This window comes from Eulemur rufifrons, chromosome 2 (genome assembly GCF_041146395.1).
Source record: "Eulemur rufifrons isolate Redbay chromosome 2, OSU_ERuf_1, whole genome shotgun sequence".
In the NCBI taxonomy this organism is placed as follows: Eukaryota; Metazoa; Chordata; class Mammalia; order Primates; family Lemuridae; genus Eulemur; species Eulemur rufifrons.
This window is the reverse complement of record NC_090984.1, coordinates 113,893,550-114,037,728: the sequence shown is the minus strand read 5'-3', so window position 1 is coordinate 114,037,728 and position 144,179 is coordinate 113,893,550. Positions and strand designations below refer to the sequence as shown.

The 144,179-nt window shown below is 43.0% G+C and overlaps 3 protein-coding genes across 4 annotated transcripts; 1 reads left to right on the top strand and 2 right to left on the bottom strand.

Moving 5' to 3' along the window:
• Positions 1 to 19,258: 19,258 nt before the first annotated feature.
• On the bottom strand, positions 19,259 to 27,011 carry CALM1 (calmodulin 1). The gene is made up of 6 exons (XM_069489213.1): positions 26,831 to 27,011; positions 24,026 to 24,056; positions 22,702 to 22,845; positions 20,464 to 20,570; positions 19,911 to 20,046; positions 19,259 to 19,728 (listed from the first exon to the last, which is right to left on the bottom strand). Exons 1-6 carry the CDS (start codon positions 26,831 to 26,833, stop codon positions 19,700 to 19,702), a joined length of 450 nt encoding a protein of 149 aa, XP_069345314.1. The 5' UTR covers positions 26,834 to 27,011; the 3' UTR covers positions 19,259 to 19,699.
• A 48,557-nt stretch (positions 27,012 to 75,568) lies between these two features.
• On the top strand, positions 75,569 to 120,715 carry NRDE2 (NRDE-2, necessary for RNA interference, domain containing). Of its 2 annotated transcripts, none has more exons than XM_069465216.1 (14): positions 75,569 to 75,672; positions 86,521 to 86,629; positions 87,672 to 87,905; positions 91,048 to 91,197; positions 97,185 to 97,635; positions 98,823 to 99,228; positions 100,579 to 100,712; positions 103,221 to 103,341; positions 108,890 to 109,065; positions 111,111 to 111,497; positions 112,387 to 113,312; positions 114,553 to 114,691; positions 119,658 to 119,729; positions 120,337 to 120,715. In XM_069465216.1, the coding sequence occupies exons 1-14, from the start codon at positions 75,609 to 75,611 to the stop codon at positions 120,460 to 120,462; spliced, it is 3,495 nt and encodes a 1,164-aa protein (XP_069321317.1). In that variant the 5' UTR covers positions 75,569 to 75,608; the 3' UTR covers positions 120,463 to 120,715. The 2 variants fall into 2 exon arrangements, with proteins under 2 accessions (XP_069321317.1, XP_069321318.1); XM_069465217.1 differs by lacking the exon at positions 120,337 to 120,715 and adding an exon at positions 119,967 to 120,080.
• A 4,996-nt stretch (positions 120,716 to 125,711) lies between these two features.
• On the bottom strand, positions 125,712 to 140,075 carry PSMC1 (proteasome 26S subunit, ATPase 1). The gene is made up of 11 exons (XM_069465215.1): positions 140,041 to 140,075; positions 136,342 to 136,395; positions 135,633 to 135,729; positions 133,382 to 133,506; positions 132,794 to 132,979; positions 132,473 to 132,601; positions 131,486 to 131,582; positions 129,374 to 129,563; positions 128,321 to 128,472; positions 127,471 to 127,625; positions 125,712 to 126,055 (listed from the first exon to the last, which is right to left on the bottom strand). Exons 1-11 carry the CDS (start codon positions 140,041 to 140,043, stop codon positions 125,921 to 125,923), a joined length of 1,323 nt encoding a protein of 440 aa, XP_069321316.1. The 5' UTR covers positions 140,044 to 140,075; the 3' UTR covers positions 125,712 to 125,920.
• Positions 140,076 to 144,179: the final 4,104 nt, after the last annotated feature.

The following is a 144,179-nucleotide window of genomic DNA, read 5'->3' as shown; positions in this document are numbered from 1 at the left end:
GGTGAAATGATTTCTCCTCTAAAGCACTGAGCGCAGGGCCTGGCACGTCTAGGCTCGGTGACTGTACCCCCGCCCCCTTGCTGGGTGGCGCGTGAAGCAGACGCAGGCGAGGAGTCCAGAGACCCGTGTCCTTGTCTTAGCTGCACCTCTGACTCAAGCAGGTCACTTCCCTCCTCTCGGCTCTGTTTCCCCAGACATGAAATGAGGGGAGTGGAGTGAACAGCAGTCAGTGGTTTCCAACTTTTTGACACAAGCCACAGTGAGAAATGGCTTTTACTCCCCGGTCCAGTAAACACATAGGTACCATGTCACCGAAACAAAACTGGTCAGACCAACACTCACCCCTACTGGGTGCGAGGCCCTCTGGGATTTCTATTCTATTTAGTGGTGGCATTTAGATTGATTTCATCATGACTAGTGGGTTACGACTGCAGTTTAAAGAGCACTGGGCGAGGACCCTCAGGGCACTAAGGGGCCCCCACTCTGGGGAGGAGGTACCCCTGTGGGTCAGGACTTCAGCCTTGCACCACCCACCGCTCCCCCCAAACAGAACAACCTGCTCTTCTGTTCTCTATTCGTTGGGCTTCCGCATCAGCTTTAGCTAGGAAAACACGTTCTCCAGTTAGACGCCCCCCCCAACCAAAAGAAGATTAAAACCAGTTGGACTGGGAGACATTGGGTGATTTTGAGCTCTGATATTCTATGGTTCTGTGGTTTGAATTGAATTCAGCAAAATAATTGTAAAAGCAGAATAAAAATTTCTGGGAAAAGATGGATTTGAAATTATTTCATCTGGAGATGACTTACTAATTTATTTCCAGTAAATACATAATTGTTATGCACTAAGTAAAATGATTACCTTTACCGATTGCCTTCTATGTCCCGGACCTTTTATATTACTTACTATAAAACCTAATGAGGAAGGACATCTTATGCCCATTGTATAGGCAAATAAACTGAGGCTCACAGGAGTTCAGAACTTGCCCAAGATCACACAGCCGTGAAGAACTTCTTGCTCTCCCAAGGGAGGAGCTAAGGGGAGATCTTGAGTCAGAGAAGCGCTGAGGTAGGCCCCTAAGGGGCCCTCAGTTTTCTTGTTTTTAAAATGGAGGAATCCTAGCACCCACATCTCAGAGCAATTATGAGGATGGATTGAGGCAGTGCAAGTGCCTGGCTCATAATAGTTGCTCAATAAATGGTAGCTGTTGTGCTTGTGATCCTTCCCTTTGGAAATCTAAACTCAACCCGCAGAACACCACCCCCACCCCCACAGCACACACACACACCATATGCTGGGGCTAAAACCCTGCTCCGTTGTCTTCACTACCGGCTCAGTTTTCAGGAGGAAGGGCCACGGTAAACATGGTCTCAAACCAAACAAAACAAACATCACATTTTGAGGGAGACACACAAAGACACACTGCTCATACTGCTTTGAACACAAGTGCTAAAAGGACATGTCTACTCCGCCCCTTTCCCTCCCCCCTTGCAGATGACAGGAACAAAGAGAAAGGAAGAAATTTTCCTTCCAAAGCCGAGATCCAGGGCTCTAGCATCTCTGAAATGGAAGTCCCCGTACAGATCACCTGACTGCATCCTCCGGCTCATTTTACAGGTAAGGAGACTGAGGTCCAAAGGAGGCCGGGGTGGACCCAAGGTCCCGCAGCATGCCTGTGGAGGGGGCGGGCCCAGAGAGGCAGAAACTCAGTTGTAAGCTTTTACAACTCGGAAAGTGGCGATTTCCTAAGCCTCCATAGGTCTCCTGGTATGTTTCTTTTCGTGCAATTTGGTGCCAGGTGGTAACCTCACTGCCTCTGACTTTCTAACAGCCTTCAGCGCCAAGGGCTCCGCCTGCAGACAGGAGCAAAGCAGATTTTCCTTCTAAAACTACCAGTCTGCCTTTTGCTGCCTCACTACAGAACTCATGCTTGGACAACAATCACCACACAGACAGGCATGCACCAGCGTCTCCTTTGCCAGACTGTGAGCTTCCTGAGGGCAGGGACTGGGTCTTTCCAGCCACGTGATCTGGAACGGGTTGTTCACACTCTTAAAGCCCCAGTTTCCTCAGTTTCTTCATAGGGATGTTGGGAGAAGGAAATGAAATAATGTATATGAGAAGCTAAGCACATGCTTGGAACCATGTAATATGTTGTTACTTGGTAACAACATAACTAACTGTTACGTTATTGATTTTTATTATCATTTATATCCCTAGCACCTAAGATATCACAGTGCCTGGCCAAAAAAAAAAAAAAGATGCTCAGTAAATTTGGAGGAAATAAATGTGCCAGGAATGGTGCCATTTATGAGTTACCTACTGTCTCCAGAACTTGCACTAAGGACTTGTATCAGTCAGCTATTGACACAATATGCTGTGTAACAACCACGCCAAAACATAAAACTAAAACAGTCATATTTATCTTCACTCAGGGGTCTGCAGGTCAACAGGGGTGAGACTCTGCCCCCCATGTGTTCACTCTGGAGTTCTGGATAAAGGGGCTACAGGGGAAACAGTCCTCATGGAGCTGGCAGAAGCGTAAAAGACAAGTGGAAACACACAGAACTTAGGGCCTAAACTAAGAACTGATACACTGTCTCTTCTGTCCACAGGCCATTGGTCAAAGCAAGTTATACGGTCACCTTCAATGTCAGGGAAACCTGCTCTGCCTCTATGAGGTTATAGCAAGAGCCTGGGTGTATAACAGAAGCACACAGGAGTGAAGAATTGCAACCCATAACCTCACCTGCCAAAGTGCTGCCAATCTCTATCTTGCAGGTGACCGAGAGCAGGTCACTCCCCCACTGTTTTCATACAATCTACACCTAAGAATTGCCAGAAGGATGCATCCTAACCAGGATCTAGGAGAGGGGGGAAATTGCAGACACAAAATGAAATGTATTTTGAAGCATTTTGCAAGTATAAAAAGCAAAGCATAAATAAACCGACAGTAATTCCGCTCATTTTGCCCTCTCCTGTTAGATATGTTCGTACAAATCCTTCCTAACAGGGTGTTTAATTTCAAGAAGCTGAAAATTGAGCTGACAATGTGTTGTTTACAAGCAAATTCCAGGGTCTGGAAGTAAGAAGAAAGCATTGTTCAAGCCCATGGATTATTTTCCCCATTAGGATGGAGCCTCCATTTTAACCTAGCAACACCCCCTCCTTTCAGCCATGCCCGCCCCCCCCCCTTTGCTTCGCCAGGGCATGGGGCCCAGTCTGACAGGGGGCAGGGGGTTGGAGAGCAGGAAGCACTGGAGGACACTGACTGCCAGGGAGACGAGTGCCTGGGGCTCCAGGTGTCCTGCAGCTCGTCTCCGTGGGGCACCGTCCACCCTTACAGCATGGTCCTTTCTGCCTCCCTGGGGGCCACGGATGGTGCCGGAAGGAAGGTCAGAGGAAGCACAGCTGTCGGGTGGGAGATGTGGAAGGAAGTCTCTATTTGCTCCCTTGCAACAGCAAAGACTGTTTACCTCCAAGTCTGTGTTTTTCAAGGAAATGGAAGCCGGCAGAGGAAAAACGCCCCGGTGAAAACATTTCCATGAATTTATGTTGTTCATCTGGAGAGGCACAAGCCCGCGGCGAGGCCTCAGGGACTTGACATGGTCAGGATGAGGCCGGCCTGCCTCTGGCTGCTCAGAATCCGCAGCCACCTGCTAACTGGCCTGCTGGACCCAAGAGGAGAAGCCAGGCCAGGCCGTGAAGTGACAGCCACCCTGGGCTTGGCAGGGCCAAGGAGAGATGCACACACACCCCCCGCCCCCGGGGCCCTCGCTGACATCTATCTCTCGTCGGAGGGATGAACCAGGGAACGCAATGGGGTAGAATCAGAACACCTGGCTTTGAGGTCCCATGTCTGCTAGTGGAGGGACATGTGACCTTGGACAAATCACTAAATTGCCCTGAGCCTCAAAGTCCTGTTCTTAAAGTGAGATTAAAATCTTGTACCTCTCAGGACTGTTGTGGGGACCAAATGAAGAAATGAGTCTGAAATGATCTTTTCGTCTCCTTTCTGAACAGGGCAGGGCCAGGGGCAGGGCCTCAGGCACCGTTCCCTTGCTGGGATGGTTCCACGGAATAGGAGTGGGTTCTAGGAAGCTACTGAACCAAGAAAAGAACCAACACACACACAAGGGAGGTACATGAGGCACGTGGGGAGCCAGGTGTATTTTGTCACGGCCAAATGAGAGTCTTGTCAGGTTAATGCATGGGAGGAGATTTCCAAGGAAGCCTTCTTGAAAGAGGGAGAAGGGCTTTGGAAGATAAGTGGATACTTAGAGAAGTAGCATTGAGTACTAGGTAAGTGGGGATAGGGTCTGGGGCTTCAGGTGAAGCTGAATCTAGGATCATCTTGTCTCAGGCTCTTTCTCCAGGCAGGTTTCTGCTTCGTGGGCTCCTGATGACTCCACCAAACGCAGGCTTCCAGGCTCAAGGCCAGGGGGAGTTGGAAGTCTCTCTCGAGCAGAACTCCAAGCCACCATCCAAGTACAGGTCACTTGCTCTAACGGCCCCTTGCCTACACTTCAGTCAATCCCTGTGGCCACTCAGGCCCCTACCCTGGAGCTGGGGTGGGATTGTGTGCTATGCAGACCTCATAGCTGAGCCTGCGGGTGGTGGTTTCCCAGACGAAGAGGGCAGCAAGCATGCCACCACCAGGGCTACGTCGCTAGGGTCAGCATGACACTTTAGGAGGCAAGACCTGTACTGACAGGAGTGGACCCAGCATTTAGATGGTAGCTCAATGGCCTCCACAAAGCAGAAAGTGAGCTCAATCCCCACTCACCTTCATCAGCCCCTTTTGGTACTGGGGGGGCCTTGTTTTTGACCCTCACCTCCCATGCCCTGCAGAGAGAGGGTGACAGGCCAGGGCCAGAGCAATGGCTGAGCCAAGGAGATGGGGTTTGGGAGGGACAGTGGCTCCCACCCTTCCCAGTACCAGTGGGGACTCCAGAGCCCAGTTGGCTTCACTAGCCCCTCCCCCACCCTCATATCTTCTCTCCCTTTAATCCAGCAAAAAGCTTTTACCTTTTTTTCATCTGCAGTGGAGGCCGAGGATTTAGATCTTTTGCATTTCAAATGTTTGTTCATGTTTTAATTTAAACCCCTAAAACTAATTCTGGGCACTCCGTGAACCACATGGCCCCCTAAGATACTGAACGTCCAGGCCGGTGTCTCATCAGACTAATGTGCTACAATGGGATTTGTATGTGAGTGTGTGTTTTTAAGAGGAAAAAAAAACAAAAAAAAAAAACAACAAACAGGAGGGATTTTGAGATATTAAATTGTTGTTTTAGTCTTTTAAATTCCAGATGGTTTCCATGGTAACTGGTAAGTTTGTATCTTTGTTCTCTCCAATTTTCTGGAGAAGCCAAGGCAGCTCTTTGTAGCTTCTCAAGTAGGTTTGGATCAAAGTCCCAAAGTCCAGGTGTGGGAGGGGGCGAGCCGCCGCCCTGGGGGATCTGGAGTTTGAACAAGCCCCGTGATGACCCTCACTCTCCTGCCCATGTCCCCCAAGGCTCGGGAGGATGTGAGCCGTGTGCATGCTAGAAAAGCCCAGGTGGATTCCCCGAAGGCTCAGCTTGCCCCTGCCTCAGATGACGCCCCCCATGCCAGGGCTTGCCGAGAGCCACCTCGGCTCCTCCTCGTGGGAGCCAGGCCGGGCTCCCCCTGCCATTCCCTGGGCTCAGCACGGCCCCAGAGGCATCAGGGAAACGGCAGTGCTCAGCAGTCTCAGCCTATTCTGGGGTTGAGCCTCCATTTCGCTCACCACTTCCCAGCCTGGGTCCCCAGAGTCGTCCCAGTTATGGCACTTTCTGCTTTAGACCCCTTCTGCTCATCCTCTAAGACGGTGTTTATCAACTCTCGGTCCTGAGACGCACTTGGCTGTGAACCCACTTTAGTGGGTGTCAGCAGAGTCCTGGCAGGCGGGCGACAGGGGGTACATTCAGGGGGACTGGGACTGTCTACAGGGTGTGGGCAGCGTTAGAGAAACCAGCGCGGGATGTTGAAGCGCCCCAGGGCCAGACACGGCACCAGCTCTAGGCCGAAGCTGCAGGAAAGGGCTGATCCACAGAGGCTGTGACCCTCCGCCCAGCCGTGACTTGGCAGTGGACACCTGGCCTCACTCTCGTCTGTCCTCAGTCGCCCGTGGTGCCTCCCTTTGGCCAAGCTCACCAGGCAGGCAGTGGGCAGGGGAGCCCGCTGATGCAGGACAGGACGGAGAAGGGCCAGGATCCAGTCTGGGTGGTAAACAGAGACCAGCCAAGCAGGCCCTCTGGCTCCCCGATGCCCACACCCTCCACACCCAGCACCCTGCGCTCCCGGCAAGTCCCCGAACCCCCTGCCCCATCTCCTGTTCACAGTCAGGCTCCTGAGGGGTCTCAGGGCCTTGCTAAGTCCCGATTGCCTGGTCCTACACTGGGCTCTGTGAGGATGAGACGAGGAGAGCAGAACTGGCTTCTAAGGTACTCTTAGCCAAGTGCATCGGGAGGTTGGAGAGGATTGCAAGTGCGAACAGGAGGCCTGGGCCCTGAAAATGCCTGGCTCTGGGTCCCCACGCCCCCACCAGTCATCACACATCCCTCAGTGCTTCCTGGGGCCGATGCCCATGGACCAGTGCAGCAGGTGGAGCTGTTTGGACTGAGTGCCTAGAAGCAAGCTACAGAATCTAGGGGAGAACTGATGGGTGCTGTTCCCAGGGAGCAAATCCGGGTTCGATATAAACAGGAACATTTGAAAGGTCTACGCAGCCATTGCTGTTAACAAGACACACCCCCTCCCCCACCCTCCAGAGGCAGCAGGGGAGGGAGGTGTAAGGCTCCACAATGTGGCCACTTTCTGGGCCTGAGCAGAGACTGGCAGGACATGGGAGAAGAAGCCATCTGGCTGTCTGGAAGGAACATTGTTCTAGACAGAGGGAACGGCAAGGACAATGGCCCCGAGGCAAAAGCATGTTTGGTGAGTGTGAGAAGCAACAAGGCAGACGGACGCTCAGGTCTGCAGAGCAGGTGCCGAGTGACGCTGAAGTAGGTGGCCTGACCTCTGAGTCTCCTTTCGCCCCCACGGGCAGTCCCAGTCGGGCTGACACAGGGTCTGTAGCACATGCCTCCTCTGGGGAGACTCATCCAGTCTCGGGTGTTCAGAGAGGGAGACGGACTCCTTGGGGACAGGACATGAACCTGGGCCTGGAAGGACCCATGTGTTGTCTGTGAAACGTGGACTTGCCAAATGGGAATCCCCGGGGCAGGGGCTGGGATTCTGCGTTAGTAAAAGCATCTGGGGTGATTCTGAAAGGAGGACCCCCAGGCAGAAGGTGCCCTGGGAGCAGAGGCTCAGCAGAGGGTCTCGTAGAGTGTTTGGGGGACAGTGAGCAGAGCTGTGGGGTGGACAGGGGGAGGAGCATAGGGACGTGGCTCTGGGAAGGTGGGTGGGTGGGATCGAGGAAGACTTTCCAATGAATGAATGAACACGTGAATGAATGAATGGGTGAAACAAGACGCCACGCCCAAGGGCACACAGCGGCAACCTGTGTGGGCACAGAGGATCCCACAAGCCCCCCCACTTATCAGAATCACTTCTCGGGAAGTGTCCCTGAGCCTATGAATTTTAGCTGGGTTAAGGCCTTCCCATACCCAGGAGAGGAAGTTAATGAAAGTGCGTGTCTGGCCAATCAGGTGCAGCATTCGCCATCTGAATCTGGGAGACTGGACCACAGGCGGGTAAGTTCTGGTGGGAGCCGAGGAAAGAGGCCTCCAGTGTGGCCGTGGGGCAGAGCTGGAGGAGCAAACTCGCCCAGTTAGGTCACTTTGCCTGTGGGGGACCCGCCAGGCGTGATCAGAGCACCAAATGGGGCTCCCTGGGTGGAAGGTCACTCCCAGGGTGTCAGGAGGATGAGATTCTGCCTTAGTGTCACCACCCTCTCGAGTGTGACTTTGGGACCAGACTCTGTTTGGGACCAGATTCTTCCCCCATAAAGTGGGGGCCCAGACCAGTTATCTCAGAGTACCTCCCCAGCTGAGAAACCCGGGGCGGGTGGGGCTTCCTCCCTGCCGACAGCCCTGCAGGCCGGCTCCCAGCAGGTGAGGGATCAGGACGTGAGTGGGTTTTTCCCTGAAGCCTGTCCGGCCGGAGCCGAGGATAGTACCAGCAAGCTGGCTGTTTGCCACCCGAGTCAGCCCAGCTTTGGCCTCATTCGAGGAAAGCTGACTAGAGGAAGCCAGGAAGTCTGGTGTGGGGCAGGATGTGTGTGTGTGTGAGTGTGTGTGTGTGCGTGTGTGCGTGTGTGTGTGCGCGCGCGCGCATGTACGCGGGGGACAGTGTGTGCCCTTGTATGGGCCTATGTGTGAGCAATAGTTCCCAGGTGTGCAACGTTGGCATTCATCTGACACGTACCATCATGGCCATAACAGTCTTAAAATATTCTCAAACATCCTCACCTGCCAGTACAAAGCCACTGGCCGAAACGCCTGGAGTGACCCCTACTGTCCCAGCCCCTTCCTGGACCCCCAGGACACCCATGAGCCTCCAACTGAAGGGTTACCCCCCAGCCCGCTCCAGCAAAAGCAAGAGTGTTCTGGCTGGTGGAAGGAAGAGGGCCCCTCCCTGTCGTGAAACACTTTGAAGATTGCCCTGCGAGTGTGTGCGTGTGTGCATATCTGTGTACCCTCGAGCTCGCACAGGCCAGTTTCACTAGAGAGCCTGTCACTCATCCTCCCACAGCAGTTTGCTCACAGGTGTCCCCTTCCATTGTTTCAGAGGAAGGAATCTGGTCTGGAGGCAGGAGGACCAGGTTCCCTGCCCAGCTGGCCTCAGGGCCCCAGGTGGGGAAACCAGTTCAGAGTTGACAATCCACCTAAATCACTCAGCCAGAAAATAGAGGAGCCAAAATTTGGACCCACACAGTCTGGGGTACACTAGGCCTACGATTTTTCTGCTCCAAGTAAGTCTGGGAACTAACAGCCTCAGCTTCACATCGGCTGAGTTTCCGGCTTGCAACCTCCCAACTCATCCCTGCAGCAGCTGAGGTCCAGGGAGCCCGAGTGGCAGAGCCAGGATGTAAACCCAGGTGTCCTGAGGCCAGCGACTGGGTTCTTAGCACTTCCCCTAAAGACAGCGAAATGGGGCTCCTGGGGCACCAGCTGGCATCTTCTCACTTGTGACATGTGGCATTACACACGCTAGGCCAGCATTTTCTTACGTCCCTGAAAGACCTGCTAAGATACGTGCATCACTGCCCAAAACAAAGGAGACCAGAAGATGGAGGCGACCCAAAAGTCCATTGGCCGATGCGTGTCTAAACAAAACGTAGTATGTCCACGGGATGGAGTATTATTCAGCCACAAGAGGAACAAAATGCCGATGCATGCTGCAGTGTGGATGAACCTGAATACACTATGCCAATCGAAAGAAGCCAGACACAAAAACACATATTGTATGATGCCATTTATATGAAATATTCAGAGCAAGTAAATCCATAGAAACAGACCACCGACTGATGGTTGCTGGGGGCTGGGAGGAGGGGCGACTGGGGAGTGACTGCTAATGAGCACTGGTGTCCTTTTGCGTGATGAAAATGTCTTGGAACTAGGTAGAGGTGGTGGTTGCACAACATTGTGTATGTAGTAAATGCCACCCAATTGTAACTTTAAAATGGTTAATTTTATGTGAATTTCATCATAATTTTTTAAAAAACAAGGGAGAAGTCAGGCAATTATAGTGTAATATTTAAAAACAGGCCAGCACGGTCACCCACACCTGTAATCCCAGCACTCTGGGAGGCCGAGGCGGGAGGATCGCTCGAGGTCGGGAGTTCCAGACCAGCCTGAGCAAGAGCAAGACCCCATCTCTACTAAAAATAAAAATAATTAGCCAAGAACTACTAAATTAAAAAAAAACCCAGAAATTCGATTTTATTATAAAGCTATAATAAACAGTATATAAATGGTGCAATAGGGAAAAAACCAATGATACATAAGAGAAAACATCATCTGCAATATAAGCAATTTCCAGGATGACATTATCTTTCTATAATATTCTCTCCACTTCCTCGACTTTTTAAAAAAAATTCTGGTGAAATATGCGTAAAACTTACCATTTTAACCATTTTTAAATATATAGCTCAGTGGACTAAAGTCTATTCACATTGTTGTGCAACCATCACCACCGTCCATCTCCAGAGTTTTTCATCGTGCAAAACTGAAACTCTGTCCTCACTAAACAGTAATTCCCCATCCCCCTCTTTGGCAAGCACCCATTCGACTTTCTGTCTCTGTGGATTTGACTGCTCTAGGAATTCCATATGCATGGAATTACACAGTATTTGCCCTTCCATGACTGGCTTATTTCATTCAGCTTAATGTCATCAAGATTCATCCATGTTTTACAATGTGTCAAAATTTCCTTCCTTTTAAAGGCTGAATAATATTCCATCGTCTGTATATACCACTTTTTGGGGGTCATAAAACAGCATCTGCTGTATATACCACAAGTTTTGTTTGTCCTTCTATCCATCAGTGGACACTTGGGTTGCTTCCACCTTTTGGCTATTTTGAACAATGCCACTATGAACATGGGTGTACAAATATCTGAGTCTCTGCTTTCCATTCCTTTGGGTAAATACCCAGAAGTGGAATGTCTGGATCATATAGTAGTTCTTTTAATTTTTTGACAAACTGCCATACTGTTTCTAATAATCTTTTTAAAGAGCCAATTTATGTCTTTATTGATCTTCTTTACCTTTGTTTTATTATTTATTATTAATTTCCATAGTTATCTTTGATACTATCCCTCTACTTTCTTTGGACTTATTCTATAACTTTGCTAGCTTAAGATGGATGTTTAACTTATTTATTTTTAGCCTTTCTTCTTTTCCATTATAAGCATTTTAAGGCTATAAATGTCTAAGTACTGCTTAAATTGTATCCTAGTTTTGAAATGTAGAATTTTTTTCCATTTAATCCTAAACATTTTATAGATTTTTATTATGATTTCTTCTTAGACTCGTGTTATTAGAAGTGCATTTTAATTTTCAAAACAAATAGGTATTTTTAACGTTGCATTTTGGGAAGTATTTTCTATTCCTTGCATTGTCAGATACCATTGGCAATATGATAGGATTTTTAAAATATTTGTTGAGATTCACCTTATGATCTAATATGTAGTCAGTCTTTTCTATTAGCAGATTATTAATATTTGTTATTAATTTTATGTTAATATCATTAATGTATTGTTTATATAATTATGTACTTGTATTTATAATTACGTATTATAACCATAGTTATATTTATTAATACATGATTAATAATGTTGATTAGTGTTTAATTCATATTTCTAATGTGAATCCCCTAATTTCTGGGTGTAATGTTCTACATATATATACAAGGACAAACTTGTTAATTGTGTGGTTCAAATATTCTATTGTAATGGTCACGCTTGAAGTTCTGACTGGGGGGGATGGGGTGGGGGGAGGGGATGGGTCCACACCTACATGATACGTGTGATGTGCACTGTCTAGGGAATGGACACAACTGAAGCTCAGACTCGGGGGGATGGGGAGGCATGGGCAATGTATATAGCCTGAACTTTTGTACCCCCATAATGAGCTGAAAAACAAAAAAATAAAATAAAATATATCGAAAAAAAAAAACGAAAAACAAATACTCTATTGTCTGCTCGATTTCTCCATTACTGGGAGAAGTATATTAAAATCTCTGTGATGGTGGATTGTTGTTCGTACCATTGTCAATTCTCGCCGTATACATTTTTATGCTGTGTCTGCACCAGTTCTTACATATTTAAGTTGGTATATGTTATTCACTGGCATGTGCTTGGCAGTTGTATTTAATAATGTTGCTCCTCAAAAGGTGGAGACTGTGCCTTCCAATATTCTGAAACCCTTTGAGAACTCTGAACATTATAGACATCAAACCTGAGAATAACTAACCAGAATACAACTTTCTCATTCTCTTTGCTTTAATCAGCTGCCTCTTCCAGTAGGAAACACAGAGCAAAACAAGCAGTACATTCTGAATTCTGAATTCCTTCCTGGTTACAGGTGGCAGCCTGAATGGGAGGGCTGGGCAGCTATTTGCAAGGCTGAGTTAAAGGATTTATCCTGTTTGAACAGTTGCATCCAGACCCTGAGTTCCCTTCCGGAACCCTTCAAAGAGAAAGAGCTCACTAAGAGTTAGCCAACCATTGGATCATCAGCTACTTCTGGGGTTTGGGGAGGTATCTTTGACCTTGATTTGGAATCAGGTCTTGGGAGCTGAGGGTGTTGTGTCACGCCTTCCCCTTGAAGATCAAGACTTTGGCAGAGAAGAAAGGAGGTGAGATGTGACCAGATGGTGTCACTTCCCCATGTGTTAGAAAAATCTGGGCTAGGTCCAGCCACATCAGACAAGGGCCCCTGGCTGGGGGCAGTGAGCATCCCTCAAGAACTAGCCAGAACTCTGAGGGAGCCACAGGGTCCCAGAAGGGAAGCAGGAGGAAGAGGCAGGCCTCTGCCCAGGTATAGAAGGTAGTGGGATATTAACAGAGACTGAAGAGAAGGCCTAACCACTGACCTCTCCCAGGTCTGGTCAAGCGCCTCTATTAGGGACACTGACCTGTAACAAGAATGAAGCCTTCTCCATCATTCTCCACAGATTACCAAGCCTGCAAATGCCCAAACAAGCTGCAGATGCTCCCTCCCACGTGGACATGCCAAGGAAGAGCACCATGAGCTCTCGGGCCTGGCCTGGTTGAGGGTCCAGCAGCCCTGTCCATAAGCTCCAAGCAGGCACAAGAAGACACTGGCAACTGTCACTCTGACTTCAAAACAGACGAGAAGTGGATGTTTAAATAGAAGACTTGTGTGCTTTTAACAAAGAAAGGGAGTGGCGATTCCCAACAACCGACATGAGCTGAGTCAAACAAACCAAAGCAACTGGCCTCATTCATAGTGTGTGGCATGGGACGAGAGCATTTTCAAGCACCTTCCATGTGCTAGCCATCAGGTAGAGGATCTCCATCATCTCGTTTATTCTTACAGCCACCTTGGGAGGAAGGTGTTTTCCCATCTCTCAGATGAAGACACTCAAGCACAGGTGTCACTTGTCAAAAGTCATACCACTTGGAAAGGCAGGATTTGAATGCAGATGTTTGAATACAGAGCCTGGGTAAATGTCACTACGTCTTGTTGGTTCCTCTCAAAGAGTGTTTTTTTTTTTTTTTTTTTTTTTTTTTTAAAAAAGAGGAGCAAACCTTAGCCTGAAGACTTAAGGTGGGGGAGGGGGGGTGTGAAAGTGAGAAAGACCGAGGTCTGCCTCACGGAAGCAGGATGAGATGGCCAGTGTTAGCTCCATCCACCACGCTGCTGTAGTACCAACGTGCAGATTTCAGACTAGTAAGAATGTGCTCACAGTTAGAGCTACTCAAAAGGGAATGTGCCAAATGGCCTTTATTAGGGTATTGGTTAGCTAAATTATGCTGTATGAATGCAGCCAGCTGCTAAAAGTTATATTCAAGAATGTAAGTAGATGGAGAAATGATCAGTATAAAAAAAGTGAAAAAGAGAGAAAAAATTATGAATACATTATTTCACTTATATATATCGGCATATCCATGGAGACAGAAAATATAGTAGTTGCGAGGGAATTAGGTGGGCGGAAGGCAGGGGGTTGGGAGGATGTGTAGTGACTGCCAATGGGTAGAACGTTTCTTTTTGGGATGATAAAAATGTCTTAAAATACGATATTGGTGATGGTTGTACAACCTTGTGAATATACTAAAACCCACTGAATTGTATACTTTAAAAGTGTTAATTTTATGATACACAAGTTGTATCTTAAGAAAAAATGTATAAACAGTAAAAAGATTGTAATATATATGTAATATATAATTGTATGCACTAAAGAGTATTAAGCTTAATAAAAAAAAAAAACCCTATACATATAGTAAGACCCCAATGTTGTAAACTGTCTTTCCACATCCATATGGTAAGAAAAATTCTGGAAGGAAACACAAAATCTTAACTATAGCTTATACGGTAGTGGGTCATTGGATATCACAAATTTTATAAGATGAACTGCATTTCTTTTAAAATCAGAAAACTGCTTTCACAAAAATAGGAATGCTTTCATAAAAACTGTTAATGAACTTCTTGTCAGTAACTGAAAAAGAAATCACAACTTGAAGGGTAAAAGACTACTCAAAAAGAAAATTAGTTTAAGAGCAAATTATATTATACATGCTTATATGCAGCCAAGATCAAAAGATTATGTTGTAACAAAATGTTCAAAAAATTACTTTTCCTTTTCCTCTTTGTAGACGTGAAAATAAAACTTTAAAATGTGACATTTGAAAGACTATCTGAATGTGTCAATTCATACCCATTCCAAAGGTTGCTGACACACAGACAGAACATAAATAATTCTTATGAGGAAAACTGCAGCTTTTTTTAACTCAAGTTCAGGGGTTTGACAGGGAGCTCTCGAGCATGAGCTAACTCCTCCCACTCCCTGGCAGAGGGTTGAGGGCAGTGGGAGAGGAGAAGCACCAAGCTATAAAAAGCTTTATGTTTTATTTCCTTCTAAGGCATCCTGAGTCACTGGGTGCTCCAGCCCCCAAGTGCCCGGCAAAGTTCAGCTCAAATCGGAAATGTGTGTTTTTCTAAACCAGAGCTGCTGAAAAACCAGATGACGTTGTCACTTGGACTGAATCTCTTACAGGTGCAGTGGTAGCTTCCTATTTCCGTCCTGGGTGGAGAATGGAAGTCACTTAATTATCAGTTTCTCTGACCCAGGTTCCAATATTACATCACAGTCTTAATAGCAAGTTTAACCTCCACTCCACCCCCAACATGAAGCTGCTGAGAATTTAAAAATCCCATTGTCATCTTAAAAGACACAGCACTCCTACGAAATTTTGCCTCCCACCCTTTAGGCTGCCATTTCAATCAATTTAAACACCAAGTGATACCAAATCAGGTTGGTCAGAATCCTAGAAAGCCACAGGCGAAGGTACCCTAGCCCCAAAATCTTATTTTACCAAGCAGGAAACTGAGGCCCAGAGAAGGCAAGGAACCTGTCCGAGGCTGCAGAGGGACAGAACCCAAACTGGAAGCCAGGCCAAAAGCCTCAGAGCAGAGGGCTCCCCATGGTGGTGTTCTCATCCTCGTAGTTCCAGCATCTATATGCAGGAGGGAGTGTTTAAATGTTCCTGAGAGATGCCTCCGGCCTCCTGGCCAAACCAGGGGCTCACCCTGAGATTATTCCTTCTTTTCAGTCCTCATATCGCTTCTGTGCAAAGCAGGAAAGAAAACCGGGAAGGCAGGGTGGCAAAGATCTTTCTGGAATCACAGGGGCAGAAGACCTTTCCTGCTAGAGAACCTAAGAACCAGGGTCTGGGCCAGCGCTGATTAAGGGGAAGGTTTCAACGCCAAGTTCTGAAATGAAAGTGAATCCCACCTCCCTCTCCTCAGATGCCCTGATCTTGACATGGGCCAACATTATGTGCTTCTGTCATCTAAAATCCCATCTTGGCCAGGTATGGTGTCTCGCACCTGTAATCCTAGCACTCTGGAAGGCCGAGATGGGAGGGTTGCTTGAGCTCAGGAGTTCGAGACCAGCCTGAGCAACAGTGAGACCCCGTCTCTACTAAAAATACAAAAATTAGCCGGGCATAGTGGTGGGCGTCATGGCCCATGCCTGTAGTCCCAGCTACTGGGGAGGCTGAGGCAGGAGGATCACTTGAGCCCAGGAGTTTGAAGCTGCAGTGAGCTATGATGACGCCACTGCACTCTACCCAGGCGACAGTGAAACTCTGTCTCAAAAAAATAAAAATAAAATTCCCATCTTATTTTTAAAATGCGTTTCTTTACAGAATCCCTGGAGACTTGAATTGAGGTTAAAGGGAAATTAATCTTTTTATGGTGTAAATTTCCTGCATAAAGCAAACATGGGTACATTAATAGCCTAAGAGAATGGGTTAAAATGTCAGCCATTAACACCCAAACTACTTAAAACTAGCGTAAGGCTGTCGTGGATGTGTCTATGGTATTTCTGGCCCCTCATTCTCACCGTACCAGAGCCTGGGTGGGATTACATCTGAGAGCAGATAGATTGAAAGCTACGCAAGCTAAAAACCTACACAGTTCGCAGTTAGAGATGAAAGGCTGCAGAAATGTTTATTGAATACAGTGCCAGGTTTATAAATAAAACTTATTTACAATTTCCATAGAGTTGGTCCCCCATCAGAGAGGTGGTTAAATCTCCAAACAGTTTATCCCAAGATTTACAGAAACGTTCAAATACATTTCCTTTGCAAATAGCCATGGTGAAGGGCAACTTCAGTAACAAGAGAACTACCACCATCTTTGCTACAGAAGTCTTTAATGAACATTATAATAGATTTGGAGAAAGAACACACACTCCACCCATGCCACTACCTTCTTATTCCAAGGGATACAGACAGCGAAGTATTTCTGTCTCCTACAGGACAACTTCAAGGGATTAAAAAAAAAAAAAACAGTAACTGCCAGCTGGAGGGCTAGATTAAGACACATTAGTGGAAATCTAGTAACTGCCAAAGGATAAATATATTTAGGATACACAATAAATAATTCAAACGTTTAAAATAATTGAATGAAGAGTAGACTTGACCAAATTTACATTCTTTGTTCAGGAAGAAGTTCCCAGTGTGCTGAGGGCTAATGGTAAGCTATTCCTCCGACGTGACGCAGCAGTGCTAGGCCTACTGGACAGCCATTCATTACAATATTGTTACACATACAATCAGACATGCATTTATAAAGAGAATATAAAAATATGTACAATAGCTCATTTTCAATGTGTGTTAAGTTGCCGAAAGACACCAATGAAAGTGTGCAAAAACTCGTTTGTCAAAAAATCAGAAAAAGCCTTCCTTGGCAACAGTGCGTCAAAAGCCCATCCGAAATATCGAGATCCGTTTGCCTCGCTCAACACCTACCCCAAACAGATGGAGAACAAAACTATGAAAGGGTTTGCCAAGTACTCAGCAGTTTCTTATGGCAAGTCTCAGGCTAAAGCGGGTTGCCAGTTAAACTAATCACTTTATATATAAATATATGTATATATTTATAGAGTAGTTAGAAGTAGGGGCAAGAGTTTACAGGAGGGTGCTAACCAACTTCAAGAGTACTGCCGCAACACCCAGCTATTTGCCCTCACGAACTCAGGCAGACTGCTATCATTCAACCCTGGGGTTGGTCATCCCCCCAAACACTGCGGGGGGAGGAAGGCTGCAGTGGGCTCTGCCTCACCTCTGCTCCAAACTGGAACTCAGCACTCCCGGGGGCAGGGCTTCCGGTTCCCATACAGGATCCTGGCCATACAAGAATCCTGTTTCAAAGGTAGTCTTTTAGGATAGGCTGTGGGACCGCTAAAATGGAGTCCACCCAGCTTCTAGAGACTTATGAAAAGGGTAAGACAGAAGGCTGTTTTAAAAACAAGTCAAGTCACCCCACCCTAACCCCCTTTTGAAACTACCAGGAGGTCGTTGATCACAGGCCTGAGAATGGGTCAAAAATCACGCTATTTGACCCCTTTACAAGAAACATCCAGAACATAAACTTACTCAAAGCAAGAGCCTTCAGTATTCCCTATCTCACTAGAAGAGAAATCCCAAGCTATCTTTAGCTGTTCCTTTCAGATTCGGGGAATTATGAGAGCCACCCCTTAGTTCACGGTGTCAATGTCTCTTCTACCAACCACCCAGACCAAGGACCAGTAGCAGAAGCACATGGACGGTGTCTCCTCTCCACTGCTCTGACCCATCTCTCTGGCAGAAAATCTAATAAGCTACAAAACGCCAGAAAGACAGGGAGTAGGAGAGGGAGAAGCCAAGGGTCTTCTATAAATCAGCCCTGAATGCACCCATTTGGCTGCCAAGAGCTTCTCACTGCCTTGCTAGCAGCCTGCCACCATTCCCTGGCAAATTAAAACCACCCACACAAACACTAAAAACCCAAATCTCCTTGCTAGTAAGATACAACCAGTTAACACCCTGAAAAATGTACATCCAGCCTTCATTTCAAAGAAGAGCTCTGCACTAAATGCAATATGCTTTTCAGAGGGCTTTTTAAACAGACCGATCCCAATGTAAAGACCAGTACCAGCATGACTGAGTTTCGGTTACAGGTTTATAATTAGACACAAAATTCACTCTGGGCTGGAGTTTTACTTTCAAGCCGGAGGCTAGCATTAGTTCTACTTGGGGGAGAAAAGCAAAGTCAAGTCAACTTGGAAAAAAAAAAAAGAGAGAGGAAGCTAAAGTTAAATATAATTGTAAATTAAGTCGTGAATCAAAGGTGACTGGTAGTGTCCTTTAGGCATGAAGAGAATGGCTTAGAAAAGTGACTACTGCTTCTACCGCACACAGCAAGGAGTGAATTACAGACACACTAAATCATGTCTCTTGCACAGATGGTCTCAAGTAGTTACATAAAACAGGTTATCAGCAGCACAATTGAGAAGAACCTCTAAATACATGCTTGAGAGAAAGTGGGTTTTTTCCTTCATTAAGAGCTCTACTGCCTGAATAGGTCATTAAAAGTTACCATGATTCACTTCCCCCCTCCCCCCTATGAAAATGCAACTAGACCTAATGTCCATAAATATGATGAAGCAATCGGTATCTGCTTGTTTTTAGGCAAGGTCTTAGGCTCAGAGGTTGGTGCTGGGATCTTGGGAGGGAAGGAAACCAATGCTGGGCTGAGGGCATTTAAATGTACACTGGCCTCCCCTCCAACTGCCTTGTCCCCGTTTAGATCTTAGCTTTACAAAGCATTTAACACCACTTTACGTTAATGGTCTTTATTGAAAAAAAAAAAATAAAACTAGCATTTACAACTTGGAATGGACATAAATTGTAATTTCTTGAACAGCAATGTTGATGGTTGTGCTGAAGTCCACAGCCAGAGCCTACTCTGCCGACTCCAAGTCATGGTTCAGAAGGTTTAAAAACAGAGAGTCCAAAGATGCTCCCTTGGTAAAGGTTTCTTATTAAAAATTTGTGTGAACAGTGACAGCCTAACACCCATTTCACTCCAGTACCATGCAGACAATGCTAAACCAACATACTTGGGCATGCCACCAGGGTGTGTCACCGTCATCATGGGTCGGAGCACACGGAAGTACAAGAGGACCATCCTACCAGTGGGGCTACGTCTCAACAGTTTATCCTTCACTCGTTTTTCTGCACATCATCCTGAGGTAAACCAATTTTAAATGTGTCTGTTTTCAGTAAACCAGCTATGACAATTTATACTAAACAAATTGAACTAGAACCCATTTGAATAGGTTTTGAATTTGTTTTTTCATTTTTCATTTTTAATACAAATGCCTGACTGTGCTCAATCGTCAAGCTGCATGCATGAAAAACTGGCCAGCCCAAACAGTGTATTAATCATTAGCAAATGGAACTTTAAGGAGTCCTTATCATTAAGGTAGTACAAGTATTTATATTGTAAAACTGATGTGTAGCTTGATCTTTAGGGGACAGGACCACCAACCAATACATGCAGATTTTGTGTGTGTGGACAGAAGGTACTTTTGACATTCAGTTTTGCTATATAGAAACAGAATGAATAAATGAACTTTTTTCTTTTTTTGCAAGAGGTAAGTAAAAGATTCAATTTGATTCTTCTAGAGGGGGGAAAAAGGAGTTGAAAGTAGGTCTTCATTTTGCAGTCATCATCTGTACGAATTCTGAAAAGACAAATAATCATAACTTTTGGTTATCTTTAAAAGCAGCTTTAATGAACACAACATCTACTGGGCATAAAATAAAACCAGTGCCTGTCTAGTAAAGCAGTTAACTTGTTTACAGATCCTAAAGGTAAGACTTAAAAACTAAGAATTTAAAAACCTAAAGAAATTTAGTGTTTTACCTTCATAGTTGACTTGCCCGTCTCCATCAATATCTGCTTCTCTGATCATTTCATCTACTTCTTCATCTGTTAGTTTTTCTCCTAAGTTTGTCATGACGTGACGTAGTTCTGCTGCGCTGATGTAACCATTGCCATCCTGTGAACATTCAGCAATTGTTAATGACAGTAGTTCCGTGTGGGCAAGGAGGTCTTTGACGTATGTGCCCTCTCAAGTTACTGCTAACTGCTCACATCAACAATTCTGATCTCTAGCTCCTACCTCTACCTACTAAATATATGCAATCGGCTAATGCAGAAAACATCAGGGATTTTCAAAAGCTAACAGAAATTCAAATCATAATCAGGAAACTTAGTTCAAAATTCATATCATGCTTACCCTCGCCTGATAAGGTTACTACGGTAAGTCAGGATATTTCAAAGTGGGATCAAAGGCTCAGGCAGTTAGGGTATGTACTGTATCTATAACAGATTATTAGAGCTTTTAAGAAATGATAGCAAAAAAAAAAAAAAAAGCCATACTTAAGTACCATCTGCTATGAAGATGCAGGATTACCTTGTCAAAGACTCGGAACGCCTCACGGATTTCTTCTTCGCTATCTGTATCTTTCATTTTTCTAGCCATCATAGTCAAAAATTCTGGGAAGTCAATGGTGCCATTACCTCAAATTAAAGAACAAAAAGCTCACGTAAAATAATCATCTATTAATGCTGCTCTGCAGTAATAATTTTAGAATCACTATAGGGAATGGCAAGCACTCCAGGACAAAGTGGCAAACTATTTTTATTAGGTTCAATAAATAGTTTTAAACATCGTAGGTCTAAAATGTTCAAATACTGCACAGAACAATTTGATGTGATTCAAACTAATAACCAGTGCCCAGGATGGCATTTAATGACAACAAAGGAAACTGCGCATCTGGGTTCATGACCACCAAAGGGTCATGGAGGGCCGAACAGTTTAAGAAAAACGCAGCACACAACACCGTGGGCTGAATCTTTCCACCCCCCCAAGGGAAGAAAGCACCCGCGACAGCCTTCCCCTCCAGTTAGGGAGATCACAAGGGTCTAACTCTGCCTTGGCCAGTGACGTTGGTAATGTAAAGGTGGCCTAGAACTGGGCTGTAGGTTAAGAGCACAAAATGTTCTAGGGAAGAAAGATTATGGGAGGGGAGAAAACCGACTTTGTTGTGCCATGGGCCATAAAGTCTTAGAGTCTTCTTTAGGGACATTTCGTGGCCACATTATGACAGTAAGTCACCTAATCATTTTCTCCCCCAACTCAGTATCATTATTTCCCATTAAAAGAAAAGCTTAGAAGCATTTTCACAGCTCAGACCATTAACATTTAGAAAACTATGTCAGAGGAATTAATTCTATGGCCACTATTCTAAAATCTCCTCTAAAACTAAGAGATAGATGAATATCCCCAAAGACAAGCCTCCGGATTAAAATTAGAAAAAAACCCATAAGTTATTCATTTTCACCGGTACCTTGAAAACAAAATAATTCACAGATCTCCTCAAATCTTTTTTTGCCTCCAAAATTTTAAGGTGTTACTGATATTCATGCAAAGTAAATTATTTGAAGTATTATTTCACGACCATGCAGAGAAGATGTCTTTAGGCATTGCCATATGTACTCAGTGCAAATACAGCATTCTGTGGCCTGGCACAATTTCTCCCCATCATTCCTCACAGTCTAAGAACCTAATACACTTCTTCCATCCCCAAGCCCAATTTTCCAGGACTTGGACAAAACGAGAGGGAGCCACCCCATGTTCCCAGATAGCTGATCATTTTAGCAAACTAGAGAAAACCATCAACAACCTTTTTTCCCCCGAAACAATATTAAGAGTGGAAATAATCTTTAGAAGTAACTCTAATGGGCTGAAAGCTCGAAGAGCTTAACCAAAAGCCCTGCTTCTAAATGTCTAAGACCAGACAAGTGTAATTCTAACTATATCACCCTAAGGTACCATATTTTTAAGACAGCTACTATCAATCATCTAAAAAGTAAAGTCTAGATCCAAATTATTTATTCTTTGCTCATCTTTTAAAAGTCATATTCTATAATGTTACGTGGTACATTAATGCATACACATGATTTCCAAAAATACATGTTTTTTGGGGGGGGTGTGCTTCAAAACTGTTTACTAATGGAAATGAGCAATCAGAGGTCTGTTGTCCACTCCTAGAGTCTAGAGGAACAGATGACAAACTGCTACGGGGGGAGGCGGGGGGTGGGGTTGCTGCTACTTCCTCTGCACCTTATATAGCTTCCCCTTCTGTTAAGTTTTGTAGGTCTATGCCCGACAGTCATCGTGCACCCCACCTCCAAGCCTCACATGATCCTATTCAGCAAACTACAGCTCACATTCTACTCAGTTCTATAGTAGCTTCTAAGAGTGCTCTTCACCCACCTCATTTGGGGGTTTTCCTCCTCTAAAAGAGACAATAAGCTTTTTAAAAAGCAGGTTCAAGGGCTATTTAATTTTAATCCCTCTTGAGGACTCAGTGCAGACTCATGGGCCAATTGATAAATGAGTTGAGCCCTAGGTCACAGCAAGCAGAAAAGAACAATACAGTGATCTGATCCAGGAAATGCTCTAGACAGTGAGCAGGGGGACGGCAGGCCCATAATCTTCTATTTTAACTGTCAATGGCCATAAGGCAACCACGGAAGAGATCTTTGCACACTTGCTTTGCTCTGTGGACCTGTAAGTTAATCCTGTAACATGTCTGAACTTGAATTATACAACAGTGGCACTCATTCACAGTTCTAAAGCCCTTACCATCAGCGTCCACTTCGTTGATCATATCCTGCAATTCCGCTTCTGTTGGGTTCTGACCCAGTGACCTCATGACAGTTCCAAGTTCCTTTGTTGTGATGGTGCCGTCGCCATCTTTATCGAATAGGGAGAAAGCTTCCTTGAATTCTGAAAACAAAAGTTTACCCTTTAGAATGAATGCCTTTATCCAACCCAGCCACAATACACACTTGCCTGGGGCTTGCCAAAAGCAAGCTGTCAAGTTGTGCAAGGTATCAGAAACGGCCTGGTCTTTATCTACTGAAATAAAGACAATAGTTGTGTTGGACTGGCCTTCATACAGCAGCCCAGAAAGCAAATATTGCTCCTGGTAACCAGTTCCATAAAACCACAATATTCTCGCATTTTTCTCTTTCTCTTTATTTTTTTTAATTAATATAAATATTCTTCTTTGTCACCACCAAGATGGAATAGTCTCACATTTTTAAAGATGGCTCAGCTTGAACATGCTTAAATTAGTCCTAAATCCAATCTGATAGGAAAAGATTGGTCCATGTGTTTCCTTAACATCCCCACCTGTAAACCTCTGCAGCCAGAAGAACCCCTTTGCTCACAGCAACATGAAAAGGTTACTAGAAACGTACATTCCAAGGTAACCAGCCCATTCTCTCTACATGGCATTCAGGATATTTCAAAAGTGTCCCTAGTTTCCTAAAGAGAAACTGTCCCAAAACAAGTCCTCCAGGGAATTTTAAAAAGCTAAAATCTGCCGGACTTGGGGGTACATGCCTATAGTCCGAGCTATTTAGGAAGCTGAGGAGGGAGGATCACTTGAGCCCAGCAGTTCAAATCCAGCCTGTGCAACATAGCAACACCCCACTCTTAAAAAAAAAAAAAAAAGGCTAAAATCTAAACTCATGTAACTCCCTTCTCAACTATTACAGTGGGCCTAACACTCATTTTCACCCATTCCCATTTATTTTACGATAGCAAGCACAAGCTTTCACAGTGGATTACTAAAAGACAGTGGCATAGGAATAGTAAACTAAATTTTTGAGTAGCAGGCTCAGTGCAATCTCATTATATACAAAGCTTTGCACATTGTGAAGCACAAATTCTCCAGAGTGTAACAAGTGGGCACGCTAGCGTAAGTTTTACTGTTTCCATGGTACCTCTAAAATACTGACAAGGAGTAACACCTGACCTAAAAGTTTCTGCTTATCATTTTCATTAAAATAAAATCTTAGAAAACTGCTCAGATTGTAGGGAGGAGGGAACAGAGTCATCACCAAACTGAGTCAGTGCCTAGTTCTGGCCTTCTGGGGACTCCCTGGAGTTGTCAACTTACCAGCAATCTGTTCTTCAGTGAGCTGATCAGCCTACATGAAGAAAGAAAAGGTTATAATTCAATCCACCGCAGTTTGAGATCAAGATAGTTTTTCCAGTTACACTTTTAATATTGTGATCTTTCAAAAATCAATCTTAAAAAAATCATTTGAAACCTTTAGCACAGTCATTTAATGAAATCAATTACAATAAAGGGAACTCTTCATGCTATTTTAACAAAAGATGACAAGGAAGTTACAACATCTTCTCACTTCAGGTTTTCTTTTCTGGGCCTATGGCTTAGCGTGCTCTGAGATCTAACTAGCGTCAGTTCATAATGTGAAAAATGGCACCTCTAGTGGCAAAAGGCCCCCAGCACCAACTGCAGCAGCAGCAAGCTCTAAGAAAGAAGAGCGCCATCTACTGCACCACGGACACCGCAGTGCCCGTTTCCATCCAAGAAGGGACCCAGCCCAACACGGCTGCCACCACAGCCAGGATCAGGATCCTGTCCAGGGGCAGGCTTTTAGCACACCTTGCGCATTGCTTCAGGCCCTCGAAATCTCCCAACTGGCATTACATAATGGCATTGGGTTGGATTAACAGGCTTTTATATCCATTTTATGAGAAACAATTAAGTGGAAAAAATAAATATACAGCAATGCGTGACCCCACCAACTTCATTTCCATGTAATAAATGCTTTCCGATCCTTTAAATGAGGCAGTTATTTGTTAAAAGCCTACCATTTACAATGGCTAATGGCCTTGGTCAAATTATCCTGATTCAGAAGCCAGGAAAAAAATGGAACCATCTTACAAATGAGGTGTTACAAAACTGCAAAAATTAAATACAAAGAAAACTACACAATAATTACTAGACTATATATATATATATGCCCTCTCTTTTCAGGAAAAATGAAGTAACTATTAAATTCGCTGGATACTATTCACTCTACCCATCTTAAGAATGACATAAGAGTTGCTCATAATAAACACACTTTACTCCAGGTGGTAATGGCCATGAAGGTAATTCTCACTTGCATTATTTTGTCTCCACCACCCTGAACATATGCCTCCAGCAGGGGAATTTGAGATCTCAGGGAGAGCTAATATGTATTTTTATTTTAATGAAGTACGCCTTATGCAGCCAGCTACAAAATAAGTCCTAATAGAAAACTGATGGCGTTAAGTTTATTCTCTTAAGTGGAAACTTTTACAGTCGCAACGGTGTTCCGATACATTGATTTTTTGGGAAAAACTTATTTTTACAAATTGTGAATGTTCCTTCCTTTCTACCCCAGTCCCTAAAAATTGGTTTTCTGAAAGTGAAATGGAGACGCTAAGATTTATGTAATGCCAGGGCAACGTCTATCTTGTACAACAGGAAGCTCTGCCACACCTCGCAAGTGAGAACAGTCCCACCTTGCTGCAAAACTCTCGCGTTAGAGGGGTCACCAGGAGCATCCACCTTCCTCGACAAGGAACACTCCCCTCTCCCAAATCGCGCTGGTCTTGGGGGAAAAGGTGTTCCGGAGCCCGGCCGGGAGCCAACTCCCCACCCCGCCAAACCAGAAAACGCTGCCGGTGATGTCAGCCCTGCCCGCCGAGGGAGGAAGGGGCCGTGGAAAACACACCCAGCCAGGCGCACAGTCGCATCTGGCAATCTAGAGGCTGCAGAGAAAGCGGAAACGTGGAGGGCATCTCTCTGCCGACTGGGAAGTGGCGCGGAGAGGGGCACCGCGAGGCTAGGGGCCGGGCAAGGGTGCGAGCCCCAGAGCAGGCGGGGGACGCCACCCCTCCTCGGCCGAGACCCCCACTCCCATCCCCCAACCCCAGGGCCGAGGCCAAGGCCGCCCCGCACCTCCCACCCGTTTCTGCTCCCCCAGGCGGCGAGCCCGCCGCGCCGCCGCCTCCTCCCGGAGCAGAAACTTTGCGTCTCTAATGGAAACCGAGCCGCGCGCCAGCTCCCTCCTCCCCCGCCCCCCCCCGCCCCAATTAGCGCGAGCCGAGCGCCTCCCGCGGGAAGGGGCCTCCTGGTGTACCGCGGCTCACTCCCGCCTTTGCCGCGGCACCGGGTGGGGGCCGCAGGGGCGCGGAGACAGGGAGACACGAGCCCGGCCACACCACACGGCCCCGCCCGGGCGAAGGGTGGCCGGCTCGCCGCTTCCGCCCTCCCGCCCCCCACCCCTCGCCTTCCTGCCCCCACCCCACCCTTCCCCGGCTCCTTCCTTCCCAGCCCACGCCTGCGCCGCGCCCCCCCGGAGGAAGGAGGGGACAGCGGCAGAGGCAGGCAGCCCAGCACCCTTGGCGGGGTGGGGGTGGGGGACGGACGGTGACGGCGCCCCCCACCCCCGGGCCGGAGCAATGTGCGCCACCAGCTCGCTTCGGCCCATTCATTCTCCGCAGCCCGCCCGACCTGCCACCTTCGTGCCCGGGGAGAAGTGGGGGTGGGGGAGTTGTCTAGTGCCCGGCCCCGCCCGGCTCCCAGCGAAGCGCAGCGCTGCAGGCGGCCCGGGTGCGGCGCGCTGGAAGCAGTGGGTGCGGGGCTGGGGGGGGGTGCGGAAGGCCCCGGTGCAGCTGCGGCCGGGGCCCCTGCCCGTTGGACGGCCCGCAGCCAAGTCTGGCTCCATAGAGGACCAAAATTTAAATGAGGATCCCTGGCAGAGAAAACCGAGATGCAAATCCAAAGTGCATCCTTCTTAACTGTAGCTGCTGCGTAACATCCAGAGAAGAAACCCCCTCCCCCCCAAAAAACAATACTGAACTAAAAATCTGGAAGGAAATCTTGGGCAGCTGCTCCGCCCGGCGTTTGCCGCTTCCGACCTACCATGGTGCGAGCGAAGGGAGGAAGAGCACAGGGAGCGAGAGCGGCTGTACCAGAGCAGGGACTGTGACGGCGAGGCTGCCTCCGCGGTTGCTGCTGCTAACGCGCGCTGTGCGCTGTGCCGCCACCGACTGCGCCGCCCGTCTGCGAGTAACGGCTCCGCGTCCACGAGACTCCCAGCACCACTGCCTCAGCGCGAGCCTGCGCCCCGCACTATATATACGACGCGCCGTATCCCTCCGCCGCGGCGGGCCGCCTCGCTCCGAGCGGCGCTGCGGCTGCTTGGCTTTGCCCGCCTGGCCCCGCCCCCGGCCTGCCTGGCCTCCCGCTGTCCGCTGCGCGCCCGCGCGGCTGCGCCTGCCGGGGATAGGGCTGGAGGGGTTCGAGCGGGGTGCGGGGTCTCCTGGCAGGTGCGGCTAGGAGTCCACTGGAGACGCCCACCTCGGGCCAGGGCGAGGACAGAGCGCCCGCGTAGCGCGACCTGGGAGGCGGCCTGGGCGTTCGAAGCCGTCCGCCCCTCACCCCACCTGTGTGACCCTCCCACCTCCACACCTCCAGCCGCTCCCGTGGGGCTGCTCGGTCCCGCTTGCCCCTCTCCCTTGGGGTCTCCAGCGGCCACTTCCAGTGTGGGAAGCTGCGGGAGATCCTGGGGCTGGGGGGCGGCCACGGGGAGGTGGAGGCAGAGGAATTGACCGCACACCTGCAGCTGCCGAGGAGAGGGGTCCGCAGAGGACGAGGTAGTTGTCCTCGTGGAAGAAATTGGTCGGATGTTTTGCTTTTAAAATTTTGGATCAATATGTGAGACAAATTATATTTATTGCTAAATCTGTATCATGCTCCTATACTCAACCAGTCACTTTAATGTTTTTATGTTTCCACTGAATATTTTTTAGGATGCCTGAATATTTCTCCCCTACTGTTTTGTTTTCTTTTGCTGTGGAAAATACTATTCATCCTGGCTCCAGTCTTACTAAAATTAACGTACTTGTGCAGCTTCTATAGACCTTAAAACCCATGCTCTAAATTTTTTGTAATTTTCCTGGTTCTGAGAGGGGTCAGAATCTTCATTCATAAATTCATAAAAACAAAGAAGAAAGAAGATACTTAGAATCGGCTAGACTACAGGTGGAACACACAGCCAGTTGCCTCTTCTATGGAGCTAGATTGTATTTTAATCTACACTCTTGATTATATTTCTTTTAAAGGAATATTTTCATCTTTTAAATTTACTAATGTATTCCATTTTTCTGTAAACTCGAAAAAGAACGATTTCAGTCATTACTTTGAACCCCAGGACTTGTAAAAATCCTGAGAAAATGCTGCAGTTTCTTTTCTTGCCAAGGTAGAACACAGAATTTGATCTTTTGTTTACAGGCCTGGGGCAACAGTTGCAGGTTATCATTTGCTTACTCTTTCAGAGAATATGACAAAGTGTGTGATTAATTTGCTCTGTTAGAGAGGGCATTGCTTGTTTATGTTTTTTCTGGCTTTGACAAAAGTCTGCAGAAAGATATTTTAAAAGGATGAGAAATGTTCAGGCATATTGCAAATGCCACAGGACTTCTTGGGATAACCTCAGACGAGATGTCAGCATCTGTGGAAATGTTCTCAGTGACGTTCCTTCTGGAATGCCGCAGAAAGGGTGAACCTGCTGTTTAATTTAAAGAGAGGCTGCAGTAGCCAGCCAGGGAATGGTACCGCCTTTCCTCTGCAGATTAGAAAGACATTATTCACAAATCTAACTCCCATCCCCCCAAAAAATAATATTCCTGGGCTCATAGGGGAAAACCTGAGTGGGAATAAAGTATACATATTAATGGGAGAGCTGGAAATAAGGAAATAGAATAAAAGGGACTAATACAAAGTAATTTTAAAGAATATTCAGTAATCCAAGTTGCAAGTCTAAATGGCCGGACTCATTATTAAAATTGCTTCTTCACTAAGAGATATTCTTTCTGTCAGGTTTTTCATATATTATTAGTGAAATACATTTTAAAACATGGTATGAATTGTATAAGAAATGGCCTAGAAATGAAATGAGTTTTATTATTAAAGATCTGGTTTCAAATAGTCTTCTGTTCCTTATAATTATTTTGGTTAAGTGGCTACAATCTATGGTTTTGAAAGCCAGGCATTCTCTAAAATAATATTTTTTTCTTTGTCATTTAACCTTATTTCACCTGAAAGGAATACTTCGAAACTTTTTTGTGACTTTATTTGCTAAAAACTGTACATTTCAGAATCATTTTACTTATAGTAAAATTTATTTTTCTGATTCTTCATATTTTCCAAACTGGAGTTCTCTTTTGGTGATTCATTAATGTATCAAAGCACAAATTAGCTTTCAAGTCCATTGGGTTTATAATGAGGTCATGCTTTACACAATTTTATGGACGTGCTTTTCACAGTTTGACACACTGAAATATAAGAAGGTCAAGTGACTTGCCCAAGATCTTACTGTGAGTCAGTGATGGGGCATAAAATAGAGCTGGAGCCCTCACTCAGGGGCTCTAATATTAGATTATTTATTAGTGATATCAATATCTGAAAATTGTAAAGGTACAATGTTAAGGATTTGTCTATTTTAGTCAAGCAGATTCTTCTGACTGCTTAGATGGTCACTGGGTTTTTATCATCAAATATATTCCTTCAAGTGAATAAACTTCCTAATTTATGATGAGATCAGCAATCAGGAAAATAAGCCACATTATTGTGATATCATAAGTTACAGAGAACCAAAAAGCCTATGGAACATTTCATGATATTTAGAGGAAATGGTTCTATATGAAATTATTTAAATAAAATAAAGTTAATTAGAAGAAAAATAGAACGAATGGAGCCCCAAGCCAGGAATCTCAGGTTTGAATATGATTTCTGTGACTAAGCAGATCACTGCAACCCTCTGAATCTTACAGAAAGAACACAGATGTAATAATTGTACAAACCTATAGGTAAAACAAGAGTTTTGAACTTGATCTATAAATTCCTTCCAGCTGTAAAACCTTGTGTCTGAAGTTATAACACATATGATTATAAAGTATATATATGTAACATGTGTTATACATTTATCATTTATGTGTACACACATACACAAATATACATTATTGAAGATGAGAGAAAATACAGAAGTGGAAATAGTTTAAAAATAACATTTGCTGACCATTGACTGTGGCCAGGCCCTGTGCTAAATGTGTTATTTCATCCTCCTACCCATTCTGTGAGACAGGTATCATCATTCTTACAAGGAAACTGAGCCACTGAACAATTCATTGACTTGCCTGATTTAAGTGGTGTAACCCAAAAATCTAGCTGACAGCCCAAGCACTTAAGCATTACACTACAACAATCTCCTGTGATTTAATAGAATTAATTAATTTATTTATTTTTGAGACAGAGTCTCGCTTTGTTGCCCGGGCTAGAGTGAGTGCCATGGTGTCAGCCTAGCTAACAGCAACCTCAAACTCCTAGGCTCAAGCGATCCTACTGCCTCAGCCTCCTGAGTAGCTGGGACTACAGGCATGTGCCACCATACCTGGCTAATTTTTTCTATATGTACTTTTAGTTGGCCAGATAATTTCTTTCTATTTTTAGTAGAGACGGGGGTCTTGCTCTTGCTCAGGCTGGTCTTGAACTCCTTCCTTGAGCAATCCTCCTGCCTCGGCCTCCCAGAGTGCTAGGATTACAGGCTTGAGCCATCGCGCCCGGCCTAGAATTTATTTTTGATTTAATTTAGGGTGGGGGGGGAAAAGCAGCAAAGATTAAAATTTGGTTTATAAAGAGACACTTATTACACAAGGATTTAAAATTAACATAAGATTATAGGAGCATCGTAATGACTCTACCTCCCATACAAGAAACAGAGTGTTTGTAAAAGAAAACCTAAAGCAAGACATTTACTTTGTGATGCTTCCAAGCTGAGGGACAATTCTCACTTTGCCTTTGAGGCCTAGAGAGGTAAGGAGACTTGCTCACTGTCAAACATCCAGTTGATGGGGCAGGCGTGGTGGCTCACATCTGTAATCCCAGCTCTTTGGGAGGCCAAGGGGGTTGGGGGCAGGGGGGATTGCTCAAGGCCAGGAGTTTGAGACTAGCCTGAGCAAGAGGAAGACCCCACATCTGCAAAAATTACAAAAATTAGGCGGGCATTGTGGCTGGCGCCTGTAGTCCAAGCTACGCAGGAAGATCGCTTGAGCCCAGGGTTTGAGGTTGCAGTGAGCTAGGATGATGCCACTGCACTCTACTCCCGGTGACAGAGAGAGACCCTGTTTCAAAACAAAACAAAAAATACATCCAATTGATGACTGCATGCTTTCATGGAAGGAGATGCCCGATGGCTCTGTAATCCCAGTCCTCCTATCTCTCCAGGAGTTGTTATTTTAAATTTATCTTTTACAAAATTGTCTCTGAGGCAAAACCTGAAGTTAAGATATCAATTAAATACAAAACAGACATATAGCCCTGATTTTTACTAGTATATATTTAGAGAATATATTTCCATATTTAAATCTGTCTCAGAACAAGTCTCCATTTAAATATTATTTGTTGTACTCCACACTGATATATATACATATATATATATACACATATATATATATATCCTTTCATGGAGTTTACATTCTTTTGAGAAATGGTGTGTGTATGAGAGAGAGGGAGAGGGAGAGAGAGAGAGAGAGACAGGGTTGGGGAAGTTGGTGGTTTGGTTTGGTGGTAAGTAATAGCCTAAACTCATTATACCTATAGTCGTGTCTTCGTGGATGGATTATCCTCAAGAAATTTGTAATCCCAAACTGGTGCCCATCTCCTGAGAAACAAATCTTCTCTTCTACTCTCCACCATCCGTCCCCAAAGCCCTCCTCTCCACCCGTAGCACTTTCATGAATATCCACCGTCTGGGATTCTGTAACTCACTAATCATCTCCAATCGCCAGAACAGATTCCTCCTGTTTGTGTGCGGATTTAGATTTTCATTAAATTTTATACAGGACTATTATAAAAGTTTTATTATCACTATCAATAAACAAAATACCCTGTTATTTTTCCACTTAAAATTTTGCTATTATCTTTTTTGTCATTATTCTTATTTTTATGAATGACTCCTATAGGTAAGGAGCAGAGGGAGCATTCTTACATTACAGGTAAATTTGAAAATGTTACCATCAGAACATAATAAGCAAGCGTTAGGCCACGACAACTTACCACGAGAAAAATATTACCAAATGTGAGCACATAGGGTATCTATTTAGTGTCCCATGATTTTTAAGTGAGTTGTAGCCATATTAACTGTCCTGCTGCATGTTCCAGCTTGTGATGGTCACCAGTGCAGTTAGTGGTCTGAGGTGCAATAATTCCAAAGAGCACCATTCACCTTGCATTCTGTGCCTCATTCTTGTTTTTTAAAATGCTTTCCTTTGTGTAGGAGAGGACACATCTTGCCCTCCATTCACAGGGCTTGTGCTTGTTTTGCTAGTAACTGTGGTGATGGATTTGCCCTCATCTCTTCCCTCTCTGGCAGGGGCACCCTTGTGACCAAGGTCATGAATATGCAGCACAGCAAGCTGGGATCAGGGATAGAGAATGAGAACAGAGCAAACTAATTGACCATTAATAAGCCTGGACCCATGACTTGGGTTTCATTAGCTCTCTGCTTTAACCGACTGAACCCTTACGTCAAAAGCAGCCAATGGCTGCAGTCTTAGGGACCGAGTTCTGTGTGTGAATTCAAGTTGTAAAATGCCCAGTGGTGTATGATCACAGTTTTGTGCTTTAGTTGCTTATACTAACTTCAAGCTGGTTTTTTTTTTTTTTTTAATGCAGCTACCAAGCAATGTATTCTGTAAGTCATATTATTTGGAAATTCTTAAACTACCATTTTCCTCATTAATCCAAAGGCCAAGTGCAAAAGTAACTAACCAGCATCCAAACGATAACCAGCAACTTCTCATTTCAACCTACGTGCTAGAGTATGTGTGTGTGGGGTGGGGGGGTTGGCAAACTATAGAGCAGGTCTAAGGTTTAACGACACAGTATGAGGCATTTAGCAGCTTACAAATGATTTAACAACTATTCAGTTGAGGGATATGTGGCCACGGTGGTAAGCTGGAATGACAGGTTTCAGAGTGACTCAGTCTGCCTGTAGAGCAGAGCCAGTGATTGGTACAAATTGGTACTTTTACTGAGGTCTTGATACACAGAAAACTGGACCATAATGATAAATCAGATAAACTGATGCTAATTGTGGATTATACCAAGGAATTGGCCCCACCGATTCCAGCAGAGTGAAGATCTAGTTTGGTAACTATGTGATTTCGTTTTCAATCATAATGAGTAGCCTTTGTCCTGCCTTCTAGAGCTGTGTTGCCCAGTACAGCAGCCACTAACCACATGTGGCCATTTAAATCAAAACTAATTAATATTAAAAATTGCATTCCTCAGTTTTGCTAGCCACATTTTAAGTGCTCAGTAGGCCCATGTGACCAGTGGTTACCATATTGAACAGCACAGAAAATTTCCATCATTGCAGTAAGTTCTATTGGGCAGCGCCAGTCTAGAGATTTTTAAAAAAGAAAGAAACATCCGTGTTTGCCTGGATCAGGAATGTTGAGGATCCCAAAATTTTTCATACGACATCCATGATTCTTTGTTTATCCCAATCAGTTTGTCCCCTTCTGATCCACCTAACACAGGGCCACCAGGTTAACCACTGCACTTCCCTCTTCAAAAGCCTGCAGTGGCTCACCTAATGCCTGCAGGAGATAAAACGGTGAGTCCTTGTGCCTGGCATTCACAGCCCTTCAACAGTTTGTCAGTTGACTTTTTCAGCATTACCATTCTTTGTTATTCTACAAATATTAATTCTTTGCTTCAGACAAATCAGTCTACTCTCTGTCCCCTGAATATACATTGTGCCCTCCCAACTCGCCGCCTTTTGCATGTCACTGCCAGTGTCCAAATGCCTGTCCACATCCTCACCACCTATCTAAATCCTACAGGTCCTTCAGGCCCAGTTTAAATGCCACATCTTTCAAACTTTCCTGATTGTTGCAGCTCCAAATGAGCTTCCTCTCTCCTGAATTCCTATAGCTATTGTTCTTTTCCACCTGATATTATCTTTCGTGTATCTTATCTCCTCAGCCAGACAGTAGCAGAAGCCACTATCTTATACTTTTTGAACTCAGCATAGTACTTGACTTAATAAATACCAATAGATTATTTAATTGATTAATGTCGAGCTCAATTCACTCCCAGCACTGAGGAGAACATTAGAAGTGAATTTTCAAAAACAGAAAGGAGAAAGAAAGTCCTTTGCTTTCCCCAAATCAGTCTTCCTTGATTTGGTGGCATGCCATACCTCCTCAGGAACATGCTGGTCTGTCCCTGCTGTGATCCCAACATGTACCCTTCCATAGCCCCGAGCAAGTGTGTACCTGGGCTGATCCATCCTTCTCTGGCAATTCTCTTCTCATTTGTACATGACTGGATCTATTTCTTGCTTGTAATGGAGAAAATATGTCCAAAGGGAAGTTCTACCAGAACAGAAAACTATCTTTATCTAAATCCAGTGAAGATGCTTCTTTAGTTTTATTCATTCTAAATACAGACTGAGTCATTGGCTAATAAACCAACTCAAGGCCTCACAGCAGGATGATTGAATCATTTGGTCATTGAAAACAATGTACCTTCAGGAGGGTTTTGAAGTTGTACTGGTATGTTTCTTCCTTCTCACATTCTCCTCCATAAACCAAAGGATAGGCCAGGCACAGTGGCTCACGCCTGTAATTCTAGCACTCTGGGAGGCAGGCTGAGGTGGGATCGCTTGAGGTCAGGAGATTAAGACCAGCCTGAGCAAGAGTGAGACCCCCATCTCTACAAAAAATAGAACAAATTAGCTGGGCGTTATGGCGCTCCTGTAGTCCCAGCTATTCAGGAGGCTGAGGCAGGAAGATCACTTGAGCCCAGGAGTTTGAGGTTGCTGTGAGCTAGGCTGATGCCATGGCACTGTAGCCCATGAGACAGAGTGAGACTCTGTCTCAGGGGGAAAAAAAAAAAAAAACCCAAAAGGACAGACTGAAATTTTGTCTTATTCATTGAAAGGTCACTCAAGGCTATGCTATTTTTATTTTTTTTTTGACAAAGAAAACAGTTATTTCCCAAGAAGAGGTGAATATTGTGGAATACTATTTGCTAGGTTAAATGGCTACTTCCTTGGCCACTTAGCCATACAGACTCAGCTACCTCATCTGTAAAATTGGTATAATAATAACATACCAGGGGCTTGATGTGAGGGTTAATGAAAGAAAAAAATGTTGAATTAGTTCGTAAGCAATAAAGCCCTAGACAAATATAATGTGTGGTTGGTGGTAATATTTAAAATACCAACCTGCTAAATATGGCAAAGGGTAGGTCAGAAATCAATTCAGAACCAAAGTCAGGGAATCTGAGTTAGTCTGCCCAAGGGCTCAGCTAGGTCTCCCACCATTCGGCGCCCCCAACAGGCTGGTGCTCTGGGCAACAAGCCCTCAGTCCCTTTCTCCCTCCACCCCCCCCCCCACATGGACTGCTGCTGAGTCATCACTGTCTTTTAGAGCAGCCTAAGAGATTTGTGACTCAGAGAACTGATTTATAGTTTCATGTTTCACTGCTCTAGCTCTTCCCTGCCACACAAAGTTTCATAGTTGCACCTGTTTCACACCAAGTTTGAAACTTAGGAAATGACCTCAAACTGAGTAGCAGCAAAACATATAAGTCATATGCTAAATGGTCTATCCACATAGTGATTCTAATAGAGGCATTTCCGATTTTCAAATCCCAAAGAAGGGTGGAGAACTGGTAAACTATTCAACGTTTTGTACCTGTGGGAAATTTGTATTTGGGAGTGCTTTGTGGTTTGAGCATGCATTTCAAACAGTGTTCTGTATGGCGATACCATAGACTACCACCAAGCCATTCTGACTTTCCAAACTGTTTTGCTTGTGAACATCTGCTAGACAACCAGGTAGGTTAGGGAGTTAGGGTGCTGCTGAAACTATGGAAAAAGGGTTTTTTTTTTTTTTCTGTGAAAGAGTACCATGCTCTAAACAAGTCTACCTGTTCTAACCACCTGAAGAAAAGGACCAAATTTTTAGAAACCAGCCTAAAAGTTGCATGATGAGAAATGAACATAAAAACATGATTATTCTTTATTAGTTAGCACTTTGCAATCCCTAAAAATACTTAAGAACTTTATGAAAGAATTATAATTTTTTAGCTACATTCCATTTCATTTGTTACCCATCTCAAAAAATAAGCTTCTCTGAGCTCTTCTGGGAATGAGAAAGGGAAACACTGCCAGCCTAAAGAAGACAGAAGTAAAGAAACTATGATAAACCTTCACAATGGGAAAGTGTCAGCAATTTAAATGAAGGTCAAAGATTTTGAACAAGCAGTATAGATAAGGCCTAGCACAGAGAACAATTCAGGACAGCCAATCCCTAAATGGAATAGCAAAGTCCAAAGCAAAATTACCTCAAGATTTTCCAGTCACTTGGAGGCCCTGTGAATGATAACATTTCTCTGCTCCCCTTGTTAGGACTGCTTTTGATTAAAATGCTTTCAAAGGTCAAAGGATAGAACAGACTAAGTACGATCCTAGAGCCTGCTCTGTCCCTAACTAGTCAATTCTCAGGACTTGGTTTTCTTATCTGTAAAATGGAAAAGTTGGATCAGATGGACTTTCTCTGGTTCCTCCCAGATTTGGAATTTCATGATTCCAAATGTCTTGCTTGAGGAACATGTGCAGACTTCCCCAGTAAACAGGAGACTCCTGGAGAGATGGATGTATATGCGGCTGAGGTCACAGTCGACTTGTCTCAGGAGTTACATCTTTTTATAGATGTGAAAAATTAAGATCATTACAGAATTCTTACTTTGTAGAATGATACTCCTATAAAATACTTAGAATAGACTAGGCCAGGCCTACTTAAACTTACTGATCAATCCTGACATTTATTCCCCAAAATTAAAAAAAACAAACAAACCCAAAAGCTGGGTACAGGACATCATCTCTTTACAAACACCAGAAAAGCAACAATAGACAGGGAAAGTGAGCAATTGTGTTTGAGTGAGCCAGATGGGTTCTTTAAAAAAATCATTTGTTTCTAAATCTTTGTATTCTTCAAAGAATGTAATAGAATACATACAAAGGAGAACCAGCAGATAACCCCTGATATTTAAGAAGATTTATTAATGTTCCACAGTGATGATATTGCCTTAATTTAAGAATAAAAAATGGAGACAACTCAAATAGAAACAAAAATTGTGTTGAAAGAAGAAACTGTAGCTTCTACATTATAGACTCTCAATGAATACTGGTTAATTGATTTTCTTGGAACTCAACAGACCCTTTCAAATCTGGATTCTTTCACCACTGTCCTAATTATTGTTCATTCTTTCCTCCAGTAAAACTTTATTGAACTCCTAGAAATGTAAAAGGAATTCACTAAGCCCAGAATACAAGGATGAATTGGATAGGCCCTGTCCTTTAGGAGCTCACAGTTTAGTGAGCTCATTTGCTGACCACCAAAAAGCAAGAGGTTTTGTATGCACTAGGATTGAAGAAATACTTCGAGGAATATTTTTTGGCACACTGGGATTCACATTGAGATAAATCTGGGACAAGCTTTACAGTAAATCTAACTTCTTTGTAAAACGGGGACTCTCCCTCTCTGGAATTATGAAGTCTTGGGAAGATTGAACATGGAAAATGTAAAAGTGACTTGAAAAGCCTAAGCATTGTAAGTAGAAACAGATAAACCTAAATATCATGATACAATTAAATTACGGTCCAACATCTTCACAGCAGAATCAAGTATTAGAGCTGGAAGGGAATCTGGAAATCATCTAATCCAATCCTCTCATTCTACAAACTAGAAAACCAAGGTCCCAAGAACAAAGGAAAGAGACTCACCCAAGAATTCCCAATTTGTAATTGGCACAGTCAGATCTCTTTTTTTCACATCATGATCTGCCTTGATACAAAGAAGTCACAGTACATATTTCCTATACTATCTACATTGCAAAAGAAATATGACGTATTGTTTCTTTGGGCAGATATTTTTATGGTGAAATGCTCATTTGGAAGTTCCAAGATACTTGCTCACTTGGCAAACATGTTTGGAGATGACTACTAACAGCCTACAGAAAGAAAACCACAGCTTTACTTTTTTGAACAAGACTTTGAGTAGAAGTTTAAGAAGTAGCAATAAACGGCAACTGGCAACTAGCCTTAGATCAAAGAACAACCTTTACACGAGTCCAATGTAGACGCCCATACTGCTTGTAAAACCTCAAGAAATACCATTAATGACATAACCTTAGACACAGGATGTGAATATAGAATAGTTAAAAATCAGATCCTCCAAGCCACTTTGTGCCAAAAGCATAGATAGACACGTGGAGGTTATATGAAATCACAGTTTCAAGAAATCCACAAGATTTCATTTTCTTAACTGGATTCTTATAGCAGTGACAATAACCAAGCACCATTTCTTCTCTGCTGCTTTCTCTGTAGGCCACTGATTGAAAATGCTCTTCAGAGAAAACAATTCCTGTCATGCCTAGATTTCCTTCCCTTACACAGTGAAGTTCTCCAAATGCTTGAGCCATCGCATAAGAGAACTTCAGCTCTAGAAGATGGGGTGTTACTGCAATAGAAAAACACACGTTTGGGAGACAGACACGCTAGATAAGATTCCATTCTGTGTTCCGCACCTAAATTGCTATGTGACTTTAGGCGTGTCAATCGACCTTCTTAGGGTGTCAGATTTTTCACCGTATGATGAGGGATTAGAGGCACTTTCTGGTGCCAGACAGACTATGGTTAACAGATCTGGCCCATTTGAGAAGTTATTTCCCCAAACCTTCACCTCTACCTCGGAGGGCCTTTCCACGCAGAAGTAACGAGGGGCTTTCCAAGGGGGAGGAGGCGAGAAGCTTCCCCTCGGACTAGACAGCCAGAGCTAACCAGAGACTCTCAAGCCACTGCCACTTAATCTACCCGGAACCCGGGCGCTGCGGGATGTCAGGCCCGGCTCCCGGCCGCGTCCCCTACCGCCTTCTGCTCCGACTGAGCTGAAAACCCAGCCCAGCGAACCCCTCCCGCGGTAGGAGATAAGGAAACCACAAGAGGAAATGGAAACGGGCCCTTCTGGAAACAAAACTGCGCACGAGAGCGCCTCTCGGGTGGCTGGGCCCTGCAGCTCCTACACAGGAAGGGTCGGCTTCGTGGCAGTTCGACTCAGGGTTTCGAGATCAGGGGAGTTTATGTTATTTCTCCGGCGGCAACAGTTTTCACAAAACGCGCCGGACGAACGGCAAAGAGCACCGCTTCGTTGAACAAGGGGGCGGGCGAGGGTAGTTCCAGTTGGCCCTACAGAAGGCCACGGGCCACGGCACTGGAATTTCGTGTTGTTTTTAAGTATTTGTCTCGGGGAGGGGGGGACCAGCGCCCGGCAAGTGGACAGGAAGAGCGAGCCTCACGCCCAAGCCTCCACAGTGCCGGTGGGCGGACGAAGCGGCGCGCCGCGCAGGCACTATATCTCCCCGCGGAGGAGCACACAGCAGAACCGTCACACGCCCCAAAACGCACTCTGTAGCCGGTTGCTTAGTTGGCACTGTTGAGGCGCCTTTCCTCGTTCAGTTTGACAAGGACGCTCTGATAGGCCAGAGCGACCCTGCAGTGGTTGGCCGGAAAGAGTCGAGCCGCCTGATTGGCCGCGCCGCACCTGCAATGCGTCAAGCCGCGGCGCGGGCGTGGAGGCCTGTGTGTGAATGGTCGTGGCTGGCGGGGCAGCCCGCGGCCTTCGGGAGGGAGCGGCTCCCCCTGTGGCCGCCATCTTTACTAGTGGCAGCGCGGACGGCCCCGGACGCAGCGGGGTTGTGCACGGTGCTCTTTGGCCAGAAAGAGGCTCTGCGACAGAACTTTTGTCTGGGGGTTTCTTTTCCTTTTTCCTTTTGCAGTGGGTTGTTTTGTTTTTGCTCAGGACTCAGGGATGTGTTGGGGGTAAAAAGCTAGAACTTGGGGCTCGGAGCTCAGGGCAAAGTGGTCACCCAGGAAGGAGGGGGGCTCTGAGAAGGATTTTAGCTACAGCTTTAGTAAAACTGCTTGGTTTGCGTTCTCTCGGCGTGCGCAGAGCGGGTGCGACTTGATTCAGCTTCTCCGAGGAAAAATGAGATTTCCTGCCTGGGCATCTTGCTCGAGCTGGAGAGCCATTCTGGAAAGCTCTCCCGAATACGTCATGATTCTTGCTCCTGCTGTGCGCGGTCCCGCCCGCACGGAATGCGTTTTTGTTTTTTAGAACTGTAAATCGAACAGCCGTGTTGGAAACTATTTCTCGGTTCCAGAGGCAGTAGCCTGCTTGGGCAAAACTGTCTGACAGACGTGCTATGAGACTTTGGCTGAAAATGATCTTGATCATATCAGCTTATTTGCCTTTTTTAGGCAAATGTTAATGTTTGTGTGTGCATCCGGTTTTCTTTCGTCTCTGATGTCCACCCCCGAAAAAAAAAAAAAAACCTTAACCACCTCTTATCTTTTACTCTATAAAAAGTGGTCATTTAAGACTCACCCTCCCTTCAGTGGATATGGGTGAAAAAATGAAAGAATATGTTCCCTGGATGAGTTAGAGACTGGAAAAATGGGAAAGGTCGTAGTTGTCTTAGTTTAGCGGGTGGTGATAGCTTTGTTGGTTTATTTGAACTGCGTAGGTGCAAATTCGGTGGATTGTGGATATCCAAAGGTGAATTCTGGAGCTGCCTTGCTGTGATTGTTGCCATGGCTACAGGGAGAGGTAGTTGGTGAACTGCGGGGCCAGTAAACCTGGCGAGGCCAGGCCCCTTAGTAGTAATTGACTGCCCTGGTTTATCCTAGCTTTAACCATTTTCATCCCCATCCAAGATTCCTGATTGATCGTTGCTGGCACACACGTGCTTGCTGATTTCTGTATTGACCAATACGGTGCTCTCACTACCATGTGTAGATTTTCTGATTAGATGCTGTATCTGGGAGCATAGCTTTTGTACCATTTGCCATACATTTTGATTTGCAAGTTACTGCTGCTCTTACCTAATCTCACCAGTTTTGGACATTTAATTATTGGTTTTTATGTCTTTTCCCATAGGTAAACCATCACCCCTTAGGGTGCCTTCTGCCTAAAACTAACACTCCATTTTATTGTGTATCAATATAATGTCAGAGCACTGAGTTCATGGACGTTACAAAAGAAACTTGCAGCTTTGCATAATCTCCATATAGCAACAACCACTCGTGCCTCTGTAGAACACAGTGTCTCAGTGTTTGGCAGCTGCAGCGCTAGGAGTCGGCCACTTTGCTTGCTGTGTGAGGTAGCACAAAGGACGAAACCTTGCAGTCTGTTTCTTCTGTGATATGAAGAGAATCAAATCTATCTCACATAGTTCTTGTCCTCACAAGTACTGTATAAATTGTACAATTATTGACATGATCATATGTAGTTACTAATGTATTTATTGAGCATCTTTACTGTCTGGCCTGTGACAGGAAGATTTTCCTTCAAGATTTTCTATCTCATGGGAGGAACAGATGGACAAACTCAGATCCAAAATAAACCTTAAATAGCATCGTTTTTTGTAAATGTAGATAGAATTAATACAGCCCTAAAGTGCCAGATTTGAGGGCCCTTAGGGTGACCAGCTCATCACAGTTTGTTGTGGACTTTCCTGGTTTTAGCATTGAACGTGTCTTTGAAAGCCCCTCTGTCCCAGGCAAACCAGGACAGTTGGTCACCCTTGGAGTGTTTTCAATGCTGAGAGGAGGAATAACAGAATGGGAAATGAAGACTCCTACTATATAGAGATGATTCTGGTTCCTTGCAGCTGGAGGCTATTGGACACAAGAAAATGGATGTCGTAAGATAAGCATGGACTGACACCTGAAACTCAGCGTGTCCAAAGTCAAACTGATAACTTTATCCATTTTTACTGCCCTTCCTTCTTTCAGTCCCCATACGTGGTTGGTTTTGGTTTTGGTTGTTAATATTTTTAAAATTTCCTATTTAATTGTAGTCTTTGTCTCTGGTTAAGGCTTTACCAAACTTTTAGTCCCTTTAGAGTGCAGAAGTTCTTTTTTATGCCATAGATCCCTTTGCCAGTCTGATGATGCCTAATGCTATTATGGTTTGTTGCCCATATTCACAATTGAAGGCATGCTACATTTCACTTGGTAGTGAGAATAAAGATGTTCTGTTTTTCTGTCCAAGTTCGTGGACTCCCTGAATTCTCTCCATGGAGTCCAGGTTGAGAACCCCTGCTCCCTTTCCCTTGCCCCATTGCCGTTCTCTGGCCACTCTGTCCCCTCTTACATTCCTTTACATTCTCACTGCCAAAACTATAGTTCTATATACTGTCCCTGCTTTCCCAACTATTGCAGAAGTCTTTCTTGGTCTCTGCCTTAACCTACTCCTGATGCTATAACAAAAGACCACAGACTGGGTAATTTAGAAACAACAGAAATTTATGTCTCATGGTTCTAGAGACTAGGAAGTTCCAGATCAAGGCACCAGCAGATTTGGTGTCTGGTGAAGGAAAGGCTCTCTCTGCTTCTAAGATGGCACCTTGTTGCTGCACCCTCACAAGGCAGAAGGACCAGGGGTGGGGCACGGTTTGAACATTGTCCTCACATGAAAGAAGAGATGGAAGGGCCAAGCAGCTCTCTGAAGTCTCTTTTATAAGGGCATCAATCACATTCATGAGGGTGGAGCCCTCATAACTTAATTACTTCCCAAAAGGCCCCACCTCCTAATACCATCACGTTGGGGTTTAAGTTCCAACATGTGAATTTTGGAGGGACCATAACAGTCTCCCACCCTAGTCCCATCTTATGCCCAATTTATGGAATAATTTTTCTAAAACACATACCTGACTATATTATTTCTCTGCTCAAAAGCCTCAGCTTCCCTGGCCTCTAGGATTAAGCCAAGATTCCTTTATAAATTCCTACAGGGCCCTCTATAATCTGCCTTCTCAGTCCTAATAACCTACTGCCCTTTGCATCTCCCAGATTTCAGCCATACAAATTATTCTTCAATTTTTGTGCTTTTTGCTCTCCATCCTTTGTGTTGCTCCCTTGGCCTAGGTTTCTGATTTCCATCATCTGCCTGACAAAGTTCTAAGATCCTTAAAGGCTCACTTCAAATGCAAAGTCAGCTAAAATAAACTCTTCCTCCATTGGGCTCCCTCAGCATTTTATTTCACTCTCTTCTGTTACATTCTACTTTTATTATGGGTATTTGATTACTCATTCAATAAAAGTATTTGTCAATTACCCGTTGTGAGTGTGGTCCTATAATATAGGGGCCATGAGTATATGAAATGAAACAAATTTGGACCTTGGTTTTTAAGGGACTTATATTTTAATTTGGGTGATAATGTGAACCTAAATACCAGTTTGTCAAGGTGGGAGAAAATGACAAGTATTTCAGGACTTCAGAGGAAGAGTTTACTGTGCTGGAGGAATCAGAGAAAGCTTTGTGGAGGAGGTGGCATCTGAGCTAGCTTAGAGGATCAGCACCCTGTGTGGGTGTACATAGGAAAGGCATTCCATGCAGAGGGAACACCAGGAACAAAGGCAAAGAGGCCGAAAGGAGCAGGGTGTGTTGGGCATGGGAAGAAGTTTAGTCTGTTATTAAGGAGCATGATGAAAGACTAGGCTGGTGTCAGATTTGTTAAGACTGGATAGAGGACTCCAGGGTTAGGCTGCTCTGCTACCTCACTGCACTGGAGCCCTAAAAAAAGAAAAAATAACACTAGATAGAGCATGGTCACACATTCCATGCAAGAAAATAAGACCGTCCTGCATGGAATCCATTGAAGAGTTTTGAGAAGAAACTGACAAAATGAAAGGTGATTTAAGAATAATTATGTGGTAGCAAAGTGTGAGGTGAGTTTTACGCAGAGAGCCAGTACAGAAAGAGACTAATGAAGGCAATGAGAATAACAGCAAATATTTATTGAGCACTTAGAGTGGGTCATGCACATCTTGACTTACAGTATCTCATTTAATGGTCATAAAAACCCTGTTAATTGCTCCTTTTCACCAATAAAGGAATTTAGGCTTAAAGAGGATAAGTAACTTGTCCAGGTTCACCTATGGTGATGGAGCTGGAAGTTGAACCCATTTTATTGTCTATAGCAGTCAGCCCGTGAGTTAGCTATTAAATATAATCTGAAGGTGTTAGCAGTGGGATTAGAGAATAAGATGCAAGAAATTATAATCTTCATAAATGATAGTAATTTTGCACTCTATGTTTTAGTTGAAGAATTAAAAAAACAACAAATATCACCATAGTTGGACTAAATTCCTGGGCTTTTTTCTCTAAAATTGGTCTCTTCATGTATCTCCTAGATACTTTTCTATAGTAAAGAAATAAGACACCAGTAAGCAAAATATGCTACAGATATGCCTCAGTTTAAGAAAACTCATAATACCAAAATAGAGAAAAGATTTAGATACCAGTGAGTTTGGCCTTCTGCTGGGACATCTGAGAAACCTCACAGAAGGAAGTGGCAGTAGCACTGGCTTGGAAGTGTATCTTTGCACTTTCAAATATTCCCACTGGGGACATTTCCTGGACATGAACTGGAGTTTTTCAAGGCATTGGCTTCTGAGTGAAAGATCTTTCTGGGGCTGGTACCTGTTTAAAGATGTGTAGTGGTTTCAGGGCATTGGAGGAATGATTTTCCTATCCTCTGGTCAAATCAGCAACCCCCTCTCCCCTGCTAAGCAAGCAGCAATACGGAGGAAGAGCTAGTGAGTGGGCCTTTCAGGGACGACTGGAATGCCCTTCGTTCCCCTGGGTACTCTCTGTCCACTAGCTGAGGACTGTAGAAAGAGGAGCAGGGGGGAGCTACATTCATTTATTACAATTGCTTCTGTCCCACCACTCCCTACTCTTCATACTTTCAGTCTTTTCTTGTTGTAGACAGCAAAATTAAACCCTGTATATGTCAAAAAGCCCTTCAACCCTAGGAAGGGCTTTTCACCCAGTCTATCACCTTCAAAAGTTATAGTTTACTTTTTATAATACGTCGACTACCTTTTTTCCTTCGGTAATATGCTTACATCATTTTGTGTATGTTTTATCATTCAGATTAGATCATAAGTTCCTTAAAAACAGAAATTACCTTAAAAAAAGTCCTCTCACCACCTGCATCATTGTCCTGCATATAATAGTCACTCAGTCTTGATTTGTCATTTCTCTCCTCTTTTCTCTGATTTATCTTTCCTACTCAACACTTATCTCTGATGACAGCATTAAAAAGATCAATGGTACTCTAAAAAAAGGTTATTTATTCAGATTCCATTGAATAATGTTTATTGAATTCATTCCGTGTGCCAGGTCCCTTAGAATGTGAGTGCTGATTACCTTCTCCTGGGGTCCTATTTCTTAAGAAGTTTTTGGGTCATCAGCACCTTTGAGAATCTGATGAAAGACATAGAAACCTTCTCCCAGAAAAGCACACATACATTAAAGTACAGTCACGCATCACGTAACGTGTCATTAGGCAATTTTGTCATTGTGCGAACATCAAAGGGTATTTACACAAACCTAGATGGTACAGCCTACGACACACCTAGGCTATATGGTCTGGCCTATTGCTCCTGGGATACAAACCTGTACAGCAGGTTACTGTAGGCAGTTGTAACACAGTGGTAAGTATCTGTGTATCTCAATATATCCAAACATAGAAAAGGTATAGTATTATAATCTTATGGGACCACTGTTATGTATGTGGTCCATCATTGACCGAAATTGTCATTATGTGACACGTGACTAGAATTCTGCAACCCGTCATTGCTCCTAGACTTTCTGACTCCATTAAAAGCAAAACAAAAAGCATTGTAAAAAATTGGAAAGACCCTCAGGGTGATACGTTTAGTGTTTAATATTATATGATCACATATGATCTATCCATATAGATTACTATGTATATAGCATTCATATGTACCTGATAAACCATATAGCACTAAGGGAATTATTTTGATACTTGAACTGTTTTTGTTTTTTAAAAATCATAAGTCCTAAAGCAAAAATGGCCACCTTTCTGCTACTAGAATTTGGAAGACAAAATATAGCAACTGTCAGTTTTCCATTAAGGTTAGAGTTCTAAATCTTTGATTTTTCAAATTATAATATGCCATATTGGTAAACCTAATCTTTGAAATTTTTAAATTCTAGTCTCTCTTTTGTTTTAAATTTTGTGCTACCTGAAACATATATGATTAAATTCAATTAAGAACTATTAAGAACTGAAGGTCAGGCACAGTGGCTCACACCTGTAATCCTAGCACTCTGGAAGGCCGTGAGGTAGGATGGCTTGAGCTGAGGAGTTCAACACCAGCCTGAGCAAAAGCAAGATTGGGTCTTTATTGAAAATAGAACAATTAGCTGGGCGTGGTGGCAGTCACCTGTAGTTCCAGCTACTTGGGAGGCTGAGGCAGGAGGATCACTTGAGCCCAGGAGTTTGAGGTTGCTTTGAGCTATGATGACACCACTGCACTCTACCTGGGATGACAGAGCGAGACTGTCTAAAAAAAAAAGCAAACAAAAAAACTCCTTGAAGTACATAAATGAGATTTTTCACAAAATATTTTCCCATGAGATTTAGTACAATTGCTGTTTCAATCAATGTTTATTATCCTGAAAAATTATTTATTTTCATCAAAGAGAATGAGTAGTGATTGCAGGAGCTGAGTTATTTTCAGAACAGTTTACCAGTGGGTTTCTTTGTATTCCTTTCCTTGTGTTACTTTTTGTAATTCACATCAGCATTTGCTAAATTTTATTACAAAAAGATGGGTGAAGAGGAATCTTGTCATCTGGAACCTGAGGCTGTGTCTATGAGATCTATGAATCTATGTAATATGTGTAAAAGGGCACACAGAGGGCATATACACAGGCTGTGTATATGAGATCTATGATCTATGTAATATGTGTATGTTAAAGGGCACACAGAGAGAAAAAAAGCTGTCATTTGAGAATTTCTTCTGTGTGTGAATAATAATGGCATACCTGGACACCAAACAATACAAATGTCCACAACTCCTTGCCTCTACCTGGAAACTTGCAATTGTTATTATTTCAGTAAGACAAGGCTTTTGAGATTCTCAAAAAGGATGAGATTCTCAAAAAGGATGAGATTCCAGCTAGCTTTTAGGAACACAGTATGACAGATTTTTTTGTTGCTGGATGAAGTCTATTTTAAATGGTAAAATGATCTGATTACAACGTGAAGAATCTCTCTTCTACCAATAAAAAAGACCTAGGCTGGGTGTGGTGGCTCATGCCTGTAATCCTAGCACTTGGGAGGCCGAGGTGGGTGGATGGTTTGAGCTCAGGAGTTCGAGACCAGCCTGAGCAAGAGCGAGACCCCGTCTCTACTAAAAAAAAAAAAAAAAAAAAAAAAAATAGAAAGAATTAGCTGGACAACTAAAAATATATATATATATATATAAAATTAGCCGGGCATGGTGGTGCATGCCTGTCGTCCCAGCTACTCGGGAGGCTGAGGCAGAAGGATTGCTTGAGCCCAGGAGTTTGAGGTTGCTGTGAGCTAGGCTGACGCCACAGCACTCTAGCCTGGGCAACAGAGTGAAACTCTGTCTCAAAAAAAAAAAAAAAAAAAAAACTACAGGCAGTGCAGGCATCATGTGCAAGGCACTCTGGGAGGTCCCAAGCTTGCAAAGAATTACACATAGCCCTGCCCTTTAAGTGCTCAGGACTTGACTGTCACCCACGCGAATCCGGAGACCCTGTTTTTATTTATGTTGGTTTTTGTATTATACACTTATATTTGCTTTTATCCTCAATACTTAACAGCCATGTCTGGCATATAATAGTCGTGAAACAAATACATGTTGAACATCTGAATCAATTAAAATAGTTGGAGAGGAAAATAAGTTGAATGAGGGAAAGCTTCTATTTTGTAATGTAGCTTTTAAAAAGGAAAATTTTACATTATATTAACCTCTTAAAACATTTTATGTGATATTTGATATATAGAAAATAATGTATATAGTGAATGTAAGTTATCAAGCGTAATATTAAAATAAGCCACAGTGAACGCACCTATTTAAATAACTAGAAAATTACCAATACTGTGGAAAATACTTGTATATTTCCTAATGATATCCTCCTGCCTCCCCACCAGCTCACAGTACATTCTCAATTCAAGAGTATTTTAACTTTGAGATGTATAAATCAGAAATAAGGATTTACAGAAGACAAATCTACATAATTTTTAAAGAAATATATATTATTTAGTGGGTGATTAAAGAATAAATATATTTTTAAATAGTCACATGGAAGATCATTTATTAAAGGCCCTTTGAAAATCATTATCCAAAAATATTAGGCAATGTTACTTCTATGTGCTGAATCCTAGGACCATCAAATAATCTACCTGTGTATACAGGTAAGATATATACTAGAATTCATTTTCTAGTGTCTTGTTTTGCCTTTCCCTTTGTTGATGTAAAATGATTTTTTTTTTTTTTGAGACATTGTCTCACTCTGTCACGCTGGCTAGAGTGCAGTGTCGTCATCATAACTCACAGCAACCTCAAACTCCTGGACTCAAGCAATCCTCCCGCCTCAGCTTCCGGAGTGGCTGGGACTATAGACATGTGCCAGTGCACTCGGCTTTTAAATTGCCTTTTTATTTGACGTAGGTAATGGTTTCTCTTTCACTGTGTCAAAACCGTCTTTAATTTTGGGGGGTATGTTTTTACATAGATCCTAAGTGAAACTCTTCCTGTGAGTTGTCTGTGAAGAGATTTTAAGTTATAACACTGGCTGTAGGTAAAGATTTACTGAAACAGAACATAAAAGAAAAAGAAATATTACAGTTATTAAGTATTAATTTTTAAGAAAAATAAGCCACAAATAGGATGGCATTATGGCAATATATATCTTATCAAATAACAATTTTTAGGGCAATGTTTACCAGATGCATCCTTTTATACAATACACAATGCAGTGTATTGTGTTTATTATTTATCTTAAACTCATAAATTTCAAAGAAATATATTGTCAGAAATATACTGTTCCTTTCCAGTATATTTTTGCCCTTCCTATTAATTTTTCTACATCTGGTTTCCATTGCAGTTATATATGTAACCTTCAAGCAAGTTATATTTCAGATTTTTTTCTTTTCATTTTTTATTTTGACATAATTTCAGACTTACGGAAGAGTTACAAGACTAGTACAAAATATTCCCACATACTCTTCACTCATATTTCCCAAATGGTAACATTCACCACATTGGCGCCCATGCTTGTTCTCTCCCTCGTGGCAGATATGATGTCCCTTTGTCCCTGAATATTTCAGTGTATAATTCCAGAAATAAGGCCGTTTTATTACATAGCCATAGTACAATTATCAAAATCAGGAAATGAATGCAACACCATTGTCTAATATTGTCTAATCTATAGTGTTCATTCTGATTTTGCCAATTGTCAATAATGGTTATAATGTTCTTCGTAGCAAAATAAAATCCCAGATCATGCATTGCATTCAGATGTCATGTCTCCAGTCTCATTTAATTTGAAATTGTTCCTCAGTCTTTGTTTTTCCCTGACATTGACTAATTTATTGATTTCTAACCAATCAATATGCTGAGAATTTTTAAGGAAGTGAGTATATTTCAAGTAACTGAATTAATCACTGTCAAAATGCACAAGAAAAGGTTAGGTACTAATTATCTTATGTTACATTCATTAACAAAAATCATGCCTAAGGAAATGGTAGAGCAAAGCGTGAGAAAAAAACAGTTTAGAATTCTAGACTTTCCCCCCATACTACCCTAGTCCAATCTCTTTTTTTTATAGATGTGAAAATAGGAGAAAATAGATGGAGACAGGTTAGATAATTGATCAAAAGTCCTCTATCTCTCCTGCTTCCTGGATGTCTGTCCTTTTCTCTATAGCATAATGCTTCGTGGAAAAAAGTTATTATAAAACTCTAAAAGTACTACTTTGGTTCATTTATTTGTTTTTAGAGACAGGGTCTCACTGTGTCGCCCAGGCTGGAGTGCAGTGGCACGATCATTGCTCACTGCTGCCTACAACTGCCGGGCTCAAGCAATCCTCCCGCCCCAGGCTCCCAGGTAGCAGCAAGGACTACAGGTGCCTGCCACCACATCAAACTAATTAAAAACTTATTTATTTATTTTTTTTTTTAGAGACAGGGTCTCACTATGTTGCGCAGGCTGGTCTCCAACTCCTGGCCTCAAGTGATCCCCTCACCTCAACCTCCTGAGTTGCTGGGATTACAGGCATGAGCTGCCATGCCCAGCCATACCTTGGTTTATTTTTATTCCATCCACTGTGTTGGGGATGGAATTCCATAAGAATTCTGGTCTCTGTTCCGTATTTATCATATATGATAGTTGATACTTGATTTATATGATAATTTTATAATGTAATGCTTGTCATATATAGAAGTTAAATTATTTGATAAGTTAGGACCATCTACATAGTATTTGGATAGAAGTGTGACAGTTTTTTCGAGGATGCAAGTGTAATGTGACCTTATTATATACATCATGAAGATGAGGTGGGCTCCAGGCTATGTCCTGAAGGAGAGGAGACTGTTAACCAGGTACTGCTCTAAGCTTGCCACCAAAGTGTCCCTCTTAGGGGGCTGAATGGGTTTACTGCTGCAGGCTTGAGCAGTAGCCTCATTTAGCTTACACAGAGCTAGACATTTCTTTGAAACTTTATTCATGTCATGTTTAAAGTTCATACATATTTTATGTTCCTTCTAGTTAAAAAGATGGCAGCCCCCCCAAATAACCTACGGAGATGGTACTTATTTATCCTGTGGCTTGGAGTACCCCTGTACCTCACCACACCCCAGTTTGAGAAGCACACAAACTGATTGATGAAGAGAGGTGTGGAATTCCATGCTTCCACGTGGAGTACAGACAGAACAGTGTGGTAAGTCACGAGTGACTGGCGAGTAAGAGGCAGTCTGTGGGGAAGTGCAAAGATGGGACTAGGGAGTACTAGAGCAGAGCCGAGCAGTAGTTTGGACTTTGATGCCACCGTGAGGAGCTGGAGAAATACCATGAACAATAGGACTGATGCAGCCTGGGAAGAGGAAGACCGGGATTCTGGTCTTTGCCACTCCCTTTGCCTTGTGACCTTGGGCAAAACACTGAAATCTGGACTCTGGTTTCCTTTCGTGGAGACAAGCAGAACTAAAGTAGGTGATCTTAAGTTTCTTCTGGCAATATTCTGTGATACAATATGCATTAATAACATACGTTAGCCCAGTAATCGTTCCTGTGTTTTATAATGTATACATTTAACCTGATAGATGCCCATAATATTATTACTAACCACATGCTGCTGATTAATATGCAGTATCTTTTCCAAAGCAATCAGTATACTTACACGTTTGATTATCACTGAGAAATGTAGGCCTGCCATCTTATGGATCCCGAATGGTACTACCGAGACATGGGGTGCTGGATCTCTTAGTGTCAGGAGATCATTTTTACACAAATCAAAAGAATGTCTGCTTATGTATCGGTAGTTTGTTTCCAAAGGAGTTTATACAGGGTTTTGAAATGTATTTTCTTTGAGAATTCTTAATTTTAAATCTTTAGGAAAAAAATCAAGTAAATCTAAGAACTCCCTCACTCCCAATTTTAATTGTTTATTGATTCCAATAATTATTTTCTAGACAATATTTTGTTTTCTAAAGGGCTATGGGTAGTTCCTTTGCTTTTGAGATGTTTGGAACAAGAGATTGGTTCTTTGAAGTAATTGTAGGGAATTCTGGTGCACATATTTAAAGGAAGCTGTGATCAGCTACTCATTCGCGATTGTGAAATGTTAAGAGTCGTCCTTTTTTTTTTTTATACAGCTGAAACATGATGAAAATAGATGGTTTTCTGTTGCAGCTAGGATGAGTGTGTGTGGAATCCACTCCTTCCATCCCCTGGTGATGCATGGTAGTATTTATCTTCTGTCATGAGAGGATCCAAAACATGTAACTTTTGTTCATAATGAGCATGGGTGCAGTTAGAAAACATTTTTCAACTCTTTCAAAACTATAACTTTAAAATATTGTAAATAAAAGACCACGAAAAAAAAAAAAGACTCTGATTCCCAGGTGAATTATGGAATTTGTCTCTTTTTTTTTTTTTTTTTTTTGGAGACAGAGTCTTGCTCTGTTGCCCGGGCCAGGATGCTGTGGTGTCAGCCTAGCTCACAGCAACCTCAAACTCCTGGGCTCAAGTGGAATTTGTCTCTAATGAAACTTTGCTTGGTCTAAAACAGGTGCAAATGTAATTGTTTTGCCTCCTTCTCACTGACACAATTTGAGACCCTGAGGTATTCTAAGGATTGCTTTTGATGGGCATCCTGAAATTTTATACAGGGCAAAAATGGTAATTCTTCTGTTTAAGGTTGCTGATTTCATGGAGCTTTTTAAACTGTGCTTTATCTCCCACTGGTTTTTAATTTACTTTCAGTACACTTCAGTATTTGTGGAGGTTTTAATCCCTTTCGAGGTGAAATGTGATTGTAGTATGGTATTATAGAAGGCAACATTTGGACATGGCTGACAATGCAAGCATTTGCCAGAACTAATTTTCATGGTATGTACGGATCCTTACAACTGAGCTGAACATCAACAGCCCCTATCAATCATAGAGAAATATCAGGGAGTTCTGTCACACCATTTTAGCTTCCCTGAGCTCCATTTTTTGCTGAGTAGAGACATTGGCTGAGATTACCTCCTTCCTGCTGCCTCCTGGAAGGTTAATGCTTTTTCTAATCATCTCATGATTTAATGATCACATCCCCTTTCTTTAGAATTTTCTCCCCTCTATGGTTGAGCAAGTCCCGTTATTGACTTTCAGGAAACAGTGTAAAGTATTATTTCCACAGTGAGCCCAATTAGAAGGCTGTGACCTCCATAGTTTTCTATTTTGGTTATATAGTTAAGATTTTTATAAATATTTTAAAAGTTTTAAATTTCTGGTCCAAGTTAAAACTATTCTTTTGTAGGCTGACTCTGAGAGGTTACTGAAAACATATTTGAGAAAGCTTTTGGTTTTTACTTCCAGTTGCTCAAATCATGTTTCCAAATTTCTAAATCATGTACATTTGCTTTTAGTCTTTTTTGCACTTTTATTATGTAGCTGTGTTTAGTAATTCATAGGCTACAGATCTCTGTGGGACTCTCTGGAATCTTAACTACTTTGAATTTCCTTATAGCAGTGACATCATTTCTATTGCTAATTATATGTCAATGCGCCTTTGGGGGATGCTTTTACCCCTAAAATACACTGTCATAAAATTAAATGACTATACCAAATGCCAACAATATATTTTATAGAAATGAAATTGTGCACAAAAATGTCACTATAGGAAAGATACCTCACAAATAAAGAGTCTTTTGTGAGGTTCAAGTTTCAGGAAAAAAGGTAAGGTTTGAAATAATTCTGACACTGGGCTTTGGGGGAAGGACTGCAAATATGTAACTTATATGTCAAGACATAATGTATAGATATCTGTTTAATTTCAAAGTTTAGTTTACTTTCTCTCCTGCCACAGGAATGTTCCAGTAGCCATAAACCCAAAAATAAAATCATGCCTATTTTTTTGCCTTTTACTTAAAATATGCAATTAAAATATTTTTCTTTAGGCCCTTATTTTTGGAAGAATAAAGTACCAGTGTAAAATTTAAATGAAGCCAATTGGTTATATAGGACCCCACATAATAAGATCTATTTTAACAGTTCATTAAGCAGAATTGCTTAATAACGGAATAACTTGGCTAGAAAAGAAGCACACTAGATCCTTGTTTCTGTGAAGCCTCAAGCATAAGTTGGGGATCGCTCTTGGGATTCTGAGGAATATATTTTTTCACTAGAAGGGAGGTTGGATCAGATATGCTCAGATCCTTTCCAAGAGTCTAGGATTTTAGTAAACTTCAGACCAATCCTTTATGCAATTAACCAATTAACTTTAGCAATTTCAGAGGGTATGAATGGGAGACATTTTGGGGGTGTCCCATCATTGTTACAGAAATATATCCTGATTGGGGTGTTGGAGAAAAATGTTTCCCTCCTCAGTCCATTAAAGGCATGCCGACAGTATAGAGAATAAAAAGTTGAACTCCTGTAGCTCTAAAAGTGCTTACTGAAAGCAATTATCCACTTCAAGCTTCTCCTCTACTGCAGATCTTTGGCAAGTCCTTTGTAATAGAATGTGAAGATCACTTCTTATTATTGGGTTCTAGAGTTTGACCTCCCCCAAAAGATGACTGTCCTTTGATAACTGGCCATGCATGATGGCATGTACCTTGTAGGATCTGGATGTTGGTCGATGGTTGAAGATTTTTCAATTTTAATTACAACGGAAGAGCCTTGTGAGCAAAACCTGAGGGCATGATTCTTCCCTTTTGGGTGGGTCCCAGCTGCACCTCCTCTGCTGTCCCTTTGCATAGGTTTAGTTGAAGGACGACGTAGCTCCCTGGCTGCCGGTGGCTGCCAAGTGTCCATGAAGTTAGAATTCCCCAGGACGGGTCCCACTGACCCAGGGTAAGGAGTAATGGGGGGGTTTGTTTCTGACCAACAGCAAACTGACCCTTAGCAAAACTATGACACAAGAAAGGGTGTTTTTGACACCAGTCACCCTGGTCCCCACTTTTCCTCCCTCTTGGTCGTCAAGTCAGACATTCAGGATCTTGATTCAGTATTCTCCACAGCATAACTTCTCCTTAAGCTTGCTTTCTGGAAAGGATATGTTATTAATATGCTAAGGCAAATTTAGGTTAATGTCTTAACCTCCCTCAGGGGTATGTACATTTCAAACCTTTCTAGTTATGGAATGATAGAATCAGCTGACAGCAGAGGTATTTTAGGGCCCTTCTGGAAATTATACCAGGTTAAACGATCTCTTAGCCTGCCTCCTCCTGCTGCTTTCTCTCATTCATTTATTCAGCATGTGTTTACAGAGCTCTAGTGTGTGCCACACACCAGGCTAGGCGCAGGGGACACCGTGAAAAGGAAAGTAGGGCACAGTCCCTGCTGTGTGCAGTCTAACGAGAGATTCTGGTACCAGCCAAATAAATCTGTAAGTAGATGTCAAGTTGTCACTGTGGCAAATGCTATGAAGGGGAACAGAGTGCTGTGTATATATAATGGGGGTGGCCTGGCCAGGAGGTCCAGGACACATTTCCTGAGAGAGTTTGGGCTGAGAGGAGCTAATGAGGCAAAGAGGACTGTAGGATGTATTAGTGTCCCAGCACTGCCATAACAAAGTACCCAAAACTGGGCTGCTTAAAACAACAAACATATTGTCTCACGGTTCTGGAGACTGGACATCTGAACTCAAAGTGTATGCAGGGCCCTGCTCTCTGTGACCGCTCCAGGGGAGAATCCTTCCTTGTCTCTCCTAGCTTCTGGTGTTTGCTGGCAGTCCCTGGTGTTCCTGGCTTGTAGATGCAGGCACCTGGTTATCTCCTCCCCGTGTACCTTCACATCATCTTCCTCTGCACATGTCTGTCTCTGTGTCCAAATTTCCCCTTTCTTTCTTGTTCTTTTAGTAGAAATGGGGTCTTGTTATGTTGCCCAGGCTGGTCTTGAACTCCTGGCTTCAAGTGATCCTCCTGCTTTGGCCTCCCAAAGTGCTATGATTACAGGCATGAGCCATTATGCCTGGCCTCAAATTTCCCCTTTCTATAAGAACACCATTCACACTGGGTTGGGGCCCACCCCTAATGACCTCATTTACCTTGATTACCTCCATAAAGACCCTATTTCCAAATAAGGTACCCATGATGACCCTACTTTTTGTTCCCTAAAGTGCACTTATTCATGGGGAAAAGGACCAAAATGTTAAAATAGTAGTTATCTGGTTTGGAGGGATTTTGACTGATTTTAATTGCATTATTTTTGCTTGTCTATAGTTTCTAACCATTTCATGTATAACTAAAAATTATTTTTAAACAAATTAATGTTTTCCATGTATTATTTCTAATTCATTGACCTATAGTCATCTCTTTACATCTGCATACTAAAACATTACCTTCTTTTGTAAGGTCATTTTGGGGGAAATCTTTAGTAAGTAGAGGTATGAAATCTTAAAGATTTGAAGCAACATAGCCTGGGCAACATAGTGAGACCCTGTCTCTAAAAAAACTTTTTTTAAAATTAGCCAGGTGTGGTGGCTAACGCCTGTAGTCCCTGGGACTTGGGAGGCTGAGGTGTGAGATCCTTTGAGCCCAAGAGTTCAAGGCTACCATGAGCTATGATTGTGCCACTGCACTCCAGCCTGGGCTACAGAGCAAGACCCAGTCTCTTACAAAGAAAAGATACGAAAGAGCAGATTTAGAAGTGAATAGACTAAAGTCCCTCAAACTTTTGTAAGAAAAGTTTATTATGATTTAAGATAGGAGACACACTGTATAATAAATGGCTCACAAACACACTCTTAGAAATATATTCTGAGTAAATTCTGGCTCACTTTTCATTATGTGTGCATGAGTATTGCTTTAGGTATTCAGGAAAACAACAAATGTTAACACTACTATTTCCCACACATATTTATGAATTATATAGTGAATTACGAAAAATGACATCACTTTCTGTTGTTAGCACTCCCCGAACTGTGGAATTAGTTCACTCAAGCAGTTTATTTATTTATTTATTTATGATTGATTGATTGATACAGAGTCTCGCTGTGTTGCCTGGGCTAGAGTGCAGTGGTGTCATAACAGCTCACTGTAACCTCAACCTCCTGGGCTCAAGCAATCTTCCTGCCTCAGCTTCCCAAGTAGTTGGACTACAGGTGTAAGCCTTGACGTCTGGCTAATTTTTCTATTTTTAGTAGAGACGGGGTCTTGGTCTTGCTCTTGCTCAGGCTGATCTCCTGAGCTTAAGCAATCCTTCCACTTTGGCCTCCCAGAGTGCTAGGATTACAGGCATCAGCCACCGCACCCAGTCAAGCAGTTTATTTTTAATACACCTGATTTTACTTAAAATTGTCTTTTGGCAAATTAAAATGGAGCTCTCCTTGCAAAGCCACGTTACCCGGACACCTTGAATGTGATGATTTGCGTCATCTCTTATTTTCATCTTTGATCATAGCTGCAGAACCTGGTCTCCAATGATGATGAACTTCATTATCAAGTCCTCTAAAGAAAAATTGCCATACCCATATAGATGAGTAGTCAGTTTTAATTAGTTTATTATTTGGGGGTTGTTAGTAGTCTCTTTAGCGCAGTAGGCAGTGCATCAGTCTCATATTTGGGATTTGTTGAAATCTTTGAATGGATATTTGAGATAACTAAGCGGAGGAGGCTGGTTTGATATTCACTGATTCCTCCAACAAACTTTTATATAGCACCCACAATGTGCTAGGCACTGGGCGTCCCCCCACCCCTGTTCCTTTCTTCCTTGAAGCCTGCCACGTGCTGAGCACTGTGTTATACTCTGAGGATGCCATGTTGAAAGGGGAAACTTGCTTTCTGCTCTCATGGGGCTTGCATTCTGGTAGAGGGAAAGACATATACACAGATGAGTGCAGACTATAGGTGCATGGGACAAGTATGTTGGGGAACAGTAAGATCAGAACAGGCATTGTAGAGGAGAAGAGTCTTGCTGCGTCATAAAAAATGAGTTGCTTATAGTGAAAAGGAATTCATCATTCTGACAGCAACATGGAAGAAAGAGGGAAAAGCTGGACAAGACAGGGCGTCCAGGTGAGTGATGACAGGACCTTGGACTAAGGGGACAGAGTGGAGGGAGAAGAGATACAACGTATGGCAACAAGATGAGAACATGGTCTTGATGTCTGGATTGGAGCAATAAAAGAAATGCAAGAGGCAAGAAAGACTCCCAAGTCGGGAAGCCTTAGAAGTCGCCTGGGAAGGTGGATATTGGTACTGTCCTTGGACGTGGGAACAGGTTTGGTAGCAATGAACAAACTAAGCTTGAAGCAGCTGTGAGACCCTGGCTGAATGCATATAGGTCTAAAGGCAGAGGAGAATCTGGGCTGGAAACACGGATTTGAGAAGCATCTGTGTCTAAGAGCTACATGTCAGTGACAGCTAGGAAAGAGCCTGATGTTTTAGACTCTTCGGCTCTCATTGTAATCATTACACTGACACAGCTACTCTTTCATTTCCATTATTTCAAATTAGTCCTCCCATAAAGGAAAATTCCCAGCAATGGTTAATCACGGCACTGTAATGACTGACTTTGCATTAAAGTCACCTGGGGAGTTTGAAGATCTAGAGCCCTGGATCCCTCCCCCGGAGATTCAGATTCGCAGGTGAGGCAGAGACACTCAGTGTTAGTCATTCCAGACTCTCCTCCCCTACCCTTTCTCAGCCCCTGGCAGTGGGTGGGATCATGTGACAAGTCCTGGCCAACCACGTCCCCTCTCCTCTTCCCCTGCCACAGCAGCAGCACAAGGCCTGGGCTCCAGATCATGGCCACAGTGGAGAAACAGCCTGTATCCCTGAGCCCCTGCTTGAAAGATTCCCTGCAAGACTCTGAACCCCAAAGTGGACTTTGCATGAGGGAGAAATAAACCTTTCAGTGCTAAATTGCTGCTCTTTGAGGGTGTCTCTTACTGCAGCATAACCTAGCCAGTTCCCATCGATCCAGCCTGCCTCCGTGGGGCCTGGAAGTCAGCTTTTTATACAAGCACTGCTGTGATTGTAGTGCAATGGCCCAGTGACCACCCTTTGGGGCCAAAGACTGTACTAACCCTTTATAATGGCACAGGCATCATGAGTGCCTTAGAAACTTTCTTCATGCCCAGAATGTTAGATCTGCCATAAAGGAGATTTGGCTAGTAAATGGTGTGCCCTTCATTCAGAAATCTTAACAGTATATGTCATGAAGGAAGCATGATTCGTCAGTATAAGTGATATGTCAATTACATTTTGTTGAACATTTACTATGTGCAAGGTGCAATACTAAATGCTTCATATACGTGATCTCTTCACCCCCACTCTTGCAAAGTAGATATGATTATACACAGGATAGAAGTGGTGGAGTGTGATTTGAACCCAATTCTGTCTGATTCCAAACTTGACTTTGACTTGTGTGCTCTCAGTTTGCATACTTTACTCTCCTGATGTTTTAGAGCTGGGGACTCACAATTGAGGGTGACTTTAATGCCCCCATCAGAATGACTTACAAAGGTTGTGGTAATACTAAAGGTTGTGTAATTTTAAGTAGTAAAAAAATAATTGTAAACCTACTTTTAGATTTTTAGGTAAGCATTTTTCAGGCTTTGGGGACAACTGTCTGGCATACTTTTAATTTTCCTAACAATAGGTGAAGATTTTTGATTTCTAAGGGCTGCAAAGGAAGTTTTTTGTGGGAGAACAATTCCTTCTTTAGAGATCCCAGACTGTAATGAGTTTGCATATCAGAAAACCAAATTGATAGCAAAAATTACTTGTAATAGAATTTCTTTACAAGGTCTATGCATTGACTGTGTCAAGAAGTCTAAAAAATACTTTCTAAACCAACAGTCTAAATAGTCCATCTTGGTAAGAATCTCTTAGCAAGTCCATCTTGCTAAGAATCTCTTGATTCTTAGCAATTTAGTGTCCTCATCTACTTAAAAGCAAAACTATCTCTCCTTGAGGTGATAAGCTTAAATTCTCCCAGTCATATAATTTTGCATTTGCAGCCTCTTCAGGACAGGCGGCAGGACAGTTCCTGTAGACAAAGGACAGTCATGACTCATGACCCACTCAAAACCAGACTTCAGCTAACTAGAGGATGGCCAGTGGAAGAGGTGGGAATGTTTAAGTAATCATAACAACAACAAAGTACCCCAAAAGCCTTCTCAGTAAAAGAAACTGTTGTCCCAACAGACTGTCGATGTGCTTTTTAAACTCTGTTAAATGTCAGACCAGCTGATAGTGTCAAATGCTGACAAGCATTCAAAAGGGCTTTTTCTAATCAAATAGAGAACCTTGTTGCAGAAGCTACAGTCTACAACTGTTGATAATCTTGCTGGAAACCTTGACTAAAAGGCCCTCTGGGATGTGTGTGTGTGTGTGTGTGTGTGTGTGTGTGTTTGAACTTCACTTCAGCAATGGGTGGTATGGAGGAAGAAGTTGCGGTGGGATACCATAACTGGGAAAGTGCTTTGCCCCGCTATTGCTAAAAAGGTTGATTGGTTGCTATAATTTAATGCCAACTCCCAGAGCAGTTGAAAATTTTAGAATAATTACATGCAAGCCCGTGAAACATAACCAAACATAATATGTTCAGGTCTTATTTTCAAACAAAGAAGCATGGAATAAAAATGCTTCTGCAGTTCCAAAGTGCCTCTATTCTAGAAATCCACACCTTGCCTGTCGTGGGGAGCCACAGAGGAAGGAATTTACCCTGGGTGGAAAGTTCATCGAACATGCTGTGCTATTTGAAAATTACTTGTTCCAAAAGCCCTTCAGAAACCAGTAATCCTATTAGCTTGGCTTCTGGAACAGTTACCTACCTGCAGTAAAAAGTAATTGCAACTGTCAGCCAGCACATAATTGCTCCAGTGTCTAAATGAATGGGGACTCTTCTCTGGAAGGAATTATTGTTCCTAAGTGAGTCAGCTCAGCCCATCATCTCTGCCTTGGCTGCTGATAAATTGGGCCATCTGCCTAAACCAGTGAGGAAGGGAGAAGAGGGTGAGTGAACAAGGTAGGACAGGGCCTGTCCAGGGCTTATCAGGGAAGGGCTTTCCTGAGCCGTGCCAAGGTGGAGGTAACTGCTCTGTGGAGCCACCTTCAAGCCTTTTCTGAGGACATGGGCACTCTGGGCAGGTTTCCCATCCAAGGTCTTGGCCACTGGCTGCATCTTAACACCTCTGAAGCGCGGACCCTTTCTTTGCCAGTGCTCACTAAACTTAACAGGGGAGTCTATTAATAGTAGACCAGGATCCCTGAGCCCCCAATTGGGTCATAGCATAGGGGCATCAAGGCAGATCATGTCCAAAGAAAATGAATGGGAAGGGTTTGGCAAGGGCGGAGAATCAATTTGCACAAGGAAAAAGTTCCAGTATATTGGGGTAATGTCTTTCCAATAATACTCAGAAACCCCAGGTGTTTAGGACTCCTAAAGGACCCCACTTGTACCTGCTGAAAAGCCAGTTTTGTTTGATATCCCCCATGTCATTGATAGCTGGAAGGACTGGGGTCCGGTGGAGCTTATGGTGGACTGAGAAAAGCCAGAACATGAGCCAACTGCGTGGGCTTTGGCCCAGGTCTCAGGTTTTCTAGGCCTCTGTTTCATCTTCTGTAACATTTTGCACAAGGTACAGTGATTGTTGAGGGTTCTCCTGCTTCTAAATTCTCCTCTGGGCTGGGGGCACAGTTGGGCCTTGTAATCTGAACTCCGGTGGAATGCTGTCCAGCTTGGGGGATGAGGGTTTGGAGGAAGTCTCCAGTAGTTTCTTTTTGGAGCTCTCAGGAATTTAATTGCAAGGTTTTTAACAGACTCCCTGTGCATGGAGGGCCAAAGGGCATGGTTAAGTCCTGGGGGAGACTTAGAGATACAGAAGTGCTGCAGATTTGGGAGGGAGTAGATCGGCAGGTAGAGGCCAGAGGCCTAGAGGCTGGGACCTGTGCAAGTGGCCACACTTCCTTGGCCTTGACATTATCCACTGTCCTCTGCAAATGAAGATGAAGCGCTCGCAAGAATCTTCTCTTGGTGAGCACTGCTGACATGAAGAACGAGCCTCTCTGCTGAGCCACCGGCTTCCTGCTTGATCTTCCATTTCAGGAACACCTAATTTGGCAACTCAGAGTCGCCTACATAAATAACAGGCCACAGTGCACTAGCTCCTGCTTTCTGTTCTCTCTCTGGTCCAAGTTTAATATTAAGATCGATTCATAATATCGAACACCTAACTTAACTGTGAACATATTCACTCCTTAGAGACCAACAATATCAGTTTAGAATGTGTCCTAGGAAGACATGAATTCTTTCCTAAATAATTATGGGTGGTTAGTTACATAAGTAACAGTAATTAAGCAAATGCCTGAGATGATTATTTACTAATCATTAATTCAAAGTGCATTTTCTTTCTCTCCACTTCAGATTTACTTTGTAATCATGTCTATGAAAAATGTTACTAGAAAGATGTTTATTTAATGTACTTATTAAAGATGTTACTTGACTTTTGGTGCTTTGCCTTAAGCTGCTTAGCAACTGCCCTGCTTTTATAAATAACAATATTGGATGCAGGGACTGGGGCAATAATTCATCTATTTTTTACAAAGTACTTTGTTTGACATATTTTGCTGGCAAATTTTGACCCTATGAAACTCCCATTTCCCATCAGATATGTTTTCTTTTATTCTTTTTCCTTTTCTTTTTTTTTTTTTTTTCCTTTCTTTTTTGAGACAGGATCTTGCTCTGTCACCCAGGTAGAGTGCAGTGGCACAAGCATAGCTCACTGCAGCCTGGAACTCTGGGGTTCAAGTGATCCTCCTTGCCTCAGCCTCTCAAAGTGCTGGGATTACAGGTGTGAGCTATCGTACTCAGCCATTTTCTTTATTTTATATTATATTTTATTTTTTAGAGACAGAGGTTTTGCTCTGTTGCCCAGGGTGGACTTGAACTCCTGGGCTCAAGCAATCTTTTTGCCTCAGCCTTTAGAGTAGCTGGGACTACAGGCTTGCACCGCTGAGCTGGCTTGATACATTTTATTTTCAACGTTAACATTCCACAGTCATTCTAAAAGCTCTTTGCTGAACACTGGGCTGGACACCTAAGTGAGGTAGAAATTGAGAATGAGCCTTGGCTGCCTTCTGCTTTTATTTCCCTTAGAGAGCTCGTCTTTTTTTTTTTTAAGGTTTTAACCTCTATTCAGACAGCTCTCATACCAACGTTTCCAACCTTTTAGACCTCCAGACACCCACGTCACTCAGTTATTCTGTCATCTGAAACCAAACTCTCTCTGTGCTGCCCTTGGTCTGGGAGGCGTTTTTTCCTGGGCCTTGAAGGGTCACAAGTGGATGGGTGTAGGGAGCAGGCCATGGGAGGTGTTCCTGGGAGGAAAGCAAAAGAGAAGTGACATGGCGGTGCCAAGGGAAGGGCCTGCCAGACTCCTGCGGACTAGGAGGAGGGGGAGGAGCGGGAGGAGACCTTGTATTTCATTGATGGAAGCAGTGGGGCGGTATCAGTCAGGAGGCTGTTTCAGTAGTACAGGTGTTGTCTGATGATCGTATGGATTAAAATGACATCATTTTGGTCCTTTTGGAGGAGGACAGTGTCATGGGCCTTTTGAGAATAGAATGAAAGCTATGGGGTTTCTCCCCAGAAAAATATGGGCACATGAACCAAGTATAAGGTATAATTTGAAGAGATTCATGGGTCCCAGTGGATGATGAAACAAATGGATTTGGTGGAAATGGTAGAAATCAACAGGGAATCTTAGAAGTAGAAGTAGTTTGGAAAAGAATTTAACAAGTTTAGTTTCGTATAAGACACGTAAGTCAAGCTGTGCTTTGGGCAGCAAGGCTAGAGGGAGACACCAGAGTCATTTGATTAGATTGTAAGTTTCCAGTTTGAGATGAGCTCCCTGAATTAACAAAAAGGCAGAAAGCAATCAAATATTCCCCAATATGAATTATGGGGCAATACATATGCAGGTGATATTCCTAGAAGAGTTTGGGATCACTGGGATGAAAACCATCCATTCAACAATAGATACTGAGTTGATTCCTAAGTAAATTATTCCATTAATATTCATTTTAAAACTTAAAAATTAAACTTAAGTTGTAAAAATCAATGTCAGGGTAGAAGCTGAGTATTTAAAATTATAGTTATGATAAGCTTAAGATGACCAGATACGTCAAGATCTCTAAACTTTTCAAAATCATTTTCACAGCATCTGTACGCTGCGGCGGAAGCAGTGTGTGTGAACATGACATGCCTCGTTGCTGTTACTAGGTTGTCTGCCTTAATCACCCTGAGCTGGCAGCTGGGGGCACCGGTATCTTTTGACCCTGTAACCTGCAGTCAGTGGGAGCCCTTTGGAGACTGTTGAAGGGAGAATGATACGGATAGGCCCCAAACTATCTGGGGCTGTTGCCCACCTTGTACAAGAAACCATCACTCTGACATTTGCATTTGGGGAATGCATGAGTTCTGACTGGGACTAAAGTGACACACCTATTCCAGAGACACAGGTGGGACGTATCTCTGAATCTCCCCCTCGGTCTCTCTCCCAGGCTGTTGTCACCTTCCCAAAGGGCCCTGTGATCACTGCATGGACCCAGGCTAGGCCTGATTCTGCCCTGTCCACCCCAGATCCCAGCACCAGGCATGACTCTCTCAGAACCTGACCTACACGTGGTCTCTCCATCTAGATTCTTCGGATAACCTGAGAGCAGATACTTGTTTGGTGGGTATTTTGCTAACTTTGCAAAGGACTCATAAATGCTTATGAATTAAACAGCTGCCCCTTCCTCTCAAGCACACGCCTCCTTCTCGGTGATTTGCGTGAGCTGGTCTCAAATTGCCTCAGCAGCCGAGGGGCTACCAGGCCTCTGGGGTATGAGCAGTGCCACATCCTGTCCTCAGGCCTGTCTTTCTAGGCGGATAACAAGTCTTTCCTCCTTTCTTCACCTGTACCTCTGAATATTAAATTCCTCATGCCAAGCAGAAGGCTTCCCTTTCTAGTGGCACATTTCAAACACCTGTAGATCTAGGCCCACCCGGCAGAGTGAGTTGAGCAGGCTGGAAGAAACCTCAGCCCTGGGTCTGTCTGGAACGCGAGTGGCTGTGTGTTTACCGCAGCCAGGCCAGCCAGGCGGGCTCGGGCTCAGTGTGCTGCATTTGGACTCCCACTGAGCCAATTTGCTGCTTCTGTCGCCTTGCCAACGGCTTCTCCTCGCTCCCCACTGCTCTGGAAGTGATTATGGGAGCAGCGCAGTGAGGCCTCTTCTAACATTCCCTGCCTCCGTCTCCCTGTGAGTTTTACAGCAGGGACCGTGTTCTGTGTTCTACATGGGGTGCCCCTCCCAGCAATGACACAGGGTTTCCAGAAGATTAAAACCTCCCCCTAGGGGAATGTCATCTTTGTGTTATGTGTTCTCAACCCTTAGAGCCCAGGGAAGTGCCAGGAACCGTGTCAGTGCTTAATACAATACGTAGTAAAAGAAATCAAATGCACGGACACATTTAGGCTTCGGTGCAAAGCGTAACGATCACTTCTGGCAGTTCTAAAAGTTTGTAGGATGATATGACACAATGCCAGAACCTTCAAAATCTCAGCTGTCTGTTGCTAATATGCTGGATCCTAGAGATTCTTGCTTTTTAGCTCTGTAGATGAGGATGGCCTGCCCTGACTTGTACAGAGACTCAAGGGCAGGAGGTCACATTTCCCCTGCATTCTGCTGGCGAAGTGCTCACTTCTGGAAGGTTATTCACAAGCTCACCAACATGGAGCCCCAGTGTTGCTGGCTGGCATATTAGAGATACTCATTTAGTCTTTTGTCTTTATTACATGATCCCATTTAAAGGAAAATCTCCCCAGCACTATCTGATTGCTCAGGGTCTCACGCCATGATGTATAAAGTTTTATAGTAATTGAAAAAGTAATGAATAACACCTAGGGCAGTGAATAAATCAGCAAGTTCATTAATTCAAAGCACTGAACGTCAATTTGTAGAACACTATAACATGGTGTAAAATAACATTACCCAACAGTGTAAGAATGGGAAAGTGGGAATTAATTTTATTTTAATTTTTAATGCACTTTTGACTGCTCAAAAAAGATATTAAACATTAACATAATTTAATATGTACACTGGCATTTATTAAACCACTGATTTGCAAACAAAATAAACAGACATGTATTTTTAAAGCATTAAACATTCAATGGTGATAATTAACTTGAAGGTCAAGGAGGAAACCACCATCGGCCTATTCTGCAGAATCCCCCGTAGATTACACAACCCAGATGCAGAAGGAATGTGAAAAGTTGCAATCAGCTACTTGATACTCTTGAGAGAAGTTGAAAGACACTCTGCTTTCACTTGCTCTGATGAATCAGTTAGCTAAACATTTGAGGACAGTGAAAAATCAGGAGATGAATTTCCATCCTGGATGCCACCTTTCAGCCTGACATGGAAAGAGCTGTCTCTTCTGCTTAGGCCAATCAACTGCATTATAGAGGTTCTGTCTATGACAAAAACATCCCTAATGAGGCAGAATGGAGACCTGCACTGGAACGTTGCTGCATCTGAGTGACTGTCACCACCATGTGATATTTCATTGCTGCTGCCTTTGAATTTGAGGGCCCTGACTTGGATTCTGATGCTTTCAATACAAAACCTCACTCAAAATAAGTAGCAAATTGGGATGATTTTTTTTTTTTTTTTTTTTTTTTACTAAGGGGAAGAGATGTCATGCTAGGGGCTGAATTAGGTGATAAACCAACCAGGTGCTATACCAACATGTGCTGATGTGTGGGGGTTCTTTTTTCCTAGTTGTAAGAGTGGGTTTATCTGTGGCATTCCATTTGGTTGGTATGGAAATTGCACATAGGATTTTTGCTGCAAAAAAGAACTTACTGTCTTTGAAATTTGGTCAGTGTATTTGTCCACTCCAATAGGGCCTTTTGGCTTAAATTATCTAGTTTCATCAGCTACAATGAACAGATTAACTAAATGATTGCCAAGTATCCACTAAGCACACCCATCAATTCTATTGGCTAATAATTGCTATTTATTTAGGTTCATAATTTTCCTGAAAATGAGTCACTTCCACTCTAGCTTGTGATCTGCTTCACATCAGTGACCTCTTTGCAGGTGTACCTTATGGAGCCACCTTGGCGCATAGTTTGCAATTATTTGTGCAAAACATTAGCAATCAGAAATCGAAATCTATTTAAATAATCCTGGAATAAATAATTTTGGGGCTGAACTGTCCTTTTGAAAATAAATTTTTTTTCCTTCATTACAAAGGTGAAAGATTCATTCGATATTATACATAAAAGTCTAAAGTTGAATACATACATTACCCACAACTCCACTGTCCAGATGTTTCGTTGTTTACTTTGAGGTGTATAAACCTTATCTTTCAAATACTTTTTTGGTGGTGATAGCGGCATCATTGTTGGTGTAGGGGAGAAAAACTAATATCTTTTCCCCGCCTATCACAAGGTTCATGGATGACACCTCCATAACAAAAGACAGATTAATAAGAGCAAAGCATGACAAATTTATTTAAGCAAAGTTTTAGGTGATGTGGGAGGCTTCAGAAATAACGACTCAAAGACCCAGGGAAAACTGTGCATTTTTATGGACCGCTGTGCAGGGGTGTGGTTGGAGGACAGAAGGGGATGATCTGGGGGAACTTAGCAAGGCCTGTTTGTGTGGATTCTTCTCGTCATTGCTGTGTCTTCATTCCTTTCCTCTGCATAAAGGGCAGGACACCTGTCACATGAGAGGCTTATGACGTACCTTCAGGGGAGGTAGGTCAAAAAATTTTCCTATGGTCATGTTTTGGGGGGAGAAAGGCAGGAGAAGGTCAGAGAGTGACCTTTCTGCTTTTGCAGTTTTCTCCATTTCCTTCAGCTTAAAATCCTCAGTATGTCAAGGTGTCATATTTTAGGGTATCGTGTTCTGAGTCCTGACATTTGGTAATTTCCACCCTGTAGAAGAAACTGAGAAATAACTAAAAATTTCAGAAAGTTGAACCCAAAAAATAAGCAGAAAAAGAAATTATATAAAAACAAAACAAAGCAAATACAAAACAACCTCTGTCCAGATAGCTAATTTATGATAGTGGTTGCCTTTGGGAAGAAGATGGATGGGACGTGGGTTTGAGTTTGGGGAAGAGTACAAAGGGACTTCAATTTTATCTGTAATATTTTATTTCTTTTATTTAATTTAGAGTTTTTCAGCGTCAGCACTACTGACATTTGGGGCCAGATAATTCTATGTTGTGGGGGCTGTCCTGTGCATTATAGAATGTTCAGCAGCAGCCCTGGCCTCTGCCCACTAGATGCCAATAGCACCCTCCAATTATGACAACCTAAAATAACTCCAGACTTTGCCAAATGTCCCCTGGGGAGGAAAATTACTTCCTCCACTTACGCTGAGAATCACTAATTTAAATAAAAAACAAATATGCACAAATAGCACAAGTGAAGAAAAAGGGAAGAAAATGTTAACCTGTGAGCACATGATAACACATGATTGTTTTACTATTTTGAATCTTTAAACTTTTCCCAAAAACTCAAAAGCAAAATGTATTTTTAAAAGACCCCAATCCTTAAGCCAATAAACTGCTGTCTTTCTCCTGTCCCGCGCCAGGCTAGACACACACAGAACTAACCCCTGGGGCTGCTGCTCTTTGATCTGCCTCTTCGCGCACTTATTTCACAGAGATACTTGTAATCCATCCTCTTAAACACACTGTTGTCTTGAAAGCTAGATCAAAAAGAACAGTCTCACTCCCGATGACTGCGTTTTGGTCTGGTTTATTGATCTTCCTGATTTCCAGCAATCTGCAGCACACTGTCCTTCACGTTCTATCCTGTCTAATCCATTCTTTACATTGCCACAGACTGATTTCTCTTAGACACAACTACTTGGTATTTTCTTACTTAAAATCCTTCAAAATAAGGTATAAGTACGGTGCAATACTGCAACGCAATTCTTATGTAAGCCACGCAGACTCCACAGGGTTAGGGGCACAGTCCCCAGCGAGGCTGCCTTCACTTCAGATCCCAGCTGCCAGTTGGGAGGTCCCCCGGCCACCCACACTTCCAACTGGCAACAGATTCGGAGGTTGATGGAATGACTTGCAGAACTCAGGAGAGCACTACGTTTACTATTATGGTTTTATTATAAAGGATACAATCAGGACCAGCCAGCTGAAGAGACGCACAGGGTGAAATCTGGGAGAAGCCTGAATGTGGAGTTTCTGTGCCCAGCGTGCGTATCAGAATGCACACCGATGTGAGTACTGACCAGGAAGCTCCCCCAGCCTCAGTGACTGGAATTTTACTGGGGTTTCATGACATAGGCTTGGTGGATTGAATTCTTGGCTACATGACTGAATTCAGTCTCCAGTGACCTTCCATTTTCTGGAGGTTGGGCTGGCTAGAAGCCCCAACTTTCCAATCACAGGGTTGGTCTTTGGGCGTGGCCAACCTCCATCCTGAGTCAGCTTGTTAGCATAAACTCAAGTGTAGTTGGGGGCCCACCATGAGTACCAAAGACACTCCCATCATACCACTGGGGAAATTCCATGGCTTTAGAGTTTACCTCCCAGGAAGAACCAGGGACAAAGACCAAACAAATTCTTTATGTACGACACATGGTATCAGGGTTCTGCAGGACCCCAGCCCAGCCAGGCTTCCTAGGCAGCCCAGCCTCTCACTACGTTGCGGCTGTAGAGTTGAGGTTCCTTGAACACACCTTGCTGTTTTATAACCTGCATTTCTGCACATGCTACTTCCTCTGCCTCTGTTTGTTTTCTCCTTTGTGTATTCAGTGGATTCCTCCTCATTTGTCAAGGCCCAGGTAAGTAGCTCCTCCTCCCTGGAGCCTTCCAGAGGGGCAGAGTTAATCCTCCCCTCTCCAGTGCTGCTAGGAATCCTTTGTTCGTTTATAGATTATCTTTGCACTCAACTCTTCAGGCCAGAATTGTTTGTTGAGATGTCTGCACGTACTGTGGGCACGTAGTGCAGGGCCTTTGCTGAGTGCGTGCTTAGTGGAGCCTTGCCCCTACTATTTGAAGCTGTATTTGTCTTTTTAGAAAGTGTCATCTCGCCCTCTTGGGTTGCCCTTTTCACTACCTCACTCCCCATGCTCCAGCAAAGCGGCCTTTCATCCTCACAAACGTCCCTCTGGCGACTGGTGGACAAGCTATCATCTGAGATCTCATGACTGACAATCCTGCCCAGCCACGTCATGTTTTGGAGAGCTCGTGGATGACATTGAAGAGATGACACAGAAGTGAGGTTTGTTAAATATCTAACAATAGCGAGTGGTTAAGTATACTGCGATTCCATCTATTGGATGAAACACTGTGATCTAATACATGTTTAGGAGGTTTGTAATAAAACAGAAATGCTTCTGTGTAACATTGCGAGGGAAAGTCAGCACAATTATGATGAAAAATGTACCCATAATCTAAGGCACTGGAAAAACATAAAAGAAAGAAAGAAAAGCCTGGAAAGAAATACTCTGAAATGTGGGTGATTTTTCCCCATCTTCTTTATAGTTCCCTGTATTGGAAACTTTTTCTGTATCATGCTTAAAATGATAGGAGAGGCTAGTGCCTCTCTGCTTGTCTAAACAAGTAGGCGAAAGGTAAAAACCAATTTAATTAGGATACTTTCACCTGTAGCTGGAAATTTACAGGTGAAAAAATTCACACTTTTGCTCTTTTTGGCAATGAAAAGAGAAGTGTAGATGGGAATAAAAGAAGCAAGAGAGAAACCAGCCAAGTCTGTGGCCACACTTAAAAGACACGCACCCACAGCCAGGACTGCCAGAGAGACACAAGTCAACAAGACAAAGGTTTTAAAGGGAGACCAGGACCAAACCAGTTCTTAAAATGTCACTTTTCTAGTCAAAGGAAGGCAACCTGAATAGTGTGGATTTCACTTTTTACATTTTCTAAATTAAAAAAAATTAATTTTAAATCTGCCTTTTTAAAAATTATGTATAAAAAAGGTTTATGTTGTTTCATTGATCTCTTTCATTATCAAAAACTCACATCATGGCCGGGCGTGGTGGCGCATGCCTGTAGTCCCAGCTACTCGGGAGGCTGAGGCAGGAGGATTGCTGGAGCCCAGGAGTTTGAGGGTGCTGTGAGCTAGGCTGACACCACAGCACTCTAGTCCGGGCAACAGAGTGAGACTCTGTCTCCAAAAAAAAAAAAAACTCACATCACTTTCTGGAAGAGCTATAACCACAACAAAAGCTGGAAATTCAGAGCATTTTGGGAAGAAGTGCTAGTTTAAGAGTGAGTTACCCAAGAAGATTGATTTAACCTTTTGAAACGCTCGTTAAAAATCACTTTTATCCAAGGCTCTTATGAAAGGTCCTCAGCCTCCATATAGGAGAGTAAATCTAAGTGGGGTACTTTTTTTTTCTTTGTTTGAGACAGGGTCTTTCTCTGTCACCCAAGCTGGAGGGCAGTGGTATGATCATAGCTTGCTGTAACCTCAAATTCCTGGGCTTAAGCAATCCTCCCTCCTCAGCCTCCTGAGTAGTTAAGACTACAGGCATGCAATACTATATCCTGGCTGATAGTTCTAATTTTAATTGTAGAGAGTGGGGGTCTCACTATGCTGCCCAAGCTGGTCTTGAACTCCTGGCCTCAAGCCATCCTCCTGCCTCAGCCTCCCAAAGTGCTGGGATTACAGGTGTGAGCCACTGTGCCCAGTGGTTCCTCTTAATGATTATTCTAAATGGTAATATCATTATCAAGTGTTGTGTTCTCTAATCTCTGCACAACTTCTCAAAACCTTACCTATTTCAGTAGGTTCTTGAGTTGTGAATTTTGAGTTAGGCACAAATGGGCTTGTTTAGCTATGACTGAAGATCTGTTGCTTGGGATTGGGTCCCAGTATTAAGACATTTCCAATTTGAATGTACCACCCTTCCTGCCCCTGCAATGAAACAAAACAAAACAGAAAGCAGAACACACCAAGGAAATGGTTCAGGCTCTTTTATTTCCTTGCTGATATCTCTGATTTCCAAAGAGCACATTTTCTTTCTTTTACTTGGTAGGGACTATCAGAAAATTCCTTGTGATTGATTGAGTTGATAGACCTGTTTCTCCTGTTTGCCTGAGTTAGTGAGTGAAGATTCTTTCTCTCCTAAGATGAATGAAGTTTGATTTTATTAATACATGTTCTGTATAGACCATTTTAAAGGTGTCATTCATCATTCAAACTAATTGGCGTACCTTCAGCCTCTGAGATTGTGACCTTGAGTGTGGTAATGGCATCATTTATTCATTCATTCACTCATTCATTCTATATTATTTAGGACTCTTGGTTGCAAGTGACAGAAAGCCAACTTGAATTTGTTTACTGAAACATGAAACATTTGCAAGGATATCTGGCTGTTTCCGATAACCCAAGTATAGCAATGAGGCTAAGCTCCAGGAACAACTAGAATTAGAGTTCCAAAACCTCTGGGACCCTCCTCCCAATTCACATCTGGTTTTATCCTTTTCTCTCCACAGTTAGGTTTCCGCTGCTTCGCCACCAGCTCTTGGGTTATTACTTCTTGCAGTCCAGACACACAAAAAGAGACTGGGTTTTCTTTCCAGCTCTAGTTACAAAAATGCTGGAAAAGAACTTGGCTTGGCCTGGTTTGGGTCAGAGCTGGGTTGAGCACCTACCACCTGGCGGAGTTAGGTCACATACTTCCCTTGACATATCACATGGGGCTAGGGTAGCCAGACCACATTGTCCTCACATGACCTTGTGGATTCAGAAAGGAGGCTCCCAATTAAGAAAAAAAGTCATATTCACTACCTATTCTTTTTTCTATAATATCCTTTCCCCAAAGTGAGTGGGAATTATGTAGGCACTACTTTTCCAACAAACAAGTACTGAGTACCTACCTATTGTGTGTCTAACTGCCTGTTGGCAATCCTTTTGTTCATATCTTATCTGTTTTCTATAGTATTTAGACCCCATTCATACCCACCTCTTTTTCATTCTTTGTGGACAGACTGGCTGCCTACTTTACTAACACTATACATTTCTCATCCAACTCCTCTGCAACTAACACAGAGCCTCTTTTCACATTTCTCTCCTGCACTATTGTTTTTTTCTTTTCCTTCCTCTCAGCTTCAGCAGAAAGATTCACTCATGTGAGAGTCCAGAGGTGATCAAGATACATGAGATATCAACTTGTCTAGTCCATGAGGTAAAATAAAAAAAAAAAAAGATACGTGAGACAAATGCAGGCTAATGACAATACATCAGAGAATGAGACAGACGCAAAACAGCAACTTACCAGTTGAGAGTGAGTTATCTCTGCCACAAAGAATAGAAACTACTTAAAAGTGGTTGAGCACAACATTCCCTTCCTTTAATCAAGCTGCATACAAAGCCAAATCATACTTTGCGACCATCTTTGTTTATTCTGAAAAATCTCTGCCATATGCACTGGAAATACTCAAGGTCTGTAGATTGAAATAGTAAAGTAATACTACTAATAAATAATTAAAGTGAGTTGTTTTCATGCCCTCTGGGGTAGTTTTTCAACGCAGAAAAGACTACTCAAAAGCTTACTTTTAGTTTAGTCTAACAGTAAATGGTTTGCATAGGTCTAGCAAACTATGGCCATGGGTCAAATCGGCCCACTGCCAATTTGTGTGGTCCATGGCTTAAGAATGGTTTTTACATTTATAAATGCTGGAAACAATAGAAAGGAGAGTAATGTTTTATGACATGTGAAAATTGTATAGAATTCAAATTTCAGTGTAATTTGACAGGGACCATGTATCCTGCTAGGTCTACAGTGTTAACTATGTGACCCTTTTCAGAAAAAGTTCACCAAGCCCTGGTTTAAAAGATTGGCGTTCAATCTGTTAAAACAACAAATTCAAAACCCAGATTTGTTCTTAAGCTTTAAAAAAATCAGTTGGTTACACACTTGTGAAACACCAACATAAAAAAGATTCAGAACATTTCCATCACCCCCAAAAGATTCTCCATGCCCCTCTGCAGAACAAATCTCTCTCTGTTTCCACAACAAGGCAACCACTGGTCTACTTTCTGTCACTATATATTAATTTTTATTTTCTAGGATTTTGTATAAATAAATACCATACTTTTTTTTTTTTTTTTTTTTTTTTTTTTTAAGACAGTCTCGTTTTGTTGCCCGGGCTAGAGTGCTGTGGCATCAGCCTAGCTCACAGCAACCTCAAACTCTTGGGCTCAAGCAATCCTTCTGCCTCAGCCTCCCGAGTAGCTGGGACTACATGCATGTGCCACCATGCCCAGCTAATTTTTTCTATATATTTTTAGTTGTTCAGATAATTTCTGTCTATTTTTTAGTAGAGACAGGATCTTGCTCTTGCTCAGGCTGCTCTCAAACTCCTCATCTCGAGCGATCCTTCCGCCTCGGCCTCCCAGAGTGCTAGGATTACAGGCGTGAGCCACCGCGGCCAGCCTAAACCTTCCATATTAATTCTTATTTTTCTGGGATGGAAAGATATGAGGCACTGGGGAAGAATGTTTCCATTCCAGTTACCTGAAGTGATCTGCTAAGAAAGGCAAATGCTGCCCCAATTAATTGAGGTAATTTAGAGTCAGAGATTTTGGCAGGACCTGAGATTTATTTATTTATTTACTTATTCATTTTTAATATTTATCTCTTAGTGACTTATTTCCTTCAGAAGGACCTGAGATTTAAAGTTGCAGATATGCAGGGGATTACCACCCCTACTGTCATTCTAAGTCCATTTTTGTAAGTACTATGTCAAAGATTTCAAAGCTTTTTAAGGGTGTTGATTTTGAACTCACAAGACCTAGTTCTCACACAGGTCTGCAGCCTTTACAAGAGTCCATCCACCTCTTGATTAGAATATTAGATTTGTATCTCTGATTTCCAATGTATTTCCTATCTAACTCTAAAGATCTTTAACTCCCTGGGATCCAAAGAACTATATTTTCATTTATCTATTTTTACTTGGAAATCCTTCAGTATGTATCTCTAACATATAAAACTTTAAAAAGGAACCTCAGTGCCATTAGTACATCTTACAGAACTCACAAGAATTACTTGATGTCATGTAATAAATACTCTACCTTCTTATTTCTCCATCTGTCTTAAAAGACATCTTTTTACAATTTGTCCAATCAGAATCATGAGGCCATATATTGCATTTGGTTGACAAGTCTCGAAACTCTTTTAATCTATTGCAATCTCCAGCCCTTTAAAAGCCATTGATTTGTTAAAGAAATCCGGTTATTAGTTTTCTATAATTTCCCACATTTGAGATTTGGCTGATTGTCTTTAGGTGGTATGAAGCCTCTAAACTTGTTCCTTTATCCCCTATATCTTAGGTAGCAGGCTTGATTAGATTCAGATTCTTTATTTTTGTCAAGAATACCTCATGAGCAGGTAAATGTATTTTCTACGTATCAAAGACCTCTGAACTTGATAAAAGCCTTTCATTTTTCCAGAGTATTTAAAATGGCAACAGGATTGAAGTTTGCATATCTAGCATGTCTTTGAGTCGAACTTGTAGTAATAACTCACATAATATTAACACGTATTAAATGCTTTTCACGGGCCAGACAGAATGTGAAACACTTTATAAATATGTTCATTTAATTTCCCAAACACTTTTCAGATGAGGCAAGCCAAGAGCGTTTGATTAACTTGACCAGTAAGCAAGAGATGGTGTGAGTTTAAAGGTCGAATTGGAATCCAAATTTTCTAGTCCCTTTCTGCTCTGCATAGTTCGGTCTCCCGGTTTCTGTATTTCCGGTTCTCTCACGGTGCTAACCACTAGGAAGCCGTCCTTCCCGCAGCGCCCCGCCCCGTTCCCACCCCCACGAAGCCCCGCCCCTCCTGGACCCGCCCTGCCTCTCCTGGTCTGGGGTCACGCCCCGGCGAGGACCAGGAAAACCACACTTCCCAGAGACCACCGCGACAGCGGAGGCCTTGGACCGGCGCTCGCTCGCTGGCGCCATTTCTGTAGCGACAAACGGCAGTGTGGCCTGTAGTCATGGCGCTGTTCCCGGCCTTTGCAGGGGTTAGTGAGGCTCCAGATAGCGGGAGCTCCAGGAAAGGTAAGCACACAAACGGGCCGAAGAAGGCACTCGGCGGGCTTACGAGGCAGTGTCTCAGGCCTAGGTCTCGGCCCTTGCCTTGGATTTGTTTATCCATTTGTATCCCAGAGTTCTCTGCGGCGCTGCAAAGCCTTCTGGGAAGAGCACCAGGCCTGGTTCGAGGTCTGCGGATCAGAGGTTCCTTCTAGAGTAATAGTTGTGGAGTTATGGAGGGGTGAAGTACGGGGCTGATGCCCTGGACCTGGAACCTCTCTATTACCATATTGTTGGATCCCATTCTTTCCCCAAGCCTCAGTTACTTCACCTTTAAAATGAGAGTAATGATACTTGAACATCTCAAGGAGACTCGTGATGCAAACGCTGAATGTTTTTATTACGTATTTCTTCCTTTCCTGTTTGACTTATTTCTGAAATGGTTGTTAGGTTAATATCTTTTGGCATGCATAGAGCTAGGTATTGGGATCCAAACCCTAATCTGTTTCTCTCCAAATGGACACAGCACCTAGTGAAAAAAACTAACTTTTATTTCTTGAAGACCTACTCCGTCAGGTTATGACTTTACATATTTAAGCTCCAAACATTCCAAAAGAGTTGCATTGTTAAAATTGAGGCACATAGTGAATTCATTTAAGAAGTAATTAAATTACTAAGTCATGTTCCTTTTGTGGCGGGGCCGAATTGTGTCTGACACCTCTGTAATATCCTCTCATAGTTCCTAGACTTCTCTTTTGTTACACTTCCCATAATTGTGAGTAATTTCTTACGTAATTAGTGTAATTGTGGTCTTCATTTACTAGACTAACCTCTATGAGGTCTAGACAGTGTTTGTCTATTCGTTGTAGCAAGCTTGGCCTCTAACACAGGTCCAAAATATAGAAGGTGTTCAATAAATATTTGTTGGATGTGCAGACCAATAGTAGGTACTTAATAATTTTGTGTTGCATGAGTGCACCTTAAAAAATGTGCAGTATAAGGATATTGTAGATGTCACAGGTGAACCACAGGAATAATTACTTCTAATGGAAGGTTGAAAGAAGGCTTTTATGTAGGAGCTAACTTTTGGGATGGATCTTTAAGAGGGTAGGTAGGATTTAGACAAATAAAGATAGTGGAAGGGCATTCCAGGGCCTTCAAAGTGCTGTGGAAGAAAAGTGTGAGACCTGCACAAAATACTGTGAATAATCCAGTTTCTCTTGAAGTATAGTGGCATAAGGAGGAGCCTTGGGAATATGGTTGGGGCTGGTTGTGAGGAGGATAGTGGCCTTTAATAACAGGTGAAGGGTTTATACTTTTATTTTGGGAGGGGGGAAATTGAAAGTTTGCAGGGGAGTGTTACTCTTGTCATCAGTAACCAGCATTTATTGGACATCCTCTGGATATCCAGCATTAGGAAAATGTATGTAAAAGTGCTCTTTTAAAAATGCTGTCTTTTTTAAAAAATTTAAACAACATTATTACTTATAATGAAATTAACTATAGTTCTTTAATAGCATTTACTTACCAGCCAATGTTCAAATTTCTCAGGTTGTCTCAAAAATGGGCTTTTACAGTTGGTTTGTTCAAGTCAGTTTCCAAAAAAGATACAGCATTGCATTTTGTGGGTATGTCTCTTAGGTCTCTTTCAATATAAAGCAATTTTTCCCTGTCCTTCCTTTCCCCACATGATTGATTTTTTGAGGAAACTGGGTCATTTGTCTTGTAGGCATTTCCCACCAAATCCTCCAACATTTAACATGTTTCTCTATTCCAGTATTTCCTATAAACTGATAATTAGATCCAGAGAATTGATTAGATCCAGCTATAATTTTTTTGTTGGAAAATTCCTTATTGAGGATGCTGTCCACTTGCTATTGAATCATGTGGAAGAATGTGCTGTCCAGTTTTCTGTCTCTTAATGATGAGAGAAATTAACTAACATCGATTGGTGGATTGTAAGCCTGATTCATCCATTATGAAGCTGCCCATCAGCCTTTCACCTAATTCTTTTTGCAGCCATGCATGATTGTTGCTTAGGTCCATTATTTCATTGAGTTTTCAAAATGGTTATTTTCTAATTTTATTCTTCCTATGTTCATTAGCATCAGTTTTTTTTTTTTTTTAAATAAAAAACTTATTGGGTTACCCTGAAATACACTTCAGGCAGGAAAAACAGGATGAATACCCTTTGTCAGTTTTCAAAATAATGAGTTGGGGTCCCAGTAACTTCTAGAGACGACCAGTGAGGTGTGTTTTTTGTTTTCATTATGATTGTATGAATTTAACATTTATATTTCAATCTTTTGCAGGTAGTATTTTTTAATGCTCAGATTGTCCCATCTTTGGCTAAGTTGGTGCCTGTGTCCTTTTGGCATGACCCAGTCATCTTTATTTATTTTTTTTAAGAGACAGGGTCTCAGTCTGTCTCCCAGGCTGGAGTGCAGTGGCACCATCGTAGCTCACTGTAACCTCAAATTCTTAGGCTCAAGTGATCCTCCTGTCTCAGCCTCCCAAGTAGCTAGGACCACAGGCATGCACCACCACACGTGGCTGATTTTTTTTTTTTTTTTTTTTTTTTAAATTTTTTTAGAGATGGAGGTCTTGCCCACGCTGGTCTGGAACTTCTGGCCTCAAGTGATTCTCCCACCTGGGCCTCCCAAAGTGCTGGGATTACAGGTGTGAAACACTACATCCAGTCGACCCAGGCATCTTTAATAGCTTCCGTACTTTCTGTCCTAAGAGATGTCCAGGGGAAGGCTCATTGCCTATATATTCTTTTATGGCCTGGAGTTGGCCATTTGTCCAAGGAACCCTGGTTTCTTTTAGTGGAAAATGGTATGGATACATTAAAACCACAAACTGGGTATTAGGGATATCATCGCTATTGGGTTGTCATTACTTCTAGACTTTTTCAGTGGACAGAATCAGGAAGAGAAAAATACATCATAAATTCATATTGATATTTCTAGTCCAAATTTAAGCTTATAGGACTTTTTTTTTTTTTTTTTTTGAGATGGAGTCTCGCTCTGTCACCCTGTCACCCCTGTGGTGTTATCACACAGCTCACTGCAACCTCAAACTCCTAGGCTCAAGTGATTCTCCTGCCTTAGCCTCCGAAGTAGCTGGAGCTATAGGTGCATGCTAATTTTTTCTATTTTTTGTAGAGATGGGGTCTTGCTTGCTCTTGCTCTGGCTGGTTTTGAACTCCTGGCCTCAAGCAATCCTCCCATCTCGGCCTCCCAGAGTGCTAGGATTACAGACATGAGCCATTGTGCCTGGCCTGATTTTTACTTCTTTGATTTAACTTTTGTATTTTCTTTTTTTTATATATTCAAAATAATAATAAGACTGATACTAATAGTTTCAGATTTCTTTATGGTTCTGTTTGTTCTTAGGATATATTCCACAATGGATGTGTGGTCAAATTATTGTGCTTAATTTTTCTTAAATTTTTATTTATTTATTTGCTTTCAGAGATGGGGTCTCACGCTATCACCCAGGCTGGAGTGCAGTGGCACAGTCATAGCTCACTGCAGCCTGGGACTCCTGGGCTCATGCAATTCTCCCACCTCAACCTCCCAAGTAACTGGGACTACAAGCATATACCACCATGTCTGGCTAACAAAAAAAAAATTCTTTTATTTTTATAGAGATGGGGTTTCACTATGTTGCCCAGGCTGAAAATTATTGTGCTTTAAAATTGCTTGAAATAATTCTGTGTGGTTTTGCCAGCAGTTTGATGTACAGTTAGATATTTATTCCATGTTTTTCAATTTTTAGAGATTGCTTTTTTGCTTTTGATTTCATTTTGTTTTATAATGATGTAAAACATTTACATAGTTCTAAAGTTGAAAATATAAATCAGATATATTAAGAGAAAACTTCTATCTCTGTTCCTCTAGTCTGTTACCTTCCTTCCCCTACAGGTTAAAATTTTCATTAGTCAGTGGTATCCTTCCATCTTTTCCCCCTTACTGTGAGCAACTACATTTCCCTTCCCTTTTGTGAATGCATACTGTCCTGTATTTTACATTAAATCCTGGCAGTCACTTGACAGCAGAATGTAGAGATCCTCCTCATTTTTTTTACTGGTATGCAGAACTGCGTTGTGTAGCTGTCGCATACTTTATTCAACTAGTCCCCTATTAAGGATATTTGGACTGTTCCCAGTCTTTGGCTATTATACATTGAAACACTGTACTTTTGCCTTACACTATAAAATGTTATAAAAATGTTAGTGTTAGTAGTAGATGATGTAGAGGTTCGGTTAAAAAGACATTAAACTCCTGGACAGGAAAGACCAGAATAAGTTAGGGGGCTCTGCTTTCCACTGTCTAGGTGCCATTAAGAGTTAGGCCAGAGTCTGGCATGGTAGCTCACACCTGTAATCCTAGTGACCTGGGAGGCTGAGGCAGGAGGATCTCTTGAGCCCAGGAGTTTGAGGTTGCTGTGAGCTAGGCTGATGCTATGGCACTCTAGCCCGGGCAACAGAGTGAGACTCTGTCTCAAGAAAACAAAAATAAAAACAAACAAACAAACAAAAAAAAGATTAATTTAAGCTGAAGCTATTTGAGATGAAACACATGAGGAAAGAAGCCTTCTTGCACTTTCTCTTATCTGACTAAAAGCAGAAACTTCTGAGAAGTGAGAACTGCCATAAATTCCCTCTTTGGGGAAGGTTTTACTCCCAGGAGAGGAACCAAGAGTAAATCTACCAGAAATCCCTCTCTGGGGGAGTTTTATGAAGAAGGTGGGAAGACCACTTATACCTGCATAGGCAAACATTATTACAAACTCTGCAGTCCCCAGCCCCCAGGACCACATACCAGTCTGAGGCCTGTTAGGGGACCTGGCTTCAGAGCTCCTCATGCCACCCCCACCCCCACCCCCATGGAAAGATTGTCTTCCATGAAACTTAGGAACTAGGGGGCCCGCACAGCCGCTCTTCCAGTCTTCCATTAAAACAGTCCTTGATACCAAAAAGGTTGGGGACCACTGTCACTTTTGTTTTCCTAACAAGCCCATTTGTCTTTCCTAATGAAATCTCTTTTTTCTTCCCGTAGGCTCTTCCGCCCACTCTCTATCTTGGCATTTGTTATATCGCATGTAAGTGTCAGCTTCATGAGGGTAGAGTTGGGTTTTTCTTGTTCACTGTGCATTCCCAGCATCTAGAACAGTGCCTGGCTCTCAGTAAAAGCTTACCAAATGAAAAAAAGAGACTCAGAGAGATTAAGTGTTTTGTTCAGAGTTGTACAACTAAGAAACAATAAAGCCAATTTGAACACGGGTTCTTCTGACTCCAGAAGTTCTGTTATAAACCACACGATGATATTAGAGTGTTGGGGTTTTGCTTGTTTAAATATTACCTTTGGAATTCGTGGGCCTCTTCAAATTGTAGGTTAACTCCCATGGAAGGGCCGACTTTGCTCACGTTCTCTGTAATTACCGTCTTAAATGCAGTTGTCAGTCATGTTTGCTGGTGCTTTTTGTACAGATAAGTTTGGGCTTCCAGATCCTTTGTCAGAAAATGAGGGTTTTGATAAAAAGGAAGAGCTTGGCTTATTCTTTTTAAAGGAACAAACTTCTTCCCTAATATATATGCTAATTTACTTGTACAGTCAGCCCTGGAAATGTTTTTTGAATTATCTCTGGAGGGGTGGCACTCACCTCTGGGTTTAAACAAACTAGTAATCAGTGCTGTTTTGTTATAATAGAATGGGGAATGGGTGTAGAACTTGGATAGTTTATCTAATTATAATTCAAGATTTGTTTTTGAAGTTTAAAACTTTTCATGGCAGTTCCTTCCTCTATCTGTAGTTGAATTAAAGCGTTTTATCTAGTGATGGAGAAATAGAGTTATATAATAAAAAATCACAAAAAGTATTTTAGCTTAAAGTATTCGCTGATGATTCATTATATTATTTTCTGTTAAATCACCCTGGAAATTTATACGTGCTGCATTTCTACCAGATATATTAGCACTAAAGTCGTTTTTCTGCCTGATGCTTTCACCTTTCTTCTTTCCTTAGAAGTGTGTATGTGTCATAAAATGTATGGCAGAGTGTTAATTTCCAGGCAATTTCTAACCAGTGATTTATTTACTAACCTGCAGGGACAAAAGGTTTGTCAGCCAGTCGGATTCTGTCTCTTAAACCCTGGGCATCTGGTATCCTGCTGGTCTTCTCTGTGATATGTTACATCCTGCTTAGCATAGGCACAGTTTTCTAAATACATATTTAATTTCCATGAAATCTATAAATTACATGAGGATGTAACTATTGAAAGGGACTTGGCAGTCCAATTAATAAAGCATCTTTCAGATAACTTTCTCCAGGATTCTATTTAGCTAAAATTGAATTTAACAATCCAAAAGTATTATTTGAACAGTTAAGGTTTAATTATAAGCACCATATGAACAGAACCTTTCTTGTTCACCACTGTACCCCCAATACCTAGAACTGTGCCTGGGCATGTAGTAGGTACTCAGTAATTTATTTAATGATTAAATATACATTTACAATGAAGAATAAAAGCATTATGATAGTTGTACTTTATACCTAGATAATAGGCTTTTTTGAAGATCTCAAATTTTTTTAGTTTGTTCAGCCAATTAGGTATGAGTATAAAGATGCAAAGATATGTTCCACATCCTCATCCATTTTTATCGATTCAACCAATATTTATCAAGTCCAGATGCTATGTGCCAAGGCACTGTGCCAGAAGTTGGGCATACAGGAGTGAGTAGTCATGGTCCCTGCTCTCATGGTGCTAGTAGTTAGGGGAGCGATAGGTAGGAACAGAGAAGGGAGCTGGGAACTTGGATACAAGAGTTGTAAACTAGTCAGTGTATTTGTTTGATTAGCAGAATGTTTTTGTTTCTTTTTTCTGTTGCTACTCCCTGTAGTGTCAAAGTAACCATTAATCTGGATCCTATAAGGATTTCAGTTTTTGACCCTTGGCGTGGCTTAGAATATAATGGGAAGACTGACATGCAGCTAATGAGATTGTAATGTGAAAATTGTCCCAATAGCCCCATGTACCAATTGAGATTTTAGGGGCACCAACTCTTTAGTTGAAGAAGTGAAGAGAACCACCATGGTGTGGTAGACAGAACTGGATGAAGAATTGCAGATCGAGCTTCAAATGTGTGCCCTTGGCCACGTGACTTAACCTCTTTGGTCCTCCAGTTGTTGATCTATAAGTGAGGGCCTGGTGTCTAGGCTGTGCTCTGCAGAGCCTTCTCAGACCCACCCTCTCCCTCTCAACCCCCAACCAGAGCACCCCTGCCTTTTCTGGTCTGCATGTTAGACATCACTGAAAGATTTTGTTTGAGAAGTGAGTTCCTTGGCTAAGAAAGTTTTGAAAATATGTGGACTAGGTGATTTCCAAAATCCCTCAGGCCTAGCATCCAATGATTATTGCTTCTTATGTTCCATGCATGTTCACTGTTAATATGCTACCAAAACAAAACGAACAAAAAACTTATTGTCAGGTGAAAACACCTTTTGCCCCTACAGAGGGTCATTTGGTTGAGATGAAAGTCACACAGAGGGTCCATGATGATTCAGGTTCAAAACCCAAGAGTTTTAGAGATTAGCCTGAGCAGCATAGAGAGAGACCCCATCTCTATGAAAAATAGAAAAATTAGCCAGGTGTGGTGGTTCTTTCCTGTGGTCCCAGCTACTTGGGAGGCTGAGGTAGGAGGATCACTTGAGCCAAGGACTTTGAGGTTGTAGTGAGCTATGATGATGTCACTGCACTCTAGCTTGGGCAACACAGTGAGACCCTGTCACCAAAAGGGGAAAAAAAAAAAAAAACAAAAACAAAAAGCAAAAAAGCCAAGAGTTTTAGTTCTTTATAAACTACTATTTTTACAGTGGTTCCATATGGCAAAGTTTCAATTGCATCCTTAAAAAACCTTTCTTGTACCTTCTGAAGGACTTTGAAGAGTCACATACTTTATGTTGTTTTGATGTCTATATTTCTTTTCTTTTTTTTTTTTGAGACAGAGTCTCACTCTGTTGCCCGGGCTGGAGTGCTGTGGCATCAGCCTCGCTCACAGCAACCTCAAACTCTTGGGCTCAAGCAATCCTCCTGCCTCAGCCTCCTGAGTAGCTAGGACTACATGCATGTGCCACCATGCCCGGCTGATTTTTTCTATATATTTTTAGTTATCCAGCTGATTTCTTTCTTTCTTTTTCTTTTTATTTATTTATTTATTTATTTTTTTTAGTAGAGATGGGGTCTCAAATACCCGAGCTCAAACAATCTGCCCACCTCGACCTCCCAGAGTGCTAGGATTATAGACATGAGCCACCGTGCTTGGCCTAGTGTCTATATTTCTTTACATTTCCTTCCAGCTGTCATCACTATCTAGAATATTTATGTAAAAATATACTGGAATCGTTTGAGAGCATCTTTCCTGCATACTGTTTGTTCCATATTTTCCTACTTTTCTCTTCCTTTGTTCATGATAGATCTGATTATTGTGGAAACAGCTGTGATCTCAGTGAGCAACAGGAACTATTTTCACGTATCTCTTGCCAGGAATTAGGCCCTAGGGAAGGGGAGAAACCTCAGAAGGAAAGGAGACAGTAGAAGAAAGATTGCATGAACAATTGTTTAGCATTTGTTAGACATGACCTTACAAATTACTTAATCCCTTTGAGCCTTAGTTTCCTCTTCTATAAGGTAGAGATCATAATACCTCCCCTAGAGCCTTGTGAGGATTAAAAAATGTAAAGGATCTAAGTGCTTAGCCTGGTGTTTGGGCTACCGTAGATACTGAAGTTAGAATCTCTTTCTTCTTTGCCTTTTTTCTGTACTGTTTGATGTACCTTTTCCTCCCCTGGAATTTTCCTTCCTTCCTCCTTTTCCTCTTTCCCACAAATATTTGTTGAACACCTACTGTATGCCAGGTATTGCTAAAGGTGCTGGTGATATCACAGTGAACAAAACAAGGGTATCCGTCATCAAGAAGCATAGGTTCTGGTGCTTCCTCGTAAGATACAATCACCATAATGGACTAGTATCCAATCACTATAATGGACTAGTATCCAATCTCTATAATGGACTAGTATCCAGAATATATAAAGAACCCCTAGAATTCACTAATAAAAAGACAACACAATTTAAAATGGGTAAAGGATTTGAATAGATGCTTCTCTAAAGAAGATCTGTGAATGGTCAATAAACATGTGAAAAGATGCTCAATGTCATTAGTTGAAAGGGAAATGAAAATCAAAGCCACAATGAGATAACACATCACACCTACTAGGATGACTGTTATCAAAAAGACAATAACAAGTGTTGGTGGGGATGTAGAGAAATTGGAATTCTTATATATTGTTAATGGGAATCTAAAATGATACAGCTACTTTGGAAAACAGTGTGAAAGTTCCTCAAAATGCTAAACATGAGTTACCATATGGCCCAGCAATTCTGCTTCTAGTATCTATCCAAGAGAAGTGAAAACATATCAACATTAAAACTTGTACGTGAATATTCATAGCAGCATTATTTATAATAGCCAAAAAGAGGAAATAACCCATGTCCATCAACTAATGAACAGATAAAATGCGGTATATCCATAAAATAGAATATTTCTCAGTAGTAAATAGGAATGAAGTAGTTACACGTGCTACAGCATGGATGAACCTTGAAAAGATTATGCCAAATGACATAAGATAGTTACAAAAGACCACATGTATGGTATGAGCTCATTTATACTAAATGTCCAAAATAGGCAAATTTATAGAAATAGGAAGTAGATTAGTGGTTGCCTAGGGGTGGGGTGGGGTGGGGTGCGGGAACAGGACATGGGTGACAGGAATTGACTAATAGGTAGAGCTTTCTTTTTGGGATGGTGAAAATATTCTAAAGTTATGGAGATGGCTGTACAACCTTGTAGGTATACTAAAAACCATTGAATTGTACACTTTAAGTGGGTAAACTTTATGGTATGTATTTTATATCTGAATAAAACTGTTAAAGGTGTAGTTTTTTAAACTTTTTAACTTGTATCTTCAGAGATTTCATGGGTTCTTTCTTCTCAGCATATGAATATGCTCTGGCCTCCCATCCTAAAACAAAACAGGAGAAAACACAAACCCCTTTGTAGACTCCCTTGCTACTGCCATCTCATGTTTTTTTCTTCCTTTCACAGGTAAGACTCCTAAAAGTTAGAAAATAAAAGTAATTTGGAAATAGTTCATTGTAGAAAAGTTAGAAATTAGGGATAAGCAGAAGGAAGAAAACTGTTAGACATTTAATATGACTACCGAGAGATAAACATTACAGTATTAACATTTATATGATTTTGGCATTAAAAGTTGATATCTTGTATTTTTATTTCCAAAGGGGAGTACTGTTATTAGGAAAGGTTTGTTAAGTCAGTATACTAAGGTAGAACATGGAATATTTTTTTAAAAGATCTTAATCTCCTGTAGTAACACCAAGCATGGTGAGTTTTTATGCATGATTTGATTTTTTAACTTTTGGGAATTGTCTAAATCAAATTTGAGGTCATTAAAACCTAATGCTTTGGAAGCATTCACGCTTGTTAGACCGAGTGGATGGAATACATAATAATGCCTTGTTGCCTTTTAGGCCACACTTGTTACATGGCTTTCGCTTAAGCTACAGCTCAGTATCATAAGAGGATTTCTGTCTTAAATATTTTAGAGTGTTTTAAAGCACCATGCCCTGTGAAATAAAAATTTCATGGATTCCTTTTGGCTTCTGTGGATTGTTCAAAATATCTGGCTGATGTTGGCTGTGAATTAGCATGTCAGCTGATAAGACTGTTAGGTTTCCTGCTTCAGAATCATACTGAGCTAATTTCTTTGGTCTTTTCTCCCTTTTGCTGTGCAGAGTTAGACTGGCTGAGCAACCCAAGCTTTTGTGTTGGATCCATAACATCCTTGAGTCAACAGACTGAAGCAGCCACAGCCCTTATTTCTGAAGGGTCACCACTGACAAGGTAGTTTTTTTGACAGATGGGTTTTAGTTTTTGTCAGTATACTGTCTGTAGCTTAGCTTAAATGATGCTCCTCAGAAAACCCTGTGATAAGAGAGTTATGTAAAACTTCCATTTACTTAAAGTAATGATGTGATCTTTGACTATTTTCCCTTACCTCACTCTTATAGATTATTCCTTTTTTGTCTTTGCATTGCAGTGGCAAGTATGTGACACAATTAGTGCCTATAATTAGGCCATGAGGGAAATGGCATCATTGTGATTCTTAAGTAACTTTACTAACCTCATTAGTAACCCTTTTAGAGTATTGTAATTCAGATATTTCTTTAGCTGCATTTTCAACACTTTTGTAAAAATAGAAGGAGCTCATATAATATAACATAGGATAAAATCTCGTAAAAACATCAGGGAAAGCAAAATGGCACATATCTCTACCCAGCTGTGAAGGAATTTTGTTGTAGATCATTGAACTGAGAAATATGCTGTCTCACAAACATAGACTAGATGGTCTCATTAATAGGGTGAGTACCCTGGGAAACTCTGTCTAAATGTGTAAGAAGCCTTTAGAAATTGAGAATAGTTGATGCCTGAGAGGGAGTTTATAGATACTTCAGTAAGGAGGAAGAAGAGCTCATTGTCACATTGAAAAACAAAGACCACAATTAAATCTTTTTTTCCCCTTTTTGCATTAAGCACATGTTGATACAATACGTGGTAGTGAAAATAAACCTTTTATAATGTTTTAAAAAACAATGTATTTCATAAAATAATGGGAGGTTACTTTCTTTTACAGATGTGTAAATATGAAAGTGTAGGTTTAGAAACTATTAAAATTAGAATTTCTTCACTCGTTTTTATTTAAGTCCAGTTCTTAAGTCTTTAAGGTAAGGTTTAATCCAGGAATATACTGTATAATATATGAGCAAATAGTAGAGCCATAAGAGTATTCATAGAGTTCCCTATTACATATTTATTTACTCACTTATTTACGTATTATTTTCCCTACTTCTCTTTGGAAAAATCTAAAGTTGACTTTCCCAAACAGGAGTCCTCTGAAATCAGAGCCTTCCGATGAAAGTGACACTAACAAAAAGGTCAAACAAGCAAGCAGAAAAAAGAAGAAAGAGAAAAAGAAGAAAAGGAAGCATCAGCACCAGAAGAAAACCAAGAGAAAACACGGGCAGTCGAGCAGCAGTGGGTCTGAGCCAGACACCGATTCGGAAAGGGACAAGTCTCTCCGCAGCATCGGGGGCAGCAAAAAGGAGTCTGAGAAACTGAGGTGTGTCTCTGTTCTCAGATACCTATGATTGTTTTAAATCTTGAGTTTTTCTTTCTTGATTGTTGCCACAAGATAGACGTTTGATTGATTATTTAGCCACTCAATCAAAAGAGAGCTCTACCATTAGATCTTTAAAAAGAAAAGAAAAGAAAAATTAGGGGCATGATTCCATTTGAAAAATGTTATTTAGGCACAGTAATGATTATGTCAAAATCTGATTCAGACAAAAAGTCTTTGGGATTTTTGAGAGATGGCAGCTGTGCCACATGGCGGGTCTGTGGGTCAGTGCACTGCACGGTGAAGGGCTCCATCTCTGAGGGCTGCTGGCCTCCACACTTCCAGAGGGTAAGAGAAACACCTTATTCCTTGTCCTTGGTATGTCTTTCATTCAGTCACTCCTGCCCGTTCCTGTGTGTACCCATGCACACACACTCTTCCGTTAAGGTTAATGTAGCACTTAATTAATTATTGCTTTTGTTCTTTTCCTTTTCACTTTTTTTTTAGGACCGCTGTGTTAAAGGTGTAGAATAGCTCAAGACCACAGTATTTCCCTTCCTCGGGGGCTTGATTTCTCCCCACATGTTACTGTGTTGTCTACCTTGAGCATATTGTTCAAGTCATTTTACAGAATGGTCACAGCATAGGTACTCAATACAGCTTTTTCTGTGTGCTTAGTCTAACATCCTCCTACATATGGAGAGGCATTTACCTGTAGGTGAGACAGGCGATAAGTGATGAAGCTACCTGACTTCATTCTTATTTAACATTTTTCTTTTCTTTGCTCATATGTGCTAGAAGAGAGAAAATTTAAGTATCTGTCCAGGACATCCCTAAAAAAAGTAGTGCTATTGAGATTTTTGCAACTCTTCGGGGATTATTTACTTTTGTCGTGTGGTTGGAAGTCCCATTGCTGTCAGCAAGAGCTCTGCGTTGGAACAAGTCTGGAACCCGGCCCTCAGTGTTGCCATCAGAGAGGCAAACACTGCAGTCTTCCGGGATCGCTCTGTCATCGTATCAGTGTTGCAGAGCACTGCAGGCCTCTGTGGCACCGAGGACCCAGATTTATGTAGCGCTCTGTGTATCTCAGGTGTTACACCTGTAACCCAAGCTTGTTCTTTGGAGGAAAAAATAAAAGAGTCAAGCAGCAGGTTCTGAATTTGACCGAATTTATGAGGGCAGGAACCATGCCTTCCTTGCTTACCGCTGTAGCCTCCCAGGGCTTGGTGCACAGGGCCTGATACAGAGAAAGCACCCAGTGTGTTTTTGTTATATGGATGAATGAATGAATATATTACTGGTATCCTTGCTTTTTAGTTTGTCTTTCAAAACAAGCTACTTTAATTCTGTCTTCTGAAAACTCACCTTTTAGCTACTTGTCCTTTTTTATAGCTAAGGAAAGTGAGTTTTAAAGGACTTCCTGAAACCATATATTAATAGAAACTGTCATTAGAACTTGAAGGATAATTTCGGTTTATGCTTAATCACATCAGAGGGGATCTTTACAGCCTCTTGATAGTTTTATGATCCAGAGAGCATTTTTAAGTTTGTTGGTATTTTGCAGAATATCCTTTTTAAGATCAAAATAAATTGTTCTTGTCTTTTTCTTTCTTGCTGTTAACTTCTGTAGTCTCTTCCTGGGAAAGTGACCTGGAAGGATTGTTTATTAATATTTCCACATAGACAAGGATTAAGATATTAGTGAGATTTGAGAGTCTTTCCATGATGTCAGGGAAGTAGGTTCCCGGAGGGTAGCATACCATATGGGACTCTATTCCAAGGTGACAGGGATGACTTCCCCAGAGGCCATAGCTGCTAATTGACCTTTGTTTCCTGGGATGGGCTTTTCTTTACCTTCAGGTGGAGGCAGAGCCTTCCCTGCCATAGCCCAGACCACATCCTGCCTCCTGACTTCAGTACCCAGTAGAGGGAAGAGGGCTTGTTTACTCTTCAAGGGTAGTTTGCACCTGACCTCCTTTTTTTTTCCCAATTGACATTCCATTTCTTTCTGGAGTGCATCAATCTCTTTCCAGGGAGCCCTCCCTCCTTTTGCTGCCCCTTACAGTTTTTGTAGACAGAAAACCGTCCACAGTTGTCCTGAAAGGGAATGTGTTAAAATCTTCATATATTTTACCCTGAGGCTCATTGTTTAACTATTTATTGAATAGCTACTTTTTGTTCTTGAAATGCCATTCCCTTGTATTCCCTGCCAAGAATGATTTTGAAGCCTCCAAAATTTTTATTTGTATCTGGGCAGAGCTAAAAAGCAAAGATGGAACGATAGTTAGTTGCTATTTTGACTACTTTGGCAGCTTCTTGTGTCAGCACCATTATGAACTAATTTTCTTTAGAGGAAGAGTGATGTTAGGTGCCAGAGAAACCTTCTATCCCTCTCACTTAACGCCTAAGGAAGTGGTTTCTTTTGTATCCTAGCTGAATGTCTGCCAGCTCACAAATTGGTTCAAAGAGATAAATTAGGGTCTTGTCTTCCAGTGAACTCTCATGGTTCTGCCCTTTATGTAGGAGGTCCAGTTGCATGGGCAAAACACCGTGCACGGAGTCCAGGCAGTAAAAATGAGACTGAAACCAAGCCCAAGTCACAGCGCAGGCCGAGCAATTCAGAACTGTGGCTTTTTAAAAAAAAGTTTTGAATTGGAATAAAGTACCTGGGCACTTTCAGATAAGTTAGGTGAAGTAAGGGCAGCCCAGTTTAATGTCAGTGGTTGTCACCTTTTGAAGGTGTGGTAGTTCCCTCTGCCTAACACTCTAAAGTACCTCAGAGCAGGAATATTTTTTAGGAAAAGCTCTTGTTTATGAATATATTTGAAATTCAAGTAACAGTCATTTATATGAAATATTTAAAAAGAACACCCATATCAGTTTAATTTCTGAGATGACTTATTTTCTTGGTAAAGTGTCATTTAGTGGTAATAGGTTTTGCTTTATTTTTTAAAACTCTTTTCTCAGAGCAGGAGTCCTCTCCCATCTCTATGGCATGTGCATATTTTATGTACTTAGGTGTGTTTGATGCCATGTAGGGGTGGAAATGTTGAATGTTTGTATTTCTTAAAATGTGAACTATGTCACAGGAAGATTTTTTAAAGTGCCTCTCCCCTTTTCTTCTTCACCTTCTTTGGTCCCATAGTCAAGGAGATAATTCTGCTGCTGATGTTGGACATCGCTTTGTTTGGCTTGAGGACGTTCAGGCTCGGACGGGAGAAACCTTCAGAACAGATAAGAAACCAGATCCTGCAAACTGGGAGTATAAGTCTCTCTACCGGGGGGATATAGCAAGGTATGTGCCATGTTTCCCCCTGATTTTCACTCTTAAGAAGTAAATTCTTTCTCCTCTAACTCCCTCAGCACTGTCTGTTTGCCTGCCTCCCCTACTCCACTGCCCCCTCACAGATCCTATTGGATTTTATTTATTAAGTTGTTTAGGCACATGTCTTATCTCACATTCTGAAATGAAAGCTTTTAACCCTTGAGATCAGGTGAGATTAATCTTTTTTTTTTAGCATCATGGGGTTACAGCTATAGATTAATCTTATGTATCCCTGGTGCTTGGCATAGTGCTTGGCACAGTAGGTGTTCAGTAAGTATTTGTTGAATAAATGAATCTAAAAATACCTTATAATAATTAATTGTGACAGAGCATCTAGTGACTATTTGGTCTAACCTATATGTCATTTTTAAAATTTGCAAAAGCCTTTTAGTTATCCACCCCCGACATATACCACTGAAAAAATGACATTTAATGGTAATGACTTTTTCAAAATGTTTTTGGCATACACCATCAGATAATCATAAAAATAGGTGGTGGTATTTGCTTCAGTAATGAGTTTGAACTTTTCCCTTCTGTCAATCAAAAATGTTTGGGTACTTATTAATCCCTTTAGACACTTAGAACTTTGTAAGAAACTGTTGGGGACATAAAGAACAATAACACACAATCTCTATTCCCCAACAGTTTACAGGTAATTAAAACTGAATGTTGAGAATTATGAATCATGGAAGATAAGGCCAAGAGGAGATCTTGAAGATCATTATTCCTGATAGGCTAATTACTTTGTAAAATAAATCTCGGTTTCCATTACCTTGCTGCACATCCAGGTTTTAGTCATATAGTCACTCACTCTGATAGTATACCATACCACATAAACAATTCCAACTAAAATTTCCTTTATGATGAGTTAATATGAGTTGTTTTTCAGTGCATATTTAATGTACATACTGTCGGCCAAGCGTGGTGGCTCACGCCTGTAATCCTAGCCCTCTGGGTGGCCGAGGCAGGAGGATTGCTTGAGCTTAGGAGTTCGAGACCAGCCTGAGCAAGAGCGAGACCCCGCCTCTACTATAAATAGAGAGAAATTAGCCAAACAACTAAAAATAGAAAAAATTAGCTGGGCATGGTGGCGTGTGCCTGTAGTCCCAGCTACCCAGGAGGCTGAGGCAGGAGGATCCCTTGAGCCCAGGAGTTTGAGGTTGCTGTGAGCTAGGCTGATGCCATGCACTCTAGCCTGGGCAACAGAGTGAGACTCTGTCTCAAAAAAAAAAAAAAAAAAAAAGTACATACTGTTAACTAAAACCTCAGAGCATAGATGACTACCATATTTCAAATGTATTCATATATTTTTAAATTAATTTTAATACTCCCTGAAGTCCTGTTTGGTTTTCCATGCCACCACAGAGTAGTGCCACAGATATGGTGGATTCCCAGTAAAAGATGGGGAAGGCAACACTGATTGGGCCTGAGGTATGTGGCCATGGTCCTGTGTTTGTTCTTTCACTTATGTTAGCCTGTCTGATCCTCACAACTGCTCCGTGAGGAGGAGGAGGAAAGCTGTCTTCATTTTACCAGTGAGGAAAAGGAATCTGAGAGAGGTTAAGTAACTGCTCAAGATTGTGCAGCCAGGGAGCAGCAGGGCTGGAATTAGAACCTGTGTGCCTCTGACGTCAAATGTTCTTTCACTGTCCACAAATAAAGATGAGGTTGGTTGTGTTTTGGGACATTATCTAGATTTGCAAACAGAGGACTCTGGTTGTCATTCTGACTTTGCCATTTACTATCAGTATAATCCCAGGGAGGTCACCTGACCTATCTGAGCCTCAGTTTCTTCATTTGTAAGTTGTAACTCCTGCTGTGCCTTGCACTCAAATATCAGAGATATTTGATATGGAATTTGAAATTGATGTGCAAACATAAAGGATTACTTTTTATTAATAGGTGAAAAAAGGAGAAAATATTAACAAAGAGTGGTTCTTGAGCTTCTGCTAATGAATGGCACAGACCTCAGGAAGACAGTAATTAGAGATAACTTTATTAATCTAAACTGCAAAGATACTACTATTAAAGGGCTTAGGGCATTGTTGTGATTTCCTAGTAACTTAGTAAAGTTTAAGTGGGACAGATCCTGCCTGGATTAATAGCTGTATAACTGCCAGTGTCCAAGTCCTGGAAGAGTTTGATTCCAGGGCATTCTGGGCTGGTCAGAAGACAGTGGGAATATTGTGGCAGGCACTGAATGTTCACACTTGTAAGAGGGCCACTGACAAACCAAGAGAATTGAGAGGAAGATGAGCAGTTACTTACAATTTGACTAGCACTGTCATGTGAGGACTAGATGAGGGGTTGTGGATATTTGGCCGGTGGCAGGGATTTGATCCTTGTCTTTTAAGCTTTGTTAGACTGTCCCTTGAAAGGTGGATTGACAGTGTTCTGTGTGACTTGTGAAGGCAGAACCAGGAATAATGAGTGGAAGTTCTGGGAATCAGATATGGCTCAGTATAAAGCACATTGTCTACTAGTGTGAGCATCTCAGCAATGACACTGTGTGTGTTGGAGTTTGTGGTCAATGGGTGCGAGGTTCCACAGTTAGTGTAGAACATGAAAATTATACAGAGTCAAAATTACCTTTGGAAAATTCCTTAGGACTAATAAACTGTCTGTCTGTGAAGTTCAGCTCAGTCAGTTTTTTCTCCATTTTTGGAATAGATTGTTATTCTTTGGATATATACCAGATAAAATAGTTGGCTTAGTTTAGGAGCCAACTTTTATAAAATAATAATAATTTAAACTTATCTGGCCCTTACTATATGGCAGACACTCTCCTAAGGACTTTACATGTTTAAACTTTTTTGACAGCAACTCCATGACATGGGCACTGTTATTAACCCCATTTTACAGATGGGGAAATTGAGGCACAGACTGTTTTTGTTTTTGTTTTTTTTTTAATAACTTGATCAAGGTCACCTAGCTAGTAAGTGGTGGAGCTGGGATTTGGACCCAGGCAGTCTGGCACCGTGAGGGGCATATGAGAATGAAAACCACCAAAGGAAAAGCTGAGTAATGTTGCCATGTCCTGCTGTCTCCAGGGCACAGACCCACGGGGGAATTCAGGGAAGAAATGTATTCTCTCTCTTCCTTTCCCCCTAGACCTGCACATTTTTTTTTTTTTTTTTTTTTGTGGCCAAGTGCCTGTAGCTGCATTCATTTAAATTAAAGTTATATATGTTATCCACTGAACCGCCAAAGTGGTAGTTCCTACCTTTGGGATTGTTCTAGCTGATTATTTGATAAGGATTTTATAGGAAAAGTGCTTTCATTTGGGGGAATATTGCATTAAATTACATCCAAGTTCTAATTATTAATCTCCTATGCAAAGTGATAAATTGGATATAACCTAAATGTCTAACAATAGGGAAATGGCTAAATAAATTTTGGCACATCCATCCAGTGGAACAATTTGAAGCCAATAGAAATTATATTTGCTAAGACTAATGATATGGGGAATTCCTCAAAGTAGGGGGGAAATTATATCATATGAACTATCTTTAAAAAGGATGTGTGTATGCATGTGAATATATGCAGAAATACATACAGCGTCTGAAAGGAGATAATAAGGGAGGCCAGTAAGGTTCTTTTTTTCCCTTCCCTTATCATTTATATCTAATTTGCTATAAAAAATACAGCTACTAAAGTCAAAGAACTCAGTCAACATCTTTAAAAGAGATTATATGAATATCTAAAATACTGTACATTTTTAGTGAAATTAATGAGTAATCAGTACTATTAAGATAGTAGTAATTAAGGAGAACAAAACTAGTTAGGTTAAAATTTGTTCCTTAGGGAGTGACAGGCTTATTTATTTAGAACTACTTTAGTACTGTTTTATCTCATCACACCTTTGTTAAGGTTGTTTTTGACTCATAAGTGGAATGGTGAGAGATTATCCTGAGGTAATCTAGAGAGAATTGGGAGAAAGGATAGAAAAAAGGTTTGAGAGAGAACTTAACGTGTGTGTGTGTGAGAAAATATTTCTTCCAAGTGGGATTCACTGCACTCGAGCAGCGTGGGACAAGGCAGGCAGAGGCTGCCCGTGGGCAGCAGAGGAGCCACGGAGGTGACAGGAGAGAGCCTGTGCTGTGCCAGCCTGAGGTGGAGGTGACAGAAGGTGGAGGCAGCTCCCCTGCCTTTGTCTCCCCACAGCATTTTATTTATTTCAAATGTACAGCAAAAGCTGAAATAATTTGACAGTGAACGTCATGTACACATCCCCCGCCATTCTGCCATTCACCTTGGACTGTGCCTGCCTTATCCCTTACCTGTCCATCTGTCAGCCCATCTTGTTTTTGACGCATTTCAAAGTGAACTGCAGACATCAATACACTACCCGCTAGCTACCTCAACATGCATATTATTAACTAGAGGTTGATATTTTTTTAGTTTTTTCTTTCAATTTAAAATGTACATACAGTGTAATGCACAAATCTTCATTCTCTGAGTTTTGGTAAATGTATATACCTGTATAACCCAGACCTTTATGAAAATATACAATATTACTCTGAACCCCAAAACTTTCTTCATTCTCCTTCTTGGTCAAGTCAACGCCCCATTATCCCCAGAGGCAATCACCATTCTGATTTTTTTCTACCGTCGATTAATTTTGCTTGTTCTGGAATTCCATATGAGTGGAATCATACAGTGTCTACTCTTTTGTTTCTGGCCTGTTTCACTCAGTGTAATGTTTTTGAGATTCGTCCATGTGGCATTTATCAGTAGTTTATTCCTTTTTACTGCTGGTAGTATTCCATTATATGGCTGTACCACCATTTGTTTATTCCTTATTCTATTGCTGGACACTGGGACCCTTTCTGGTATTTGGCTGTTAAGAATAAAGCTGCTGAGAACGTTTGTGCTCAAGTCTTTGTGTAGACATTTGGTTTCCTTTTTCTTGGGTAAATACGTAGGAATAGAATTGCTAGATCATAGGTTAGGTCTGTGTTTAGTTTGTTAAGAAACTGCCAGACCTTTCCCAAAGTGATGTACCAGTTTACCTTTCCACCAACAGTGAATGAGAGTCCTGGTTACTCCACAGGTTACTCACCAACGTTTGGTATTGTCAGTCTTTTGTAATTTTAATTAAAAACCATTCTAGTGGTTGTGTGGGATACCTAATTATGGTTTTAATTTGCATATCTTTGTTGACTAATGATGTTGAGTACTTTTTCATTAATTGGCCATTCATGCCTTCTTTTGTGAAATTTCGGTTCAGATCTTTTGCCCATTTTTTTTAAATTGGGTTGTTTGCTAACATACATATAGAAAAATGCACAATTTTCTTTAGCAAAATGCCTGTGCAAATATTCAGTCGTCATGTGTTTGTAACTCTGGGGACGCCTACACGTTCCATAAAAGCATTTTAGAACCCAACCTCTTTTCCTGTAGAGTAGAAAATAACCAAATGTAATTTAATTTGACATACTTTGTTTCAGGATTAAAAAAAGAATCTTAGACCTATATGTTATTTTCTTAAGTAGGGACACAGGCCAATATTGAGAAAATAGGACTGGTTGAGGAGACAGGTGACCTAGGTTCCTAGGTCTCAATGTCCTTGTTTAGTAACAGTGTAAAAGAAGGGATGATAATTTCTGCCTCCCTGTCACATATGGCTGTGATGATCAAATGACATAATGTGTGTGACAGTTCCTTAACTACAAAGCTCCAGGAAAATAGAAATTACTAAGATCTGGAAGACAGGCATGATCTTAAATTCATGAGATGTTAACGAAGAGTTGAAGTGTTATAGGAAGAAGTCAAACCAGGTGGAAAAAAGTTAATTGCTAATCCTTGTATGTCTCTAAATAGAAACAATTTGAAGGTGAGGTGTATTTGTATATATGCAGTTAACTTGCATAACAAGAGTTTAGGTCTAGTGAACCTTCAGTCGTTCAGAGGTAGTGCACATATTCCCTCAGTAACTTTTCTTTTTCTAATATTAGGTACAAGAGGAAAGGAGACTCTTGCCTTGGCATTAACCCTAAGAAGCAGTGCATATCTTGGGAAGGGGCTTCTGCCGAGAAGAAGCATTCACGCAAGCAGGCTGAACGCTATTTTACGAAGAAGAGTGTGGGATTAATGAACATCAACGGAGTTGCTGTTAACAGTAAAAGTGAACTTCCCACATCTGAGCCAATTTCCTTTATACCAGTGAAGGACTCGGATGACGTGGCTCCTCCTGTAACAACCTGGTTGAATCCTCTGGGCATTTATGATCAGTCAACTACACAGTGGTTACAAGGACAGGGTCCTCCAGAGCAAGAAGCAAAGCAACCAGACTCACTGCCAGACAGCGAGAATGCAGTTCTCAAGGCCAAGGTGGAAGAGTTTAACAGGAGGGTGCGGGAGAATCCTCGGGATACTCAGCTGTGGATGGCATTTGTTGCTTTTCAGGTAAGTATGGCTGTTCTGGTTTAACACCTTAGCATGACCTTCCGGATTTTGGACAAATTGATTTAGTTGGCAGTAGTTTTTGAACTCCTATGAGGAACCCTTGCACTGGACGTCTAAAGATCATTAGAATAGAGCTCTTACTCTGAGCTTGTTCAGAGTCCAGTGAGGAAGACTGACATGTGAAGAATAAATGCAACCTGGGGTAGTAAGTGCTGTCATGTGTCATTTGGGAATGGAGTGAGGGAGTGACTTGTAATAAGGGAGGAAGAAAGGGCTGCCAAGAAAAGGTGAAATTGGAACAGAATGTTGACAGTAGAGGAGATGATCACCAGGTGAGGGGAGGCAGTTCTGAGTGGAAACAGAACAGGCAAAGTGCACTTGTGAAAGAGAACGAGTGCTCAGTAAATTACACAGTTACAGCTATGTGCTCCCTTTCTAAAACATAGGGATTTGTCTTAGTCCCCATTTTGAACCACTCATACAGTTACCATATTTTGTCATACGTTTGGCTATTTTATTGGTAAGGTTGCCTTTTCAGAAAAGGTTTTTAAGGCATTGTCTGCCAGTTATTGATATATAAATCTAAGTTTAAAATGACAATGGACAATCAAGTGAAATAAACACAAAACCAAACGTATTAGGTGACACAGGTACCTTAGGAACCAAGTTTTCGTTAAAAGAAATTGTGATAAACAAGTGGTTTAACAAAGTCTGCAGGGCCGGGCGCGGTGGCTCACGCCTGTAATCCTAGCACTCTGGGAGGCCGAGGCGGGTGGATTGCTCAAGGTCAGGAGTTCGAGACCAGCCTGAGCGAGACCCCGTCTCTACTAAAAATAGAAAGACATTATATGGACAACTAAAAATCTATATAGAAAAAATTAGCCGGGCATAGTGGCGCATGCCTGTAGTCCCAGCTACTCGGGAGGCTGAGGCAGTAGGATCGCTTAAGCCAAGGAGTCTGAGGTTGCTGTGAGCTAAGCCGACGCCACGGCACTCACTCTAGCCTGGGCAACAAAGTGAGACTCTGTCTCAACAACAAAAAAAAAAAAAAATAAAAAAAAAAAAAAAAAAAAAAAAAACAAAGTCTGCATAACATTTCTATTGGGGGTTGTAAGTAAATCTGTTGAAACTTTGAGGATCTGCTAGTTCCATTTGCATTTTTAAATTGTTTTTTTGTTGTTGTTGAGGACGAGGTCATGAAAAGTCCTGGACTGTATGCCATTGAGGAAGGAGAGCAGGAAAAGCGAAAGAGGTCCCTGAAGCTGATTCTGGAGAAGAAGCTGGCCATTCTGGAGCGGGCCATCGAAAGCAACCAGAGCAGTGTGGATCTGAAACTGGCCAAGCTGAAGCTCTGCACAGAGTTTTGGGAGCCCTCCGCTCTGGTCAAAGAATGGCAGAAACTGATATTTTTACATCCCAATAATGCAACCCTGTGGCAGAAATACCTTTTATTTTGCCAGAGCCAGTTTAGTACTTTTTCAATATCAAAAATTCACAGTCTTTATGGAAAGTGCTTGAGTACTTTGTCTGCCGTGAAGGATGGCAGCATCTTGTCTCACCCTGCACTGCCTGGCACGGAAGAGGCCATGTTTGGTAAGCAGATGACCAGAGCCAGTTGCCTGGGGGGAGTTATACTTTGACTTTACTTGAAAATGACAATTTATTTTTGGTTTATTGTAGCAAAAGTCTAAATTGTCTGATAGAACTGATTTTTTTAAAAGACTATTATGATTCATCGATTATTACGTATTTCTCCCTCCCTCTCCCCCCCCAGCTCCTGTGGCAGGTGAGGGACATGAGAGCCAGTAGAGTTAGGAAAATATCACTGGACAAGAAGTTACAATTTCTCTACTTATTAACCAAGTAAACATTAAGTCTCTTAACTGCTTTGGTGGTCTATGTCCTTATCTGTTGAGATCCCTGTACTTGTCTCACCTAGTTACAGGGTGAAGGCAATAGTGTATGTGAGATGCCCCGATTGGGAAGCATTGCACAGATATGTTATTGGCATTATTCTGTTGTTACTATTTTTGGGGTGTCCCAAAGGAGCCTAGACTATAAATTTTGGCAGTAATATTCTGCCAAATTCTCTCTGGCTCTCTGCAGGAGCCAGACAATATCACTCTTGAGCTTGAATCTTGCGTTTGCCCTTCATTGGCTCTCTGTGACCTTGGACAGGTTCCTTAATCTGTGTGGGCTCCAATTTCTCCATCAGCAACAATGGTATAAACCTGCTTTAGAGGACAATTGCCCACATTAAATGAGACAATATATGATGAGTCTAGCTCAGTGTCTGGCACATAGCAGGCACTTATTTGATTAAAACCCCTGCTATTGCGTATTAATTACTATTAGTGTCTGAAGATATAAATATATTACTTTAGAAATAATAAGCATTTATTGCATTTATGTCTCACATTTGATATCATTTGTGATCTCAAATAGCTTAAGGTTATTTAGTAATGGAATCGTACCACAAGATGAACTGAAATGTTCCAGTATGGAACCTTGATTTGTTTACCGCAGATTCTGAACATTTGATGAAAATTGCTGGTGCATGATGCCATCTAGTGATCAATGGAATACAGCTCTTTGCTTTCTGATAAAAATCTGCTGCGCCATCCTTTTCCTTTAATTTTTGTTGTAATGAGCTTTGAGTATCAACATTGAGACCAACCTATTGACTTATTTTTATGTACTATCTATAGTTTTTATTGTTAATATTTGTATTCTATGATGGTTTCATACAAAAACTAGAATAAACATACTTGGATCACAATAGTATTATGAGTCCTTTTAAATTAGGGCATCTGTTATAGCTTTGTGACCATAACAGTTGTTTCAGGTGAAAGATGTTCTCTTAGTTGCCGGTTCTGAGAAGTTACGTTCTTTCCCTTTAATGGTACCAACACTGATTCTTCCCCTTTGCCCTCATGTTTGCAGCACTCTTTCTTCAGCAGTGCCACTTTTTGCGGCAGGCTGGCCACTCGGAGAAGGCTGTCTCTTTGTTCCAGGCCATGGTTGACTTCACCTTCTTCAAACCCGACAGTGTGAAAGATCTATCTACCAAAGCACAGGTACCAAGCTCTGTCTCGGTCTCTCTTTTTTGCAGGGGGAGGTGAGAGGTGTGGATACTGGGAGGTCGTGGTAGTAATTTAAAAATATGTCCTCCTTTATATCAGTCCCGCTGAGGATGATTTCTCAGAAATATTTCAGTGATCGCAGGAAAATTCCACGATGAAAGTAGTGAAATATGGATAGATGAAAGCAGATTCCCCCTCCCCCAGTATAAAAGACTCACTGATGACCTTTCTTTTCTTTCCTTGTTTAAATGCTAGTTATATCTACCAGTCAGATAAACCATCGTCATGCCATTTTAAACCACGTGTCACTCTCCTCCACCCTTGTACATTCTAGTCTGGGTCTTATGTCACTTCCTTAATTAACTTTTCCACTACATAAAATCTTTGCTAGAGTTGCAAATGAAGTAACATGCAGGTAGCCTGTCAACACCAATCCTGACTGAGGAGGGGTTAATGTTTTACATGACAATCACGTACGCCAATGTTTATCATATGAAGCAATAAAGAAAACCTTACAGAGCTATGCATATAAGGAAACCTGTCTTTTCTCATTTTCCATTAAAGAAAACTTAGTTTCCTACTCTCCAAAGGGGGTCTGGTGGAAGATGGGTAACCTGTCTGAATTTATGGTGAACCTTTAAAAGTCTTTGAGAGGCCAAGGTCTCTCCATCACATGGAAATTTCATGAATTGTCAGTAAAAACTTTTTATGATGCTACCTGTAGACAAAATTGGATTAAAGAATTATGCCAGTTAATATTGGCATAATTGATTATTAATGAGCCAGATAACAAAATAGTTTTAAGACATGCTTTAATATTTTAAAAATATGCTATGCTGTAGAAGTGATTCTTAGCTGACTTGAAGGAGCCTTCTGGTTCAGGATCAGACTCTCTCTCATCCCCACCCCTTTACTGAGACTCACTGTCTGTGATGAGAGCAGTTACTGTTGGGTGCGAGGGCTCTGCGCACGAATGTGACGCGTCGAAGACCACCGCTCTGAAGTGTAGAGACCCTGATGCTCGTTCTTGAAGTTTTAAATACTAACAGCACGTGTAATTCCAAAACTCACATGACAGCTTTGAAATAAAGCTTTTTTTTTCTTTTCCTTCTTTTTAAGACTAGTCAAGTGCAGTAGTGAGAAAGTGGGAAAGTAGTAGAACAAGTTTAACCTGTAACCGACTGAACAATCAAGTGAGATAACTCACTACCTTCAGACCAGCCTAAAGCTTCTTAATTAACGTATTCTATATTGCTTTTATAACTGGGAGACATTGTTACCATAAACATAGTAGCATAACATAACACAGGCAGAGTCTGATATTACTGCTCTGTGTTTCTGTGGCATAAACACATTGGTTATGGCCATTTATCACACTGTTTTTTAAAAACCCTTTTCTTGAGTGCACTTTCTTTCATCACTCTTACAAGAGCGAAACCTGTAAAGAAGGAGTGTAGTCTTCCCCGTTCCCTTTCCTGGGGTGGCTGGCATGCATTCAGAGTGCAGCGCCCATGTCAGCATGTTTGCCCTGCCGTGACTCTCCTGAAGACCATGCTCTTCCAGGCGTGTATGGCGCTGCCCAGGGCTCAGACCGGATAATCCTGCAGCTCCTGGCCCATGGTGTGTCCTTCAGAAGCCTGCTTGTCCTGCTCAAAAGGTTTTTATAAAAGCTTTCATTGACTAGGTTATTGGCACACTTTTAAAGTCCTATTGTCAGTTGATAACATGATCACGTTTGTCTTCCATAGGGAATGACTTATTGCCAGTGAACTGGTTACCACACACTGCACAGACCTGATGCCCGAATGAATGAGGGAGGGTTTAGGGGCCAGGTTTTAAGAATAAGACCTTTTTATTCCCTGGATGCCTACCTTGTTCAGATCTGTGCCGACAGCATTTACTGAGTCCCTCCCAGGTGTTGAGTGTTGTGCCAGGTGTTAGGAATATATAGTTACTTAAGATGTGGTGGTGTCCTCCAGAGCTCATAGTCTGTCTTGTTGAAACTTTGCTCTTCCCCTCAGAAAATCTTGAACACAACATGACTTTCAGGGATCAGTTAGGGGGTCCAATAGCATTAGGGGAATTGGAGTGACACTGTCCCTGGTTGGACTGGCCTGGCAGGATCAGAACGAGGAAGGAATCCACTCATCTGCTACCCGGCTGCAGGCCCTGCTCGCTGAACCTTGGCTAGTCTTTTTCTGACTTCATCTTGGAGGTGTCATCTCATTACTTTTGCCATATTCTTTTTGTTAGAAGAAGTCACTAGGTCCAGCCCACAAGGCGGGGGCGAGGGTGTGGGAGGCTGTCCTGGAGGCTGCCTCCCATGCTAGATAATTCTTTTTTCTATTTTGGGGGTGTATCATGGATCTACTTCAAAGACTGACGGCAAACATGGTTTCAAGAATCATGAGCTCCTCCTGTGTCCACCAGCACCCATTTTTGCCCACTGACTCAGCAGTTTTGTACCAGTTAGGCCTGATTTCCATTTTTAAATCTGAACAGGTGGAATTCTTTGAGCCCTTTTGGGACAGTGGAGAGCCCCGGGCTGGGGAGAAGGGAGCCCGAGGCTGGAGAGCATGGATGCACCAGCAGGAACGCGGTGGCTGGGTGGTGATCAGCCCAGGTAAGGCACCTGTCGTGAAGATGTGTATGCCTTTTTCTTTGGGAACTTGTTTTTACATCTTCATGGTTATTTGTTTATCTGTATAAGCTATTTATCAGTAGCTTAAGAACATTATGCAAACATCAAAATGTCAAAAATACGTTAAGTAGATGCCACGGGAGAACAGACCGTTTCTTCCCCTTAGAGGCTTTAAAGCAGTCAACCACTTATTCCTTCAGTACGTGCTTTAAAGATTTGTAAGTTTCTGTAATTTTCCTTTTTCCTTTTATATATTGCTCCTGAAGAAGGAATCTTTTTGCTAACCTGCCCTACCCCCTGTTCTTTTTTAGTGTGTATTTCAGACAGTCTCTTTGTTCGCCTGGTGACGTGCAGACCAATAGATACTTTGAAAAATACTTACTATTTTAGGGATATTATAAAATAATTACTAACTAGCATTTGTATGACTGCCACTTGACCCCTGAGTGCTTTCCAGATTTACACTGTTAACACTGAGCTGCCCAACAGAAATATAATGCAAGTCTCTTGTGTAATTTCCAGTTTTCTAGTAGTCACATTAAAAAAGTAAAAAGAAACATGATGCTAAATCTTGATAATGTATTTTATTTAACCTGGTGTGTCAGAACATTATCATTTCAGCATGTAATCAACATTTTAAAATTATTAACTAGATTCAGATGCCAACAACATGTAAAAATAGAAAAAAATTATTAGATATTTTGCATTCTTTTTTAATACTAATTCTTTGAAATGTGGTGCATATTTTATACTTGTAGCACATCTCAGTTCAGACTAGCTACTTTTCCAGTGCTTGATAGAGACGTGTTAATGGTTATGTATTGGACAGCACAACTCTTAGACATTCAGGAACTGCTTCACTCCCTAAGAGGCAGTTCCAGCACAGAGTGAGATCTGCCAGGCAGACTGTTTCGTGGAAAGTGCAGTGGACAAGGACTCAGGAGACTGGCTCCTCGCCTGGGCGCAGCCAGCGTCTCACAGGTGTGACCTTTCTGGACCTTGGTTTCTTCATCTGCAGAATGAAAATTTGGATGAGGTACTGTCTTCGAGGCAGTTCTGTGCACTGGGCTAGGTGGCATCTCGTTTGCCACTAAGGAGTGGGAGAGGCCCTTCAGGTGTTCTGGGGTAACTTTGCTGTGGGTGCTATCAGCTGATGGTCATGCCTTGCTTAGGGATATAGGAGGCTCAGCTGTTTCGATGTCCTTTGAGAGTTCCTTTCCAAAGAGAACCAGAGCTGTTCTTCAGGCTAACCAGTGGTTTTATATATGAAGAAAAATAGCCTGTGTGAAATGGAAGCAGGTATTGTGCTCTTAGCTATGGAGTCTGCAAAACCACATGAGCAAGGATCAAAAAATGAAAGTCTTAGTATTAACTTTTCTTTCTCTGAGTGACTGACTCAGCATTAGTCTATGTTTTTAGGCTTGGTTTTTTTGGTGGTTCATTTTTTGTTAAGGAGCAAGACCATTACAATGCATAGTATCTGTTATACAGTTTGCCATATTCTGCATTTCTGTGATGCGAAAGAGTTTTATAGCAGTGTCCAGAGATTGTTAACGTTACTTCTCTGACAAGTGTCCAGATGTCTAATAGTCACTTAAAATCAGATGTAAAGTTAGTTTTCTCGAAAAGGTAATGCAAGTGTGGAAACCTTGATTTTTAGTATCAAGTTAGAGATTCGTGTTGGTACGTACATGCCCTGTAAGCTTTCTAAACATTTCCATTACAGAGAATCTTCTACTGAATTTAATGAATTTCTTTGTAATGAATTTAATAGGATGCCTCCAAAAACACAAGCAGAGCCAAAAGAGAGGCTGAGAGTTTTCTTGCTTCCAGAAAACCTAGTGGATTACCATTTTTATTTTTATTTTATTTTTTAGTTTTCTTGTTTGTCCTGACAAGTTTGGCATGTAGAGGGTAGTTGGGATGTCATCATGCATTCTGAGGTACTTCCTCTTCATAGATCATAGCTTGTATCTTCTCTCTTACCCTCATTTCCTGTTAGTGTGTGATTGTTATATATGTATGTCTGTCCACAAACCATGTCACTTTTGAATTCTTGATGTAAATTCAGGTATTAAAGTCTGATGTACAGCTCACAGGGGTGATTTCTCCTATGATAAAAAGCTTTCAGAGTGGTTAAAAGGATTACTTTAAATGTAGATCTTCAGAAGAAGGTGATAAAGAGTTAAATTTTAGTTTTCTTCTTTGAACACCGAGAAGAATGTTTAGGTAGAATTGGATTTAAAATACCAAAATACACGTTATGCATTGAAATTGGAATTTTTATTTAATTTTGTATTCTGACATACAGATTCACAGGAAGTTGAAAATGCAGAGAGGTTTGTGCACCCTTCACTCAGCGGCAGCGCTGTAGTGTACAGTATTGCGGGCGTTGACGTTGGTATGGTCTGCAGAGTTTATTCACATTTCGCCAGTTTTACATGCACTCATTTGTGTGCGTGTGCTGTATAGATAGCAAAAGGCAGTTTGGTTTGGTGTTTTTTTTTCTTTTCTTTTTTTTTTTTTTGAGACAGAGTCTCACCCTGTTGCCCGGGCTAAAGTGCCGTGGCGTCAGCCTAGCTCGCAGCAACCTCAAACTCCTGGGCTCAAGCAATCCTGCCTCAGCCTCCCATGTAGCTGGGACTACAGGCATGCGCCACCATGCCCGGCTAATTTTTTCTATATATTTTTAGTTGTCCACATAATTTCTTGTTTTTTTTTTCAGTACAATGGGGTCTTGCTCTTGCTCAGGCCGGTCTCGAACTCCTGAGCTCAAACAATCTGCCCGCCTTGACCTCCCAGAGTGCTGGGATTACAGGCTACAAGGCAGTTTTTATCACATATGTGGCTTTGTATAATCACCGCAATCACAGTACAGAACTGTTCCATCACCACAGGCTCTGTCCTGTGCCACCTTTTTTAGCCTCACCCACCCCTCCCAACCCCAACCTCTGGGAGCCACTAATCTGTTCTCCATCTCTATTATGTTATTTCATGATGTTATATAAATGGAATCATGTGGTATATGACTTTTTTTAATGAAATTTTTCAAGTTGTAAAATAACAAAATTTGCCATTTTAACCATTTTTAAGGGTACAGTTCAGTGACATTAAGTACTTTCACACTGTTGTGCAGTTATTACCTCTATCAATCTCTAGAACTTACTCATCTTCCCTAACTGAAACTCTGTGCCCATTAGACACTAACTCCCCATACCCCTCCCCGAGTCCCTAGCACTCAGCATTCTGCTTTCTGTCTCTGAATTTGACTACCATAGGAACCTCATATAAGTGGAATCATACAAAATTTGTCCTTTTGTGACTGGCTTATTCCACTTAGCATAGTATCTTCAAGGTTCTTCCATGTTGTAGCGTGTGTCAAATTTTTTTCCTTTTTAAGGCTAAATAATAATAGTCTACTGTATCCGTTCATCCACTGATGGTCACTTGGGTTGCTTCCACCTCTTGGCAATTGTAAGCAATGCTACTGTGAACGTGCATGTGTAGTATCCATCAGAGTCCCTGCTTTCAGTTCTTTTGGGTATATATTCAGAAGTTGAATTTCCTCCTCATATCGTAAGTCTATGTTTAGTTTTTTGAAGAATCACCATACTGTTTTCCACAGTAGCTGCACCATTTTACATTCCCACCAGCATTACACAAGGGTTCCAATTTCTCTATATCCTTGGCAACGCTTTTTTTTTTTTTTTTTTGCTATAGGAAATACATGCTTCAGCACTTGTTTTCTTTGTAACTTTTTTTGTTGTTGTTGTTGAGACAGAGTCTTGCTTTGTTGCCCAGGCTGGAGTGAGTGCCGTGGCATCAGCCTAGCTCACAGCAACCTCAAACTCCTGGGCTTAAGCAATCCTACTGCCTCAGTCTCCCGAGTAGCTGGGACTACAGGCATGCACCACCATGCCCGACTAATTTTTTTCTATATATGTGTATTTTAGTTGGCCAGATAATTTCTTTCTATTTTTAGTAGAGACGGGGTCTTGCTCTTGCTCAGGCTGGTCTCGAACTCCTGACCTCGAGCGATCCTCCCGCCTCGGCCTCCCAGAGTGCTAGGATTACAGGTGTGGGCCACCGTGCCCGGCCCTTTGTAACTTTTTAAGATTGGCTTTCTTTCACTTAGCGTAATTCTCCTAAGATACATACAAATTGTTGCATGTATCAATAGTTCATTTTTATTACTGAGTAGTAGTCTTTTGTGTAGACGTACAGCAGATTGTTTATTCACCTACTATAGGACATTTGGGTTCTTTCTGGTTTGGGGCTATTATGAATAAAACTGCTGTGAGCATTAGTGTATAGGTTTTTTTTGTAAACGTAGGTTTTCATTTTTCTGGGATCAATGCCCAAGAGTGCAGTTGTGGTATGTGCATGTTTAGTTTTATAAGAAACTGTCAAACTGTTTTCCTGTGTAGCTGTACTATTTTATATACTCTATTTGTTTATTTATTTTTTTTTTATTTATTTTTTATTTTTTTTTTTTTGTTGAGACAGAGTCTCACTTTGTTGCCCAGGCTAGAGTGAGTGCCGTGGCGTCAGCTTAGCTCACAGCAACCTCAGACTCCTCGGCTTAAGCGATCCTACTGCCTCAGCCTCCCGAGTAGCTGGGACTACAGGCATGCGCCACCATGCCCGGCTAATTTTTTCTATATAGATTTTTAGTTGTCCATATAATGTCTTTCTATTTTTAGTAGAGACGGGGTCTCGCTCTTGCTCAGGCTGGTCTCGAACTCCTGACCTTGAGCGATCCACCCGCCTCGGCCTCCCAGAGTGCTAGGATTACAGGCGTGAGCCACCGCGCCCGGCCCTATTTGTTTATTTTTTAACAACGACCTTTACAGATGACTTGGGCTTTTTTCTTCTTCCATTCTGCGTGTTCGGAGTTAGGAAACAAAGTGAAAAAAATTGTTAGATATCCTGAATTGATTTTTTAAAGCAAGTTCTAGTGAGCATAGATCATCATTAATTATGAGTCCCCTGGCTAAAAATTGTGATGGCTTAAGAAAATCTAAACCAATGCTGTCATTAAATGTCATTTAGCATTCTAAAACTGCTGTCCAATACAGTAGCCTCTAGCCAAATGTGGTTATTTAAAGTTAATTAAAATTAAATAAAATAAAGATTTCAGTTGATTTACTGGCTACATTTGAAGTGCCCAGTGAGTCACCTGGGCTACCATATTAGCAGAGATGTGGAGCATTAACATCACAGAGCGTTCTGTTGGGTAGTACTGTTTTAGAATATGTGTCATTTCCATTTTAATTGTTGCGGTAGCATTGAAAATCATCAGATTTCCTCACCTTGTCTGCCTGTTTTTCCTGAGAACCTGGCTAATTAGGAGAGTCCCTAAATGCACTGAGTGCTCTGGAAGGCTTGCATGGCTCCTACGCATCTTAGTGCTCCAGGTGCCCACCGTGGTACCTGGCACGGCAGGCTGACTGAGTGGCGATGGTGGTTTGGGTGGCGATGGTGGTTTTATTCGCTAATTACATGAACTAAGAGTTTTGTCGTCATCTAGATGAGGATGACGATGAACCAGAAGAGGACGACCAGGAAATAAGAGATAAGACTCTACCCCGATGGCAGATCTGGCTTGCTGTCGAGCGCTCCCGAGACCAGAGGCACTGGCGGCCCTGGCGCCCTGATAAGACCAAGAAGCAAACTGAGGAAGACTGTGAGGATCCCGAGAGACAGGCATGTGTATCCTCCACCCCAGGAGGGAAGCTGACCAGGGGGCCTTTGCCTTTCCATTCTCCGGGGCCTTGGTTGTCTGAAAGGAGGTTGCTGGGGCTGTCTTGGCTGGCTTAGGAGATGGCAGTCTGCTCTCGCTCACGTCTGTGAAAACTTCCTCCTGCTGAGGATAGAATTTCGTTGGTCGCTGGTGTTGGGGGAGCATGCAGGCCCTTGACCAGATAGTTCTTGTCCCCTAGTAGGTGGGCAGGCTCTGGTGGTCACCTCTCTGGAGATTGCCCTCTGGTTATTCAGTTAATTTCTCACATGGAACCCTGTGGGCTCAAGTTAAAAAAAAAACAAAAAACTGAGAATCATTGTCCTAGATTCTTTGTGTCCACTTTCTCTGCCTCACTCTTGGATCCACGAAGATGTAGCAGATAGATTTGACTCTGGAAGACAAGAGGGACTGACTGTAGAGTCCATACTGGGACATTCGGCGTACAGCTGGTCTTGGCGAGGGAGAACTAACATTTATTAAATACTCATTGAGTGCCAGGCACTTCACTTGTGTTATCTCATTTACTGTCACATGATTTGGTACATGCTGCTCTGTGTTTAGTGGCCATCAGTTCTGGAGGTTTTAAACTAAAATGAAGGAAGAAATGCTGTTTTGATACCTGGAATTGACCCGGTTTCACAAGATAACCAACTCTATTGCTGGGAGCTCTGTAACTCTCCCTACAAGTTAGGTTCCTTGAAGGCAGGGAGTTTTGCCTCTTTTGTTCACTGCTATGTTAGCAGTGCCTAGAACAGCACTTGTGCTGTGGTGAGCACTCAGTTAATGTTCTTGGACATTGAAGTAATACTTGTTGCTGGAGCATCTGCTCTGGGCAGAGGGATCCGCAGGAGGGAAGGCCCCAGAGTGCCAGGCAGGTGGGGTGGCTGGATGGAATTCAGACGCAGAGAAGTGGGGAAAGAGGTGGAGGTCAAGGTGATCTCTCTGGGCAGGAAGGAGGGGCCAACATCCAGGGAACCTCAGCTCACTGGAATGCTTGGGGAGGTGACTCTGCCTTGCTGAAGCAGAATGTTTACAGAAGAACAGGATTTTTCTTTGGTGTTGAAGATTTCATGGAGTTTGCAGCCACCCTTTGGAAGTTGGTTCTCAAGGCTCAGAATTCTGGCAGTCCCCTGGAAGCTGATTTCTGAAGCAGACTGCTGCTGTGAGCAATTTCGTGCCATTTAGCTTTTTCTGTAATCAAAGCCTGTGGAAGAAAAGCTTTCTGATTTTTTTTTTTTTTTTTAAACATAAAGAAGCAGCTTTCTGATTGATTGGTTTTGATTAGTTGAGTCCCAGGTAGTCTAGATTTATTGTGCTTATGTTTTGATTTCTGCTTTGCTGAGAGCCACAAAGACCAATCACATAAGCTGCACCTTGAGACAAAGGGGAGTCTCCTTGGCCTTGCATTTTTAAATTAGTGCATGAAAGCAGCTAGGAACTGGCACAGTTAGTATTAGGCTCTTGTAATTGCTCTTCACATGCTCCATTGCTCTTGAGGTTTCCTTCTTATCTTGTTCCTGTTTATCTATTTTTGAGCATATTTTTCATTTCCTGAAGCAATTTTGTACAAAGAAACCACAATAGTAAAGTTCTTATCTTCCATCTTAAAATAAAAAATTTTCACAGTTGTATTTTATCAAAGTAACTACAAAAGCAAGTAGGTGTAGTTTCAGAAATGAACATCTGTCTTAGATTCTCTATGAATCCATTAGGGTACTTTGCCAGCTTCTAGCTTAACCTGTTCATGTCTCCCCTCCTCCCCGGTTTTCTCCATGTGTGAAGATATTAGTGGCCACGCAGGGCTGTTGAAGGTTATTCACCAGCTGTCCGGGTTGCCTGTGAGGCCTCTGGCTTTTTTGCTAAAAGAAAACTTAGCTCCTGTCTGTTTAGAATTTATTTTAATTTGAATAATGTTGAATCATTAGTACATGCATATAAAAATGTGAAAAATCGTGAAGGCTTTTGTTTGTTTCATTAAATGGGTCACTTTACTTTGTCTTTGTCACAGGTGTTGTTTGATGATATTGGACAATCTTTGATCAGACTTTCCAGCCAAGATCTTCAGTTCCGGCTGATTGAGGCCTTTCTGCAGTTCTTGGGTGTGCCTTCTGGCTTCATCCCTCCAGCCTCCTGCCTTCATCTGGCCATGGATGAGAACAGCATCTTTGATAATGGACTTTATGATGAAAAGCCCTTGACTTTTTTCAATCCTCCATTTTCTGGGGTCAGCTGTGTTGGCCGCATGGACAGGTTGGGCTGTCCTCGCTGGACTAGGGGTCACAATCGAGAGGGCGAGGAGTTCATCCGCAACGTCTTCCACCTCGTGATGCCTTTGTTTTCAGGCAAGGAAAAGTCTCGGCTCTGTTCCTCCTGGCTACAATACGAGATTGCAAAGGTAACTCCAGCCTCTTCCTCCCCGTGTTTGGGGACTTTTCATTTCATGTCAGTTTTGTAAATGGGGTTGCAAGGCTCTGAGTGCTCTTCTGGGAACTGTGCCACAGCACCTCCTCCCTCAGTGGCCCCTGAAGGCCCTCGTGTGTGGTTGTCCTTCTGAGGGGCTGCCACAGGGGGGGAGGCAGGAGCAAGTCCAGCTGCCTCAGCGACTCTGCAGCTGTTTATTGTGTTGAGTCTTCTGTTACCAGATGCCTGTCATTATATGAGCAGTTAGTGTCAAGAACAAGCTTAAGCAGGGTTAGGGGATTTAGGGGCTTATTAAAATAGATAAAATAAGCTACTTACTTCCCCTGCTCTTTGCATCTATCTGTTGGAAATTAGTCTGGATTGGCTGTTCTGCCCTCTGCTGGCCACCAGTTAGTATTCTCTCTCTCTCTCTCTCTCTCTCTCTCTCAATGTATTGGGAAGCATGCTAATCTTTTCTGTATTGTTTCAATTTTAATGTATGTGCTGCCAAAGTGAGCACAGTATTGTCTTTCAACACAAAGTTCTGAAGCTTTAACTACAGATGACACATACCAGGTTGCATTAAAACAGTGTGATAACATTTTTTGGCCACATCGCTTTGAAGAAGAACACTGGGAGCGTATCAGCCTTGTTTACAGCAATTTCAGCTGGAACCCTGGATGTGTTAATTTGGGGGCAGTTGTGGCCCTGGTAAAATCCTCATCTCTTTTACAGCTGGGACAGCCTCGGTATTTACCAAACACATGATAAAGGAAGGAAGTATAGATGCGTTTGTACTGTCAAGGCTTTCTAAAGTTGGCAGTACAAAGGGATTGCTTTAAAATTACAGAGCACTGCAGTCACTCTTCTCTTTTTGCCTGTAGGTTATTTGGTGGCTGCACACTAAAAACAAGAAGAGATTAAAGTCACAAGGGAAGAACTGCAAAAAACTAGCCAAGAATCTCCTTAAGGAGCCAGAAAACTGCAACAACTTTTGCCTCTGGAAGCAGTATGCCCATCTGGAGTGGTTGCTTGGCAACATAGAGGATGCCAGAAAAGTTTTTGACACAGCGCTTAGCATGGCAGGAAGCAAAGAACTGAAGGACCCTGAACTCTGTGAGCTCAGTCTGCTCTATGCCGAACTGGAGGTGGAGCTGTCGCCAGACTCGAGAGGGGCCACCACAGCCCGAGCTGTTCATGTACTGACCAGGCTGACTGAGAGCGGTCCCTATGGGCCCTACCCCGGACAGGTCTTGGCTGTTCACATTTTGAAAGCTCGAAAGGCTTATGAGCATGCACTGCAGGACCGTTTGGGTGAAAGCTCTGTCTCCGATCCAGCTCCCACCGATTCCTTTAACCACCTGATTAGCTTGGTCAGATGCTTTATGCTCTTCCAGTATTTAACTGTAGGGATTGATGCCGCTATGCGGATATATAAGGAAGTATTTGCAAAACTGAACAGCTCTGTTTTCCCAGAAGGCTCTGTCCTGGACAGTGCCAGTTCTCAGGGTTTGACCAGTGTTCTTGAAGCCATCACTCTGATGCACACGAGCCTGCTCCGACTGCACATGAAAGTTACCGTGTATCCTCTGGCTCCTCTGCGGGAGGCGCTCTCAGAGGCCTTAACATTGTATCCGGGCAACCAGGTTCTTTGGAGGTCCTATGTACAGATTCAGAATAAGTCCCACAGTGCCAGCAAGACCAGACGATTTTTTGATACAATCACCAGGTCCGCCAAACCCCTGGAGCCTTGGTTGTTTGCAATTGAAGCTGAGAAAATGAGGAAAAGACTGGTGGAGGCTGTTCAGAGGTAATCACAGACCGTCTTGTTCCGTGTTTCCACAAACCTTTATGGCATGAGGGCTGCGTTCCCACCGCCTTGCTGGGTCTCAGGAGTGAATACACCACCATGCCTGGGACGCCAGCTGTGGGTGCTCCAGGTGTTATAGGATAACATGTTGAAAAACGAACAAGACATTTAAAAGGAGCAACATCTTGCATTAGAGGCTTTGGTGGCTGTCTTCTAGGCCATGCTCTTGGGGAGTGTGAGTGTTGCTTCTGGTGTGCGTGTGTGGTGCCTGTCAGGGTACCCGAGAAGCTGTGATGAAAGCATAATGGCTGTGGAGTTCACCGCTCTGGGTTCCAGGGCCAGCTCTTCCACCACTTAGCTGTGTGACCTTGGGCAAGTCACTTCACCTCTCTGATAGCTCCCTCTTCGGCCAGATGGAAGTAAAGAACCTACCTCATAGGGTTGCTCTGAGGGTCAGTGAGGTAAGTGCTTGGCACAAAGACAGTGCATAATAATTGGAAACTTCTGTCAGCATTGCTAGTGATAACAGTGTCATGTTTTTAGTACCATCTTTGGGCCAGGCACAGCGGCTCATGCCTGTAATCCTAGCACTTTAGGAGGCTGAAGCAGGAGGATCGCTGGAGCCCAGGAGTTTGAGGTTGCAGTGAGCTGTGATGATGCCACTGCACTCTAGCCAAAGCAACAGAGCAAGACTGTCTCAAAAAAACAACCCCCCCCAAACCATCTTTGATACAGCATTTTCTATCTAAAGGTTAAATGGTAATTGGGGAAACATATTAGCTTCCTCCCAGAATCTTTGCTGTTGCTTCACTCTGACCTTATAAATTAGGCAAAATTCCTTTTGGATAGTATTTCATTTGTTCTTTATTTCTTCCATTGGGATTTTATTCGCTCCATGTGAGCCTGCCTTTCCGTACTTTAAATTGAAAGGTCTTCCTTCCCACAAAGTAGAATTTGCATTCTGCTGGTTACAGTGTAGGTATCTTTAGAAAGCAGAAGCAAGGAATTTGTGTGTGATTTCTAGACAGACTCAGTATAGTGTAGACACCACAGAACCCTGGCCTCTGCCTTCTTGTGGCCTTAGAGAAGCCACATCATCCAGCACGTACACAGCTGAGGGACAGCACTCCCCTGCCACTCTCTGCTCTAGTCATTGCCGACGTTTGTCATCCCTAAAGCTTCTTTTCTTCCTGTGACATAGGATGAGAGAACTTTTCTCAGAGTTACCTTTACCTTGCAGGGTAGACGGTAGAGAAGTCCACACCACGATTCCTGAGACCGGCTTAGCACATCGGATCAAAGCGCTGTTTGAAAATGCAATGCGGAGCGACAGTGGCAGCCAGTGCCCCTTACTGTGGAGGATGTATTTGAACTTTCTGGTAAGAAAATATGTAGAGTTTTTGTTTTCATGCAGAGCTTTAGTTCTTCCTTAGAGGTGTCCAGTGGCCACTGCCTAGAGTGCTGGAAGGACCTTATTTCTCCCTTGCCTTCTTGGCGTTGGTTAATCCTTACGGAGATTCTGATGAATAATACGAGGGCTCTCAGGACTTGGGAAGGGGTTGCAAGTTGCAAATTCCTCAGGATATTTGGTAGAATGAAATTGAAGAGTAATTACTGGGCTGTTTGGTGCAGTAGAATTTAATGTGGGTTTCTCTGAGTTAACTTTGTTAAATCAACAACTTGGAAAATGGTCTGAGCTTTCCTTTGAAAGAGACCTATATTCTTTGCCATCTTGCTCATAAGAATTTCCTGATTCTGTTTTGGTATTAAAAGATAAGATTCAATCTGGAACGTGGTTTTTACCATCAGCATTTCCAAAGCAGCTTTGTGTTCATTTAAAGCTATCTCAGTGATGGAAGGTGGGGGACACTAATTTTGGGAATATGAATGTGCAGACTGAAGGTGGTTCTTGTCTGCGGCCATAGCACCCTGAACACACCTGTCTCCTCTGGAAGGTGGTTCTTGGCTTCGTGGTCTGTGAATTGGCCCAAGCTTGGGTTAAAGGCCTGGTGGGAATGGGCCTCATTTACTGTAAACATCTATTGCCAAGTTGCATGGTTTTTTTTTTTTTTTTTTTTTTTTTAAACAGTCTTCTAAGCCCCTTGCTTGTTTCAGTTCAAGGCTACTCAGTCATATCCAAGTGACCTCCAATGAATATTGTGCCTTTCAGAAGCCAGGAGTGACCTTCCTTATTCATAAATCTTGTGTATCTCTCTATTTCCATAGGATAAACTTTTAAAACTTGATCAAAGTGTTTGAATGTTTTCATTTGACAATGATAAAGCTGGGCTGTAAAGAGATACAGAGAGAGTAAGTGAGGGGTTAGGGGAGGGTTGGGCCCACCCGTAACTCCTGTCTTTGATTCTGGAATTCATCAGGGCGTGATTCCCTGACCTCTGAAAGGGGCTGTGTGCTGGAGGTCTGAGGGGCTGGGTAGGACACGTTATCTCAGGACAGCCACTCATTGGCACATCCGGGAAAAAAATGGACACATCTGGAGAGCAAAAGTTTGTGCATTTCCCCAACATTTATTCTTCGGACCTGGAAGTTCAGATTTTATGGTTTGACTTCCTCGTTTGAAAGGAAAACCTTCAGAAGGGCACATGCTGCTTTGGTGTTGATGGTACATCCATGGCCTGTAGGCAGCACTAATCGGAGATGCCGCTTGGTGCAGCAGAGTTGGGAGAACTGGGTTTAATCAAATCTCCACTCCTGACATTCGTCTGCTTAGCTAAGGAGCTGATTAGATGCCCCCTGATATTTCCAGCACAAACATTCTGCTATTCTTTCTCAGCAGATGAAAGACCTTTACATTTAAAAAGGGAGAGTTTGCAAATTTGCCAATTTAACTGGCCCAGTCTTTTCTAGGTAGAGACAGGGTAAGATGCAAACATACAATATTTTTACTGACAGTCTGCCATGGGTTAAGTAATGTTTGTAGATTTGGGGGAAAAAAAGATCTGGGCCCTTAGGGAATTCTCTGCTTTTGGAAAGGTAGTATTGGAACTAAGAATTAATTAGGGAAATGCACAGTGACTTGCCCTAGCAGTTCCTGAAGTATCTGGGTGGGCTCCCAGCACTTGGTTAAACACAGTGAAGAAAACCAAATTAGGGCCAAAATGCAAGGTGTAGGCTGCAGGTGCCGAGAGAGGGCAGGAGAAGGGGGCCATGGGGCTATCGTGGGGACGAGGCTTCGCAGAGGAGGCTGTTTGCTCTGTCGTGCATTCGTGCCTTCCCACGTATGTGTGGACACTCATGCGTGTGGACACTCATGTGTGTGTGCTTACATGTGTGCTAGCTCATTTGCTTTTTTTCCCCTGCAAAAATGATTAAAGAAATTAAAAATTATTGTTGGCCATAGAGAATATGGGGTGGGGAGAGAAATTGGACAAACAAACAGCAGTTAAAATTTTCCATTAAGGTTGGAACTTAGTAGGTTAAAACCTCAGTTTTGGGACAGACTTTCAAACGACCTTTTCTGCATGCACTTTAACACTTTTAGCTGGACTTCTTTTTCTGTTTTGGCTAAAATTGCAATTATTTTTAAGATTCTTAGAGTCCTTTAATTTGGTCATTTGCTTACACAGTAAAAAGGGAAATATAAGCCAGTTAGATGATTTCATGAGACTTATGAAAGAAGTCTTCTTAATAAGTAAAAAGGGAGCAGTGGCATTTCTGGATTGTTAATCATTAGATTTTCTTTTACCCTGCGTAATTTCTTCTTCCATCGTTGGCAGCTGGCAGAGTTAGGATGTATTGAAAGGCCGTCATTTACAAGAGCTGGTGGGAGGGAAAAGAATCCTCTTCAGTTCCCGTTTCCAGGGATGAATGAATAAACCTCTCAGAGTGTCAGTCTCCTCTTAGAAATATGCAGAGGAAGAATTATAGAGATGTATCTTTTTTTTTTTTTTTTTATTTTGGGAGGGTTGGATATCAGTTCTGTCAAATTACTTTAAAAAATTTTGTAAGCTAACAGTTGCTCAGATTTATTTATGATGAGATAAGTAAGAAAAGAGAATGAAACTTTGCAAAAGACTAAAGACCATCGGCCTTCTCATTTTCTTAGTGATGTCACCTCCCCCGTGTGGAGGTGGCACACATCAGATAGGAAGGTACACAAATGCCAAAACAAGTGATTACTAAGCATCAGCTACCTTCTCTAAAGGGAGAGCTCAGACACCGGGTATGTGAGTGACAAAGTGGGCCGATGGACAGCTGCCACTGCTTACTGCCACTGCTACTTGCCCCGCCTCCCACGGAGGGGAGAATTACTAATGGCCCAGCTCAGGTCTGATTCACGGCATCTGTTCGTGAGTGTCTTGTTGGCTGAGTCCGCTGGCGCGTGTGAGACTTGGTCCCTGGGGCTCCGTGCAAGGGCAGGGCAGGCCTCTGGGCAAGGTCTCCATTCCACTTCCCTCTGGACTGTGCTTGGCGGAATCCCAGCCTTACTCGGGGGCCGGAATAGCAGCTCTGCCCCCTCATTAGCTGTGTTTTCTTTGGTTCTGTTTAAAGACTCAGTGCCCTGAGATGCTCCTGGCCTGCCTGAGGAGACACAGCCAATCGTAACACGGTGGGGTGACAGATACAATACCATGGGAACTCCAGAACAGAGGGCGTAGCCCCCGGTTATGTTTCAATCCTAACTTAGGAATTTTACAAGGAGTCTTGGTTGTCAAGATGAGGAAATTGAGACAGTGAGGAAGGAGGTGTAGGAGAGCCAGGTAATGCCCATGAAATGTCTCTCCCTTGAGGCTCTGCTCTGGTCAGAGGGCAAAGGTACGTACAAGGCCAGGTCTTGACATGAAACCATGGCTGGGAAACCACACACAGTCACCACTTAGGCTGCACCTGCTGGCGAGCCCAGACCTGACCCAGGGAAGGCATCTCCGGTGGCTGCTGGATAAAGGAAACGCAGAGAACCGTTGTCCTCGGAGGCCAGCTGGGCACCAGGGCACCTGGATGTGTCGAGTTCTGGGACTAGTTGTGTGTAGTTGAGAAAGTGCAGTAATACAATTTTTGTCTCTTCCTTCAAAAAGAGGAAAAAAAGTCTTAAGTTTAGTCAATATTTTGGAGAGGACATTGAAGTATGTTGGCATGGGAGGGAGGGACAGCTCACATCGGCTCTTTGGTTATAAATTAAGAGACCCAGCCTTAGAACTGGAGGTTCACCCCAGGGAGGACACACAGGAGTCCTCTGGCTCTCTGGGTAGCACCTGGCGAGGCTGGGGAGAGACTGAGCTTTGCCTGAAGCAGGGTTACCACAGGTGCTGCTTACAGCCCAAAGGTACGGTCCCTGTGACTGGGGGTTGGCCTTAACCAACTGAACAGGGCCAGGCCCGGGGCACATGCCTGTAGCCCCAGCTACTCAGGAGGCTGAGGCAGGAGGATCACTTGAGCCCAGGAGTTCAAGACTAGCCTGGGCAATGTAGCAAGACCCCATCTCTTAAAAAAAAAAAACAAAAAAAGGGAGTGGGGCCATCCCTGGTAGACGGAGCTCCTGAGCAGTAAGTTGGAGTCTCTGGATACCATTGCTTGGATTTCTGGGAGGTCCGTCAACAACCCTTGCTGGCCGAGTGGTGGGAAGAGCCGACGTCTACTAGAACACTCTGCTGAGGCAGGAATGGGAAGTCTGAAGGAGGTGGGTGGGTGGAACAGCAGAGACAGACTTCAGCTGCACGAGCTCTGCTTGTGCCCACTCCGCTGCACACGCCAGCGTGTCCTGGAGCTGTCCCAGGTGGGCTGTGATTCCTGGAGTGGCTTGATGGGGGCTCTGTCTCCTTCCACACTGAGCCAGGAAAGAGACTGTGTGGCTGTGAGTTGAGACTGAGAGTTTGATGTCTGGAGAGAAAAACTCTGCCCTCTAAGACTGAGATTTCTGACAGAACTTGACCTTTATTAAGATGGTTGATCACAGTCCTGGTTGTCTCATTTCTCTAAAGATAGTTTTCAGAAAATGGCAAGTATTAAAGCAAATCTTTTCTCTGTTTTTTTCCTGAGATAAATACTATAGAAGAACTCTGTTTGTGTAAAGTCATCAGCCGCATCTCACTGACGCGTCCCCTTACAAAGCACTGTTACTAACCCCAGGGCGCGATGGCTCCCAGCACAGGAGGAGACGCAAGACTGAAGAGTCAGGAGTGCTAGGGGTTGACACTCTGGGGCTATTTGTGGAGGGGAAACGACCCCAGCGGGTTCTCTGGTACCCATCGGGCACCGCGGGGTGCCGGGCCCTGCCTGCAGGCTGACTGGCTGCAGCTGAGGAGCCGTGTGCCCTCGTGCAGGGTGTTCTTACAGCCTTAGCCTCCTTAGTCAGCCACTTCTGTATTTTTCTTCCCCTCATCTCAGGTTTCCTTAGGAAATAAAGAAAGAAGCAAAGGTGTATTCTACAAAGCACTTCAAAATTGTCCTTGGGCAAAGGTAAGTTTAAAGACCGTGGTATCCTCAGATTCCCAAGGCCCTTCCTGCCAGGCCTCAGTCCAGCCAGTGTCTACCTGGCCCACCCCTGTGTCATCGGGCACGCGCGGCTCTGTGGATACGAATACCCTGTCCCAGGGCACATCCTAGTGACCTTGTCCCCTGTGGGGTCAGAGCCTTACGGACATTGGTTTCCTTTCCCTGCACTGGAACCGGTGCTTCATGGCCGCGTTGCTGCAGGTAGCTGGTTGCCCAGCATTTGCCCGGAGTTCAGCCCAGATGCTGAAAGAGTTGGGATCCACGTCCCAACTCTGCTTGCAAAGCCCAGGCCAGGAATCAAGTTGATGGGGACTGCAGTGTCTGTCAACAACTCTGCCCCACCTCTGAAAGAAGGCCTGCCTCGGAGCTTACTCGCTCTCGGCCTTTGTGAGTTCAGTGTCCTTCCCCCACGTGCCTAGGGGCTGCCTGGGCTGGGCAGGCCCGCGTGGAGGGGGTGCGGGCTGCGGGGGTGCCGGGAGGGCAGGCTCGCCAGGAGCCTGCTGCTTTCCCGAGCTCTGCCCCGCTAACGGGAAGTGGCTGGCTGACCAGGTGGGTCCTCCTCCCTGCCCAGGTGTTGTACCTGGACGCCGTGGAGTACTTCCCCGAGGAGATGCAGGAGATCCTGGATCTGATGACCGAGAAGGAGCTCCGGGTGCGCCTGCCCGTGGAGGAGCTGGAGCTCCTGCTCGAGGATTAGAGACCAGGAGGGACCGGCCGCGTCGCCCGCCTGTCGGAGCCAGGAGACGTAAGAGGAGGATGTGCGTGTGTTAGGAGACCTCTGCTTTTAAAGCGTTCTTTCTTGGCAGTTTGTGTCTGGGTTGCCAGTCTCTCACATCTTGCACATCTTTGGGGTGTGTAAATGACGCAAAAACTATTGTTTTACATATTATATATGTGAACATGTGTGTATATATATGTACATCGACAAAGAATCATTTCAAGTGATAATTAAACGGTGACAGTTGAGGTGTGATTTCATTCTTGTTCTTTTGCTCTCCTGTGCCCAGCCAGCACCAGCCCCGCCACAGTGAAAGTGTCCCTGGGCTGGCATCCTTGGTGGTCCTGCCAGGTCCTCTGTGAGACGGTTCGGACTTAAAGGTCAGGTTGCTCAGCACGAGCACTTCCTCCCCCGGGCTGGGCAGTAGGGGAGCAGATTTTGCTCTTGGCCTCAGACCAGCGCAGTGGAGAGTCGGTGAACACTCGGTGGCCTGGATCAGGCGTGTGGCGAGCGTCTCCTTATTCCCCAAGTCCTACTCAGGGATGGCTGCAGCAGCCGCTGGGGCCGAGTCAGTCTGTTCCCCGCGGGGCCTGGCTGGTGAGCTGGTGAGCGCCACCTCAGGGATGAGGCCCTTTGGGCCAGGCCTTGCCCCGCCAGACCCCGCCCTGCCTGCAGGAGGTGCCGAAGGTGCTCTTTTGACTCCTGTGTCAACTGCTTGAGGTATGAAGGCCAAGACCAGGCATGTTCTGGTTTTGATTTCTGAGGGCTGTGAGTAGAATAAAATGTAAATATCCACAGTCAGGCTCTTTTCTGCTTCTGAGGAGATTTTTTAGTGCCCGAATCATTGTCACTATTAACCTATGGCTGGGGGGCTTTCTTATCTCCCCGAGCTCCCGCTCTGTAGCGGATAGCTAGTGGGTAGCATCTCTCTGGCTTTTTTGTTTAATCATCATTTTTAGAATTGCTGAAGACTTGTATTTCCTTGGCACCTTGTTTAGAAAAGCCAGTGTATAATTTTGGCAACTGGGGGACACGTCTGGGAGAAAGAAGGTAGCAGTAGCTGGAGCGCTTCTGAGGGCAGCGTAGTGGGCAGCCTGTGATCAAAGCTGATCCCCTCAAGCCCCAGCAGCCTGTCCCTGCGGAACCTGGAGTGGCTGGTGCACATGGGCAGTGACCCCAGGACGGTAACGCAGCTTCTCAGGCTGACTGGCAGCACGTTGCTTGCTGCGTGGGAAGAGGTTTTTAGAAAAACTCAGATTCCTGAGGGTAGATGTTTTATAGAAAAAAGGATGGTGAGATGATCATTATTAGGATTTTATTTTTATTTTTTTTTGAGACAGAGTGTCACTCTGTTGCCCGGGCTAGAGTGCTGTGGTGTCAGCCTAGCTCACAGCAACCTCAAACTCCTGGGCTCAAGCAATCCTCCTGCCTCAGCCTCCCGAGTAGCTGGGACTACAGGCATGCGCCACCATGGCCGGCTAATTTTTTCTATATATTTTTAGTTGTCCATATAATTTCTTTCTATTTTTAGTAGAGACGGGGTCTCGCTCTTGCTCAGGCTGGTCTCGAACTCCTGAGCTCAAACGATCCACCCACCTCGGCCTCCCAGAGTGCTAGGATTACAGGCGTGAGCCACCGCGCCCGGCCAGGGTTTTGTTTTGAGATTGTTAAACACGAAAGGCTGAGAGACGATTAGGCTCCTCCCAAGACTAACAGTCGTCCTGGTGGGCTGGGGAGGGCGTGTTGAGTTCTTTGAAGTCAGTCAGACAATTGCTCTTGCTTTTCTCAGGAATATTGAGTATTTCCAGGATTGCTTGTCACTGCCTGTAAGGGTCGGCACCCTCTTAGTTCTGGGACAGTGCTCTCTCCTGGAATGACGTGGTGGCGACAGCTCTGGCATGAGGGTTTGCTGGGCCTGCAGGTGGTCAGGAGGCACCTTCAGTGCTGGGTCTGAGGTAAGAGGAGACAGCTGGGAGCTGCTACTTCCTAAGGTACAATGTTCGTTATCTTGCACTTAAAAAGTGAAGACATGGTGGTGGCTCACACCTGCAATCACAGCACTTTGGGAGGTTGAGGCGGGAGGATCGCTTGAGGCCAGGAGTTTGAGACCAGCCTGGGCAACATAGTGAGACTCCATCTATGCAAAAATTTTAAAACTTAGCTGGGTGTGGTGGCACACACCTGTAGTCCAGCCACTCGGGAGGCTGAGGCTGGAGGATTGCTTGAGCCCAGGAGTTTGAGGTTGCAGTGAGCTGGGATGATGCCACTGCACTGTAGCCCAGGCAACAGAGTGAGACACTGTCTCAAAAAATTAAAATAAAATGAAAAAATAAAAAGAGAAGACATGACGATCCCTGGAAAAGCCCAAATGCATGCTTTGGAGGGAGCGGTGGGAGAGAGTTCACTCTGAGACAGTTCCACTGAGGAAGGGCTTTTCCAGAGGCAGACGGGGCTGGCCGTGCCTTGCCCACCAGGAGCAAGAAGCCAGGGAAGAAATTGCCCACTGAGAACCCTGGTCCCAGCGCTTGGCACTGCCGGCCTCAGTGACCATCTGTAGAAATGGCAATTGCAGCATTATTTTGGTCAACACGCAAAGCAGGGCAGTGGTTAGGCTGGGGGTGTAGTTCAGCCGCTACCCTGCTGCGTCCCGCTTCCCTACCCTGACCCTAGGCACTGGCATCACAGCAGTGACACCTCTTGGGTGGTGGCACACACTTTGAAGGTGCCCCATTACTGACGATGATCATTTTGATCACTTGGAAGAGATGGTGTCTGCTGGGCTTCTCCAACATGAAGCTGCTCATTCCTTTCCCAATTGAAAAGCATTTCGTGGGGAGGTACTTTGAAGCTCTGTAAATGGCCCTATTCCTCATCAAACTTACTTTTTTTTTCCTTTTTGTAAGAGATGGGGTCTCGCTCTGTCACCCAGACTAGAGTGCAGTGGCATAATCGTAGCTCACTGCAGCCTTGAACTCCTGGCCTCAAACGATCCTCCTGCCTCAGCCTCCCAAAAACTGGGATTATAAGCATGTGCCACTAGGCCCAGCCCTCATCAAACTTTCAATCAATTCATATGTATTAGTATGAGCTCATAGTTTCCTATTTTATTTAAAGGACTATACTGTATTCTGTTAATATTAATTATTTTGATGCTCAAATTGTCCCAGATTTGGCCAGTGGAAGCCCTTCAGGCGGGCTTCTGTGTCCTTTTGACACATCCCCCATCGTTCTTTGAGCTCTCTCTCCCTTGCTTTCTGGCAAAACGTACTTCCTTGTAGCTCTGGAATCAGCTGTGGCTCTTTAGTGAAGAATGGTATTTTGAAGCAAAGAGCTGGGTCTAGGTGTGCTCCTTGCAACAGGGAGGGGTGTTGCTGTTCCCGGGAGCTCTTGGTGGACAGAGTTTATTCTCGTTTTCTTCCCCTCCATATCTGTGACTCCTGCTCAGAGAGGAGCCACCGTCCTTACTGTTGACTTGACTGCTGCCATCCAGTCCCTGCACAGATGTCTTCCTCACCTGCTTGGGCTCCTGTGCTCCACACGGGCTGCCCCACCCTGCACGTACACCCTTCGTCAGCCTTGGGCCCCGACACCCACAGGGATGCCATCCTCACCCTGCCCATGCTGAGTGCTCGTGCTGTGCCCCACGTGGACACCCTCCCACAGGTACATCGTCCTCATCCTGCACTGAGCTGCCAACATGTGCTGCCAACATGTGTGGATGTCGTCTGTGGTAGGCAGAGTGGCCCCCGCCCCCAAGATGTCTACACCCCAAGCCCTGGAGCTGTGATATGTTACATGGCAAAAGGAACTTTGCGGATGGAAATTAAGGTTGCAGACCTTAAAGTGGGGAGACTATCCTGGATTATCTTGGTGGCCCTAATGTAGTAATGAAGGTCCTTAAAAGTGTAGAGGCAGAAAGAAGGGTCAGAGAGATGGGAAGATAGAAGAAAAGGCAGGAGACTCGGAGCTTGAGAGGGCCTTGACCTGCTGCTGCTGGCTGAGGATGGAGGAGGGCCGTCAGCTGATAGCCAGCAAGGAAACGTCGACCTGAGTCCTGTCACTGCGAGAAACTGCATTCTGCCAACCACCTCTGAGAACAAGGAAGAGTGGCATCTCCCCTAGAGCCTCCAGAAAGGAACAGTCTTGCTGACACCATGATTTCAGCCTGGCGAGACCGGTGTTGGACTTCTGACCCGTAGAACTGTGAGTTAAAATTGTGTTAAGGCAAGTCTGTGGTAACTTGTTACGGTGGTAACAGCAAACCTAGTACGCCTTCCTCACCCAGTGTGGGCTCCCACAGCCCAGGCCACCCGGCCAAGTGGATGCTTACCTTGGTCTGCTGCACCTGATGGCTTTAGGACCCATCAGTTCAGAAAGAAAAGAGAAATGAAATGGAGAAAGGGAAGGGAAGGCAGTTCTGACATGTTTTTGAATACTCTTGAAAGGGATGAGATTTCTGAACAAGGGAGGGCAGAGCCAGTAGAGACTCTTCGGCCCTGACTTTTCAGAATTTCTTTTAGGAATCCTCAGTCTCTTGAGAACAGCAGGACTTATTTCCTGTCCCCTGAGTGCTGAGAACCCACACTGTCCACAGAACTTACAAAAAGGGAAAGCTGTATTTCCTTCTCCGTGGAAACAATAGCCCCATTAACTCAGCCTTTTTTATTAAAATTTTTTTTTCCTTTTTATAGAGTCAGGGTCTTGCTCTGTCACCCAGGCTGGAGTGCAGTGGCACCATCATACCTCACTGCAACCTCCTGGGCTCAAGCCATCTTTCCACCTCAGACCCCTGAGTAGCTGGGACTACAGGTCTACACCACAACACACAGCTAATTTTTTAATTTTTTGCACAGACGGGGTCTCATCATGTTGCCCAGGCTGGTCTTGAACTCCTAGCTTTAAGTGATCCTCCTGCCTTGGCCTCCCAGTGTTGGGATTCCAGGCGTGAGCCGTGCTCAGCCAGCTTTTATTAAGACTACTGGCTGTGTGGTTATGAGCATATTCCCCGCCCCCCCCATAACTGCTGAACCGTCAGCTTTGGGGGTGTGATTGCAGGGGGTGTGATTGCAGGGGGTGCGCAACAGGTACTTAAGTCTACACTCCTTGTGACTGTGGCCTGAGCTTTCTTGCCCAGAAGCTTCCCTAAAGCTAGATCCACCCACTCGTAGCTGAGTGGGGGCGGGGCGGATGTGTGTGGAGACTCCAGAAACAGGGACGAAGTGTTTGCGAAAGAACCTCCTTTATTGGGAAGAGTACTGCACAGTGACCAGCAGACAAAGGCTGCCCAAGGGACAGCTTACACGTCATACTCCAAAAGACACATGGGATGTTTGCTAATAACAATCAGCGGGACCATGGATCCCTCTGGGCAACTTCCCCAACCTCATCCCTCTGAGGTCAGGAAAACTCCCATTTTCCTGATGGCAACTGTGGTTCACTAGAGATAGAGCCCCTCAGGGGTGCCTTCTTGTTTTTTATACAGAACATTTTCTTTAGACTTTTTGAAGTCTTCATTTGTTACTTTCATTCTACGTTCTCTTAAGGCCATCAGACCAGCTTCTGTACAGATTGCCTATAAGAAAGAACAGTATGAATACTTATTTTTATTTTAACAAGCAATTCAGAAAGAGCTATTTTGAAATAAGGTATAAGATAGCCAGACTAAGCACAGTTGCTCATTTGAGAAAAGATTAGATTTTTAAAATGTTGTAAGCATAATTATTTTCTGAAAGGATTTAAAGTAGCTTAAACTGGGAGTAATTATAGATAAGAGAGAAGACTGGCTCAGGAATCAAGGCTGTGGGTTCTAGTTTTGGCTCAGGTTCTACTAAGCTGTGTAGCCGGCTTGGCAGGTCAGTAAATTCTTACAGCTGTACTTTTGTTAAAGGGAATAATATTGCTAGGAAATAGATGAAATTATACCCTGAAACTCAGAGGCAATTGAGAGTATATGCCCACTTCATTGATGGAGTCATAAGAGAACAGGTATTCTGGTTAGATACTGAAAGTTACAGTATAATATTTATTCTAATATAAACACAAATGTATGCAACATGATGTGACAAAAATACACTTAGTCCTGGCACAGAAGTTTCTGTTTAGTTATGGCCAGATCAGGTCATTTACTTCAAATGGTTCAGCAAAAAAGAAAGTGTGTTTGTATAGAAAAAGAGAAAACAAATAAGTAAAATGTTAACTTGGTGCATCACTGTACTACTCTGCTACAACATTTTTGAAGGCTTGAAAATTTTCTAAATAAGTTGGTATAAAATTAAATAATTTCAATTAAAAAAAAATTTTAGTGGGCCCCATGGTGTAATGGTTAGCACTCTGGACTTTGGGGGGGGGAAAAAAAATTTTACTCACCAACTGAGATACTAACCTAGTTCTCTGGTACCAAAGCCCCATGGGCTCAGTACAGGCACTGGCCAGAAAGGCACGTGCTGTTCCCACCTAACCGTGGCATGTGCGCCTGACAAGAACCCACGTCTTCCCAGGGAAAGCAGGCTGCACCTATATTCAAAGCTGCCAGGCTATGCTATAAATCTGGGAAGAAATGTCCTAACTCATGTACGTTCATGGTAAAACCAAGAGGTACAGTCTGGTACAACCTACCAGAACATGAATGCGGTGGGTGCTGGTCCCTACTCTGCAGCTCTAGGGTGGGGCCTTCCCCTGACCCAGGACTGAGTGGCTATGACTGACACACCTGAGAAAGTCACCAGGCCTAGTGGAGGCGGCGGCAAGCTTAGTGTCAGTACAGGTGATTTAGGGTCATTTACTCCATAAAATGGGGCATTAAAAGTGACTTACAGTAATAAGCGAATCTACCATTTTGGATGTCATGGTAAACCAATATAACAATTATGATGTTAAAACCCAGACACCCACATATCCACCCCACCTAACCACCACCTCAAGAACACGGTCTTTCCTGATGGATGGGCCACATTTCCAGAAACAAGTTGACCTGGCGCAGGTTCTCACCTTAATGTCAGCACCAGAAAGGTCATCTTTAGCCATGATCAAGTCATCCAGAGTTACATCATCAGCCAGCGTCATCCTGCTTGTGTGAATCTGAAAGATGCGCTTCTTAGTCTTTTCATCGGGCAGGGGGAACTCGATCTTTCTGTCGATGCGGCCTGCAGGTATAAAAAGTTTTTAGCCACAGCCCCATCCAGGACGGGCCCTACCGTGGCTCAGAAAGAGGCCTCAGCCCATCTCCTTTACACATGCAGTTTCAGTCAGACAGTATTCTGAGGGAAGGACATCCAAATCTTAAAAAGTGAACATTCGTTTTTACAGTGTAAGTTTCTACATTTGAATTCACCTCATTTAAAAGAAATCCTCTTTCCTTTTTAGCTTCAGAAATAAATGAAAGTAGCAATTCCTGAATGGCATATTTAGTGAAAAAGGACAGACCTATTTTGCTAAAAACCTTACAAAAGATGGCAAAATGCTACTACTTCTGATAGTACCTGAATGTAAAGACTACATCTAGCTATCGTATGAATGATTTCTTCAGGAAAAGGCAGCAAGTTCTTGAGGCTAAAAAGGGAGGGAATATTACAGGGAAGGAAGCATCAAGACATAGGACTGTGATGCCACAGCACTCAGGGTAACAGAGTGAGACTCTTGTCTCAAAAAAAAAAAAAAAAAGAAAAGACAAAGACATAGGACTAGAATTCAAAGGGCCACAGTGCACAAACTGTATCATGGTCTTGGCTAATATTGTAAGTTTCACTGTAGTATCATTTGATGATCCTCCTAAAGCACACTTAAAACACAAATTATATAAACACATTAATTCTCCACGATGAAACAAAAGAAATTTAACCTGGTCTGATAAGTGCTGGATCCAAAGTTTCTATTCGGTTTGTGGCCATAATAACTTTCACATCTCCCCTTGAATCAAATCCATCCAACTGGTTCAACAGTTCCAACATTGTTCGCTGAATTTCTCTCTCACCACCAGAATTTGAGTCATATCTTTGGGAAAGAAGAGCGGAAGAAGGAATGAAGACCCAACTGATCTGCTAATGGGGAATTACAGCAAAGACCTCATCATGACAAAACACCTCAACATTCCTTTCTCAACCTAAATGTCACTCCCTCAATTGTTCTAGCAAAAGAACCAGCACCCCCTGTTACAGTCTGAGTGTGTCCCCCCAAATTTGTGTTGAAACTGAATTCCCACTGTGGCGGTAGGGCAGAGCCTTATCAGACATGGAGTCGTGCCTTATAAAGAGCTGGAGGGATCTGGCTTAGGCTTGGCTTGTTAGTGTTTATCCCTCTGGAGAACAGAACAAAGAAGGTGTCATCTTGGTAGCAGAGAGCAGCCCTCACTAGACGCCAATGCCAGTGCCTTGATCTTGGACTTCCCAGCCTCTAGAAATGTGAGGAATATATCTCCATTCTTTATAAATCACTCAGCCTGTGACACTTTGTTATAGCAGCACAAATGGACTAAGACACCCCGTACCCCATCAGCCAAGTTACAGATCATATTTCTTCAGAGCAGCTTCTACGCCTGAAATTGTTTTTCATTTATTTTATCTCCATGTCTGGTACCTGATCTCCCAACCTGACTGTGAGCACCTCGAGGGCAGAAACAATCGTGCTCACAGCTGTGGCCCCAGAGTCCAGATGGTCCTGGCTCACGGTGAGCCTGGCTCAAGACATGCTATTCACAACTGACCAATCTCGAGACTTTCACAGCTCCTAGGCAGTTGTTACCTGGGCCCCAGGAGTGCAGAGCCTGAAGCATCTATGGAGGGCAATGCACAGCAAGAACTGGGGCCACAGGGAGAGCCCAGAGAGTGTTCATCCTCAGAAACGAGCTATGCAATATTGCCTCTAAACAATGCAAAATAGGTATGAGAAACTCTACCTTTTTGTCCCAATGGCATCAATTTCATCAATAAACACGATGGAAGGTGCATGTTCTTCAGCGACTCGAAACAATTCCCGTACGAGTTTGGGCCCATCACCTAGGTACTTCTGAATGAGTTCGGAGCCAACCACTCTCAAGAAAGTGGCCGAAGTTTGGTTTGCTACTGCTTTGGCTAACAAGGTTTTACCTATTTTAGAAAAAAGATAAGGTTTTAAGTTAAAAACTCTATCATTACCATCTTAAATTGCCACCAAAATTGGGCAGGCCCCACTGATGAAAAGGCACACACACCATTCAGGTGTCCTGACATTCTGTTCTCCTAAATAGGTAAGAGGAAATTCAGAAAAATCTATCATGTTTTGAGTATTTTGAACTGTTTTCCTAAATAGTTCTGACATCATGATAATGTCAGAAAATACTTTTTACTTGGTTATTTTCAAACCTTGATCCAGATTTTCCACTAAAGAACTGTAAACTATAATTGCCTATAGGAAGAACTGCTCTGTGCCAGTGATGAAATAAATCTCATTTTTTTCTCTGGGTGAGCCTTTCTTGGGCCCCTTCAAAGTTGCATATATTAACCTGACCCATCCAGCCCAGGGTTAGAGAACCAAATTAAACACCAACAAAACGATCAGTGATGAAAAAAGGTCTGGGAGTTCTGGGTTTGGCTGTAAGGAGACACACTGACGTGTTCCTGAGCCCCAGGCCAGCAGTGCCTGGTGCTACCAGGAGAGTAGTTGCTGGGTGGGCTCGCTGCTGGCTCAGACAGCGGGACCAGGACTAGCTCCTGACGGGAAGCTCGGGAGACTCTTCTCAATCTGTGGCGAGTCTCTCTGAGGGACAGGCAGTTCCTTCCACCTGTCTCAGGGAAGAGTTAAAACATTTCCACTATTGCTTCATTGCCTGCTATTTCTCTTTCAGGCCAAAACCAAAAGTCAGCAAAGAACACCCAATTTGAGAATTTTTGAGCCGTTAAGACCTGGGTAAGTGAGAACACAGGCAAGGGCTGGATAGGCGCCTCAGGACACAGAGGCAGTTACGGGCAGAACTGGCAGCCTTAGACCAGCAGGGGAAGAGGCTGGCTGGTGAGTGACACGGAAGACTTCATGGAAGTGGAAAGGCTGACACAAAGTTAAGTTTTGCAACATTCAGCAATGATGTTCCCTTTAGTCAGACAGGCATAGTGGCAGGTGCAAAGGCTGGACTGCTCCCCGAAACCATCAATTAGGGATGGTAAACAGAAGACAAAGAGGACCTCTTAGGTAGATGAGATCTTACAGCCCAAAAGCATCCAAGTGTAGCTACTGGGCTGCTTTAATGGCCAGAGAAACAAGTCTCCTACCCCTCCAATGATGGTGCCTGCCCAGTGATTTTTTACCGCAGCCCCTTTAGTGCCAGTGCCCTGCAGGTGGCCTGCGGCAAAGGGTCTGGTGGCTGTGTTCCAGCTCCAGCCCTGTTACCAGCTCAACTCCCAGGGCCATTAGGGCCTTTCTGAAATGTATTTCCCAAGCTGTAAGATGAGAGGCTGCAATAGAGTGATCTCTTCTAGCTCTAGGCCTCTGAGTGCAGGTATCTCCCAGTCCCTCCAGTGCAGGCACCCTCAGCTAGCACAGAGCCTCTTAGGAACACAGTGTCAATTCTTCAAGCAAATGACTGCTCTTCCTTTGGAATTTCCATAGCGATGAACTGCTAAGTCCTGGGCTCTACTACTAACTCAGGTCAACTTATTGCATAATGAACCAAACATATATAAGCTTTTATCTTCACTCACTTATTCTTCCAGCGTATATTTATTATTCAGTACTATGGGCCAGGAAAATGAATCTGATCTAAACACCACAGAATAGAGCTTTTAAAGCAGTTCTTAATCATGGCTCTGAGGCTTGACCACACTCCAGGTGAATGTGTCAGCATCTTTGGGGATGGGACCAGGCATCAGTAGTTTTTAAAGTTCCCTAGATGGTTCCAGTATACAGCCAAGGTTGAGCACCCCTGTTTTAAACTGAGGAGCTGTGGTGTCCTCACTCAATGCTTTAGTAATTATAAATATCCACTGCTGCTGCATAAGAGACAAGCTGAGTGCCTGCAAAGTGTCAAACAGCATACCTGTGCCAGGTGGACCATAGAGAATGACCCCCTTAGGGGGCTTTATACCCATCTCTTCATAATATTCAGGATGGGTGAGAGGAAGCTCCACAGATTCCTATAGAAAACAAATACTTGGTAAAAATGAAAAGCTTTCTTATTGAAATTATTAGATCTATTGGCATCATGAGAATATATTGCTTTCAATAAAAAATAAGCAAAAAATCTCAATTACTCTTCTTAAAGACCAGGTGCTTGACTTCCATTAGCAGCAAGGCCATACTGAAGAGGATACCTGTCCTACCTGAGCTCCCAGCACCCCGCCCTTCTTCCTAATTGCACCCAAATTCCCTTTTACTTTCCTTAAATGTTGCCAACCTTGAGCAACATTTAAGACTTAAGAAAGCTAAAATTCACCGTTTTCAATTAGACTACAGATAGGATAGGGAAAGTCTTCCTGACTGCTGTTCCCACCTGGGGACATTATGGCTATTTCCTAGCCGAGATCACCGGTGGAGATCTGTGATAGCTCTGAATGATTTCCCTATCAATGGAAGAACATGCAGAGAGGTGACCCACCGCCATGCTCAATGACCACATCTCCCACAACCCCCAGGAGCACAGAGACGCTGGGATTATGTTCTAGACCCCACTTAGTGTGTGCAGGTCCACATGCTACCCTCCATAAAACACTGGAGGTTTCCAGATACCCACAGCTGAAGTCAACACAATTGGAAACATTATGTATTCACAGACCATACATTAAACATTACGTATAAGAAGTATTAAGCTGCAGCTGCTGTAGGCACTAGCATACAATTTATTGTTATTTCTATTACCTACCTCAGTATCAACAAATACAAAAATACCAGAACTGGCAAACTCTGAGTCAGCTACTGGCCTGATCAATAAAAACAAACAAACATGAAAAACAACTTCGAAGTACCCTAAACAGGACAGCAGCAGAAACCAAAAGTGTGAAGTCCCAGAGATGGTTCCCAGTCATACCTTAATTTCCTGGATTTGGTTGTCCAATCCACCAATATCAGCATAGGTCTCCTGGGGGGCCTTTTCTACCTTCATCACTGTGACCAAGGGATCTGTGTCATCCATCAGCACCCCTATCACAGCATGCACCTAACAGGAAATAGCAAGCTTTAACACAGGACTGTGAGGTTCACCCAATCTGTTTAAAGCAATGCCAACCTCAGCATCTTTCTCCCCCCTTAGGAGTGCTCTGGCAATCCACTTCCATGGACGGGCAGATGGATCTAAGAGGAAGGAGAAAGAAAGCACTCCTATGGGCCTTCTTAAAGACTATCGCCTTACCTTGTGGTTGAGCAGGACCGAGCAGCCTGGTTCCAGCAGGTCCTTATCTACAAATGAAAGAATGCTGACATAGTGTTCTGAGCCCACAGACGTAGACACAATGGCATGATTGTCATCAATGATCTCTTCCAAGGTTCCCACTGACATTGGGGTCCCCCTCAGATCATCCACTTTTGATCTTTCCTCCTATATAAGAAAATGCCAAGAAGAAAAAGCAGATTAGATCTAAAACACAGATGATTCTAATAGTTCACTATACTTACAAAGCAGCTGATGCTTTTAAAAGGCAGCTAGGCTGGTGTGCTGTCTCACACCTGCAGTCCTAGCACTTTGGGAGGCTGAGACAGGAGGATCGCTTGAGCCCAGGAGTTCAATGTTAGGGTGAACTATAATGATGCCACTACACTCTAACCTGGGCAACAGAGCAAGACCCTGTCTCAAAAAAAAAAAAAAAAAAAAAATAGCTAAAAAGCCTGGACAGGGTCAACTACTTCAATATCTCATTTATTTGTTAATAATTTTAGGTTCTAAATATTCAACTTGTAAAAAAAAAAAAAAAAAGAAAATTATGGTAACTTTTCAACTTACCTCTTGCTTTTCTTCTAATGGTTTCATTTGTTCCTGATTTCTAATGAATTCTTCCTCCATGAGAAGATAGTCTTTAATTCTCTCTAACTTCAATAATTTTAACCGGCACTGAGTGTGAGGTGTCACTGTAATTAAAATATAAAGTTTTATTATACTTGGTACTTAAAGTTTGCAATTAAGGAAATAAGTTTTTTTTTCCATCTATAGTATTTATTTTACTTTGATGCTTTTTTAAAAGAGCTTGCAAATCAGCTTTAGGTCACAGTGCTTTGTCTTCAACAAAAAAGACTATCTCGGAGACCCACAGAAAACTGTGTGCCAGGAAATCTTCGGATCAGGCTTCTGATGTAATTACTTAAATAATTTTGAGACCCTATCAGTGGAATAAGTCTTTTTTGGTTGGATAGATTCTGAAAAATTCAGTCTGGTAACCCTAAGGAAACATGCTAAAATGGAAAGGAGAGTTTGGCCATTATAAGCATGCATTTGAAAATAGGGGCGAGGTCTGTGACCAAATAGCTAGTCCAAAACGACTTGCGCTGCCTGAACAGTCTACATACTTAAAGAGGAAAAAAGCCATTGACCAACAGACAGTTTGGTTTATTTTTCCCCATATGCGCTAATAAAAAGTTACGTTTGTTGCTCAGGCAGTATACACTGTTGCAAGCTAGCTGGACACATACTCATCTATTTGTAGAATTTTGAAATATCAGGGATATTAACCCTCTTCATCACATATATGGTAAATATTTTTTCCACACTTTATTGTTTCTTTTGGCTTTGTTTTGAAGTCTAATGCCACACAGAAATTTTATCACTTACATAGACCAGAATGTCAACCTTTTCGTTTACGATTTCTGAGTTTCCTCACTTACTTCAAAAAGCTGCTTCTTCCCTAAGGTTAAATATATTCCTGAATTTTCATTTATTTATTTATTTTCATATGTATAGCTGTAATCCATCTGACACAAGAGGCAAGAAATCTAATTTCATTTTCTTTAGACAAAAATTTAAAAATGTCATTTATATTAAATAACTCATCCTATTCCCCACAGAACTGAAGTGTCACCTTTAACATATTAAATGTCCACATAACTTGACTCGATTGTTGGACCGCTTGCTCTGTTCTGGTGACCTAATTATCTCCTTCTGTACCAATACCATATTGATTCATTTGGTAGATCAATGACTGGTTTTACTATTTGACTCCCTTTGTTCTTAACTGAACAATATTTTTTAAAAAATTAGTTTACATATTTCTTTTTAGTTTTTTCTTCTAAGTAGGGAGAGACATTTTTAGATGGGGTGAAGGAGGTATTTGAGCTGAAGGGATGATGAGAAGCAGGTAGCCATGAAAAGTGGGGGAAGGCCGGGCATGGTGGCTCATGCCTGCAATCCTAGCACTTTGGGAAGCTGAGGCAGGAGGATCACTTGAGGCCAGGAGTTCAAGACCAGCCTAAGAGGAAACCCCATCTCTACAAAAAATAGAAAAAATTAGCCAGGCATGGTGGCGTGTGCCTGTAGTCCCAGCTATTCAGGAGGCTGAGGCAGAAGGATCACTCAAGCCTGGGAACTTGAGGTTGCAGTGAGCTATGATGACACCACTGCACTCTATCCCAGGAGACAGAGCAAGACCCTGTCTCAATCAATCAATAAAAATAACCAGTGGAGAAAGAACGTTATATGTCAAGGGAAAAGTAAGGGCAAAAGCCCTATTATGCAGAAGAGTCAAAAAACAAGGCAGGCAGTGTGATGGTGTGACAGACGAGCCAGGGGGATTGGCAGGGCTGTAGATGGAGAGGGGGGCTGGGTCAGCTCACCTGGTTTCAGTTTTATTCAGCAGGAATCCATTGAAAAATTAAGTTCAGGCATTCCATGATCTGAACTTCAATACAATGGCATTTCATTTCATGAAATAAAGTGTTTCTGAGTTACTCAAATTCAACCTGGGTTTTGTGATCTAAAACTACACTTTTAATACACTACAGGAGCTAGTTATATAAAGAAAATTAATGGAACTTCTTAAAGTGAGACACTCATATAATACTGTATTTTAAAACAAAGGGTAACTTGTATGCCAGCCCAGAGGAATGCCACACATTACAGTTAGGCAGAATGGGGGTACAGTCACAGAGCTAGAGCTTCAACCACCCCCCTATTTCCTGTCTCCCCTTTCAGACACTCAGCTACATGCACAGAGGTGGTTTTCCCCGAGAACTGAAAAGACAGCAAGGAGAAACCATGTTGTTACCCAGTGGCAGTTTACTGGCAGCATCTGGTCCTTTTGTTTTCTTCTTCTTTTTGCCCACTCTAGTTGGTACTGGAGGTTCATACTTCTTTTTCTTGTCCTTGAGTTTTTACAACAGCAGGAAAACAAACAAAAAAAAATCACACAAAAATCATATTAAAATACAAATTTATTTCTGCACCACCACTATCTATTTTTCAGGTGGTAGACTTTTCCTTATCTTTTAGGACGCTACTAAAAACCTGTCCTTTAAAAAAAAAATGCTAGATTTCATATTCCTGCAATTTTAATAAGTAAATGTAATTATGGTAAGTAAATGTAATCTTTTTACCATACACATAAATGACAAGTGAGTCACATTATTCCAATAAGGAATAGAGAGGTCAGAATTGAGTTCTATGCCAAAAAGTCTGAGTAATTTGAGACAATTATTCACACCCTAGGATATTCAATGCCAAATTTATAGGCGGTTTACTTTAACAGTTCTGTAATGTTACTGCTTTACCTCCTAAATACCTAATTTGATGGTTAGGTCAATAATCTTTTCTAAAACATGAAAAGGGTATTGTATCTGTAGGACAGACTAGTTAAAAAGCTGCTGGATCATTTTACTTTTTAAAATTCATGTATCCCCAAAGAACTTCTCAGCTGAGACCTATGACATTTTCCATAATTTGCTCACATCACAGTACATATCTGGCTGCTTACTTACCTTGTCATCCTTCTTGCCACCTCCAGGACCATGGCCACCACTCTGACTTTGACCCTGGGGGAAAAAAATCAGACACAGATGTAAATTCAGAATATGATCACTTCAAAAGAACAGCCTTCTTTTTGTCCTGTGATTCTGTATTTATTTTTTATTTTATTTTTTGAGACAGGGTCCCACTCTATTGGCTGGGGTAGAGTGAAGTGGCTTTATCATAGCTCACTGCAACCTCAAACACTTGGGCTCAGGCAGTTCTCCTGCCTCAGTCTCCCAAGCAGCTAGGATTATAGGGGCATGCCACCATACCCAGCGAATTTTTATATTTTTTGTAGAGAGAGGGTCTCGCTAAGTTGCTCAGGCTGGTCTTGAACTCCTGGCCTCAAGTGATCCTCCTGACTCAGCCTCCCAAAGTGCTAGGATTACAGGCATGAGCCACACCCCACCTGTTCTGTGATTCTAAAACATGAACACTTCTTCCTCATTTTAACATTTCTGAACCCAAGATGTACCTTGCAGCCAAGGTGTGCACTTAGTGTGGTAGAATTTCTTTTTCCCTGAAAAGCTGTTAAGGTATATTACTCATGCTCCTTGCAATCGACTGCGTCTTAGAATCAAGAACAACTCTATTGAGAAGTAGATGTAACTGATGAAGCTGAGATTCTAAGATCACCCTCTCTTGGGGGGAAGATACGGCGCTTGACGTTCTTTAATATAACACTACCAGACTGAGGCTACCAAGAGTGTATTTCATGAAATCAGGCTATGAAAGCCAAGTCACTTTACACACTCAACAATCATTTAGCAATTATTTACTCCTATTTTGATATCACCAAGATCCAGAAGGCTTTCCTTTCAATAGCAATTCATCTATCACCCGCCTATAAAGCGTGGTGGCTCTCAGGCAGGCCTTTCTTCTCAATGTGAAAAGCTATTATCATTTTAAGGTCCTAGTGTATCAATCAGGTCAGTGGGATTTCTGATTTTAAAACAGACCCTTCAGTTATAGGACAATGCTTAACACAGAGCAATGTCTCAGAAATGATGGCATTTTTAAATATGAGTAAACTTACTGATTAGAGGGGCCCACTCAACTCCCTCAAATCACCTCCAAGTAGGCACCTCTAACTTAATACACCAATAGTTTCATTATCAAGATAAAACAACCATATCATGGTTACCTAATAGAGTTCATGTCACATATATTTACCCACATGCAAGATTCTTAAAACTTTGTGCTTTATTCTGAAGAAGGTAATTAAGGGCTCAGAGATATTCTGGGTAGCAGAGTTAGTTATACTGGAACGGGCCATCCAAGTTATAGGCCTTTAACAATTATTTATACCTCCTAGGGAAATGTGCTGATGGCTGGGGTAGCCAATGTCTGTGGGGTGCTCACTGTGTGCCCAACTCTGTACTACACATTTTTCCTTCCCTATCTCATTAATTCCATATAATTCTCCAAGGTAGGGTTCATTATCCCCACATTACAGATGAGAAACTGCAACAAGCTTGAGAATATGGGCTGTGGAATTAGATGAATCCAGGATTGAATTCTGGCTCCATCACCAATAGGCTACGGGATCTTGGATAAGTCAGGTCACCTCCTTGAGGTTTGGTGTCCTTAACCGGAAAGTGGGGCATACTAGCCTCCTATCCGATGCTGGAAATTAGGTAACACATGTAAACCCCTTAGCATTTACTCGACTTAAGGAAGTACTCACCAATATTACTGGTGAGTAAGAAAGGGCAGGGTCAGGACTTTAATTGTCAGTCTGGTTACAAAATCTGGGCTCTGAAAGAGTCCAAATCTATTTTGGTTCAGTTCTTCACTCTCTTTTGTCTATTTCCTATCTCCATTTCTCTACCTCTGTTTTTGTCCAGGCCATTTTTTTTTTGACTCTAGCCTCCTGATTGAGACTCGTGGTTCCAGCTTCTAAAACCAACAGCTGATTCTTTCATTGTCCTCCTCAGCTGCTCCCTAGCATAACGTCCAAACTCCTTAGTTTGGCATGCCTGGCCCTTGCCAAACTGACTACAACTAATCTTTCCAGGTTCTTCTACCTTTCTCATGATCCTCCAAATCTGGCCCAGGTGGAGGACATTTTCCTGAATGGGTCTCACAGTTCTTCACCTCTGGGGCATTTTATGTGTTTCTCAGTCTCAAATAACAAAGCACATCCATTATTGAGCCCTTACTAAATGCCAAGCAGTGTGCTTAACATTCCTATAAACACTTTGAGATTAGTACCGTCATTACCTCTCATTTACAGATAAGGAAAGCAAGACCCAGAGAGGTTAAGTGACTTGCCTATTGTCACAAAGCTTGTCAGAGATGGACCTGGGAATCACGGTCAGGTCTCCTGGATACCAAAACCTGGGTGTTTCTCTATGGCTCTAGAAAAGCCTGACAGGGTTCGTGTTCCAGCACAGCCACTTGCTGTGTTTCAGTCTCTTCTTTGGCAAAATAGAGACAATAACAATTACCTCAGGGGACCGTTGTGAGGAATAAATGAGAAAATGCTGGGAAAGTACTTGGCAGACACTTAGACTGCTACTCAAGTAAGACCTCCGGCCTTCCTGCCTTTCATGACACAGGCGAAACGCATTCCCACCTCAGGTTCTTTGCACTTGCTGTTCCTTGTGCCGGCACCCCCTTCCCCTCAGATACCTGTACAGGCTACTCCCTCAATTTAGGTCTCTGTTTAAACATCACCTCCTCGGAAGGGCCTTTGCTGACATTCTATCAGAAACAGCCACCCCTCGGTATCCTATCCCTTTCTCTACAACAGCTATATGACAACGGCCACACCATCCCACCCCACTGCACTCCCTGACATCATACTATATATTTCTTTGTCTGTTTATGCTCTGCTTTCTCCTCTAGAATGTAAGCTCCACCAAGGCAGGGACCTCATCATTCCTGCTCACCCCCTGTATCCTCAGTGCCTAAAACGAGCCTGGCCGAACAAACAAAAGGCGAGTACTCAATACTTGCTTAGTGAATTAGTGAATCAACTGCGAGCCGTTTTTATTATTACTATCGCACGCGGGACCTTTCCCCCCAAGCTCCGCCCGTCCTAACAGCTCAGTCTTTAACGGACGAAGTTGCGCTCCAAGGGCTTGTACGGGGAGATTGTGGCATCAAAGTAATAAGCATGTGAACCTTGTAAATATTTTTCTCGAAAAAACTTTTGAATATTCATTGTTAGGCTTTTGTCAACAACTTAAGACAACGACACTGTAAAACGTCCCCCACTCCGAACGGCCTCCACGACTCCGCTCTCCCCTCCTCAGCTGGAACGAATCCCACCCTCTTCTCTATTCGTACCACCCTTCACTTGCACCGTTCGGAAAGCATTTGTCCCGGTTACTGAAGGAGGCGCCCGTTGAAACCTCCCGCGCCGGTCAGCAGAGCCCTGGTCGGTGGAGAAGCAAAGCCAGCGACCTGCCCGGCTCTGGCGCTTCACACGCCTGCCCCGGGACCCTCCGCGCCGAGCCCCGGATCCAGGGTCCCGGTGCGAGGCCCGCTGGTCGGCCCGGGCCAGCGGTGGACCTGAGCGCCGTCTCCGGAAGCCTCTGCAGGCCGAGGAGACCGAACCGGCGAGAGAAGGAGACGGCGGGCCGAGTTCCTGCAGCAACCGCCCAGTTCTCTCGCCTCGGGCCGCTGCGACCTCCACTCAAAAGAAACCCTTAGTCACTCACCATCTTGCCTCGGCCGCTCGAGCTGCCGCTGCCGGAAGTGCATCTATCACAGCGGCCCGTCGAAGCGGAAGTTTTTTGAGGGACGCTACGGGAGCCGACAGGAACCAAATCCAGTACGGACTAAATTGCGCTCTAAGGGCTGGTACGGGGGATTGTGGCATCGAGGTAATTAATAAGCGTGATGTGAACCTTATAAATATTTTTCATGAAAAAAGTTTTGAATACACATCATTAAGCTTTTGTCAACAACTTAGGACGACAACACTGTCAAAGAACTAGGACAATTGTTAAAATATAAAATATTTAAATTATGCAAAAAATTATACGTGGGAGTGACGACATTGCTCTAAAAACTGGAATGACATTTGGGACTGCGAAATTGACATATGCTTTTGCACAAACACGTTGATATTCGATCTCTGGCATTAACTTGCTCATCTGGGAGTAATTATTTGCCTAATGAGTTGTCTCTAAACCTATTTCTTTTTTTTTCTGATGGCCCACATGTGCGATGAAAATTCCTCATGTTGAACCTAGCTGGTAAAGTTCATCCTTTATTACACTCTCCAGAACATCAGAAAGATGACCAGCATCCCTTCTGTTTCTGGAAATTTCCATAACAACAGGTGGTCAAAATGCTGCGTCTTGCTGAAATGGAAAGATGGGTCTTTCTTTTGTTTACCCTTTCTTTCTTTCTCTTTCTTTCTTTCTCTCTCTCTCTCTTTCTTTCTTTCTTTCTTTTCTCTGCAGATTAATCTAGGCATTTTAGTCATGAAACAAAATATTTCACTTATTATCACACAACAGGCACACTCTTTCCTTCCTTTTCGTCATCACTAACACACTGTAATCGAAGTCTTGGCACTGTCTACCTCCATTAACAAATCTGGCATCTAGTCTACATGATATAATACATGAATTCACAGGAGAGAATGAGGCAAGACAATCATCCCTTCACAAATGCTGAAAGCAATCCTAGCATTGTATGGAATGTCCAGGCAATGTGTATAACCTGAGGAAGTCTAGGGTTCCTAAGACAGCAACATTCTGAGAAATATAGGCGACAACCAAAACTTAAGAAGACAAATTTTGGAGGACATTCCATGATAGGAGGTGCCTTCCTAATTCACAGCAACTCTCTTCATCTCTTCCCCCTAGTGGCTGACACTCTCAATACCCTCCCCCGACCCTTGACAGCCATCTCTGCAACTGTCCCTCTTTCCCACTTGCAACTTCCAACCTCCCCAAGTGCTGAGCGCCCCAAGCAGTCTCTCTAACCCTCTCCATGCTTTCTCTTAGTCGTTCATTATGTAGATAAGCTTAACTTTTCTGCTGTCTTTAGTTTTATCTACATTTTACCTATGTCTTGGATTCTCCTGAGAAAGGAGCACAGGAACTGACCCAGGCAGGGAGGACCCTTCTGCGTTAGAAGGAGGGAGTGGTGCTGGGGAGAGAGTGGAAGATTATGAACAGTCACATTTATTACTTTTATCTTTCTTATTTATGAAGATAATATATATACTTTTTGGTAATTTGCCTAGCCTCCCTTTAGAATATATAGGAATTTAAACACAGTGTCGAATTTCATACTTTGTCAATAATGTATACATATGTTTACAAATGTATATAGTCATATACCATTTTTATACATACACTTGTGTTTGAGTATGTGTAGCAGAAGCCTTTCCTTATCCCTCACCCATCCCCAGCCAGCTCAGTGGTCAAGTCTTGTCACTTGACCTCTGCCACATTTCAACATCCCACTTCTCCTTCCCTCTGTACCTCCTACCTCTTTATCCTACCTCAAGATTCATTCAGCAAATAATTTCTGAGCACATACACGCTCCAGGCTCTCCTCCAGGGATACTGCAGTGATTGAACAAACAAAAATCCTTTGCCTGATAGATTTTACAATAAACAAGCAAGTACATAAAATATATAGTGTATCACAAGGTGAACCACATGGGGAAATTAAACGGGATTAGGAGTGTGTGGTGGTTGGCAGTAAGGTGATTTTAACTTTAAATAGGATGATACTTGAGCAAAAATCTGAAGGAACGAGGGAGTAAGCTATTCAGATATCTGGGGGAAGAGCTTTGTAGGCAGAGGGAACAGCCCATGCAAAGGCCCTGAGGTAGGAGCTGTAGGGGATGGAGACTACAGACACCACGTAGTGAAGAAGTCAGAAACAGACATGTAACTCCCAGAGGAAGCTTAGGGCTTAGGGGCAAATCAACATAACCCGTAGTGGAGAGACCAGCTGATGCTGGCATCAGACTACCAGGGCCTGAATCTGGCCTCCATCGCTCACTAACTGTATTAGCTTCTTGTTGCAGCTGTAAGAAATGATGACAAGTATAGGGGCTTAAAACTAGACAAATTTATTATCTTAAGGTTCTCCGGATGAGAAGTCCAACATGAGTTTCACTGGGCTAAAATCAAGGTACCAACAGGAGGCTTCCCTTCTGGAGGCTCTCGCTAGTCACCCTGTTTTCTCATCTGTATAGTGGGATAACATCCACCTGGCAGGCTGAGGGCACCAATAGAGAAAGACGATACTCTGTTTTCTGATTCTCAGTGGATTTTTGCCAAAAGTAGATGAAATGGAGGCTGGGTAGGACAGTATCTGAACAGAGGGCCTGTGTTAGAGGCTGGTGTGGCCCCTGCTCGGCAGCCCTTCTCCAGCCCCAGGTGCACCAGAACCAGCCTGGATGCTGGCAAAAGGCAGACTCTGGGGCCACCTCCCACAGACTGACTCTGGAGGTTGTGGGCAGGGCCCACCTGTCAGCATTTTTAACAGAAACCCCAGGTGATTCTGACTTAGGCAGTTCATACTCCACATCTTGAGAGCCAGCGCTGCAGGGCAGTGGTCTGCAAAGCAGGGTGGGCACACCCTGGTGGCACGAGGGCCCACTAACATGTTGGAAGGAATCATCAGAATGTATCTTCACAGGATACCCATTTTTTTAAAATTTAAAATATAAGAACGATTAAATAGGCAATCAGCACAGTGGTTTAGAGTGTGGGCCCCACTCACTGCAAGGTCTCCTTTCTGGCCTTGTCATCAAGGAGCTGTGTCATCTCAGGTAAGTTATTTAGCCCCTTTGTGCCTCGGTTCTGCCATCTGTAAAGTAGGGACCTTCATAGTTCCTCCCTCATGGTGGTGTTGTTGGAGGATGAATGTAAAGTGCCCAGAACGGTGCCTGGCACAGGAGAGTTATTTAGGTATCGGCTTCTGTTATTAGTCCTATTATTTTTAATATACAAATCACTACTAGAGCCCTCATTCTGCGCATTTACCAGATGGTCCCATATCCCACAGTAAATTTATAACCTATTAGTAGAGTGGTACAGTGATCTTCAAACTATTCCCTTCCCTCACACATCATCAAATATATTCTGCAAAACTATGTATTTTGGACACATCTCTAAGTTAGCATCTAAATTTCATCATAAGATACAGCTGCAAAGGATGCACTTGCCAGACAGTTTTAAGTATTGACACTGTTGGTGAGAATGTAAATTAGTGCAACCTCTATGGAAAACAGTATAGAGATTTCTCAAAGATCTTAAAATAGAATTACCATACAATCCAGCAATCCCACTACTGGGTATTTACCCAAAGGAATGGCAGTCAATGTATAAAAATACAACTGCATTTGTATGTTTATCACAGCACTATTCACGATAGCAAAGATATGGAATCAACTTAAGTATCCATCAGTGGAGGATTGGTAAAGAAAATGTGGCGTACGTACACAATGGAATAGCATTCAGCCAGAAAAAAAGAATGAAATGTCTTTTGCAGCAACATGGATGGAACTGGAGGCCATTATCTTAAATGAAGCAACGCAGACACAGAGAGACAAACACTGCCTGTTCTCACTTATAAGTGGGAGCAAATGATGTGTGCACGTGGAAGCAGAGTGTGGAACAGGGGACAATGGAGACTCGGAGAGGTGGGGGCAGGGGGAGAAGGGTGGAGGATGGGAGGTTTCCTGGTGGGTAGAGTGTGCGTTGCTACGGTGATGGGTGTACTGAAGGCCCCGACTTCACCACACTGCAGTGTATATCAATGTTGGCAAGTATCCTATGAATATATACAAATAAAAAATAAATTTTAAAAAAATCCTTAAAAA

What these genes read in the sequence shown, in the direction of transcription:
- CALM1 (XM_069489213.1), bottom strand. An exon ending in CACTGAAGAACAGATTGCTG is followed by an intron (nt 22,846 to 24,025) that starts GTAAGTTGACAA and finishes TTTTGTTTTCAG; the next exon opens with AATTCAAGGAAGCTTTCTCC. An exon ending in CGGGCAAGTCAACTATGAAG is followed by an intron (nt 19,729 to 19,910) that starts GTAAAACACTAA and finishes TTGTCTTTTCAG; the next exon opens with AATTCGTACAGATGATGACT.
- NRDE2 (XM_069465216.1), top strand. Translation starts at nt 75,609, where the DNA reads ATGGCGCTGTTCCCGGCCTTTGCAGGGGTTAGTGAGGCTCCAGATAGC. An exon ending in TACCGGGGGGATATAGCAAG is followed by an intron (nt 91,198 to 97,184) that starts GTATGTGCCATG and finishes TTCTAATATTAG; the next exon opens with GTACAAGAGGAAAGGAGACT. An exon ending in GGATGTATTTGAACTTTCTG is followed by an intron (nt 114,692 to 119,657) that starts GTAAGAAAATAT and finishes CCCTCATCTCAG; the next exon opens with GTTTCCTTAGGAAATAAAGA.
- PSMC1 (XM_069465215.1), bottom strand. An exon ending in GTGGCAAGAAGGATGACAAG is followed by an intron (nt 135,730 to 136,341) that starts GTAAGTAAGCAG and finishes TAAAAACTCAAG; the next exon opens with GACAAGAAAAAGAAGTATGA. An exon ending in ACCAAATCCAGGAAATTAAG is followed by an intron (nt 131,583 to 132,472) that starts GTATGACTGGGA and finishes TGTTTTCTATAG; the next exon opens with GAATCTGTGGAGCTTCCTCT.